The 121,896-nt window shown below is 40.4% G+C and overlaps 1 long non-coding RNA gene across 1 annotated transcript; it reads right to left on the reverse strand.

Annotated features, from left to right (window-relative positions):
* Nucleotides 1–35,728: 35,728 nt before the first annotated feature.
* LOC148755796 (uncharacterized) lies at nt 35,729–117,706 on the reverse strand. Its single transcript, XR_016018481.1, has 4 exons — nt 117,499–117,706; nt 86,146–86,226; nt 83,350–83,561; nt 35,729–36,741 (listed from the first exon to the last, which is right to left on the reverse strand). It is a non-coding gene; the product is annotated as an uncharacterized LOC148755796 (long non-coding RNA).
* Between the last annotated feature and the right edge of the window lie 4,190 nt (nt 117,707–121,896).

The raw sequence follows: 121,896 nt of genomic DNA on the forward strand, positions 1-121,896 counted from the left end.
GGCATGTTATGGGTACTCTTTTTGCTTCATTCAAGAGGAGAAGGTGACAGGCAATTCAACGTGTGTGAAACATAAGAAGATGTGGCTGTCTTCTTAGGTTTTCAGACACAAGTTGACATAGAAGCTTTTGAAAGTTTTGAAGCTATTTTTAAATATTATTTCTGAGATGTTAGTAAAGACTGCTAAGGTCCCTGTAATCATGTCTTTGTAGAAAATAGTTCAGAGTTGATATGTGTTCATTGATAAAGAGAATAGAAATAATTAAATTCAGAAGTTGAGGATAGCAGATCAATATTCTAGTCATGGTTTAGTCACTAATAAGTGGAGTGACTCCGAGCAATTAGTTAAGTAATTTATCTGAGTCCTGGCCTTCTTACTATCAAATAGATTTCATAACATAACCTAGCCCACTCACCTCACAAGGATGCTATGAAGATTCACTGAAATAAGAATATAAAAGTTCTCTGAACAATGAAAATTCCTACTAGATCTGGGCATGATAAACTGAGTGTCTCAGAATCTTGATACATGAAGATGCTGTGACACTTAGTTCAGGTACCGACTATCCAGCGTTAGCCTGAGATTTCTCCTCCTAGTATTTGCATTTGACATTACTGTGTTAGCTTTCTTCCCTTTTCTCCCAAGTGTGGCCCTTTAAACAGGAGTTCCTGATGTTTCTTTCCACAGCAATCTGATCTGCACTAAACAAGGAAGCCAGAGTCCTGTGACTTTTAGCTTTATCCTCCCCCTGCTCCTCTGCCTCTGAGAAGCCTACTTCAGATGCTCTCTGGCTACACTGAGCCCTTATTCGCTCGGCTGCCATATGAGACTTCTTGGTCTCCCTCTCTATGACCCTCCTACCTCCACGTTGTCATTCCTGCCAGAAAGGCAGTCCCTTCCTTCAAAGGTGACCATCCTCTTTTCAGTGTTTTTCCAGTCAAATTCCTCTGAAGTATCTACTGGTTAGGATTTGACAACGTTTTTACGGCCAATTCATAAGCTCCATGAGAAAGCTAATCAGTCTCAATAGTCATCTGACTTTGGACCAAAGCCTACATTTTCCAGTTGAATCTCTCCTTGGGCAACAAGTTTAATTCTGAATGACTTTTATCTGTTTCTAAAAATTAAAACCCTGATCCTCAATGTGAATTTGTTGTTATTTTCAGGATGGAAAGGTTATGCCATGGATGTTACAGGCAGTTCCCAAAGAAGAGTTTGAGTGTTTTGAATTATTTATCATTGACTTATACCTCTAGCCTCTGGAGGGCAATCCTTATTTGGATTCAAACATTCTAATTTGTTTGAATCAAAAAGAAAATAACCTATTTTATAACCAAGACTATAGTCAACCTAGAGACCCTGGATTTGCAAGCTAGCTGTTTCCAAAAGAACGTAAGATGTCGATAACAGAGCTTCTAAAATAGGAAATTCAAAACCATGAACAAGTGGAGGAATAAAATATGAAACACAGTTATTGTTTTTGAACATTAAATTGAATTGCTCATGAGCCAAGGTAAGAAAAGCACAATAGGCTAGAACTCAATCTTTCTATTATTAAAAAGGGAACATTTCAGGTCTTTCAGAGAAGCAGTACAAGGCACCTGACGTTTGTTCAGCATCCACTCAAATAATGTCCAAGAGCTTTCACATGCATCCCCTTTGCCTCCCACTAGCTGGGGGACTGCAGGTCATTTAGTTACTATCTGAAGGCAGGTGATCCCTTATCTGTGAACCGAGTAGGATGATCATCCCTGACTCATAAGTTTGCTGTGAGAATTCAGAGATGCATGTAAAGCTCCAGCAGGGTGCCTGGCACATTGTAAACATCCAATAAATAGCACCCGTAATTCCTATAGCAGCCCTCTAGGAAGATGTTACTATCTCCATGTCAGAAATAAAGTTATATCATTTGTCAGAGTGCCACTAGTGTATGGAAAAGCCAGAATTCCAATCCAAGTCTCTTTAATAAAAAAAATCTATGGCCTTTCTACTGCATCTATCAACTCTAAAAGGAATTTGCCAACTCTAAAAGGAATTTGTTTTTGTTTTATAACTATCAAGTGGCATAATGAACAGTATAGGAAACTGAATTTCTGGGGCTATTTCTTAGATACTCAATAAGAGTCTTGAGACTAATATTAGACCATAACTAAGGGAAATCATTTTTGGAATGAGCCAGGCTGCTAAGTCCAGCCTTTCAGGGAGCTAACTTAATGTCAATAGAGAACGGGCCCCTCCCCCTACTCCCACACACCTAACCCTGGCTGGTCACATAGGTGTTTTATAATCCCAGTGATAGCTTAATGGACTTCATGGCAGCAAGAGAGGTGCTTTTCTAATAACCTCTAGTCCTCAGTAACCTCCTCCGCTTGCACTGCTTGTGGATGGATGAGGTTAAAAGAAGCGTCTTCTCCACTCCCCACAGCCCATCCCCAGGCTGCCTTTTTGTTTTGCTTCTAGTTTTCACATCCTTGGCAACAGGCTCCTTCTAGGCATTCTGCGTCCTCAGCCTGCCAGGATTCTGGGACATTTTTCTGGCAGGCCCCAGGAGAGAAACGGTATCCTCTGGCCTGTCTCCTTGACTAGTTTACTCTGTCAACATTCTCTCCTGGAGCTGGCACTTGGCCGACTGTGAGTCAGAGGCTCCTCTCACCCCGGCTCCACCCCCACCTTGGCTCCCCAAGTCTTACCTTCTGGCGCTAGTAGAAGGCGAACACTGGGAACCTAGGTGTCAACTAACTCCTGCTCACTTCTGACCACTAGCTTCTCCTTTAGGCTGTTTCTGATCAGAAAGAATGTCTCTTATTTGAACAGCTGGGTCTGTTTGCCCTAATCAAGGTCTCTCTTTTCCTACCAAATCATGATGAGTTTGATTATAGTAAATATAACTGACTGAGCACATAATAAGTTCAAATCACTATTGATTACATAGGCTATTCTGTTTGATCCTCACAATACAAACTAGGAAGTGTGTAAATCAAAGCTCAACGTGAGACAAAGCTCGGGGAGGAGAAATAACTTGCCAAAGGTTATGCAGCTCAGAACTGGAGAGAAAGGGCTTAACCCTGGGTTTGACTGATCCAAAGCCAACACTCTATTTTAATGTAATTTACTGCCTTTTTCTGATTATATTTGTGGCTCTCTGGGCAGAAACAGTGCTTAGAAAACTTATTAGCAACCATTATCTTTGTCTTCCTGGCCTTATATTTAGAAAATACTATTTCCCAGGAAACCAGTGATAAAGAGTCTCCCGCTCTCTGGATATCTTTCCAAGTAATTAGTATTATTCACTGTTTGCAGATGAACACAAATCTATTTCTTCTTCAGTAATAATGAATGATGAAAATGGGCCCCAATGCCTGATAGATGTGCAGTTCTCCTGTCTTATTTGCTAAGACGTGCCAATTTAATTGACCATTTTCAGCATGGATACACAGGGACTTGTGACTCACAGTGCACTGAATTGTGATGCTGGAATCATTTTATTTTTTTTCCCTGCTAGGTGGGGAGTTCAATTTTGCACTTAACGGGATGAAAAGATAAAATGCAATTTCCAGCTTGAAATTATTTTTGAAACTCCTCAGCGGGATGGATTTTCACTCTTGGCAGGTTTTGTCTTATCAGACATGTAGGGTTGGCAGCTCTCCTCAGAGCCTGTCCTAAAGCAACACTGTGGAGAAGCTGCCTTCTCACTTTCATTTCCTATTTCCTTGTCCACTTCTACCTCTATCTTCTCTCTCCCAGGAGCCCTCAACTCTCATGCTTGGAGCACAGCGTGGGGCATAGAACTATGGTACTGGAATGACAGGATCTGGTTTTGATCCCAGCTCTGCCAATTCCTAGCTGAGTGACTTTAGAGAGGTCTCTTATCTAGGTCTTCATTTCTTCATTTATAAGGTGGACATGATAAACACATAACTCATAGCAATGACCAGAGATGCAAAGGAGATAATACACGTAAAGGTGCTTTGCTAACTGAAAAAAATTCACAAATATTGTTTACATTTTATTTTTATGATTGTTTCTTATTTTTAACGATTTATTTTGAAATAGTCTTGGACTTAAAAAAAGGGATGCCAAAGTAAATTACAGAGATGCTGTCATGCGGGAGACCCTGCTCGCTGCGCCATTTGTCGTGCGGGGCGGCCTGCGGGGTCTCTGCTCCCGCTCCCCATACAAGAACGCAGGATATGGTGAGGCCAAAAAGGAACACCCACGGAGCCATAGGTAGGGGAGTCATACCACTATATTCTCTCTGGCGGCACTATACTCTCACTGGAGGCTGGATCCACACTGTCCGCAAACCGCCATCCACACTTGCCAGCCCAGCCGCCATCTTCTTGCCAGCCCCCATCTTTCTCTCTTCTCCTTCTCTCTCTCCTAGCATAGCCACAGCAGTTATATTAGTGGCCAATGGCTCACTGGTTACAGCTGACGGCCAACTAGCCACAGCTGATGGCCATGCAACCACAGTTGGCCATTTACTACCCGAGCCAACACCTTTCTATGTGAGGCCGAGAGCCTGGAAACTACTTTCTGGGGCTCTGCCCCCCACAGATGCCATATGCCTTCCCTAATGTTAACGTCTTACAGAAGCATTATACAGTAATATAGGACTGACCCTTGAACCAGATAGATGTGAGGAAATCTGCAATTGTTCATCATCGAAGGAGATAGTCTTTCCACATTTAGTACTGTAATGGATAAAAACATTTCCTTAGAACATCCTTAGTTTAAAAAAATGGGAGAAAAATGGAAAAAGTCTTCTCTTTACTTTAGAACACTTAAATGTAACCTGATAGACAGATAAATAGATAGGCGGATACATACATATAAAAAAAGTGTTGAGTGACATCAGGATTCACTAAGACTTTGTATTGTTTTCTTTTTTACTTTCAGTCGTGCTGCCTCTCTCTTCCTTTATTACTGCCAATTGTTAGGGGTCTAGCTAGGCCACTATGCAGAGGAGCCTGATCTGATTTTCTGGAATCTTAAGAATATCAGAAATAGATTTGCTCTCCTGCAAATTTTTCAGGAGTAAATTTGAATGGTGGTAAGAAAGTGTTTGTGTCTCTGATATACTAAGAACTCTGACATAGTAGGCTTGCAGTAATGTTTGTTGCATAGAAATCCCCAATGGTTGCCAACACTTGGCAATATATTAATTGGTGAGAAATGCTTGAACTTGTCCTTGTCAGTTGGGGCTGCTCAGTATATGACATTAGAACAACTTCAAATACATATTATTGCAATACTAATTATGATAATAGTAACAAAATCAGTGTTAGACCACTGATGAGTATGATAGGTAAATATCAATGGAGGCTTATTTTTTAATCCAAACAGGAATAAAAAAGATGATACTTGGCTATGCCTTTCAAAAAAAATTAAAAAAAATGTTTTTACCATTTATTTTTTTTAAAAAAGCTTAAGGTACCCAAAATGAATACACGCTTGCAAGTATTTTCTGAGGGAACTACTCAGTTAGCCTACGGTTTAAATAAGCGCAAGGTGGTTTTAAAGAACAATTGCTTGTAGATACCTTTTAAATAAACATTTTACATAAAATTTAGTTTATTATACACCCAAGCAAGGTTTCTCAAAGGGCAGCACCATTTCTTGGCTGAGGGAGTGGAAACGTATCATATCCTTGGGGCTTTTCAAAATGCAACACTACCCACCCCTGGAAAAACATTCTAATACAGGTCTTTTTTTTTTTTTTTTTTTTTTAAAGCATCCTACAGACTTTAAATTCTAATAAAGTAAATATCAATCTTTAATATCCCACATAAACAAAAAGCTCTTTGGGGGTCCCCCTTTTTTCAGACTAAAGGGGTCCTGAAACCAAAAACTAAGAAGACTACTGTAGTTTATCTTTAGACATATTTGGTCAGTTTCTGAATCTGAGCGCATAAAGCATCAGTATGATGGAATTACCAAAAACTGCTATATAAGGCCCTGGTTGGGCTGAGCTTTTTGTCCGGTAATAGCCGAGGAAGCTGATCTGTGGTGACCTGTTGGACTTGGATCGCTTAGCTTGTTTTCTCCTTTTTTCCCCCAGCACCCTGTTTTATTATTCCCTTCACTCTTGTTTTCTTTGTCTCATTTTTTAATTATTATGTTCCTTTTTCTTATTTTTCTTTGTTCTCTTTTCCCATTTTTCTTTTGTTGTTTCACCCTCATTCTTTTATTTTAAATTTCTCAATTTTTTGTTTTCTCATTATTTTTTCTCAATTTTTCTTTAAATATTTTAGTATTGTTAGTGTAGTTAGTATATTTAGTCAGCATAATTAGCATAGGTATCATTTGTTAGCACAGTTAGCAATATTGTTGCTAGAGTTGTTACTAGTATGTTTAGTCAGTTTAGTTAGTATACTTGCTGTTTGTTAGCAAAGTTGGTGAGCATAGTTAATATCATCAGTGAGTATAGTTAGTAGGTCACCATATTGCATGATTTTGCAGACATCCCTGTTGACCAGGAGCCCCACCATGGCCATTACGAGCCCCTGCAAACCATTGGCAAGGGCAGCTTTTCTTTTTTTTTTTTTTTTTTTTTTTTATTAAAGTTTGTTGGGGTGACAATTTTTAGTAAAGTTAAATAGATTTCAGATATACAATTCTGTATTACATCATCTATAAATCTCATTGTGTGTTCACCACCCAGAGTCAGTTCTTTTTCCATCACCATATATTTGATCTCATCTACCACCTCCTCCCCCTCTTGTAACCACTAAACTATTGTCTGTGTCTATGAGTTTTTGTTTCTCATTTGTTTGTCTTGTTCATTTGTTGTTTTTGGTTTACATACCACATATCAGTGAAATCATATGGTTCTCTGCTTTTTCTGTCTGACTTATTTCGCTTAGCATTATAATCTCAAGATCCATCTAAGTTGTCACAAATGGTCCTATTTCATCTTTTCTTACCGTCAAATAGTATTCCATTGTATATATATATATATATATATATATATATATATATATATATATATATATATATATATACACACACACACACACACATATATCACAACTTCTTTATCCCTTCATCTATCAAAGGACATTTTGGTTGTTTCCATGTCTTGGCCACCATAAATAAAGCTGCAATGAACATTGGAGCACATGTGTCTTTATAGATAAATGTTTTCAGATTTTTTGGGTAGGTACCTAGGAGTGGGATTGCAGGGTCATACGGTAATTCTATTTTTAATTTCTTGAGGAATATCCACACTGCCTTCCATAGCAGCTGCACCAGTCTGCATTCCCACCAACACTGTATGAGGGTTCCTTTTTCTCCACAGCCTCTCCAACACTTGTTACTATTTGTCTTGTTGATGGTAGCCATTCTGACTGGGGTGAGGTGGTATCTCATTGTGGTTTTTATTTGCATTTCTCTGATGATTAGTGATGTCGAGCATTTTTTCATATGTTTATTGGCCATTTGTATGTCCTCTTTGGAGAAATGTCTCTTCAGGTCCTCTGCCCATTTTTCAATTGGGTTGTTGGTTTTTTCGTTGTTGAATTGCATGAGTTCCTTGTATATTTTGGATATTAGCCCCTTATTGGAGGCACTGTTTGCAAAAATCTTCTCCCATTCAGTTGGTTGCCTCTTTATTTTGTCGATGGTTTCTTTTGCTGTGCAGAAGCTTTTAAGTTTCATATAGTCCCATTCATTTATTTTAGCTTTTACTTCCCTTGCCTTTGGAGTCAAATTCATGAAATGCTATTTGAACCTAAGGTCCATAAGTTTAGTACCTATGTTTTCTTCTATGCAGTTTATTGTTTCAGGTCTTATGTTTAAGTCTTTGATCCATTTTTAATTAATTTTGGTACATGGTGACAGGTAACAGTCCAGTTTTATTCTTTTGCATGTGGCTTTCCAATTCTCCCAGCACAATTTATTGAAGAGGCTGTCTTTTCTCCATTGTATGTTTTTTGCTTCTTTGTCAAAAATTGTCTGTCCATATTTATGTGGTTTTATTTCTGGGTTCTCAATTCTATTCCATTGCTCTATGTGTCTGTTTTTCTGCCAATAGCATGCTGTTTTGGTTATTGTTGCCCTGTAGTACAAGGTAAGGTCAGGGAGTGTGATACCTCCAGTATTGTTCTTTTTACTTAAGATTGCTTTGGCTATTCGGGGTCTTTTGTGGTTCCAAACAAATATGATGATTTTTTGTTCTACTTCTTTAAAAAATGCCATTGGGATTTTGATGGGGATTGCATTAAATCTGTATATTGCTTTGGGTAAAATGGCTGTTTTAACTATGTTGATTCTTCCAATCCATGAGCATGGAATGTCTTTTCATTTCTTTGTGTCTTCTTCAATTTATTTTAAAAATGTCTCACAGTTTTCAGCATATAGGTCTTTCACATTCTTGGTTAAGTTTATTCCTAGGTATTTTATTCTTTTTGCTGCAATTGCAAAAGGAATTGTTTTTTGCATTTCTTTTTCTGACATTTCTTTTTTTTTTTTTAATTAAATTTATTGGGGTGACAATTGTTAGTAAAATTACATAGATTTCAGGTGTACAATTCTGTATTACATCATCTATAAATCCCATTGTGTATTCATCACACAGAGTCAGTTCTCCTTCCATCACCATATATTCAATCCCCCTTACCCTCGTCTCCCACCCCCCACCCCCCGCCCCCCTTACCCTCTGGCAACCACTAAACTATTGTCTGTGTCTATGAGTTTCTGTTTCTCATTTGTTTGTCTTGTTCTTTTGTTGTTTTTGGTTTATATACCACATATCAGTGAAATCACATGGTTCTCTGCTTTTTCTGTCTGACTTGTTTCGCTCAGCATTACTCTCTCAAGATCCATCCATGTTGTCACAAATGCTCCTATATCATCTTTTCTTACTGCCGAATAGTATTCCATTGTGTATATATACCACAACTTCTTTATCCATTCATCTATCGAAGGACATTTTGGTTGTTTCCATGTCTTGGCCACCGTAAACAAAGCTGCAATGAACATTGGAGCACACGTGTCTTTATCTCTAAATGTTTTCAGATTTTTTGGGTAGATACCCAGGAGAGGGATTGCTGGGTCATATGGCAATTCTATTCGTAATTCTTTGAGGAACCTCCACACTGCCTTCCATAACGGCTGTACCAGTCTGCATTCCCACCAACAGTGTATGAGGGTTCCTTTTTCTCCACAGCCTCTCCAACACTTGTTACTATTTGTCTTGTTGATGATAGCCATTCTGACTGGGGTGAGGTGATATCTCATTGTGGTTTTGATTTGCATTTCTCTGATGATAAGTGATGTTGAGCATTTTTTCATATGTCTATTTGCCATTTGTATGTCCTCTTTGGAGAAATGTCTCTTCAAGTCCTCTGCCCATTTTTCAATTGGGTTGTGTTTTTTTTTGTTGTTGAGTTGCATGAGTTCCTTGTATATTCTGGATACTAGCCCCTTATCGGAGGCACTGTTTGCAAAAATCTTCTCCCATTCAGTTGGTGGCCTCTTTATTTTGTCAATGGTTTCTTTTGCTGTGCAGAAGCTTTTAAGTTTCATATAGTCCCATTCGTTTATTTTAGCTTTTACTTCCATTGCCTTTGGAGTCAAGTTCATAAAATGCTCTTTGAACCCAAGGTCCATAAGTTTAGTACCTATGTTTTCTTCTATGCAGTTTATTGTGTCAGGTCTTATGCTTAAGTCTTTGATCCATTTTGAATTAACTTTGGTACATGGTGACAAATAGCAGTCCAGTTTCATTCTTTTGCACGTGGCTATCCAATTCTCCCAGCACCATTTATTGAAGAGGCTGTCTTTGCTCCATTGTATGTTTTTAGCTTCTTTGTCAAAAATTATCTGTCCATATTTATGTGGTTTTATTTCTGGGTTCTCAATTCTATTCCATTGGTCTATGTGTCTGTTTTTCTGCCAATACCATGCTGTTTTGATTATTGTAGCCCTGTAGTACAATCAAAGTCAGGAAGTGTGATACCTCCATTATTGTTCTTTTTCCTTAAGATTGCTTTGGCTATTCGGGGTCTTTTGTGGTTCCAAACAAATCTGATGATTTTTTGTTCTATTTCTTTAAAATATGCCATTGGAATTTTGATGGGGATTGCATTGAATCTGTATATTGCTTTGGGTAATATGGCCATTTTAACTATGTTGATTCTTCCAATCCATGAGCACGGAATGTCTTTCCATTTCTTTGTGTCTTCTTCAATTTCTTTCAAAAATGTCTTATAGTTTTCAGCATATAGGTCCTTCACATCCTTGGTTAAGTTTATTCCTAGGTATTTTATTCTTTTTGCTGCAATTGCAAAAGGAATTGTTTTTTGTATTTCTTTTTCTGAGATTTCATTGTTAGTATATAGGAAGGCAATGGACTTTTGTGCGTTGATTTTGTAGCCAGCAACTTCACTGTATACGTTGATTGTTTCTAATAGCTTTTTGGTGGAGTCTTTAGGGTTTTCTATATATAGCATCATGTCATCTGCAAAGAGTGACAATTTAACTTCTTCATTCCCAATTTGGATGCCTTTTATTTCTTTCTCTTGCCTGATTGCTCTGGCAAGGACTTCCAACACTATGTTGAAAAGCAGAGGTGATAGGGGACATCCCTGTCGTGTTCCTGAACGTAGAGCAAAGGGCTTCAGTTTTTCTCCATTAATTATGAGATTAGCAGAGGGCTTGTCATATATGGCCTTTATTATGTTAAGGTATTTTCCTTCTATACCCATTTTATTAAGTGTTTTAATCATAAATGGATGTTGTATCTTGTCAAATGCTTTTTCTGCATCAATTGATATAATCATATGATTTTTGTCCTTTATTTTGTTTAAGTGATGTATCACATTGATGGATTTGCGTATGTTGAACCATCCTTGTGCCCCGGGGATGAACCCCACTTGGTCGTGATGAATAATCTTTTTAATGCATTGTTGTATTCGATTTGCTAGAATTTTATTTAGGATTTTTGCATCGGTATTCATTAGAGATATTGGTCTGTAGTTTTCTTTTTTTGTGCTGTCCTTACCAGGTTTTGGTATCAGGGTAATGTTGGCCTCATAAAATGAGTTAGGGAGTACTGTCTCTTCTTCAATTTTTTGGAAGAGTTTGTGCAGAATTGGTATTAGATCCTCTTTGAAGGTTTGGTAGAATTCACTAGTGAAGCCATCTGGTCCCGGACTTTTGCTTTTGGGAAGGTTTTGGATGACTGATTCAATTTCGTTACTGGTGATCGGTCTGTTTAGATTTTCCAGTTCTTCATGGTTCAGCCTTGGAAGGCTATATGTTTCTAAGAACTTGTCCATTTCTTCTAGGTTGTTGAATTTGGTGGCATATAGTCCTTCATAGTATTCTTGGATGATCCTTTGTATTTCTGTGGTGTCCGTGATAACTTCCCCTTTTACGTCTCTGATTTTGTTAATCAGTGTCTTCTCTCTTTTTATCTTAGTAAGTCTAGCCAATGGTTTGTCAATTTTGTTAATCTTTTCAAAGAACCAGCTCTTTGTCACATTAATTTTTTCTATTGTCTTTTTGTTCTCTATTTCATTTAGTTCTGCTCTAATTTTTATTATTTCCTTTCTTCTGCTGACCTTGGGTTTTACTTGTTCTTCTTTTTCTAGTTCTTTAAGGTGTAACATGAGGTTATTTATTTGGGAGTTTTCTTGTTTCTTGAGATAGGCCTGTAATGAGATAAATTTCCCTCTTAAAACTGCTTTCGCTGCATCCCAAAAATTTTGGTAGGATGTATTTTCATTGTCATTTGTTTCTATGTATCTTTTGATTTCTCCTCTAATTTCTTCTTTGACCCAGTCCTTCTTTAAAAGTATGTTGTTTAATCTCCATGTATTTGTGTTTTTTCCCGCTTTCTTTTTACAGTTGATATCCAATTTCAAAGCCTTGTGATCAGAGAATATGCATGGTATGATTTCAATCTTCTTAAATTTGTTGAGACTGATTTTATGTCCCAATATATGGTCTATCCTTGAGAATGTTCCATGTACACTAGAAAAGAATGTATAGTCTGATGTTTTAGGATGAAGTGCTCTATAAATGTCAATTATGTCCATTTCATCTAATGTGTCATTTAGCGCTACTATTTCGTTATTTATTTTCTGTTTGGATGATCTATCCATAGCTGTCAATGATGTATTTAAGTCCCCTAGTATAATTGTGTTTTGGTCAATTTCTCCCTTTAGTTCTGTTAGTAGTTGCTTGGTGTATTTCGGTGCTCCCTGATTGGGGGCATAAATATTGATGACTGTTATGTCTTCTTGTTGTACAGTCCCCTTCACCATTATGAAATGTCCATCTTTGTCTCTTGTTATCTTTTTCACCTTGAAGTCTGTTTCATCTGATATCATTATGGCTACACCTGATTTTCTCTGGGTACCATTTGCTTGGCGTGTCAATTTCCACCCTTTCACTTTGAGTCTATGCTTGTCCTTGTAGCTGAGATGTGTCTCTTGGAGACAGCATATGGTTGGGTTTAGTTTTTTGATCCAATCTGCTACTCTGTGCCTTTTTATTGGTGAGTTCAGTCCATTTACATTTAGGGTGATTATTGATATGTGAGGATTTCCTGTCATTCTATCTTTAGTTTTCTGGTAAGGCTGTGTCTCCATTGTTTCTTTGCCTTTTTGTTGTTGTCTATTATTTCTGTGTGGTGGTATTCTATGATGTTTCCCTCTGTTTCTTCTTTTATTTCAGTATATATTTCAATTCTGGATTTATTTTGAGTGGTTACCCTTAAGTTTATGTAAAAGAAAGTTTGATATTTAGAGTATTCCATTTTCTTCAGCACGCTTACTTTCTCCATTCCCATATTCCGGTTCAGGCCTTTACTCTCCCCCTTTTTGAGTTTTGGTTGCCACAAATTGTCCCTGTTGATGGTGGTCGAATAGCCTCCTTTAGTATTTCTTGTAGTGCAGGTCGTGTATTAGAAAATTCCCTCTGTATGTCTGGAAAGGTCTTTATTCCCCCTTCATATCTAAAGGATATCTTTGCTGGATATATTATTCTTGGCTCATGATTTCTCTCTTTCAATAGTTTGAATATTTGGTTCCACTGCCTCCTGGCTTGTAGAGTTTCTGATGAAAAATCTGATGATAATCTAATGGGCTTTCCTTTGTAAGTTACCGTCTTCTTTTCCCTGGCTGCCTTGAGGATTCTTTCTTTGTCGTTGATTTTAGACAGCTTCAATACAATGTGCCTTGGAGAAGGCCTGTTGGGATTGAGGTAACTAGGTGTTCTATTTGCTTCTTGGATTCGAGGGTCCAGTTCTGTCCACAAATTTGGGAAGTTCTCATCGATAATTTGTTTGAATATATTCTCTGTTCCCTTCTCTCTTTCTTCTCCTTCTGGTATGCCCATTATTCTTATATTGCTCTTTCTGATGGAGTCAGAAAGTTCTTGTAGAGTTCTTTCATTTCTTTTAAGTCTCAAGTCTCTTTCTTCTTCTATCTGTGTCATTTCCAGGTTTCTATCTTCGATGTCACTGATTCTTTCCTCCATCTGGTCAACTCTACTACCTAAACTGGTTATTTCATTCTTAATTTCTTCTATTGAGTTCTTAATCTCCAGAAATTCTCTTTGGTTCTTTTTTAAAATTTCAATCTCCTTCGTAAAATGCTCATGCTGTTCTTTGATTGAGTTTCTGAGTTCATTTAACTGCCTATCTGTGTTTTCTTGTATCTCGTTGAGTTTTTTCAGAACTGCAATCTTGAATTCTCTGTCACTTAAGTCACATATTTCTGTATCTTTAAGTGCCTTCTCTGGAGATTTTTCACTTTCTTTCTGAGCTGTCTTGTTGCCTTGGTTATTCATGGCGATTACTGGTTTACTATTTCTCTTCCTAGACATCTACAGGAGTGACTTCTGCAACAGGTTGATAGGAAGAGGTCTTTCTTTTGTTTTCCAGTACTTGTTGGTAGAATGTCTTATTATTTCTCCAACTGCAATTTATTTTTCTTCTCCCACACGGTAGTGCTGTTTTCTCTGCACTATTCCTGCTTCTCACACAATGAGGGGATTCCCTGGGAGACAGGCTTCTCCTCTGTTAATAGTTCGTCTAGGTCACAGGGCGCAGTGTCCCGGTGGGTATGCGGAGAGCTTTTGATGTTCCAAAGCTCTTCCAGCTCCTGATTCAGAGCCCGTATGTTTCAGCAGTTCTGTTTACTGCTGCAGGGATCCGCCCAGACAGATGGGGTCAGGGGCGGGGTAAGTTGTGAGAGGTGGCCCAGAGCAATGGCGGCAACCACCACCACAGCCGGTCCTGCTTCCACGGCTCCCTCCCCTTTGCGGAACTAGTTGGGCTGTGAATTTGTGTCTGCGGCCCACAGTTCTCAAAACAGCAAATTTTCTGTTGTTTTGATCTGACACTGCTACCGTTTTGCTTCTAGCACCAGGCAGGTGGGGGCGGGGCGAGCTCTGGGAGGGGTGGGAGGGGGCGGCTAGTCTCAGTGCCTAAGGCTCCGTTCTCTGCTCGGCAGTGAGGGCTTAAACCACCGTTTTCAGCCTTTTTCCCTCAGTCTTTTCTCCGAGGTCTCTGCCGTGAGCGTTGGGTTCAGCCGTGTTATATGCTGTCCCCTCAGCCCTGTGGAGCCCTGGCGGAGCCCTAGCAGTCCGATCTCCTGCAGCTGCGGTAGTTCCGGGAAGCAGCGAGCTCGGCACACTGAGCCAGGTCTGCGTCCTGCGCCCGCGCGGCTCCGTCTCCGCGCACTTCTCCCTTTCCTCCTCCCTCCACTCGCGCGAATCTCCCACCTGTAGGTGATTTCAGTCGGTAGTGGGCCTCTTCGTCTTGCCTGTCTGCTGTGCAGGGAGTCATTTGTGGAGTTTTTGTTGTTCGATTCGTTGTAAATTCCAGGGGAGCTTTACAGAGGCTCACCTCACACCACCATTTTTCCGGAAGTCCTGACATTTCATTGTTAGTATATAGGAATGCAATGGACTTTTGTACATTGATTTTGTAGCTGGCAACTTTACTGTATTCATTGATTGTTTCTAATAGCTTTTTGGTGGAGTCTTCAGGGTTTTCTATATATAGCATCATGTCATCTGCAAAGAGTGGCAATTTAACTTCTTCATTCCCAATTTGGATGTCTTTTATTTCTTTCTCTTCCCTGATAGCTCTGACGAGGACTTCCAACACTATGTTGAAAAGCAGAGGTGATAGGGGACAGCTCTGTCTTGTTCCTGAATGTAGAGCTAAGGGCTTCAATTTTTCATCGTTAATTATGAGATTAGCTGAGGGTTCGTCATATATTGCCTTTTTAATGTTAAGGTGTTTTCCTTCTATACCTATTTTATTAAGTGTTTTAATCATAAATGGATGTGTTGTCTTGTCAAATGTTTTTTCTGCATCAATTGATATAATTATATGATTTTGGTCCTTTATTTTGTTTGGGTGATGTATCACATTGATGGATTTGCGGATGTTGAACCATCCTTGTTCCCCTGGGATGAACTCTACTTGGTCACGATGAATAATCTTTTCAATGCATTGTTGCATTTGATTTGCTAGAATTTTGTTTAGGATTTTTACATTTGTGTTCATCAGAGATATTGGTCTGTAGTTTTCTTCTTTGTGTTTTCCTTACCAGGTTTTGGTATCAGGGTAATGTTGGTCTCATTAAATGAGTTAGGGAGTACTGTCTCTTCAATTTTTGGAAGAGTTTGAGTAGGACAGGTATTAGATCCTCTTTGAAGGTTTGGTAGAATTCACTAGTGAAGCCATCTGTCCTGGACTTTTGCTTTTGGGAAGGTTTTGGATGATTGATTCAATTTCGTTAGTGGTGATTGGTCTGTTTAGATTTTCCAATTCTTCGTGATTCAGCCTAGGAAGCATATATGTTTCTAAAAACTTGTCCATTTCTTCTAGGTTATTAAATTTGGTGGCATATAGTCCTTTATAGTATTCTTGCATGATCCTTTGTATTTCTGTGGCATCCGTTATAACTTCCTCTTTTTCATTTCTGATTTTGTTTGTTAGTGTCTTCTCTCTTTTTATCTTAGTGAGTCTAGCCAAGGGTTTGTCAATTTTGTTCATCTTTTCAGAGAACCAGGTCTTTGTCACATTAATTTTTTCTATTGTCTTTTTGTTCTCTATTTTATTTAGTTCTACTCTGATTTTTATTATTTCCTTTGTTCTGCTGACCTTGGGTTTCATTTGTTCTTGTTTTTCTAGTTCTTTAAGGTGTAATGTGAGGTTATTTATTTGGGTTTTTTCTTGTTTCTTGAGATAGGCCTGTGATGATATAAATTTCCCTCTTAAAACTGCTCTTGCTGCATCCCAAATGTTTTGGTAGGATGTATTTTCATTCTCATTAGTTTCTATGTACCTTTTGATCTCTTCTCTTATTTCTTCTTTTCCCCGTAATTCTTTAAAAGTATGTTGTTTAATCTACACATATTTGTGGTTTTTCCTGCTTTCTTTTTGCAGTTAGTATCCAATTTCAAAGCCTTGTGTTCAGAGAATATGCTTGTTATGATTTCAATCTTCTTAAATTTGCTGATGCTCGTTTTATGTCCCAATATATGGTTTATGTACACTAGAAAAATATGTATAGTCTGATGTTTTAGGATGAAGTGCTCTATATATGTCAATTATGTCCATTTCTTCCGATGTGTCATTTAGGGCTGTAATTTTATTGTTTATTTTCTGTTTGGATGATCTATCTGTAGCTATCAATGATGTATTTAGGTCCCCTCGTATAATTGTGTTTTGGTCAATTTCTCTCTTTAGTTCTGTTAGTAGTTGCTTGGTATATATCAGCGCTCCCTGATTGGGGGCATAAATATTGATGACTGTTATGTCTTCTTGTTGTATGGTCCGCTTTACCATTATGAAATGTCCATCTTTGTCTCTTGTTACCTTTTTCACCCTGATGTCTGTTTCATTTGATATCAGTATAGCTACACCTGATTTTCTCTGGATACCATTTGCTTGGAGTGTCAATTTCCACCCTTTCACTTTGAGTCTATGTTTGTCCTTGTAGCTGAGATGTGTCTCTTGGAGAGAGCATATGGTTGGGTTTAGTTTTTTGATCCAATCTGCTACTCTGTGCCCTTTTATTGGTGAGTTCAGTCCATTTACACTTAGGGTGATTATTGATATGTGATGATTTCCTATGATTCTATCTTTAGTTTTCTGATAAGATTGTGTCTCTATGGCTTCTTTGCCTTTTTGTTGTTGTCTATTATTTCTGTGTGGTGGTATTCTATGATATTTCCCTCTGTTTCTTCTTTTATTACAGTATATATTTCTTTTGAGTAGTTACCCTTAAGTTTATGTAAAAGAAAGTTTGATATTTGGAGTATTCCATTTTCTTCAGCATGCTTACTTTCTCCATTTCCATATTCCGGTTCAGACTTTACTCTCCCCCTTTCTATGTTTTCGTTGCTACAAATTGTCCCTGTTGATGGTGGTCGACTAGCCTCCTTTAGTGTTTCTTGTAGTGCAGGTCGTTGTGTTAGAAAATTCCCTCAGCTTCTGTATGTCTGGAAAGGTCTTTATTCGTCCTTCGTATCTAAAGGATATCTTTGCTGGGTATGTTATTCTTGGCTCATAATTTCTCTCTTTCAATAGTTTGAATATTTGATTCCACTCCCTCCTGGCTTGTACAGTTTCTGCTGAAAAATATGATAATAATCTGATGGGCTTTCCTTTGTAGGTTACTGTCTTCTTTTCCCTGGCTGCCTTGAGGACTCTTTCTTTGTCATTGATTTTTGACAGCTTCAATATAATGTGCCTTGGAGAAGGCCTGTTGTGGTTGAGGTAATTAGGTATTCTATTTGCTTCTTAGATTCAAGGATCCAGTTCTTTCCACATTTTTGGAAAGTTCTCATCGACTATTTGTTTGAATTTACTCTCTGTTCCCTTCTCTCTTTCTTGTTCTGGTATGCTCATTATTCTTATATTGCTCTTTCTGATGGAGTCAGAAAGTTCTTGTAGAGTTCTTTCATTTCTTTTAAGTCTCAAGTCTCTTTCTTCTTCTATCCGTGTCATTTCCAGGTTTCTGTCTTCGATGTCACTGATTCTTTCCTCCATCTGGTCAACTCTATTACCTAAGCTGATTATTTCATTCTTAATTTCTTCTATTGAGTTCTTAATCTCCAGATATTCTATTTGGTTCTTTTTCAAAATTTCAATCTCTTTGGTAAAATGCTCATTTTGTTCTTTGATTGTATTTCTGTGTTCATTAAACTGCCTTTCTTTATTTTCTTGCATCTTGTTGAGTTTTTTCAGAACTGCAGTCTTGAATTCTCTGTCATTTAAGTCACATATTTCCATATCTTTGACTTCTTTTTCTGGAGACTTTTCATTTTCTTTCTGAGCTGTCTTGTTGCCTTGGTTATTCATGGAAGTTAATGATTTATTATTTCTCTTCCTAGACATCTACAGGAGTGGGTTCTACAATAGGTTTTTAGGAAGAGGTCTTTCTTATGTTTTGCAGTACTTGTTGGTAGAATACTTTATTTTCTCTCTGACTTCAGCCTTTTTTTCTCTCTCACACTATAGTGTTATGTTTTCTTTGCACTTTTCCAGTTTCTCACACAATGGGGGGATTCCCTGGAAGGCGAGCTTCTCCTCTATTAACAGTTTTCCTGGGTCATAGGGTGCAGCATCCATGTGGGGATGCGGAGAGCTTTTGAAGTTCCAAAGCTCTTCCTATACCAGATTCAGAGCCCATGTGTTTCAGCAATTCTGCTTACTCCTGCAAGGATCCACCCAGATAGGTGTGGACAGGGGTGGGGTGAGTTGTGAGAGGTGGCCCAGAGCAATGGTGGTGACCACCACCATAGCCAATCCTGCTTCCATAGCTCTCTCCCCTTTGCCGGAACTAGTTGGGCTGTGAATCTGTGTCTGTGGACCGTACTTATCAGAACTGCAAATATTCTGTTCTTTTGATCTGACACTGCTACTGTTCCGCTTCTAGCACTGGGCAGGTGGGGGTAGGGCGAGCTCTGGGATGGTAGAGAGGGGGTGGCTAGTCTCAGTGCCCATGGTTTCCATTCTCCTTGGGCAGTGAGGGCTTAAACCACCGTTTTCAGCCTTCTTCCCTCTGTCTTTGCTCCGAAGTCTCTGTTGTGAGCATTGGGTTCAGCCATTTTATATGCTATCCCTTCAGTCCTGTGGGCCATAAATGGAACCCTAGCAGTTCGAGTTCTTCCCTCTCCCGCAGCTGAGGTAGTTCCAGAATGCAGCGAGCTCGGAGCATTGAGTTAGGTCTGTGTCCCGTGCGCGCACGGCTCCGTCTCCATACTTCTCCTTTCCCTCCTCCCCTGCTCACGCAATTTGCCCACCTTTAGGTGAATTCAGTAGTGAGCCTGTTCGTCTTGCCTGTCTACTGTGCAGGGAGTCCTTTGTGGAGTTATAGTTGTTCAATATGTTGTAAATTCTAGGGGAGATTTCCAGAGGCTCACCTCATGCCGCCATTTTGATGACATCACCAGCAGCTTTTCCATGGTGTTATTGGGCTGGCACATATTAACAGCGATGGAGATGGCTGTTAAAATCATAGATCAAGAACTCATTTTCAGAGTTCACAGAGCTCTCCTATAAGAAACTCACTGCATAGCAGACTTGCACCACCTTAACATCGTCCAGCTATTCCACGTGATCAGCACTACGGAATCACTATTCCTAGTCATGGAACTCGTGCCTGGAGGGAACTTGATGGATTACCTTTATTCCCGTGGCCACATGCTGGAGGACATGGTCCGTGGCATCTTCCAGCAGCTGGTATCAGCAGTGCACTACTGCCACGAGAAGGGCATTGCTCACAGAGACCTGAACCCACACAATGTCCTGTTGGACACTCAGATGAATGCTAAACTTTCAGACTTTGGACTTGACACGTCCTTCAATGGACATCAATTGAGCACATTTTGCAGCAACCCCGTGTATGCAGGCCCAGAACTCTGCCTGGGCCAAAAATATGATGGTCCTGCCATGGACATATGGAGTTTGGGAGTCTGCTGTATGGGATGTTCACGAACACTGTCCCTTTTAAGGGATTGAACAAGGGAGAGCTGCAGCAGAAGGCACCCACGAGGAGTACATTGTGCCCTTCTATTTATCCTTTGATGTGGAAAACTTCCTAAAAAAAACTACTAACCCTCAACCCCCAGAAGAGAGAAAATCTGCAAGACATCATGCCGGATCCTTGGCTAAACATAGGCCAGGATGAGGAACTCAAGCCTTATGTTGAGTTACCCACCCAGTGATGTCATAGACCCCTGGGTAATAGAAGAGATGCTGAATCTGGGCTTTCATTGGGAAGACATTCAGTACACGTTGTCAAAGAAAACATACAGTAATGTCATGGCCACCTACCATATCTTAAACACACAAAAAAACAGAAGTCCAGTGTCATTCCATCTAGGTAAATCCCTTTCATCCTCCTTAGGATCCTTAGGTCCAGATCCTTAGTCCTTCCCCAGCCCAGGAGGTTCAGCCAGCGTGCTCCAGTTTCCAGCAGGTAGAGCAGCAGCCTATTGACCATGAGTCAGGGCAGAAGGCCCAAGAGTCTGCCAGTCCTTCAGCGATCCTGGAGTCCAGAACCACGACTTCCAAGTTAACTGCTGAGTCCAGCCGCTCCCCACCCCTCTTGCCACTGGGCTCCCAGACCGCCACTCCTGAGCACAGACCAGGGTCCAGGATGCCACTCCCGAGCCCAGCCTGGGGTCCAGCCAGCACCATCCTCCTTAGCCCAGCCCCCCAGTGTTGCCCTGGAGACTCTCCCTCCAGCCACAACACACCAGCAGCAGTGGAAACCCACAGGAAATCAACCATGGCCATGGGGGGTGGCTCAGAGGTGCTTGAACTTTTTAAGAAAGCTCTGCTGTCAGCCTCCCAAGAAGGGGCACTGCAAATACAATAAGGTAAAGCCCCTTTAGATTTTGGATGCCAAGGCAATGAGACTCTGGGGTTGGTCAAGCCTTACTCCCTGCATTTTAAATTCTGAACCGGACAAAGTTGAGGTCCAGGGATCCCGACCATGTGGTAGGGGAGATTGGCCAGAGGCTGGACGCAAACTGCAGGTGGTAGCAGTGCAAGAAGTACACACTGTGTGTGCAAGGAGCCCTGGGTGAGAGAACTTGGTCCAGCGGACCATGGAGGTGTGCTCTGCATGGAATTCACTTCCAGGGTAGCGGGTATTGCCATGGCCTTCAGAAGCATCATACCCTGGTGAGCTTGAAAGAAGGGCTGGAGCCCCCTCTGCATGTTGTGCCCTCTTGGCTTTGTGTTCTCTTGGCTTTGAAACCTCTGCTCCCTTGTCCATTTCTCCTTTATGGCACGATGGTGTTGCTTGCTCACATAGCACACATGCTGCCTTCTTCCTGTGGATGAGTTTTGTAGCTTATGACCTTTCCGAGACTGGCTGAGTGATCTCTGGAGCAAAATGTCACGCACTCTGTGGAACTTTTGCTCCAACTGAGTAGCCATACTGTTATAATGTCTGTCAGATAGTCATGAAGGTAAGCCAGTCGTAGGAGGAGGTGTAGAGGATTACAATTTGCTTATTCCAAGAAGGTTTAAGGAGAGGTCCAACATCAAGGAAGCACCAGAGAGAAAGCACCTCTGTCCTCCCCGGAAACTAACAAAGGTGGCGTGCGAGTCCAGACCCAGAGCACCAAGCGGCGGCCGCGGGGTGGGTGAGACTGGGCCGGGCGGGCCGGTGAACACAGGTAGGGGCCTGCTACCGAGTCAGGAGGCTGCGGCGCACGCAGAAAGACGCGGATCTCTGCCTGCGCGCACGGCTAGGACGCCGCCAGCATCAAGGGCTGCTGTACCCGGCCCTGCTCGCTCATCTGCCTCTGCGCGCTGCCACATTTTTCTTTTTTTAACTTTTGATTATCTCAGGCTACCCCGATTTAACAAGACTTGCTCTGCTCAAATGTTCTTTCTCCTACTCCGTCCCGAGCAAAGCTTACAATTCCTCGGGTCATTTGAACTGTAGAAACTAGACACAGACCAAGACCTTTAGTCACCTTCTCCCCGTCGCCTGCACCCAGGGCCAGAGGAAGGGGTCAGTACCCTTGATGGCCCCTTCTAGGGAGAGGCACAGGAGCTGAGCCATCTTGTGAAATGCTGGTCATTCATTGCACCACATGTAGGGAGCACCACACTTCACTGGGTAGAAGAGTAGTGTTGGCTTTGACCTTATCTCTGAGAGGTGCAGGTCAGCTATCATTGTGTGTATTTTGCATATGGGTCAACGATAGCCGAAGGCTATTGTTTTGTCACTAAGTGGCAAAACTGGGAATTAAACTCAAGCAATTTGGCTCCAGTCTAATCCTTAACCAACACTATTAGCAAATATTTTTATCTATAAAAGAAAATAAACAACACTACATTATAGAGTTTTCTTAAGCTTCAAATGAAATAATGTAGGTGCTTTAATCCTTCATTTACTTGAATTACCAATGAGATAGAGAATACTAGTAACACCCAGCTTATAGGTTTTGAGTGGATCAAATGATGTCATATATGAGAGGGTTCTACAAACTTAAACTCATTATTTAGGAGGAAGGGGGTTTGTCAATCAATGATAGATTTAAAAAATTACATATTGGCCCTTAAGTCTTCTGATTAGGTAAGTAGCCTTAATTCCTTAATTTTGGGTGCATTGTGCCTTGATTTGAGAGCTCTTGTGCAGACAAAATCTCATTCTAAAATTTCTCATGAATGCTATAAAAGAAATGTTCCTCCTGAAACAAAATGCTAACTAAGGGTTATTAATATTATTTTCATGGGACATACTATGCTTAGAAAGAAATTTTAAGGAGAGGGACCATAGTTATTCAGTAAAATAAAGCATGGGCCCCTCTTTCTTTCTTTTAGCTTCTGATGAGAAGCATTGGTGGGTGAGGGACGATGCCTTGCCCAGGCACATATGGTGATTTAAGGAGCCCTTATGCTACTTTGCACTTATTTCGCGCTTTGAGCAGAGCTCAGCAATCGTAACACTTACTGAATCATTTTTAAATGATTTGTTCACTTGTCTGCCTTCCCTACCAACCTTAGAGTTGCATGCAGAGAGCAAAAGTGTTTTATTTTTCTCACAGCCCCAGGGCCTAGCACAATTTGGCTCAGGATGGAAGCACATTCAAATTGGTCTCTTACTCTTTGGCAACTTCAAATATTTAATTCTAATACTACACATGAATTTAGTTCCCTAATCATTGAGTGAAGAAAAAAAATCAAGGTGCTACTTTTCCTAATTTGGTAAAGTGTAAAATGCTTTCCTCACTCCTTCCCTTCCTCAGTGTGGCCTCCCCCAAACTTCTCCTATCCCTGTCCTGCAAAAGTCCTGCTGCTGTCAAATGAGTCTATTGAGATAAACATTCATGGTGTCAGTGGCCCTCTGGGGAGCATAACGGGTGCTGGTGTGATGTACTAGTAGGAATGTACATAAAAACATTGCTATGCTCCATAAAAATCAAATTCTTTTCTTTTTTTTATTTTAGTAGTTATTTAAATTATAAAATTGACACTTAAACATGGTGCTTTTTTTTAAGTGCAAAGAGCTACCCATTAAATAGTGAGTCTTCCTCCCATCCCAGTTATTAGCCCACTCACCAAAGACAAACACTAGTAACAGTTTTCTTGTTTAATCCTTTAGAAACTTCTATGCATGAGCAAGCATTTAAATATAAAAATAGATACAGTATACATACTATTTTGTTTTATACAAATGAGTTCATTTTATACATGCTGTTCTGCATCTTTTTCCACCTAACAATCAATCTAGAAAATATTTACATATCAGCACCTTATTCTTTTAACAGCCATGTAAAACTCTTTTGTTAGAGTTTATCAAAATTTAGCGAATCTCGTTTCAATGCATATTTAGGTTGTTTGCAAAATTTTGCTATTAAGAAGAATGATGTAAAGATCGTTTTTGTGCCTGTAATTTTCTACTGTTGATATTGCCAAATTGCCCTCTCACATTCCCACGTAGCATAGTGGTGTGGCGTACTGTCCATTTACAAGCTTGTGAATAGTAGACATTATTTGATGCTTTTATCTTTCCCAATCTGATAGGTGAAAATGGCATCTCATTGTAATTAAAATTTCATTTCTTCAATTATGTGTAACATAATTGCCCCATCATATTTTAAGGGGGCAGGCGGGGGTGTTTTACTTTTTATGTGTATAAACTGACTGTTCATATCCTTCAGTCATTTTCCTATTGAGTTGTTGGTCTTCTTTCTTGTTAATATGTAAAACTCTGCATATTAAGAAAATTCATTCTTTGTCAGCAATATGTATTGTAAATAATTCCCCTAATTTGTCATTTGTCTTTTGACTAGATGTGGTGGGTTTTGTCATAAAGAAGTTTAAATTTCATATTAAGTGAAATTCATGGATCTTGGTTTTTATGTTGGAATGTCATTACTCAGGATTTTTATACTTAGAATGTTATTACTCAGGATTATATTTTTTAAATCCTACATTTTTCCCAGGTTTGTTTTCTAAATTTATATCTTTGACCAATCAGAAATTTATTTTTGGTGGATCAAATGAGTTAGGAATTCAGCTTTACTTGTATGTTTCCAAATATCCAGCCAGTCATCTCAACACTATTAATGTGTTTCCTTCATAAATGTGTTTGTGTCTGTTTCTAGACTCTTTATTCCATCCATTGACCTGCTTATTTACACTTGTGGCAGTGTCAAATTTTCTAAATCACTGGAGATATTCCAGTAATTTAGAGCCATCCTGCCCAATTTATTGTGTTCCTTAATGAGTTTATTGTGTTCTTTAATGAGCTTATTGTGTTCTTTAATGAGTTTTCTGGTTACTTCCCCATACTGTTTTTCTTTATGAACATTAGAATCAGTTTGCAGGTTTCAAAATTTTTCTGTTAATATTTTGTTTGTGATTAAATTGCAGTTATATGTTAGTTTAGGAACTATAATGTTGCTTAAAGTGTTAAGTGTTCCTCCAGAAAATATGGCTTTCCATTTATTTAAAGCTTCTTTTGGCTTTTAGCAAATATTTCTTTCTTTAGATTTTCTTCGTATGTTTTGCACACTTAAGCTTATTTCTTGATATTTTATCACTTTAAAAGAAATTATGAATGAGATCTTTTCTTCTATATTTTCCTGGTCATTTTATATGTTGATCTTCTATATTATTTTTTTGAGTCACCACATGGTTATGCCTAGTTTATAAAGAAGAATGTGTGGGTACTTTCTTCCATGATCTTGCATATTTGAAAAATTTTGTCTGCCGTCCTTCCATTTGAAAGAAAAATTGGATTACTCATTATTTCCTCACAGTCGATATTAAATAATCATTACTTTTCCCATATAGTTGTATTTTGGAAGTGGGGGAAGTCAGGAATGCTGGATTTCATTTAATTCTTTCTTTATAGTTAAAGTCTTGATAACTTTACTGGTTATTCTGTATCAGTTTTGCCCCCTAAAATGCAATACATCATTTTAATCCAAATAGATACTTTTATTTTAAGAAAATTTTCTTCTTAGGTATTTTTGAATAGGTTTTGTTCTAATTCTTCTGCTCTCATTTTTTTCTAACAACAATTCAAGAACTTGGTCTTTTTATTACTCTGTCTTCTACTGACATATAAGCAATTACTCTGTCATTACTTTCAACTCATGATTTTTAATATTTTGTTATTTGTGTGTTTTTGTTTTGAGTCTGTCCTCCATGTCTTTATGTATTTAAATTGTTGTCTATTTTAATATTTTGCTATTTTGAACCTGGATTTTATTTCTTTGGTGGCTTTATTTCCTTCTTCAACTTCTCTTCTGAACTTTTCCTGCACACTGTCATCTAATTCTCTTGTCCTATAATCTCTTATTCTCTTTTACCACTTTGTTATCTTTTTCTTCAAGAGCCTATATTTATTTAGTTGATGACAATGCAAAAGTGCTTGTTTGAATTTTTCTCATATTGGTGGAATAATTATATTTGGAAATTTGTTCATCTCCAAGGTCAGACAATTAAATTTGCAAACTCATCCTAGAAAAAGTGCTACATACCTTATCACTGAATATTACTATGGTCACCTTTGAAGTACTCCCCTTGGAAAGCTATGCACTGATGCCAGCACCTAGTCCATCCTTCAAAGCAATTTTGGAACTCTTTTTCTGGAATGGCCATCATGGTTATCATTGTATTACCTTTGATGTCCTGAATGTCATAAAAATGTCTTCCTTTCAATATTTCCTTTATCTTCAGGTAAAGAAAGAAGTCATTGGGGGCCAGATCAGGTGAGTAGGGAGGGTGTTCCAATACAGTTATTTGTTTACTGGCTAAAAACTCCTGCACAGCCAGTGCTGTGTGAGCTGGTGCATTGTCATGATGCAAGAGCCATGAATTGTTGGCAATAAGTTCAGGTCGTCTAACTTTTTCACACAGCCTTTTCAGCACTTCCAAATAGTAAACTTGGTTAATTGTCCAGTTGGTACAAATTCATAATGACTAATCCCTCTGATATCAAAAAATGTTAGCAACAGTGTTGCAACAAGTTCGCTAACTTAATTTTCAGGCTCTTTCTATTGGTATTTGATCAGCTTCTCTTCTCCATCTCCTCCTCCTTCTCCTCCCTCTCTTGCTTCTCCTCTTCCTTCTCTCTCTTTCTGTCTCTCTCTCTCTGCCCCCCCACTCTAGTTGTTGTCTAAGTATAGATCTCATGCTGATTTGTTTCTGATAGTTATTCATCAAAGACTGAGGGCCCTAATGGGAGGACCAATTAGAAGAAAACAGCGAGTAGGAGGCAGTGGAGTGGATTGGTTGGTAGCTTCTATTCAGGAGCAGTCTCACAATCCCTTTTTACTCAATATGCTGCCACCTCTGCCTAGAAATACAGCTATTCAGCTTTTGGGTAAGAATAAGATAAGAAAGATAAACAGTGACAACTTCTATGTAACAGGTGTTCTTTGTAGTGATTTATCTTGTTGAGTTGACATTGATCAAGAGCTGCCAACCTGTTGTTACTTGTTTTCTCTCCTCTTTCTGCCTCTTTCAGAGGTGACTCACCTATGCAGGCATTCTTCTCTGTTTCTTCTGCCATCCTGAAATGTGGAATGGATTCAGGGATGCTCCTGGGGTCCTCTCACACCCATAGGCATTGAAAAGTTGTGTCAGTGATCATTGGGGGACCTTTATACTAACAATTGTTTGAGAACTCAGTGTCCTACACGTTATTTGTAAAAGTATGTTTGTTTGTTTGTTTTCTCTTGGGAGCTATTATTTTTATTAAAAGGGTTTCTTTGGGGACTTTTCCCCCAAGTTTTGTTGCAAATGGTGGGTTTTTTCCTCTTCATTTTACTCTTTTTGTAGTTTTTAATTAACTTCTGGGAGGGGAATGAATAGTGTCCTTTACACTAACATTTTAAGGTAGAAGGCCCTTAAAATTTAGCTCCAATTTTTAAAGTATATAAAAAAATCCACCTGTGCATTTTATATTATCTCACAGTTAGAAAACTTATTCACAGTTGATGTAATCATTAAAACAGCAATCTTTTATAAAAACAAATATTCCCATGTAATATCCTCTCCCTTTTTTATCCACTGAGATGATCTTTATTTTATACTTAAGTCCCTAATACTTTAGGTGCTGCTTATAGAGTTTCTAATTGAATATATTGGTCTAAACATCCCCCCCTCTTTTGATGTGGCAGCTGAGTCTCAGGGTAGAGGATGATAGATGGTCATGCTTACCCTGGTAGTAGTGTTCTGCTTTTTGTGTGTGTGTGTGGAATGTTCTTTCCTCTTGTTGCATTGTTTTGGTGTGATCTCAGTCATAGGAACATCAAGGAACATGGACACATAACCCAAGGCAAGAAATCCCCTGGAGATTAGATTCCATAAGGCCATCACAAAACAGAAAAGGTAGACTATTGGACAACGCTGGAGAGACTGTCTGTAAGTCACTGCTACTGAGATCTCCAGAGGGGACTTGCTTCCTGTCCCTCCCAAAGCCAGGTTATTTGACTGTTTATTTGAATCTGTGAGCTATTTGTGTCCTTCCAATGAATTCTCTTCTTTTGTTTATATACACAAGAGTAGGTTCCTGTTGCTTGCTCTCAAGTATCCTAATTAGTACACTCATGAGGCTTCTGGAATCTGCCCAAGGTATGCTGCGGGAAGTGGCAGAGCTGGGGTTTGAACGCGGATTTTTTAACTCTCGGTTTCGTAATCCTTCTTCTGTGCAATACTTGAGGCAAACTAAATACACAATAATAATGTCATATCTTGAGACTAGAATGGGTATAGCCTGAATATGATTTCAGGATAGTAAAACAGGGAGATCAGAGGAACAAGAATCTAGGTCTCCACCAGAGTGGAACAGGCAGAGAGGGAACAGTCTAAACTGCAGATACCGAAGGAAGTCTCAGCAAAATCATAGTATCCAAGAACTGAGGCAAAATCGGGATATAGTTCAAGCAGGAGAAGCATTTGAGGTCAAGATATGGTGTTGTGGACAGGTGGGTAGAGAGTGAGGAGGTAGTGCCACTCCAAGTGGGCAGGTCCCCACATAGCCACAAATGTGAGAAAAAAGGCAGGAAGACAGTTTTCTTCAGAGCTCTGAAAAGGGCACAACCCTGCCACCAGCCTGTGGTTCAAGGGTAGAACTCCTTTCTCCACCTGTTCATTGACCTGGAACAGCAGGATATCATGGGCTTGGGCGTTAGGCACACACTTGGGTTTGAATCCCAGCCTCAGAAATTATTCTTTGGGTGACTTCACGAGTTCTTTAACCTCTCTACTGCTGTATGTCTCAGTTCTCAACTGTAAGTGGGGCATAACTATATCTACCTCACAGGGTTGTTGGGGGTCAGGGATGAAATGCGAAAACTGACTGAGTGCTCTGTCTGGCAGATGACAGGAGCTCAATAAAAGGTAGTTATTATTGTTATTAGTGATAAAATAATTACAATAAATTTCTCAGTCTCCAGCCTCCCCACTCCAGTTCATAATTGGCACTCTGCTGGTTTTCCCTCTAAACACAGAACTGGCCGTGCCAGTTGCTGGCTTATAATTTGTCCACACATCCTCGGATGTACCTGCCTCCCATCCCAGTCTCATCACCCACACCATCCACCACCACTCTTTTTTCTCAGCCACATGAAACTCCTTTCATTTCCAGAGTCTATAAGATATTTTCAAGTTGCCTGGCTCCTGTGTGATCCTCCCTCTGCCTCCATGTCCTTTTCTTTTCCCCACTTGACCCCCCTCTGCTCCCCCATCAGTCCTCCACTTACTTCTTACCTCCTGACTGAAGCCTTCCCGTCCCCTCTGATTTAGGTGTGCTCTCTTGTGTCTGTAGCACTTTGCACATACACTGACTGCAGCAATTTGAAAGATTGGAAAATAATAATTAATTTCTTGATTATTTGTTCAGCCAGAGTAACTATCACTTATTGGGAACCCCTTCTGTGACTGGAGCTCTTCTTAGGTGCTTTCACACACCTCTTATTTATTGTCCCAATAATTCTATCAGCTCGGTAACATTCTCTCTACAGCTCAAGACATAAAGGCTGAGAAGGATTAAATATCTTGTTCGAAGACAAACAAATGAGAAACAGAAACTCATAGACACAGACAATAGTTTAGTGGTTGCCAGAGGGTAAGGGAGGCAGGGGGTGGGGGGTGGGAGATGAGAGTAAGGGGGATCGAATATATGGTGATGGAAGGAGAACTGACTCTGGGTGATGAATACGCAATGGGATTTATAGATGTTGTAATACAGAATTGTACACCTGAAATCTATGTAATTTTAATAACAATTGTCACCCCAATAAATTTAATAAAATAAAATAAAAAGAAAAATATCTTGTTCGAGATCACACAGTCAATTAATTCATGGTAAATCCAGATTCTCTCTCATTCCAAAGTTTAAGCTTCAGCCAGCATTTGAGAAGAACGAAATGAGCAATGTTACAAAACAGATGTAGTCAAATTCTAGGCAGAAGAAAAGAATCAACAATTTAGTTAACCCACCCTGATTCAGGTACATACATAATTTTTATCATGCTTTTGAAAATCAATCCCAGACAAATGGCATCATGCCTTTGGTTTGGAGCCACCAGAGGGAGAATTGAGAACACCTGACTCATGCCTGTACCCTTCCTGAAGAAGTGTTAAAGTCAAATGCGTCTGATGTCTCAGCCATTCTGGCACTGTTCTACATGGTCCCATCTCCACCTGGGCTGTAGACAAACAGACTGTCCACACTCTGTAAGGTGTCATTATGCTATGCTTTCCGGCTAGACCCTGTACCATCAAAACATACCACTGAGGCTGAACTTACCCAGGAAGCAGGGCCAGTCATTTCTCCATTTAAATGGAGATTCACTCTGTCATATTTATTGAGTATCTACTATTTGCTAACCATTGCAAGCTGAACAGAGGCTCTGCCAAGTAGGTATGGAAACTTAGCACAGCACCTAGCATCTTTAAACTATAAAGCATGTAAACAGATGCTCAAGTAACTGTCACCTTTCTCTGATGCTGGCTTGTCTGGATGTCTTATGCTATTATCTCCTTCAACTGAGGGCCCTGATGACATTATTACTTTGATGACAGTACCATTTGCCAAATTATCTTCATCTCCCAGAACCTCTCCTTGTGAAGTCACCTTATTTGTATTCAGGACAATATATAATGAAGTCACACAAAGTAAAGAAGGGCTTCTTGGGTTTACAAAAACATAGATAAATGGACCCACCAATTGCCCTGCAGTATAGCCTAAGACTGACTCTTCCCCACTACAAGAGAGACAAACTATTGCTATTGATGGGTACAGTTACAGTCAGAGAAGGGGTTTTGTTACATGAAAGACCCTTTCATTCCAATGTGCATGTTAATACGCTTCGATTTGCAAAGGTGGGCCTGGAGTTTGTGAGTAGGAGCTGGAGAAAGATGAGTTCCTCTACATAGTAGAGGAGAAATTTGAGTTCTGGTAAAAATGGGGTGAGAGGAGAAAGAGACGGTAAAGAATGTGGGAAGGGAGAAGGAAGATGGTAGCATGAAGAGAGGGCAGAGTTGTTCAATGGGGTGGTATAGCCCATAAGGTCTCCCCAGAGGTAAGTGTCCAAATGTTCTTAAAAACAGGTTGTGTAATATTCTATCTGAAGTTGTCTGCTGTGTTGTGATGCAAACCACCCTGTCCATCTCCTATATCTGAAATTGTGTCATGAGAGCCTGCTATGACACACAGGGGGTGGTTCTGTGTCCAGTGATTAATGATGATTCCACCTATGTCACAAACTAAATGACAAGCATTTCATCCTAGGTGAACTCTCTCACATGTCTTTTTCCAGTAGTATAAAGGATTACACAACATTATTTCCCTTACTCTCCAATTCACTCTGGACACAGTTCCCTTACCGCACCCCACTCGTCCATCCAGCAGGGTACGACGGGGTTCTGGTAGAGAAACATTGAATTCCCTAGAATCCTTCTCCTGGCTCACTTACTAGCCTGTGAGATTGGCTTCACCAGCCCATCCTTTCAATGCTTCCAAACAGTCATAGTGCTAAATTCATGGCCATCTCTCTTTGCATTTCTCTCTCTCTCCCCCTCTCCCCGCAACCCCCAATTTCAATTATTTTCAAATGGTTTCACACATATTTTGGGATGTATTTCATGAACAAACTCAATGTGCTGATGTCTCTTCTACCCAGATGCGTAACCCTTGCCCTCTCTGGAAAGAAATGCCACAATCTCATTAATAAACAATATTAATTCTCATCTTTCAGTGTATCAATGAAGAGAAATGTTCAATATGCAACTTAGGAAAATGAAATTCCTCCTTTTTGCAAGAACTGGAAGAAAGCTTTCCATCAGGCCATATATGGTCAATACCTTTCCTTTTAGGTTTAGCATTGAGAAAAGCTGCATAGGCTTTACAGTTAGATATTTGGTCAAAACAAAGCAAAATTCCCTTGCTCAATATGTAACTTATCATGTGCTCTATTAAATCCTTTGCCTACAGTATATGGATTAGTCCTCATAATAAACCTCAGAAGTAGGTATTATTATTTCATTTTACCTATGAAGAAAATGAGGTTTATAATATATACTTAGTACCTACCATTGCATTTAGCAAAATGGAAGTTATTGGGGGTCTTAATAGGAGTGCTTTCATTGGAGCAATATCTTGATTGGACTGAATTTGACAAAGAATAAGAAGACATTATTTGGAGCTAGTGACTATTGTATAAACTGCTCTTATAAAGAGTTTTGTGTGAAAGGAAAAAGACAAATGGGGGCTATATCTCCAGAGGAAAATGGGACATCAAAACAGGGTTTTTATTAAATTGGGATAACAATATGTTAGGATGGGGTGACTCAAGTAGTGAAGGAAATTTTGATGATGCAGGAGAGAAAAAAGTGGCAAGATTTGCTTAGCTGAGAGCAGAGAGGATTCATCCATAGTAACAGAAATGAGACACAAGGAGATGGGTGGATGCGGGGGTGGGAGTTTGTGGCAGTTCTCTCTTTTGAGTCCTTCATTTTTCTTAGGAAAGCAGAAAGCAAGGCTAGTAACAGAGATGAAGGATGGGGGAGGAGGGTTGAAGAGAGTGGAAAAAGCATGAAAGTGAGAGTAGGCAAAATGTAGATATAACTAGGTTTGTGGTTTAGCTAAACAACAATGCCAAAGTGAGAGAGAGGCAAGGAAATTAAGGATATACTCGTATGCAAGGGAATAATTACTGCATGATCATGAAAGTTTGAAATGGATGATGAGCAAAAAGAGGCCATGAAAGTGGTGAGCAGTGGGCTGAAGGTCCTGATGGGGCCTGCAGTGTTGATGGAGTTGAAGTACTGATGGAGGCAGGGAATTGGAAATGCATAAGATGCTGGTCAGAAAGGGAGAGGTGGCATTGAGAAATGGAAGTAAATTATATTTCTCAAGGCCACCAGATATTATGCTGCAGAACTGGGATTCAAACCAGGTCTCTCTGCTCCTAGAGTCCACCCACACCTAAACAATACACTGAGGGCGGCGTGCGAGAGGCATCCGCTCAGAGGCACCGTTGGCCTTTATGGTGCAATTCATGCAAATGAGAACCCGTAGCTCTATGATTTTTATAGCACCACACAGGACTGCGATGTAAAATTTCTCCTCCATCTCTCTTCTCCCTCCCATTTCTTACAGAAATAGTAACTGGTTCAGACGGGCTGGCTGGTTCCATGGAGAACATATGATTGCTGATGAGGGGAAACAGACGAGGCTAGCTAATGTGAAAACGTGGGGTCCCTTATGAGTGTGGGGTTGAAATATCAGTTTCTGGTGTTTGTGCCTGTGTGGTTTTCTCCATGAAACTGATCATTATCTCTCCAGCTCCACATGTCCCCTGGGGGTACTTGGTAAGGGCACCCACCCTCCAGATATTCACCATCCTGTAATATCAAAACCACTACAGGTCTCATGTGGTATTAGATGTGGGGCAGAGTTAAATAAAAAACAGACACTGAGGCACACTGAAATCCTGAGGCAGACTGACGACAGCCAGGAATGCTGAGATTGAGGCCCACTCTCCTGTGTGACTGCTGACAGTACGAATGTTAACTCTACATTTCCTGACTGTCCTCCAATCACAGCGGGAAGTCATGTATTCTCTCTCTCTCTCTCTCTCTCTCTCTCTCTCTCCACACATACACACACACACACATATCAGAAAGCCTGGAGGAGTATGTGTTCAGGCTTTTTGAAAGTTGTGTGCCAGGGGACCACATACTATAAATTTTAAAAGTTGTGAGAAAAATATAATTTCTAGTCCTCAGAGCTTTACAATGATCATTTAGATGAGAATTATTAAAGCAATGGGATTTGCTCCTACTGAGAATTTGGGATATTTTGGAGTTTTGGCCTCTCAAAAGATCACATAATTTGGTAAACAGTCCTTTTTCCCCTGGGTCCCTTGAGCACCTAAATGAAGGGCCTGTGTCTGGGGTACAGTCTCAGTGAGAGACACAGGTTCTCCTTCAGGGTCATAGAGAAGCTTGGTTTCTGTCCAAGGGGAATTTTATACCTCATATATTTTAGAAAAACCTGACTCAAAGATGCTGGATTTATCTAGAAAGAGAGTCGCAGAAGGAACAGTGCTGGTACATGTATGAAAGTATGTGTTTGTGGTGTGTGTGTGTGTGTGTGTGTGTGTGTGTGGTGTGTGTGTGTGTGTGTGTGTGAGAGAGAGAGAGGTGGGGGGAGCTGTGAGGTAGGGAGCAGGGTCTTACACATATGAGGGAGATTAGTGAAAGTAAGGTGTGATTAACAGGGGTAATGAAAATATCACACAAGGGATGGGGATGAGGGAGTTTTGAAAGCATCTAATCCAGACTTTTTGTTTATGGTGTGTGTGTGTGGGGGGGAGGGGTTGAGTTCATAGAAGGGAAGTGATTTGCCCAAGTTTAAAAGATGTTCAGCTCAATGGTGACATTTTATTATTAGAAGCATTCCAGCCAAGATAAGTCAAAGAGAGGGCTGGCCCTAGGGAAATTATAGTTCATGATAAAAATCTGACAATAATAACCACTTATTAAATAATATGTCCTTGGTACTATACTCGGGTGGTTTACACACATATTTCTATCATTTAATTTTCTCAATAACCATATGTGGGAGCAGATGTTGTTTCATTTTATAAATGAGAAAACTAAGCCTCTGAGAAGTAAGCACTTGCCTCAACACTCCCTGGCAATAGATGGGATTTGAACACAGGTCTGTCTAGTCCCAGGGCCAAGCTCCTTGTTCCTGGTATTTCCCTCTTTTATCATTTTGGGACATACATGTAACCTTTCCCCCTTTCGCCTGAGTCTTCTACTGTGATGTTGCATTGAGACCCTGCCTTCAGATGGCAACTCATACACCAGAATCTCCTAATCTCTTCCTATCTTCCTTTAAAAGTATGTATTCTGTGTCCCATTTTCCTCTCTCTCTCTCTCTCTCTCACGCACACACACACACACACACACACACACACACTCACACACACACCTCTTTGAATTAGAAGGAGACATAAAAGACCACCATACACTGCCTTAGTTATAATAAGAATTCACTTTATATAACATCTTGAGGTGTCCAGCCCCCTATTAGAAAGCCTCAATGACAGAAGGACTATGAGGTAGCCCATGCCATATCTAATTAGCTCTGATGGTTAGAAAGTTATTATTTGCAGAAGGTCTTCCTATAACATCTGCTCATTAGTGTTGACCTTTTTTTTCTAGAGTTGAATGTATCCTTCTACCTTACAATTCTTCTAATACTGCACATTGTTATGTCTCTAGTGCTTAGCCTACAACCTGGCACATGATAGTTTCTTTAAAAATGCTAATTGGATCAACCTCTCAGTGGTGGCACCTAGCGGGTCGTTAGTGGTCTTAAACTGCCCTGTAAGTTCCTTCAATTCCAAGTCATTCCAAATAAGTCAGTTTTTTTAAAATGTGAGCTTGCTGTGTAAATACAGCTTTAAAGCAAATTCCCTAAGTTACCACCACCTTCACCTTACCTCATCCAGAATGCATCCGAAAGACCCCCATATATAGAATGCTGGAGCTGGCCCCATCCCTCTCATGGGTGTTCCTTCCTCCCTGCTAGACAGCATTGGCTGGTCTGAGCCAATCCATATCAATGGACTGGATTGCTGATTCTGACACTTAATATCTCTATGGCATCTTGGGCCAGTTTCTTAACCTCACTAGAACCTCAGTTTCCTCATCTGCAGAAGGGAATAAGAATATCAACATCCTACAGATGACTTCTTATAATGGATGGGTGGCACTCCCACAAGGAGCAGTTACAAGCAGTATCCACATTGCCTCTTTCAAAGAACATACTTTTATTGTAACAGGGGGCTATGGGATCATAGCGATTTCCTGAAGCAGTGACCTAATCGAGGGCACTTCAGACATTTTGGCGGTGAGTGGAAATGATGGTTTTGGCTATGGCTCTTAGGGCGAGTGCTCTTATCACACTACATTGGCACCACCCACCCTTTGTGGGGTGGGGATGGAACTTTCCATGAACCCCAGAGTCACAACCAGTGGGTTCTGCAAAATGGGGGGCCTGTCCTCCATAGAGGCCTCCAGCTTTGTAATTTCCTCATCAGGAAGGTTGGCCAGAGCAACTTTTGGCAACAGGGGTTTCCTTCACCCTGAATTAAATGGAAAGAGGAGCTTACACAGGCAGCATCCTTTTCTTGTATGGGCACAGCCTTCTTATTTGCGAGATTCTCCCTCAGTGGCATAGCAAACCAGCACTCTCTGAATCAGGCAGCAGGTTGGAAGGAGATTTGTAGTTTGAGAAAGTTTTTCTGATGGTTCTATATGTTCTGTCACCAGAGCCACCCACGACCACCAGCACTCCCCATGATACACGCACTGACTGACATACACAGTGACACTCACATCTTCTATACCCTCTCTGTAATCACTGTTCTAGGTGTTTTGTGTGGTCCCTTTCTGAATGTGCATACTCTTCTTGAGTACTTATCCAAAATAATGACCAACATTGTAATCAACGTGGGTTGACTTTTTAGGGTTCCTGTTGAGTAATTGAGTCAGAACATTTAATTATTTTCTGTCCTATCTAGTTTAAATTTACTTAAAGACACATTAGGAAGAATTCTCCATAGAGAAAATTTGGCAAAAACCTTCATGAGCTGAGAGTCAATACACAACATTATGGCTACCCATGGCTTGAACTGGAATTATGTTCAACCTGGCTTGTCACCATTAAGAGGGTTCTCCTGGCTCAGGAAAATATGTTAGACCTAAAACAAAACAAAACAAAACAAAACAAAAAACAAAAAAACAAACAAAAACACACACACAAAAAAAACCTTTTTAGATACCTAATGTTCAAGGAATTAGTTCTTTCCTACCCCAGTATACCCATTTATACATCTTATCTTTAGAATGTTCTTTTATTAGCCCCATCCCACTTCTAATTGATGAACTGAGGCAAAGAGAGAAGGAAGGAAAGGAAAGAAGGAGGGAGGGAGGGAGAGAAAAGGAAAGAAGGGAGGAAGGAAGGAAGGAAGGAAGGAAGGAAGGAAGGAAGGAAGGAAGGAAGGAAGGAAGGAAAGAAGGAAGGAAGGAAAGAAGGAAGGAAGGAAAGAAGGAAGAAAGAAAGGAAGGAAGGAAGGGAAAGAGGGAAAGGTGGCGAGAACATGTAGTTGTTGAGCACTTAGAGTGTGCCAAGCAAAAAGGATGAGTCCTGGGGCTCAGTAAACAGCTATTACATGCAGGCAGATTCTGCCCAAGTACTGACGATGGATGTTGCCTCTGCCCTTCAGGAGATTACAGTTAGTTTCCACTGGGTGGATGAGTGTCACCAGCTGTCATATCAGCAGGATTGGATCAATTAATGATTGAAACTCAATGCAAATAGTTACATAATTTATATTTTTGTCCTGCTCTAGTCACTATAGTCACTATAAACGCATCATGATGCTTGTTCATTATAAGGATTCTCACCAAAGGAAACATCAATGTAACTAAAGCATTCACACACACAAGGCTCATGTTTGAATTACATCCAATTCTCATGTGACTTACTATTGTTAGCAATAAAAATATGAATGTGGCCTATTCACATCTGGATTCTGATTATAGGCTAACCATGGAAAGTGCTTAAGTGGAATAAATAAATGTAAACTGGGAATTAGGAGACCAAAGCCCACGTCAACTTCAAAAGACACTCCATCTTAGTAGGCTCACAACTTTCTTGCGTTGGGTGGTTTGATTGATGCAACCTTTTACCCAAGGGCTAAGAGTGAGCAGCAGGAAGTTAAAGCCAATTTGGAGAATTTTTGGAGTTGGTTCAAAGCATGAGCAGTTCTCATGAAGGGGAGAAACTTTGTGATGCTGCTCAGCCTCCTTTATTCTGTGAGACAAAATCATTACTGCACACATCACTTCGAGTTCGCCTCAGAAGCGTGTTGCGGCTGATACCGCTGGTGCCCTGCACATATCCTCTTGGGATTTAATTTGCATGGCACTAATTTCCAATTTTTGGCATCTGCCTTTCTTTGTCTGAGGGTCTTCTCTGACCTCAAGGCGGATCTGCCCATAGGAATGGCAGGCTGGAAATGCTGAGGATTCGCTGCTTCTGGGAACAGCCATCAGTCCGTCACTGATGGGAAGTCCCGGGAGGATTAGTCTCCAGTTGACCACAGCAATTAGTTAATAATGCAGTTTGTATTGCTTGTTTTCTCTTCTCCGCTTACTTTCCCACTACTCTACCAGTGTTTCCTGGCATCACCTCCCCCAATAAATTATTCCTACTTATCCTTATCTTAAGGTCTAACACACAGGTCATCTTTTCTCATCACAGTTTTTTTCAACCTTGGTAGAACCAGAAGCCTAAATAATCAAAGTCCTCTTATCCTTGATTATAAACTAGTGTTGAAAATGCAAACACCCACAGAGATGAGGCAAGTGACATAAATAGGAGAAGTGAGCTACACAGAGATTATGCTAACCAGATGGCACATACCCCGTCTCAAAAAGCCAGCTGCTCTTCAACCCCAGCCAATTGTTGCCATGTGGAAAAGTAGACTTAGGGTGGCCACCTCAAGTTTTTCATGAGAATCCAGAACTCCAGATTTTGTGTAAAATCTCTTAATATGTAAATGTTGGCCATAAATTCAGATGCTTTATAACATTAAGCTGACCCAATAAAACACATCTGTGAACCGTATTTGGCCCAGGGGCCACCAGTTTGCAATCTCTATTACAGAAATACAGCCCTTGGCTGGGGATTCATAGCTAACATGTAAAGTAACAAGAGTTGCTACTCTTAAAATGGATTCTCACAGCTATTGTCACATTCTTTTTAACAGGTCTTATTCTCACTCCATCCCTACATGTTTGTATCCAGCACGGCATATCTGCTCCAAAAACAAAAGAGACCCAAGTGGAAAGGGAAAGCTAATCATGGACTTGGCATGCGATTGTGGCCTGGCTTAATATGGTATTTTTGGAGCCAACTGGAAAGGAAACCACCACCCAAATCTGTCACAACGTATGCTATCACAGTGAGTTTAAATTGGGTGGAAATGTTGTGAGTTTAATAAAATAGAACTGCTGAGATGTACGTATATATCTGGGTGTAGCTGATATCTCTTTCAAGGGCATTGTGGTGTCAAATATGTTTGGCAGACTCAATTCTCTTAGCACCCACGTTTGCACTGTTCTTAAGACAGGGGGTGATTGGAAGCACATGTGCTAATAGTAACTATGCATAATGTGTGAAATTAAGGAAAAGTGTGGAGATTTCACTCTGATTTTCATGATCTTCGCTAACTCTTTCACTCTGTCTTTCATGATCTAAGCTTAGCTAACCCTTTCCAGTTGGGGAAGGGGGTGCAGAGTTACATCATTTTCCTTCTCCTTTTCCTTTAAATTTTAGGAAACAACTTGAGGCTTTTAACCTGACTTTCATTTTGGCATTTCGGAACCAAATTGCACAAATAATGAGTTGGGATCCTGGAATTCCATCTCCTCCAGTAATAAAATCCAGTATCAAGTGGTGCTTTCAGTACTATGTGTCAACCAGTCATTCGTTGGGAAAATGGGAAACAGTGATGTGCTACTGGTTTAAAAGAAAAAATAATTTTATTTTGAGAGAAAAAGACTGCTATCAAAATAACTGAGCAGTACTCTTCAAAAGTGTCAAAGTCATTAAAGACTAGAAAAGACCTAGGAACTGTCATAGATTGGAGAACACAACTAAATGCAACATGAACTCCTCTATTGGATTATGGTGCTGGAAATGGACTTTAATGGAAAAAAACTGGTGAAATCCTAATAAAAACTGTAGCTTGCTTATTAGTATTGTATCAAGGTTAATTACTTAGTTTTAATAGTTTTACTATGGTTACATATGATGTTAATGTAAAAAGGAGCTGAATGAAGGATAAATGGGAACTGTTATTTTTGCAAATCTGTGAATTTAAAACTATCTCAAAATTAAACAAAAAAAGTTTTTAAAAGACTGTTAGAAACAAGATTCTGGTGCACAAAAGAGCTAGACTAAATAAGCAGAACTTCTTACAAAATCCTGCATTAACAGTCTTTTGAAGGGGGAAGAGCTTGCTGTGCTAATATTATACAAGAGAGTGGTCCTTTAGTTCTATTTTACAGGTGGAGAAACTGAAGTTCAGAGAATTTTAATTGCCAGAGGGTACCCAGCTAGTGAGTACATGGATAGCAAAGGTGGGTGACTGGTAATCCCCACTATGAATATTTTCTGGTCCTTAAATGTTTTATGATGGCGATTCTCAGGCACAGGAAAAAATAAAAAGATAAAAGGGACAGATATAAAAGGCCAGATATAGGTAGTGCAGGTAAATGAAAGAATTTCTTGAATGATGAGGATATCTCTAATAAGTAGATAAAGGATAGCCTATTCAATAGTGTTAACACAGCTGAGTCTCCATTTGAAAAAAAAAAAAAAAATCAATATGGGCACCATGTCTCCTCCCCCTCCAATTTACAGAGAAATTGAGTTAAACGTGAAAAATGAAACCATGCAAGTGCTAGAGGAAAATGAAGTGCCTTTTACTATATAATCTTGGGTGTGTGCAGTAGTTTTCTAAGACTCCAAAGGCAGGAAACATAAAAAAAATAAAAAATAAAAAAATAAAAATAAATAAAAAGACGAATGGATTTACTTATATTAAAACCAAATACACTTTTATATCCCAGATAACCCCCACAGTATTCAAACCCCTCAAGTTGCCCCTTTGTAGCTTTATACACTTTCCTTCTGCCGTCGATTCCTGCTTAACCTTTGGCAAGTACTAATTTGTTCTGCATTACTATTATTTTTTCACTTCAGAACGTTATGTACCATACTGTATGTCTAAGCTTTTGGAAGTGGTTTTTTCACTCAACATAGTTCTCTGGAGATTAATCCAGGTCGTGTGTGTATCAAAGTCTGTTCATTTTTATTCCTGAGTAGTATTCCATGGCATGGATACACCACAGTTTGTTCAATTATTCAGCCATTGAAGGACATCTGGGTCATTGTCACTTTGGGGCTATTACAAATAAAGCTGCTACAAATATTTAGGGACAGGTTTTTGTGTCGACAGCGTCCTCATTTCTCTGGGATAAATTCTCAGCTGTACAAAGGCTGTTTTGTATGGTAGTTGTATGTTTAGTTTTTAAAGAAAATGCCAGCTGTCTTACAGAGTGTTTAAAACAATTTTACATTCCCACCAGCAATCCACAAACAATCCTGTTTTTTTGCAATTCCTCTGGATTTGGTGTTGTTATTGCCACTTTTTTTTTTTAATGTCAGCCTTCTGACAGGTGTTCAGTGATGTTTCATTGTGGTTTTAATTTGCATTTCCCTGATGGCTAATGATGTTGAACATCTTTTCATGTGCTTGTTTGCCATTCACATATACTCTTCAGGGAATGTCTTTTGCCCATTATCTAAATGGACTGTTTATTTTTTCAATGTTAATTTTGAGAATTCTTTATATATTCTAAAGACTAGTCCTTCATTAGTTGCATGCTTTACAAGTATTTTCTCCCACTCCAGCTTCTCTTTTCATCTTAACAGGGGTTTTTGCAGAATAAGTGTTTTAATTTTGATGAAATTTGATTTATCAAATTTTTCTTGTGGGTCATGTTTTTGGTGCCAAGTTGAAGAAATCATTGCCTAGCTCTAGATTCTGAAGATTTTCTTCTACTTTTTCCTGAAAGTTTTATAGTTTTTACATTTTGTCTTTAAGTCAATGATCCATTTTGAGATTTTTTTTTTTTTTTTTTTTTTTTTTTTTTATACAACATGTGATCCCTAAGTAGAAGTCTGTTTCTTTCTTAGATGGGCTGCTAATGTCCACTTGCTCCAGCACCATTTATTGAAAAAGTTGTCTTTTCACCATTAAATTGCTTTTACATCTTTGTCAAAATTACCTTGGGCATATTTATGGTGATCTATTTATGAACTTTCATTTTTCCTCCACTGGTCTACTTGTCTCTCTCTCCCACAATACCACACAGTCTTCATTATTGTAGTATAAAATAAGTCTCAATATCGGTAGAATGATTCCTCCCACTTTATTAATTTCAAAAAAAAATTAATCTTCTCTAGTTCCTTTGCCTTTCATTATAAATTTTAGAATAATATTGCCTATATATATATAAATCTTGCCAAGATTTTGATAAGAATTGTATTAGGGAATATTGACATCTTTATTATTATTATTTTTTATTTATATCTCTTTTTAGAGGGTGACCATAAAAGCTATAAATCTTTCAGGAAATTGAGTTGCATGTGTATTATCTCATTTATTCTTGCAGCAATCATATAATAGAAGTAATGTCTTTTAAGTGAGAGATGAAGGCTCAGAAAAATTAAGCTAATTTCCCAGGAATATATAACTAATAAATAATCGACCAGAATTCTAACCCAGGTATCTTCAAGAGAGGAACCAACAAAACATCTGAGCTCTGAGCTGTCCTTGGCATTTTCATCATCTTCATTAACTTTTACTAAACTCTCAAATAGATAATAGGAAGTTTGGTGTGGTGTGTGGTGAGTGTGTGTGTGTGTGTGTGTGTGTGTGTGTGTGTGTGTGTGTGCTGTACATGTATATATGTAAAGCAAAGATTCCCATCAGCCGGTAAGGTGAGGAACATGCCAGCAGGTGGGGGAGAAAAGAGCCTAAGAGACAGAGGTGCCAGGAGAATCTGAACCTCCCAGTTCATACAGTTCTTGAAACTGGAAGCAAGTGGGTTATGTTCAAGGCATTTTATTTACCTAGAACTTAAGGACAATCCACTTTACTCAGGTAAACTCTGATTCTTTATGGTGCATGAGAATGAGACTGTAAGGCTATCTCTGTGTATTAGAGGAGGTGAACAATCTGGTGATCACGTCACACTCTAAAGGACAGAGCAACTTGCTCCAGGTCACACCCAGCAATGTTTAAAGTCAAGAAAAGAACCCATGTGCTCTGTTGCCTGATTCAGATATTTTCACTATAAAAGAATAGACTCAGGACTTCTTTTGTTGCTCAAGGGTAAAAGATATGGAAAATATTATTTTGCCTGCATGAATAGAAGAAAATGTGCTGCTTCCTATTAGTCATCAAGATATCTCTTTTTAACTTAGAACACAAGTATTAGGTCTTATGACCTAGGCTTCTCTAGAACAGAAAAGTTTGTAAGCTCAGGATGAAATTTGGGTCAGGATGATTTTTTTTAAGATTATCCATTTACTATTTTATTTGTATATTATTTCTTTCAGACTCCTTCCAATGTTTCAAGTAAGCATAAATTTGAAATCTGTCCAATCCTAGTCCACTGGCAGCAAGTGCATTTCTGCATTACTTTTTAAAAAATATTTTTATCGTAATAGAGCTAGCATACAATGTTGTATTAATTTTAAGTATATACCATAGTTATTCAACATTTATATACCTAAACAAGTGTTCACCATAAGTCCAGCAACCATCTGACACCATAGCACACTATCACAATATTATTGACTATATTCCCTATGCTGTACATTACATCCCCATGACTTATTATTTGTTTTACACCTGGAAATTTGGACCTCTTATTCCCCTTCACTTTCCCCTGCCTTTTTAATTTTTCAATGACAGTTGACATTAAATATTAATTTATATTAGTTTCAGGTGTACGCTGTAGTGGTTAGGCACTTATATAATTAAGTGATTCCCCCTGACTAGTCTGGTACCCACCTGGCAGAATACATAGTTATTGCCATATTATTGTCTATATTCCCTATGCTTTACTTTACATCCTTATGACTATTTCATAACTACCAATTTGCATTTCTTAATCCCTTCCCCTTTTTCACACCTCTCCCAAATCCCCTCCCATCTGGCAACCATCAGCTTGTTCCCTGCATCTATGAGTGTTTCTGTTTTGTTCATTCATTTATTTTGTTCTTTAGATTCCACATGTAAATAACATAATATAGTATTTGTCTTTCTCTGTCTGACTTATTTCACTTAGCATAATACCTTCCAGGTCCATCCATGTTGTCACAAATGGTAAGATTTTTGTTTTTTTAATGGACAAGTAGTATTCCATTGTATATATGTACCACTTCTTCTTTATCCAATCGTCTATTGAAAGGCACTTGGATTGCTCCCATGTTGCCTATTGTAAATGGTGCTGCAGTGAACATATATCTGAGGTGCATATATCTTTCTGAATTAGTGTTTTGAAATTCTTCAGCTAAATATCCCAAAGTGGAATTGCTGGGTCATAAGGTAATTTTTAATTTTTTGAGGAACCTCCAAACTGTTTTCCATAGTGGCTGCACCAATTTGCAATCCCACCAACAGTGCACAAGTGTTCCGTTTTCTCCACATCCTCACCAACACTTGTTTGTTGATTTATTAATGATAGTCGTTCTGGTAGGTATGAGATGACATCTCATTGTAGTTTCAATTTGCACCTTTTTGATGATTAGTGATGCTGAGCATTTTTCATTTTTCTATTGGCCATCTACATGTCCTTTTTGGATAAATGTCTATTCAGGTCCTCTGCTCATTTTTAATTGGATTGTTTGTTTTTTTAGTGTTGAGTTGTATGAGTTTTTTTTATAAATTTTGTATATTAACCCTTTATCAGATGTATTATTGGCAAATATCTTATCCCATTTGGTAGGCTATCTTTTCATTCTGTTGATGGTTTCCTTTCCTGTGTAAATCATTCTAATTTAATGTAGTCCCACTTGTTTATTTTGTTTGTTTGTTTCCCTTGTCCATGGAGCTATATCAGAAAAAATATCACTAAGAGCAATGTCACTGAGTTTACTGCCTATATTTTCTTGTAGGAGTTTTATGGTTTCGGGTCTTACATTTAAGTCTTTAATCCATTTTCAGTTTATTCTTGTATCTGGTGTAAGAAGGTGGTCAGTTTCATTTGTTTGAACATATCTGTCCAGTTTTGCCAACACAATGTATTGAATAGACTGTCTTTACTCCTCTGTATATTCTTGCCTTCTTTGTCATAGATTAAATGACCACATACACATGGATTTATTTCTGGGCTCTCTATTCTGTCCCACTGATCTACTCATATGTGTCTGTTTTGATGCCAGTACCATGCTGTTTTGATTACTATAGCCTTGTAGTATAGTTTGCTATTAGATAGTGTGTTACCTCCAATTTTGTTCTTTCTCAAGGTTGCTAGGGTTATTTGGGGTCTTTTTTGGTTCTACATAAATTTTAAAATTATTTGTTCTAGTTCTGTGAAAAAAAAGTTTTTGGTATTTTGATAGGGATTTTATTGAATCTATAGATTGCTTTTGGTAGTATGGACATTTTAGCTATGTTAATTTTTCCTATCCATGAGCATGGCATATGCTGCCATTTATTTGTATCTTCTTCAATTTCTCTTTTCAGTGTCTTATAATTTTCCGAGTACAAGTCTTTTACTTCTTTGGTTAAATTTATTCCTAAGTATTTTATTATTTTTTCTGATGCAGTTTTAGATTGGTTTGTTTTCCTAATTTTTCTTTCTTACAGTTCATTGTTGGTGTATAGAAATGCAACTGATTTGGGAATATTAATTTTGTATTGTGCTGCTTTACTGAACTCATTTATTATTTCTAAGTTTTTTGGTAGAACCTTAGAGTTATCTCTATATAGTATCATGTCATCTGCAAATAATGACATTTTTACTTCTTCTTTTCCAATTGGGATGCCTCTTATTTCCTTTTCTTGTCTGATTGCTATGGCTAGGACTTCCAAAACTATGCTGAATAAACGTGGTGAAAGTAGGCATTGTTGTCTTGCTTCTTAAGGAGAACGCTCTTAGCTTTTCCCCATTGAGTATGATGTTAGCTGTGGGTTTGTTATACAAGGCCTTTATTATGTTGAGGTATGTTTCCTCTATTCCTACTTTGCTGAGGTTTTTTATCATAAATGGATGTTGCATTTTGTCAAATGATTTTCTGAAACTATTGATATGATCATATACATTTTATCTCATTTTTTAAAATGTGGTGTATGATGTTAATTGATTTGCAGATATTGAACCAACCTTGCATCCCAGGAATAAATCCCACTTGATCATGGTATATGATTTTTTAATATATTGCTGTATTTGGTTTGCTGATATTTTGTTTAGTATTTTTACATCTATGTTCATCAGGGATATTGGCCTACAATTTTCTTTTTTTTGTAATGTCTTTGTCTCGCTTTTGAATCAAGATAATGATAGTCTCATAAAATGAGCCTGGGAGCCTTCCATCCTCGAATTTTGTGGGATAGCTTGAGAACGATAGGTGTTAATTCTTTGAACATTTGGTAAAATTCACTTTTGAATCCATCAGGTCTAGGACTTTTGTTTGTGGGGAGTGTTTTGGTCACTAATTTTATTTTGTTAGTAATCAGTCTGTTCACATTTTCTGATTCTACTTGATTCAGTCTTGGAAAATTGTATGTTTCTAGGAATTTATCCATTTCTTCCAGGTTGTGGAATTTGTTGGCATATAATTGTTCATAATATTTTCTTATAATCCTTTGTATTTTTGTGTTATCAGCTGTTACCTCCTCTTTCATTTCTGATTTTATTTATTTGGGTCCTCTTTCTTTTTTCTTGATGAGTCTGGTTAAAGATTTATCTATTTTGTTTATTTTTCCAAAGAACGGGCTCTTGGTTTTATCGATCTTTTGAATTTTTTTTAAGATTCTATTTCATTTATTTCTGCTCTGATCATTATTATTTTCTTCCTTCTACTCACTTTGGGCTTGTTTGCTGTTCTTTTCTAGCTCCTTTAGGTGTATGGTTGGATTGTTTATTTGAGACTTTTCTTGTTTTTGAGGTAAGCCTGTATTGGCATGAATTTCCCTCTTAGGACTGCTTTCGCTGTGTCCCATAGATTTTGGATCGTGTGTTTTTGTTTTCATTTGTCTCAAGGTACATTTTGATTTTTTTCCCTTTATCTCATTGTTAACCCATTCACTGTTTAGTAGCATGTTATTTAGCTTCCATGTATTTGTGTATTTTTCAGTTTTTTTCCTTATAATTGATTTCTAGTTTCATACCACTGTGGTTGGTGAAGGTTCTTTGTATGATTTCAATCTTCTTAAGTTTATTGAGACTTGATTGGTGTCCTAACATGCGGTCTATCTGGGAAAATATTCCTATGCACGCTTGGAAAGAATGGATATTCTGCTACTTTGGAGTGAAATTCCTTAAATATATCAATTAAATGTCTCTGATCTAATGTATAATTTATGGACACTCCTTCCTTTTTGATTTTCTGTCCAGAAGATCTATCCCTTGATGTCAGTGGACGTGTTAAGTTCCCCTACTATGACGATATTACTGTCAATATCTCCCTTTATGTTGGTTAATATTTGCTTTATGTATTTAAGTGCTCCCATGTTGGATGCATAAATGTTTACAAGGGTTATATCCTCTTGTTGGATAATCAATTATATCCAATGATAATTGATTCCTTCATTATTATGAAATGTTCTTCTTTGTCTCTTATTATAGCCTATTTTAAAGTCCATTTTGTCTGATATAAGTACTGCTACCCCATCTTTTTGTTTGTTTGTTTCCATTTGCATGAGATATGTTTTTCCATCCCTTTACTTTCAGTTTGTGTATGTCTTTTGATCTGTAGTGGGTCTCTTGTAGACAGTATATGTATAGGTCTTATTTTCTTATCCATTCAGCTACCCTATGTTTTTGGATTGGAGCATTTAATCCATTTACATTTAAAGTGATTATTGATAGGTATGTAATTATTGCCATTTTATTATTCATAGCTATGTTCTTTTTTCCCACCTTCTTTTTATGAAAGAAATCCCTTTAACATTTCTTGTAATACTGACTTGGTGGTGATGAATTCCTTTAGCTTTTTCTTGTCTGGGAAGCTCTTTATTTCTCCTTCAATTTTAAATAATTGCCTTGTTGGGGAGAGCAGTCTTGGTTGTAAGTCCTTGCTTTTCATCACTGAATATTTCCTGCCAATTCCTTCTATCTCGCAAACTTTCTGTTAAGAAATCAGCTGACAGTTTTATGGGTGCTCCTGGGTAGGTAACTAACTGTCATTCTCTTGCTGCTTTTAAGATTCTCTCTTTGTCTTTACCCTTTGGTATTTTAATTATAATGTGTCTTGGTGTGGGCCTCTTTGGGTTCATCTTATTTGGGACTCTCTGTGCTTCCTGGACTTTTATGTCTAATTCCTTTGCCAAGTTAGGGAAGTTTTCAGTTACTATTTCTTTAAATAAGTCCTCAATCCCTTGCTCCCTCTCTTCTCCTTCTGGTATCCCTATTATGCAAGTGTTGTTATGCTTGATGTTGTCCCAGAGTTCCCTGAAAGAATCTTAATTTTCTAAAATTGTTTTTGCTATTCCAATTGGGTGTTTTTTGCTAACTTGTCTTTCAAATCGCTGATTTGATCCTCTGCTTCATAGAATCTGTTATTGATTTCTAGTGTATTCTTCATTTCAGTTATTGTATTCTTCATTTCTGATTGGTTCTTTCTTATTGTTTCTATGTTCTTTTTTATGCTTACCAGTTCTTTATTGAAGCTCTCACTAAGTTCTTTAAGCACCCTTATAACAAATGTTTTGCACACTGTATCTGTTAGATTGCTTACCTCCATTTTGTTGAGTTTTTTTTCTGGAGTTTTCTCTTATTTTTTTCATTTGGGGTATGATTTTAGGTTTCCTCATTTTTGCTGTCTCTGTTTGTTTCCATGTATTAGGTAGATCTGCTACATCTCCAAGTCTTGGTAGGGTGGCTTTATATAGTAAGTATCCTGAGGGGCCCAGTGGTGCAGTCTCCCTGGTCACTTCAGCCGTCTGTTCCAGAAGTGTCCCTTGTGTAGGTCGTATGTGCCCTCCTATTATAGTTGAGCTTTGATTGCTGTTGACACATCAGTGGGTGGGACTGACCATCAGGCTTACTGGCTGTAAAGATTGGCCATGACCACAGCATTCGAGATGTTTTGCAAGGCCGACCTCCACAGAGCAGGATTGGCTCCAGTGGCCTCTGGTGCCTGCTGAGACCACCCTTGGGTGTGCTCCTGTGGGGTTAATCAGGTGATGTTCTGTTGTGGTTTAAAGCTGGTCACTGTGTATACTAGTTGGGTCCTCTTGTGAGGAGCTCCTGTGCAGACCAAGGCAGCCTCCATCTGTGACTCATCTGGGGCTATCTGCTAGAAGCTACAAAGGGTTCTGTGGTTGGTTCCTGTCTGTGCTGAACCTGGAGGTTCATGGTAGGTGCATGGTGCCTCACTTGGAACTGAGGCCAGCTGTCATCAGTACTGGGCCTTGGGCATCTCATCAAAAAGCCCAGGGTACCCTGAGACCTGCTTCAACCTTCTAGCTGTCCACAAGGCTCAGCCACTGAAAGAGCCTTGGGTGGGGCGGTGTCTTAGCATAGGGTATCACCAGCATGGTGTGACTGATATTCAATTGGTTAATGCAGATTCAGATTTAACCCCCATTCTGAGCCTGGGTCCACTCTGCAAAATTCTCAGAGCACACTGAGGTCAGCTTCCACTCGCCTGGAGTCTGCAGAACCCTGAGAGTTTTCCAAGAAGGAGTGCAGCATGGCCCAACACCAGCTGCCTACCAGCCACAAAAAAGCCTCTGACCTTGTGCAAGTTGGGTGGGTGGGTGGAGTTCTAGGGACTCACCAGGGTAAAGTGAGCAGAGCTGACCAGGCCAAAGAAAATTTAGATTTGGCTGTGTGAGGGAAGGGCTCAACACAGGAAAGATGATGTCTGCCAGCTGACTACATAGGAGATAGGCTCAACACAGAAACCATGGTGCCTTTCCCTTCAGCCCTCATTCTGAAACCACACAACTCAGTCCCTTCCCATATGTCTCTGGCACCTCCTGAGCCTCAGTCCTTCCACTGGAACCCAGGGTGAGTGACAGTCTGTCTGTGGACCCTGTAAGAGGATGCCTGGGTTTCTAGCCTTCTTCCATTTCACCCAGATGGATGAAATCCCTGCTGATTTTCACAGCCAAATACCATGGGGGCTCATCTTCCCAGCACTGGTGCTCTGGGCTGGGGAGCCTGGTATGAGGCTGGGACCTTTCGCTCTTCAGGGGGCACCTCTGCAGCCAAGATATCCCTCCCAATTATTGACTGACACACATGGGTATGGTACCAGCTCATTTTGCGTCACCGCCCTTCCTATCAGTGTCGAGGTGGCTTCTTCTTAATATCTTTAGTTATAGGAATTCTGTTCAGCTCATATTCAGATGGTTCTCCAGGTTGACTGTTCTATAATTTATTTGTAATTTTAATGTGGTCACAGAGGAGGCAAGCACAGCATTCATCCACTCTGCCATCTTGACTGAACTCTCCTGCGTTACTTTAGATGATCTGGTGAACAACCTACTTTTCCAGTGTGCTGATCATTCCTATGAACCTGAGTCTCATGAACACTGATGGCGAGTTGCCAAAGGCCAAAGGCTAAAAAATTGCCCAAGAAAGCCACCTTCTGTGTCTTTGCTTTTTTTGAACCTTTGATTTCTTGCTGTTCTCCGCCCTTTCAGAAGATCGTCAGATTTATCACTGGCTCTAACAAGCCCAATGTTACTTGATAAAGCACGTATAGTAAATAACAAATTAATAACAAGGCAAACAAGATTTTGTTAATTAAATTAGTAAATCAAACCTTATAATTTAGTTGTTTTCAATATTTTGATTGAAAAGTAGTTACTGGTTATAGACTCAATCTTTTGGAAGTTATTAAAAAGTTTTAATGATCTTGCTTCAGGATGAAGTACGCATTCTGATTCTAAGCTCTTGTTCTTTTTCACCAAATTTAAAGGGAAATAACAGATGGCACAGGCCCTGCAGTAGTATTCTGTAGGTAAAACCTGAGATGGTCCCTCTTGTTTAAATCCTGTCTTAAAGGGATAGGATATGTCCTTAGGCAGAAACTCAAGGAAGAGAGGGAGAAAGGCATGTGTTATGACTAATAGAGTCAGAAAACAGTAAAAAGGAAGTTCCAGGTGGCTTAAGAATGAGCTTGATGAAGCAGTAAAAAATATTAATTTAGATAATAAATTAATAAAGTATTTTATAATAATAAAATCAGAATTTATAAAATAATAATTAACTTTAATAAAGTAAGAAATTATTTAAAAATTCTTTTACTCTTGGTTACTCATCTTTTTATTGTTCTGTGTTGTGAAATAGAGGAATTCTGTTATACACCAGAGTACAATAGTTGTCTCAAGATAAAAAAAACTTGTGTAATTATTTGCATAGTGAACACAACTGGACTTTTTTTTCATGAAACACAATTTTTACTTTGAAGAATGACTGATAAACAAAGTATGGTTATTTAAACTTTGGTATTTTCTCAAAATGAACCACGTGAGCTTGTCATTTCAATGAAAACAATTGATAACACGTATTGCCAATGATAAAATTTTGAACTTTCAGCAAAAATTAGAAACTCATATCTTCCACTGTGAAGCTCCCAATCTTTAAAGATTTTTCTGATGGAGGTGGTGGAGATATTAACAAATGGTAGTTATATGTATTGTGTAATGAAATGTATTAACATTTAAATGTCTGCATAACCCAGTGAATCAATATTTTCCAAACAATCAGTGCATGGTGTTAAAAAATCATGCATGGTAAAATATCCATTTAATATACAAGACTGAAAAATGGATTTTAATATAACAAGTTAAGAAAGTTTCATTGATATGGTTCAGATTTCACGTTGCATCTAACCTTTAAGAAACAACCCCTTGTTGAGACCTCCTTTTCCCATCTACACATCTGTGTGAGGCCAATTTTCTTCATATACGTTAACCAAAATAACATATCACAACCAATTGAATGCAGATCCAGATATGGGAATCCAGCTGTTCTCTAAGAAACCAGACATTAAAGAGAGTTATAAAAATGTAAAAAAAAAAAAAAAAAAAAAAAAGCTACTCATCACTAATTTGTTGATCTATATTAGAAATCATCCCTTTACAACTTTTTTTTTTCCTGTTAAGCTTTAGGGAAAAAATAATATAATTATCTTTAGGGGGCTATTTGAGATTTTTTAATCAATTTTTTTTCCTTGGTTGTGACAGTGAGCAAGCTGGTGTTTGCCTACTTTGGGAGCAAAGGAAGGAGCAAGGCTTAATTCCCTCAGGAGCTCTGCCTGGAGGCCTGTACAATGGGCTTGAACCAAAGCAAATTTAGCAGGGGGCCTCCCCACAGAGACCTCCCACATTTGCATTGTTTGATGTGATTTTTCTAGCTTCGTAGTGTGAATCTGCTCAATAAATGTCTGAATTCAATAAAAAGTTATTTAGCACCTACCAAGTGGAAATCACAGTGCTTTTGAGAATACATGTTAAGTAAGATATGACCCTAATAGCACAGTCTATTGAGAGAGGGGAAAAAAAAAAAAAAAGAAAAAAAAAAGCAAACTTGTATGCAGTGCCAGGCACTATTCTAACTCTTTTCCTTCTGATATTTTCTGATCTCCACAATAACCCTATTTTAATCCCCACAATAACTTTATTTTAATCCCCACAATAACCCTATTTTAGAATAATTCCCATCTATCAGGAGAACATTGAGATTTAGGGAAGATTAACATCATAGTAAGCTGCAGAGCTGGAAGAAGAACCCGGATGCAATTGCTGTAGTATTGTAAAAGTCTACATTTTCAATTGTTGCTGAAAATGATGATATTGGAAATGCTAAAACAGAGTTCAGACAGTGAGAGGAAGAGGCTAATTATAACAGGAAAACCTGGCATTGAGCTAGATTTGAAGGGAAAGTAGATATTCCACAGTAGGTTATTTGGAGGGAGGGACATGCATTCTTGAAGAAATTACTGCTTGAGCAAAAGCCAATGGTTACTAGGATGTCTGGCACATTTGGAAAACTGTGACTTGAAATTGGAAAAGTAAATAGAACAAAACTGGGGAAAGCTTTAAAAGGGAGGTTGCAGATTTTAGACTTTGTCCAAGGAGGGTGGAAGCCTTAAAGGATTTCACAAAGGGAAGTGGCATGTTCCAAGCTGTGTCTAGGGAGATAACAATATGCACACTTAGACATCTGCATTTGCTTAGCCACAGAGAACTCAAAGGGCTGTAATTTCTCCGAAGGAATTCCTAATGATTTAATTTGCAGAGGGCCAGAGCTTCTAACCATTTGGCATTAGGGTGTTGTGTGTGGCTTTGTTTTGACAAACCTTGGCCATGACTCCCTAACATGAAGCAGAGCCCAGGTCACGACTCCCTCTGCAGCAGGAAGTTCCCTGCCAACTGTTAAACCACGTTCTGAAAGACAAGTCTTCTTTCTGCCCTGACCTCCTTCTCTCTTACTTTCTCCCTTTAAGTGGTGTGTGTCAACCTATTGAAAACTTCTTTGAATGCTTGCAGGCAGTTGGTTTTTAACCACAGGCAATCTCAAGCAAGCCTTGGAAACCGAGAAGCAGGAAATTTTATGGCATCCACCTACAACCACTCAGACTATCACCTACACCTCCCCAGAGACAGCCAGGAATCTCCATTTGGAAATCTTCTAGGAGGTTACTGAGTGAGATGATACTATTTTGAAATATCCCATTGTGCACATATGACTTACTGATAATACTAGGGTAGCTTACAATAATAAAAGTCACACGAAATTGTAACATTTAAAAATAAAAACAAACTGCATATGAAATACTTCAAAAATCAAAAAACAAATGTATAGGCATACCTGCAAATCTTTCTGGGGGCTAGGGAGTAGTGGTGGTGAAGTCCTGTTTAAATTGTAAACCACTTGTTTTAAAAATGCAATCTCTGGAAGTCTTCTCATGCAGGGTTCACATTTACAAACCAGTTCCTAAAAACCCCAACTAGATTCAACTGAATCATCCATCCATTATTTGAGGAAGAAGACAGTTTGGGGAAGTCAGTAATTGTTCAACTGTTAGACTAAATTTAAGCATTGTTTTTATTTTTCTTAAAGTTTTAAAAAGTTATGTGTAACATCCCAAGGAAACTAACAAATAAGTTAAATAATTGCTTTCCCAGGTGGAGGTCATTGAAGCAAAGAGACAAGAAGAAAGTTCTTAGCTCTTGTTTGAGGACAGCATCTTTTCCCTATGACAGATAGCTCTGACAGGTGTGAAGAGAAGACAAGCCAGGAAGAGTGATGGGAAATTCTAAAGTAATTACAAACCACATGGCATGAGCAAAATAAATCCATTTTATTTATTTGGATTTTATAAGGATGAATTTATTTTTGGAGACATTTACTTGAACTCTAAAACAATTTGGAGCTCTTGAAAGCAGTTCTCTTAATTGAAAAGTCTTTTTTTTCTTTTAGAAAGCATCAGTTTTAAATTTAAATGGATTTTGTATCATCACCAAATTTAAATGGATTTTGTATCCATTTAAAACACATGTACCCATTTCATGTCCTTCTCATTAAACAATTTTTGATTACATTGTCAGTTGGAAATTACTGGCTTCTATTTCTCACATCGTAATGTTAATGACTGAAAGCATAAGTGATTTTCACGTTTAAGCTGAACTTTTCCAAGTGATTTTACTTTTATCCTTCAATTTTTTTATTTGATCATTTACAGAAATTCTAAGTAAAGATGCCATAGATGAACTAGAAAGATTGCTAGATTTTTTCAAATTACTGTGGTATTAAGTAAACATGTCTTTGTTCTGATTTTTGTTTTCAGCATGAAGGTGGTTGGCAGATGGCTAATTGGGAAATCTTGGCAGATGTCATGAATATGGCAACATGAGAAATCAAAGATGACACAAGAAGGGCCTCATGATGCAAATGACACTTCTATTTGTTTGTATTGGTGTGTCCAGTAGAAGTTTACAGCTGGCCAGCAGTGTGGCAACAGAATATCATGTTAAGAGTAGTGAATATCAGACTAGGAGGAAAGAATGGGAATAGTTGGGATCCATTTCCAGGACACTTGGAACATCTCCAGGGAACATGTCCAGGAAACTTGAAAGAGATGGTTTTTCCTTATCATTGGCTACACATTAAGTGAATATCAACATTTCCTGGTCCCTGGGACTTGTCAGTTTGTTATAACTTGTTCACTGACCACAACTGTGTGCCTACCATCCATTTACTTAGAATCCCTCAGTCTCATTGCTTTGGGATCAAGTTCAACTGCCTTGGTCTGACATTTAGAGTCTTGCACACTTGAGTCCCCATTAGCCATTCCTGTATTATAGGTGCTGGAGTGCTGAGCATTGAAGAATGAATAAAATTGCACTAGGCAAAAATGGTTAAGGAAGAAGGAATAGTGGTTAAGGAATCCAGGTATAAGGCAAAGAAAGGCAAAAATATGGGAGCTGGAAAGGGTAAAGTATGTTTGGAGAATGGTAAGTTAAACAGTGTGACTGGAATGTAAGATACATGGAGGGACTCTGGAAAGATGAATTCTCAAAAGAGGTAGGATTGTGTAACATAGGGTCTTGTGAGCCATGCTAATTAGGTTGAGTTTTATTTCTGTATCCATTGGAGAAACCAGCAAAGGTTTTTGCAAGGAAATGTGTTATAATCAATGTTTGGTTTAAGAAAGGTGACTGGCAACAGATGGATGTCCCAATTGAAATTGCTAAAAAGGGCCAGACAACCTTCACAGTTCCTCTCAAATACTGTAATTCCACAAAAAACATTTTACATTTGTTAGAAATTACAGAGATTACCAAGTGGTCCAAGACATCATGGTGAAAATATTTAGACAATTGGCAAACTCCTCTTTCTCTGTATGTTATTTCCAAAGTATTATAGATAATCTTCAATCCTCTCTCCCATCCAATTTATTCTGTCTTGGGAAAAAAGGCCAAAAATGTTTGGAAAAATGCACTCCACCCACATTTTTTTTTTTTTTTTTAAGCACTGGTTTCTTAGTACCTACATGAGCCAAATTTTAATCCACAGGAATCTTCTTAGACAGAAAGGTAGTACTGCCAAAATATTCTCTGAATATAATTGTGGTGGGAACCTATGGTAGGTAAATGTAAGTTACAGTCATAGAATGTAAGAGAGAAAGGAGAACATTAATCACACTAAATACTAAGTAATAAAAATGTATTATGATGTATCTGAAACTTTGCTAGTCCATGTTGAAAATTCACTGCTAGTCAAAAAAACATGAGTTCAGAGCTTACGTAATAGATATTTCAGTAGTCCATAAGGTGCTTATTTATTGATGGGGATTCTTTAAGAACATTCCACAAATATTTTTGAGGACTGTGCAAGGCACTGCAAATATGCTGGTGAACACAGACACAATTCCTGCCCTCATGGAGCTTACATCTAAAATAAAGATACAAAAAGATAAATAAGCAATTGTGATAATATGATATAATAATTATAGTCTAAAAATGCTTTGATGGAGAAAGCACAAGGTGTTATGAGACCATAGAGTAAATCTGGACAGCAAGGAACACATCCTTGAAGAATTTACTACTAAGCTGACATCTAAAGCATAAGCAGAACCCAGTCCATCAAAACAAGTAGTCAGAGAGGAGAGTGGATGCTAGTATGAGCCGAGTTTAGGCAAAGACCCAGAGTGAAGAGAAATAATTGCATTCAGGGAACCAAGTAGTTCACCCCAGCTGGAATTTGTTTATACACTGTGTGTGTGCTGAGGGTGTGAGTGTGGGGGTGGGGGAGCAGATGGAGGGTGGAACAGCTATAGATGAAGCTGTAGGTAGATAGGTAGGTAGGGGACAGATACTACCAAGTCTTGCAATGCTTGTAACAGAATTTGGGATTTATCCTGAGGGCAGTGAAGAACCATTGACTGCTTTTAAGAAGAGGAATGATCATGATCACATTTGAATGTTAGAAAAATCACTCTGATCATGGACTGGAGAACGGATTGGTGGATGTGGGCAAGTTGCCCAGTACAGGAGGATGAAACAATCCTCAGGAGGGGTGATGAAAGCCTAAACAGGAAGGGTGGAAATGAAAACAGAAAGTAAATGAGTCTGAGACATTACAAGAGAATACAGACAAGACTTTATAATTGTTGTTCAGGGTGAGGGAGAAAGGGGAGACATCGATAATTCCCAGATATCTGGCTATTTACTAAAACCGAGAGGAGGAACAGATGAAGGAGTGAAGACAAGGAGTTCATTTGGTTCCTGTTGAGTTTAGTGTGTCTGATGGTCATTCAAACAGAAAATCTAATAGGTAATTGTGTATGTATAGGGACCTGGAACTCTGATTGAGGTCTGAGAATCATTAGCATATAGATAGTCATAGGAGACAATGCATGTAAGGAAAGCTTAAATCTTCTTGGCAGCAGGACTCCTAAGCATGCATTAGCGCTACTTAAAATGGAAAGAACTGCCCCATATCTCAGTCCATTTCACCATAGCCCTGCAATGCACAAAAGTCTATTCCATTCCATTTCTAGGGTCCTAAGAGCATTCTTTCATCCAACATAGAATCCTGTCTCCCCTCAAAGAAATCACAGATTTTTAATCAATTACTTTAATACCCTTGGCGCTTAATTTAATCCCATCATTATTCTTCTGTATTTGTGGTCTGAAGAAAGCCACACAAATTTTATGATATTATCTACTTCCATAAAAGCATAAGAGGAGAATCCAAAATAATAAAATCAGGACATTCAGTTTCAGGCAAAATAACTGAGTTTTGTTTTAAGGGGAATTATTTGGGCCATCTGATATTTAATTTAAACTGTACGCTTCCTACTCTTTTAATTAATTCATCTTTTAGCCTGCCTTGACATGGTCAGAACTTATTTAGGATCCTTTGTTTCTAAAGATCTAATTGCTTTTCTAAAGTACATTTGGTTTCTAAAACTTGGCATCTCTGAGTTTCTGGTGCCAATACAAAGAGCACAAACATCCTCCAACAATCCATGTATTGTTAGGGAAAAGCATTGGTGCCTGGCCTTTGAGAGGAAGGGCACTGCACATTTTTTCATAGGGGGAAGTGATTGGAGCTATTATTACTTTCAAGACATCCCTGGTTTATCCATTCAGAAAGGCACAACTCAGACTCTGTGACCTTTCAAAGGCAGAGGCTGTGAAAATGGGTTCCCTGCTGACACTTTGACTGCAAGCCCTTCCCTCACATCTACCCTGCAGCACAGTGTTCCCAGATCCTGGGTTTGTTAATCTTGACCTCTGTCACCATGGAAATACAACACTGCCAAGGGAATTTCCTCTGTGATTATCATTCATATCAAGAATATGTTTTTAATATTCTTGTTCTATTCTAGTCATAAAAGAATAGAATAGAACAAGAATATGAAAAACACCCCAAAAATTTCATTGCCCATTTCATCTTGCCATTCGGCCTTTTTCTTTCAACCAAAGAACCTCCCAGCAATTTCTTTGAAAGGCTGGTGTGGAGGTTATCAGACTTCTACTCTGTGGAGCATTCCTGCTTGAGGAGCTGAAGCTTATCTTTGTATTGTATTAAAATACTTAGAATAATGATGATAATTTGACATCATTTAGGTTTTCACCTGCAGGTTGCTAAGCAAACAACTATCAATATTATTATTTCTCCACCACCACCATGAACTAGAACCAGAACTTGATAGCACTAAAAGAGGCTTGATTTCAATTTATAGTGGGATTACTTCCATAGAGTTGGAAGGGAACAAAGAGATTTTTAGTTTAAAATCCATGAACTCCTCAGAATTGTGGGCAAAGATTAGCGTGTATATGCATGACCCCTAAAAAGGGTCCATAGCTTTCTTCATAAATGCTAACATCCAAAAAAGATGAAGAATTGACGGTGCCATACCCTCATTTAATAGATCAGCAAAATGTATCCCAAAGAAACATCTTTTGATTTCTCTTTTCCTTCTGCTCCTTTTTCTTCTCTATCTCTTACTCCTTTCTCTCCCTCTTCCTCCTTACTCCTTTTCTCTGCCTAAAGTGGCAAAGCCACGTACTTTGGATTTTGCATTGGTTTGAGTTAATGTTAAACAAAAGTGAAAGAGTTCCACCCGAGAGGCTCAGTGAAGACAAAGAATGGGAACAGTTGGAAGTGTACCTAGACTCACAGTGAAGATTATCAAGAAGCAGGCAAATTATTTCAGAAACACACTGGGATTTTGGTCATTGGTTAATACAGGGGCCCTGGCAACCCAGCAGTCAGGACCTACTGTGTTCTTCATATGTGTTTGCTAGTCTATTAGTGGCCTTGGCAATTGAGTCTTCCCTTGTATCTCCAGGAGTGGAGGCAATCAGCAGCTGCTGAGGCCCAGTGCCTCAGATTTACTAGGGAAAGAATGAGACAGGAAGCTTTTGAAAATTCTAGGAGCTCCTGCCTGAGTTTGACTCTGCCCCTAGAAGAGTAGAAAAGATGTACTTTACTTATCTTGAAGAGGTAAACATAGTGTGCTTTCATTTGTGATTTTTTTTTTTTTTTTTTTTTTTTTTTGTCATGTGTTGTTTTGTTCTACACCTTGAAGTCCCCAGGCACGCTAAACAGAAAATGTACCCCATGGCCTCTGGGTCAGACTCAAGTAAGTTTGAGTGGTGGCTCCAACACTGCTGGCCTTGGGTAAGTCCCACAGCACCTTTAGCCCTTGTTTCCTCATGTGCAAAATGGCAACCACAAAAATGCCTGCTTGAAAGGACGGTTTCAAATTAAATAAACTAAGGTATATAATGTATCTGATATGGGGCTTAGCACACAGTAATGGCTTCCTATTACCTCTCACCCAGCTCCTGGCTCTGCACCAACAACATAAACTGGTTCAAAGTATGGAGAACGCTGAAGGAAAATGTTTGTGCTATTTGCTTTGCACTTAAGAATAAAAAAGAACATTCAAGCCTCATTTACTCTTTGCTTTTTGCTGAGCTTCTTAGGTGAATTTGAATGAGCAGGTCTGGGAAGAAATTTGGTGTCACTCCATCCACAGTTTAAAAGCACTTTATGACTTCAGCAAATACTGTAAGGGAGAATTTCCCAATATTTTCTGATGTGTCAACTCCTTTTATAGTACAATCTTGCAAATCCCGTTTGAAATTTTAACAATTATTTTGTCATTTTTACCTTGTATATATTGAAAAGTTATGTTAAATTAAAAATAGACATATTTTAGATCTATGTTATAAAATTTTAAGCTAGGTGTTGAGAATATGGGTATTCAGATTCAGATTCATATTATTATCTACTTTTTTGTATTCCTAAAATATTTCATCATAAGAAATAAAATATTATGCCAATAGTTTACTTTTAATAGTCTAATAATTATTTTAATAAAGAGAATATTTCAACAATATTCTAATTTACCAAGTGCTATGATATGCATTCTGATTTATTTTAATTTAATTGTGTATAAAAAAGAAAGTTATGGACAAGTAATGTGTGTGTGTGTGTGTGTGTGTCTGTGTGTGTGTGTGTATCCAAGAGGGATATTGGTGCAGTTTTCTTTCCTTGTGATGTATTGTCTGACTTTGCATATAATTTTTTTTTAAATTAAAGTTTATTGGGGTGACAATTGTTAGTAAAGTTACAAAGATTTCAGGTGTACAATTCTGTAATACGTTATCTATTCACCACCCAGAGTCAGTTCTCTTTCTATCACCATATATTTGATCCGCCTTACCCTCATCTACCACCCCCCTCCCTCCTTACCGTCTGGTAACCACTAAACTGTTGTCTGTGTCTATGAGTTTTTGTTTCTCATTTGTTTGTCTTGTTCTTTTGTTGTTTTCAGTTTTATATACCACATATTAGTGAAATCATATGGTTCTCTGCTTTTTCTGTCTGACTTATTTTGCTTAGCATTATAATCTCAAGATCCATCCCTGTTGTCACAAATGGTACTATTTCATCTTTTCTTAGTGCCGAATACTATTCCATTGTGTATATATACCACAACTCCTTTATCCATTCATCTATCGAAGGACATTTTGGTTGTTTCCATGTCTTGGCCACTGTAAATAAAGCTGCAATTAACATTGGAGCACACGTGTCTTTATGGATAAATGTTCTCAGATTTCCTGGGTAGATACCCAGGAGAGGGATTGTTGGGTCATATGGTAATTCTATTCGTGATTTTTTGAGGAACCTTCACACTGCCTTCTACAGTGGCTGCACCAGACTGCATTCCCACCAACAGTGGATGAGGGTTCCTTTTTCTCCATAGCCTCTCCAACACTTGTTACTATTTGTCTTGTTGATGATCGCCATTCTGACTGGGGTGAGGTGATATCTCATTGTGGTTTTTATTTGCATTTCTCTGATGATTAGTGATGTTGAGCACTTTTTCATATGTCTATTTGCCATTTGTATGTCCTCTTTGGAGAAATATCTCTTCAGGTCCTCTGCCCATTTTTCAATTGGGTTGTTTGTGTGTTTTTGTTGTTGTTGTTGTTGAGTTGTATGAGTTCCTTGCATGTTTTTGATATTAGTCCCTTATCAGAGGCTCTGTTTGCAAAAATTTCCCAGTCAGTTGGTTGCTTCTTTATTATGTCAATGGTTTCTTTTGCTGTGCAGAAGCTTTTAAGTTTCATATAGTCCCATTCATTTATTTTAGCTTTTACTTCCCTTGCTTTTAGAGTCAAATTCATAAAATGCTCTTTGAGCCCAAGGTCCATAAGTTTAGTACCTATGTTTTCTTCTATACAGTTTATTGTTTCAGGTCTTATGTTTAAGTCTTTGATCCATTTTGAATTAATTTTGGTACATGATGACAGGTAACAGTCCAGTTTTATTCTTTTGCATGTGGCTTTGCAATTCTCCCAACACCACTTGTTGAAGAGGCTGTCTATTCTCCATTGTATGTCTTTTGCTTCTTTGTCAAAAATTGTCTGTCCATATTTATGTGGATTTATTTCTGAGTTCTCAATTCTATTCCATTTGTCTATGTGTCTGTTTTTCTGCCAATGCCATGTTGTTTTGATTATTGTAGCCCTGTACTACAAGCTAAAGTCAGGGAGTGTGATACCTTCATTATTGTTCTTTTTTCTTAGGATTGATTTGGGTATTTGGGGTCTTTTGTGGTTCCATACAAATCAGATGATATTTTCTATTTCTTTAAAAATGCCATGGGATTTTGATGGGGATAGCATTAAATCTGTATATTGCTTTGGGTAATACGACCATTTTAACTATGTTGATTCTTCCAATCCATGAGCACGGAACGTCTTTCCATTTCTTTGTGTCTTCAATTTCTTTTAAAACGTCTTATAGTTTTCAGCATATAGGTCTTTCACATCCTTGGTTAAGTTTATTCCTAGGTATTTTATTCTTTTTGTTGCAATTGCAAAAGGATTTGTTTTGTTTTTTGTATTTCTTTTTCTGAGATTTCATTGTTAGTATATAGGAATGCAATGGACTTTTTTTACGTTGATTTTGTAGCCGGCAGTTTTACTGTATTCGTTGACTGTTTCTAATAGCTTTTTGGTGGAGTCTTTAGGGTTTTCTATGTATAGCATCATGTCATCTGCAAAGAGTGACAATTTGACTTCTTTGTTCCCAATTTGGATGCCTTTTATTTCTTTCTCTTGCCTGATTGCTCTGGCGAGGACTTCCAAGACTATGTTGAAAAGCAGAGGTGATTGGGGACAGCCCTGTCATGTTCCTGAATGTAGAGCAAAGGGCTTCAGTTTTTCACCATTACTTATGATATTAGCTGAGGGTTTGTCATATATGGCCTTTATTATGTTAAGGTATTTTCCTTCTATACCTATTTTTATTAAGTATTTCAATCATAAATGGATATTGTATCTTGTCAAATGCTTTTTCTGCATCAATTGATATAATCATATGATTTTTGTCCTTTATTTTGTTTATGTGATGTATCACATTGATGCATTTGCATATGTTGAACCATCCTTGTGCCCCGGGGATGAAGCCCACTTGGTTGTGATGAATAATCTTTTTAATGCATTGTTGTATTCGATTTGCTAGAATTTTGTTTAGGATTTTTGCATCTGTATTCATCAGAGATATTGGTCTGTAGTTTTCTTTTTTTGTGTTGTCCTTACCAGGTTTTGGTATCAGGGTAACGTTGGCCTCATAAAATGAGTTAGGGAGTATTGTCTCTTCTTCAATGTTTTGGAAGAGTTTGAATAGGACAGGTATTAGATCCCCTTTGAAGGTTTGGTAGAATTCACTACTGAAGCCATCTGGTCCCAAACTTTTGCTTTTGGGAAGATTTTGGATGACTAATTCAATTTCATTACTGGTGATCGGTTTGTTTAGATTTTCCAATTCTTCATGGTTCAGCCTAGGAAGGCTATATATTTCTAAGAACTTGTCTATTTCTTCTAGGTTATTAAATTTGGTGGCAGTTAGTCCTTCATAGTATTCTTGGATGATCCTTTGTATTTCTGTGGTGTCTGTGATAACTTCCCTTTTTTCATTTCTGATTTAGTTTATTAGTGTCTTGTCTCTTTGTATCTTAGTGAGTCTAGCCAAGGGTTTGTCAATTTTGTTTATCTATTCAAAGAACCAGCTCTTTGTCACATTAATTTTTTCCATTGGTTTTGTTCTCTATTTCATTTAATTCTGCTCTGATTTTTATTATGTCCTTTCTTCTGCTGACCTTGGGTATCACTTGTTCTTCTTTTTCTAGTTCTTTAAGGTGTAACATGAGGTTATTTATTTGGGATTTTTCTTGTTTCTTGAGACAGGCGAGTAATGATATAAATTTCCCTCTTAAAACTGCTTTCGCTGCATCCCAGAAATTTTGGTAGGATGTATTTTCATTGTCATTTGTGTCTATGTATCTTTTGATCTCTCCTCTAATTTCTTCTTTGACTCAGTCGTTCTTTAAAAGTATTGTTTAATCTCCATGTATTTGTGGTTTTTCCTGCTTTCTTTTTGCAGTTGATATCCAATTTTAAAGCCTTGTGATCAAAGAATATGCTTGATATGATTTCAATCTTCTTAAATTTGCTGAGGTTAGTGTTTTGTTCCAATATATGGTCTATCCTTGAGAATGTTCCATGTACACTTGAAAAAAATGTGTAGTCAGATGTTTTACGATGAAGTGCTCTATAAATGTCAATATGTCCATTTCATCTAATGTGTCATACAGGGATGCTATTATTTATTTTCTGTTTGGATGATCTATCCATAGCTGTCAATGGTATATTTAGGTCCCCGACTATAATTGTTTTTTGGTCAATTTCTCCCTTTAGTTCTGTTAGTAGTAGCTTGGTGTGGGGATAGAGTCCCAGAGAGCAGTTTCCAGGCTCTTGGCCTCATGTGGGGAGGTGCTGGCTTGGGTAGTGAATGACCATTAGCTGTGATTGGTTGGCCATCAGCTGTAACCGGTTAGCCAATTGGCTACTGATGTAACTGCGGGGCTGCGTTGATTGGTTGGTTGGTTGACAGGCAGAGAAGAGAATGGTGGACTGCGGATCGTATGGCTACTACTGCGTATGTCTCGCCTGGCTGCCAGAGAGAATATAATGGTATGACTCCCTTATCTATGGCTCCGTGGGTGTTCCTTTTTGGCCTACCCATATCCTGCATTCTTAATTGGGGAGCTGGACCAGAGGTCCGCAGGCCGCCCTGCAAGACAAATGGCGCAGCGAGCAGGGTCCCCCGCCAGACACTTGGTATATTTCGGTGCTCCCTGACTGGGGGCATAAATATTGATGACCGTTGTGTCTTCTTGTTGTATAGTCCCCTTTATCATTATGAAATGTACATCTTTGTCTCTTGTTATTTTTTTTATCCTGAAGTCTTTTTCATCTGATATCAGTATGGCTACACCTGATTTTCTCTGGATACCATTTTCTTGGAGTACCAATTTCTACCCTTTCACTTTGAGTCTATGTTTCTCCTTGTAGCTGAGATGTGTCTCTTGGAGGCAGCATATGGTGTGGTTTAGTTTTTTGATCCAATCTGCTACTCTGTGCCTTTTTATTGGTGAGTTCAATCCATTTACATTTAGGGTGATTATTGATATGTGAGGATTTCCTATCATTTTATCTTTGGTTTTCTGGTAAGACTGTGTCTCCATTGTTTCTTTGCCTTTTTGCTGTTGTCTATTATTTCTGTGTGTTGGTATTCTATGATTTTTCCCTCTGTTTCTTCTTTTATTACACTATATATTTCAGTTCTGGATTTTTTTTTTTTTTGAGTGGTTACCATTAAGTTTATGTAAAAGAAAGTTTCATATTTAGAGTATTCCATTTTCTTCAGCATGCTTACTTTCTCCTTTCCCATATTCTGGTTCAGGCCTTTACTCTTTCCCCTTTTATGTTTTGGTTGTTACAAATTATCCTTATTTATGCTGGTCGAATAGCCTCCTTTAGTATTTCTTGTAGTGCAGGTCATGTGTTAGAAAATTCCCTAGCTTCTGTATGTCTGGAAAGGTCTTTATTCCTCCTTCATATCTAAAGAATATCTTTGCTGCATATATTATTCTTGGCTCATAATTTCTCTCTTTCAATAGTTTGAATATTTGATTCCACTCCCTCCTGGCTTGTAGAGTTTCTGCTGAAAAATCTGATGATAGTCTAATGGGCTTTCTTTTGTAGGTTACCATCTTCTTTTCCCTGGCTGTCTTGAAGATTCTTTCTTTGTAGTTAATTTTTGACAGCTTCAATACAATGTGCTTTGGAGAAGGCCTATTGGGGTTGAGGTACTTAGGTGTTCTATTTGCTTCTTGGATTCAAGGATCCAGTTCTTTCCACATGTTTGGTAAGTTCTCATCGACTATTTGCTTGAATATACTCTCTGTTCCCTTCCCTCTTTCTTCTCCTCCTGGTGTGCCCATTATTATTATATTGCTCTTTCTGATGGAGTCAGAAAGTTCTTGTAGAGTTCTTTCATTTCTTTTAAGTCTCAAGTCTCTTTCTTCTTCCATCCGTGTCATTTCCAGGTTTCTATTTTCGATGTCGCTGATTCTTTCCTCTATCTGGTCAACTCAACTACCTAAGCTGGCTATTTCATTCTTCATTTCTTTTAGTTAGTTCTTAGTCTCCAGAAATTCTATTTGGTTCTTCATAAAATTTTATTCTCTTAGTAAAATGCTCATGTTGTTCTTTGATTGCGTTTCTGAGTTCATTAAACTGCCTGTTTGTGTTTTCTTGCATCTCATTGAGTTTTTTCAGAACTGCAATCTTGAATTCTCTGTCATTAAAGTCCCATATTTCCATGTCTGTAAGTTCATTTTCTGTAGACTTTTCATTTTCTTCCCGAGCTGTCTTATTACCTTAGTTATTCATGGCAATTACTGATTTATTGTTTCTCTTTCTAGACATCTACAGGAGTGGGTTCTGCAACAGGGTGATAGAAAGAGGTCTTTCTTTTGTTTTCCAATAGGTATTTGTAGATTGTTTTATTTTCTCTCCAACTGCAGCTTTTTACTCTTTCTCACACTGTTATGTTATCATTTATCTGCATTATTCCAGCTTCTCACACAATGCGGGGATTCCCTGGAAGGCAGGCTTCTCCTTTGTGAAGAGTTCACCTGGGTCATAGGGCACTGCTTCCGTGGGGGGAAGTAGAGAGCCTCTGAAGTTCCAAAGCTCTTCCTGCACCTGATTCAGAGCCCATGTGTTTCAGCAGTTCTGTTTACTCCTGCAGGCATCCACCCAGATAGGTGGGGACAGGGGTGGGGTGGGTTATGAGAGGTGGCCCCGAGCAATGGCGGCGACCACCACCACAGCCAGTCCTGCTTCCACAGCTCCCTCCCCTTTGCTGGAACTAGTTGGCCTGCGAGTCTGTATCTGCAGACCACAGTTCTCAGAACTGCAAATATTTTGTTCTTTTGATTTGACACTGCTACTGTTCTGCTTCTAGCACTGGGCAGATGGGAGCGGGGCGAGCTGTTGCAAAGGGGGAGAGGGCAGCTAAGGTCAGCACCTAAGTCTTCCATTCTCTCTCAGCAGTCTCCACACTTCTCCTTTCTCTCCTCCCCCTCTTGCACAATTTGCCCACCTTTAGATGATTTCAGTAGTGGGCCTCTTAGTCTTGCCTCTCTGCTGTGCAGGGAGTCCTTTGTGGAGTTATAGTTGTTCAATTTGTTGTAAATTCCAGGGGAGAGTTCAAGTGGCTCATCTCATGCCACCATTTTTATGACGCCATCCCACATATAAATTTTAACACGACTTTATATCATATTTGACTTTGGGACAAAAAATATATTAAATTGGATTGGAGTCTAACTATAAATTCTAGTGTCAACAATTCTATTCATAACTTGATGTTTGAAAGTTCTCTTTTGAACTTAAAAAGTTAACTAGTATCCTTTATAGATATATATAATTTTCAGGTTTGTTTCTAAATTATAAGGTGAAGGAGAAGTTTTCGGGCTTTGACTTGCAAGCACCTCTCCACAAACAACATACTGTAGATGTAGATAGGCTTTATTCTCAATAGATAGAAAGTCAAACTGTGTATAATCATGGCTATATTTTACACTTTAAATTGTTGAACTACTGGAGACATCCTGATGTGCGATATGAGAATTCTGAATGCTATCTGTGAAACTAAATGAGCATCTTGAGAGAAATGTAGAGAATTATTATCATTTTTATCTTACTCCCAACTCTCTGTGTTTCAATAGCAGTATTCCTTACAAATTAAACAATGTATCACTAAGAGTAAAAACAATGTAAAATGGTATATGAGTCACAAACAGTGTGGCAGTTACAGGGATTTGGTGTGGGATAAATGTCTGGCTGATTGGGTCATGAAGATCCTTATCTAATGTTCACCAAGTCCTGCTTGCTCACAGGCCTGGACATAGGGGCCAGCGATGACATGAGCCCCCCAACACCCCCACACCAAACACCATCACTAACCTTTGATGTTATCAAATCACAACTGGAAAAGTTGCTGTATAATGATAATCTGACCAATAAAACAACAAACAAATTAATTTCATTGCATGGTCACCATTAGATTGGAACACGTGGGGCCAATAGTGTTATTCGAGTAAAGGAAAGAATAGAATTCTTCAGACCGTTGACCTCTCTGGCTTGTCAAACTGATGAGCAAATCAATGATTTTGGTCACAAAATCAGAGGGTTCCAGGAGTTAAAAAAAAAAAAAAAGTTAGAAATATTTCCAACCATTCAGGCAGTTGTTATTGTAATAGATAACTCACAGCAGTTATTTCAATCATCTCTATTTTTGTCAAATCCCAGATCCATTAGCCTTACTCTCAGCAGATGGCTTTACCTTCAACCTACTGAGAAGATCAAAACCAGAAAACCTGAGCGCTCTCATCTCCAGATACTCTGAAACTCCACCTCTCACTCCACTTGCATTCCAGCCCTTTCCCAGCCTGGGCTAACTCCTCCAATGGCCTTGCCATGAGCCTACATCTCCTCTCTTGCCCCATTATTGATTCCCACTCTCTTCTGTCTTTAATGCTCTCCCTCTAAATCTATGACAAGTTAGTTATCATTTCTCCCTCCCCACCCCAAATTCTCTCGATTTTGTTTCATTCTCAAAATATTAGCTTGGCTCTTTCTTTCCCTTCATAGTCAAATTTGTTGAGTCCCCACTCATACACCTTCCACATCCTCTCTGTCCATCCTTCTCTGACCATTGCAATTTAGTCTCTGCCTCCTCCAACATAGCCCTGGAGTGACCAACAACTCCCTGAAGGTATCATTCAATGGCGTCTTTCACATCAACACCATTTGGTGTCATTAACCCACCTTCCCTTGCCATCCTCTCTTCCCCTGGCTTCCATGATGCTGCCTAATAGTCATTCCCTCTACTTTTTCTCCTGCATTTCTCCTGCTTTGTTCACTGAGTCTTTGCCTTCACATGCTCTGTTGGTCTTCAACTATATTTTCTCTTTGACCTTTTTCTCATTTCTCCTTCAATTCTCTCTCTCTCTCTCTCTCTCTCTCTCTCTCTCTCTCTCTCTCTCTCTCTCTCTCATTTCTGTGTCTTTCTGTCTCTCAATTATTTCATCCACATCACTACTATTGTCAAGTACAAGTTCTAGTCTGATAAATCCAAAATTGAATTCTCCTCCTCATGACCAACCTTCATCGCAGGCTCAACAGATCCATGCCAGCCTCTCCTGCCTTTTTCCTGCCCCTGGGTCTGAAACTTCACATTCAGCTTTGATATTTTCCTGATCACTTGCTACATTCCAGTCCATTTCTAAAGCCTGCTGATTCAACCTCTGCAATACGCTTCCAATTTCTCCCTCTGCTATTTAATCTCTCTGCTGCCCACTGCTGTCACCAGAGATCAAGATCTATTACCTTTTAACTGACTATGGAAATTTCCTTCCTCAGCTTCTTCTTCCATAGTATTGCTCAAACCTAACTTTCTGGAATTATCCACATATTAATCTCATAGAAATACCTAATCTAAGTTTTTGGGTTTTTTTTTAATCTGGTTTTAATCTTCCAAAAACCCTCTCTTGCTTTTCATCTTTACAAATTTGCCAGTGCTGCCCCCCCTACCTGGAGTCCCCATTCCTCCTCCTTTAAATTTCATTCACCCATATTGAATGCTAACACCTCCTTGAAGCTTTTTTAATTTACTCCATTGAAATTCCAATACTTCCTTCATTAAACACCCCCTTACTTTGTTCTTACCTCACTCATAGCACTTGTATTCTGCTTCATAATGGAATCAAAGGGATTACTTGCACAGATATTTCAGGATAATTCTGTTTTCTATCATTCTGTCCTTGGGACCCTTTGGCCTAGATACACTATGTCTGCTTCCAATCGACATTCTCCAGGCTGTTATTTTGTAACTGACATCTGTTGAGCGTCCTCCACAGATACTCCTTTCCCACTGGTAATGGCACCTCTCTCTTACTTTAGGGACTATATCTGCCCTTCTTCATGCATTCTTTGTGGGGTTGTCAAAGTGTATCTCCCAGCCAAGAAGTAGGCTCATTAGTATGTCCATCCCAGTATAACTTGAATCTTACGGAAAGTAAGATGATAGGAAACAAAAGGTTATATGATATTTAGCTCTTTAGTGTCTGCTAAAGAAAACAAACTTAGTTCATTCTGCAAAAGTCCTTGGTGCTACCTAAGTTCCTAGTCTTTCCAAAGTTCTTTCTTTGATTTTGATTCTGAGCTGGCTAATCTCTGCCGATAAACCCCCTCCTCCCTTTTTTGCTTGCTTTACCCAGAGTTCTGTCTGTTACTTGAAACTTAAGAAGCCTGACTAATACACTGTTGTACCTCAAGTATCAAAAATTCTATTATAGCATGTGACTAAATGTGTGGTCCCTCTATTTTTTTTTTCTTTTACTGGGCTTATGCCCTTCCTATTCTAGAGTCTTGGCATTGGGTGAGATTTTATTCACCTTGTTACCTCCAGTGGCAGCTAGGTCCATCTTGGTGTGGGGTAGACATTCCATAAGTGTTAGGAATTTAATGGATTTGAATGACTTAGATGTGGGGGAGGCAAGAGTTACAAATCAATGTCAGTGATGGTATGGAACTGGGATAGAGGCCTCCAGCTCCAGCTGTCAGGCATGGGAATCAGTAGGTACACTCAGGTACCTGGCAGCACCTGACCCTAGACGCATGCCCGCTGGAACAGAACAGGAGCCAGGGAATCTGACCCAGCTACAATGCTGACAGAGTCCTGTCTGTCCAACAAGCATTGTTTCTAAGGTACAAGATTGTGGCTGTTCACCGATCAAGCAGTAGTGAAGCTGATGGAATGGGCTGTCTAACCTGGCAGGTGGAACGCAACGACCAGCAGTCCGGGATTGCTCAGAAGTCCAGTAGCTGATGAGTAAAAGTGTGATTTGCGGACCGCTATTAAGGCCATGGGAGGGAGATTGGTAAAAGCAAGGCAAGGGTTTGAATTAAAGAAGACAGGAGAAGCCAAATTTATTAGTAGGAAGGACAACAATGCTGACAAAGCAGGTGCTGACCAGTCACAGAGATTCTCCAGTTTCTGCCTAAAGTCTGCCTTGATCCTGAAAGTGTGGGTGGGGCTGGACCAGCAGGTAGCCTCAGCAGTTGGGCAACAAAAGGGAGACAGAGGCTGGGGCCACAGCTGGATCAAATGAAAGCTTCCCTATAATAGTTCTTGTCTTGCTTCCTGAGGCCAATTGTTAACTGATGTGTGAATAACTTTTTGAACGTATTCTGTATTTTAAGACCTGTTTATGAGGTGTTATAGATTAATACCAACTGCTATTGTAATAAAACTTTCTGCTGAGAGTAAAAGATTTCTAAGACCAGAGTAAATGATACAGGTACATCAATTAATATTCCAAGCAATCAGGCTTCATAAACTACTCTTTGGTTTTATATACTTTAAAGCTATGTCCTTAGGTGCATACCAGTTTAGAATTACTGTATCTTCCTAGTAAATTGCTCCGTTTATCATTAGGTTATGACCTTCCTTCATCCCTTATTATTGTTCGCCTTAGAATCTTTTGTTGTTGTTCTCTGATGCTCATGTAGCTGGGGCGCTTTCTTTTGATTCATGGCTCTTTGGTGTAACTTATTCTGTTGTATTTTCAACCTATCAGTAGCCTCATATTTTAAGTGTTTTTCTTATAAACATCATGTAGCTGATTTTTTAAAATTTCAAACTGACATTATTCGTTGCTGTCTTTTTAACAAGGGTTTATTTCGTTTACAGTGAATGTAATCACTGAATATATGAATTCATCTCTATCATTTTATTTTGTGCTTATATTCACCCTGCTTTGTAGATTTTTAGCCCCTTCTAATTTCATTTAGATTAATGAGCTTTCATTTTCTAGTTAATGTGTTCTTGTACAGGTTTGGAAATTATACACTTTATTTCTTTAAAAATTACCCATACCTAACAGCCTTTACCTTCCTGCCATAAAAATGCAAAGACCTTAGGAATTGCAATTTCAGTAACTCTCTTCTATCTTATATTGTTGTCCAATATTTTAGTTATACCATCTTTATACCCTCAGATTAGGTACTATCATTCCTTTTTATTGTTTCATACATTCTATATCTATATAGATTTTCCCACATTTTTATTAGTTTCATTACTTACTGTTCTTCCTAACATTTCAATTCAATCCTCCTGGTTGAAAATTTTTCTTTCTGAGGTTCAGCCTTTAGAATTTCCTCCTGTGAGCATCTCTCTTAGTGATAAACTTGTTTTTCTTTTTGTTTGTTTGTTTGTTTGCATGAAAATGTCTTTGCACTTATTCTTAAGTAATAGTTTAGCCAGAAAAGATATCCTTTAGATATGAAGAAGGAATAAATACCTTTCCAGACATACAGAAGCTGAGGGAATTTTCTAATACACGACCTGCACTACAAGAAATACTAAAGGAGGATATTCGACCACCATCAACAGGGACAATTTGTGGCAACCAAAACTCAAAAAGGGGGAGAGTAAAGGCCTGAACCGGAATATGGGAATGGAGGAAGTAAGCGTGCTGAAGAAAATGGAATACTCTAAATATCAAACTTTCTTTTACATAAACTTAAGGGTAACCACTCAAAAAAAAAAAATCCAGAACTGAAATATATACTGTAATAAAAGAAGAAACAAAGGGAAAAATCATAGAATACCACCACACAGAAATAATAGACAACAACAAAAAGGCAAAGAAACAACGGAGACACAGCCTTAACAGAAAACTAAAGGTAAAATGACAGGAAATCCTCACATATCAATAATCACCCTAAATGTAAATGGACTGAACTCACCAATAAAAAGCCCCAGAGTAGCACATTGGATCAAAAAACCAAACCCAACCATATGCTGTCTCCAAGAGACACATCTCAGCTACAAGGACAAGCATAGACTCAAAGTGAAAGGGTGGAAATTGACACTCCAAGCAAATGGTACCCAGAGAAAATCAGGTGTAGCCATAATGATATCAGATGAAACAACTTCAGGGTGGAAAAGGTAACAAGAGACAAAAATGGACATTTCATAATGGTGAAGCGGACTATACAAGAAGAAGACATAACAGTCATCAATATTTATGCCCCCAATCAGGGAGCACCGAAATATACCAAGCAACTACTAACAGAACTAATGGGAGAAATTGACCAAAATACAATTATACTAGGGGACTTAAATACATCATTGACAACTATGGATAGATCATCCAAACAGAAAATAAATAATGAAATAGCAGCCCTAAATGACACATTTGTTGAAACGGACATAATTGACATTTATAGAGCACTTCATCCTAAAACATCAGACTATACATTCTTTTCTAGTGTGCATGGAACATTCTCAAGGATAGACCATATATTGGGACATAAAATCAGCCTCAGCAAATTTAAGAAGATTGCAATCATATCAAGCATATTCTCTGATCACAAGGCTTTGAAATTGGATATCAACTGCAAAAAGAAAGCAGGAAACAACACAAATACATGGAGATGAAACAACATACTTTTAAAGAAGGACGGGGTCAAAGAAGAAATTAGAGGAGAGATTAAAGATACATAGAAACAAATGACAATGAAAATGCATCGTACCAATACTTTTGGGAGGCAGCGAAAGCAGTTTTAAGAGGGAAATTTATATCATTACATGCCTGTCTCAAGAAACAAGAAAAATCCCAAATAAATAACCTCATGTTACACCTTAAAGAACTAGAAAAAGAAGAACAGGTAAAACCCAAGGTCAGCAGAAGAAAGGAAATAACAAAAATCAAAATATAACTAAATGATATAGAGAACAAAACGACAACAGTAAAAATTAATGTGACAAAGAGCTGGTTCTTTGAAAAGATTAACAAAATTGACAAACCCTTGGCTAGACTCACTAAGATAAAAAGAGACAAGATACTAATAAATGAAATCAGAAATGAAAAAGGGGAAGTTATCACGGACACCACAGGTATACAAAGGATCATCTAAGAATGCTATGAAGGACTATATGTCACCGAATTCAATAACCTAGAAGAAATGAACAAGTTCTTAGAAACATATAGCCATCTTAGGCTGAACCATGAAGAACTGGAAAATCTAAACAGACCAATCACTAGTAACAAAATTCAATCCATGATCCAAAACCTTCCCAAAAGCAAAAGTCCAGGACCAGGTGGCTTCACTAGTGAATTCTACCAAACCTTCAAAGAGGATCTAATACCAATCCTGCTCAAACTTTTCCAAAAAATTGAAGAAGAGACAGTACTCCTTTACTCATTTTATGAGGCCAACATTACCCTGATACCATAACCTGGTAAGGACAATACAAAAAAAGAAAACTACAGACCAATATCTCTGATGAATACAGACGCAAAAAATCCTAAACAAAATTTTAGCAAATCGAATACAACAATGCATTAAAAAGATTATTCATCACAACCAAGTGGGGTTCATCCCCGGGGCACAAGGATGGTTCAACATCTGCAAATCCATCAATGTGATACATCACATAAACAAAATAAAGGACAAAAATCATATGATTATATCAATTGATGCAGAAAAAGCATTTGACAAGATACAGCATCCATTAATGATTAAAAGACTTAATAAAATAGGAATAGAAGGAAAATACCTTAACATAATAAAGGCCATATATGACAAACCCTCTGCTAATCTCATAATTAATGGAGAAAAACTGAAGCCCTTTGCTCTATGTTCAGGAACACGACAGGGCTGTCCCCTATAACCTCTGCTTTTCAACATAGTGTTGGAAGTCCTCGCCAGAGCAATCAGGCAAGAGAAAGAAATAAAAGGCATCCAAATTGGGAATGAAGAAGTCAAATTGTCACTCTTTGCAGATGACATGATGCTATGTATAGAAAACCCTGAAGATTCCACTAAAAAGCTATTAGAAACAATCAACAAATACAGTAAAGTTGCCGGCTACAAAATCAACATACAAAAGTCCATTGCCTTCCTATATACTAACAATGAAATCTCAGAAAAAGAAATACAAAAAACAATTCCTTTTGCAATCGCAGCAAAAAGAGTAAAATACCTTGGAATAAACTTAACCAAGGATGTGAAAGACCTATATGCTGAAAACTATAAGACATTTTTGAAAGAAATTGAAGAAGACACAAAGAAATGGAAAGACATTCCGTGCTCAGGGATTGGAAGAATCAACATAGTTAAAATGGCCGTATTACTCAAAGCAATATACAGATTTAACGCAATCCCCATCAAAATCCCAATGGCATTTTTTAAAGAAATAGAAGAAAAAATCATCAGATTTGTTTGGAACCACAAAAGATCCCAAATAGCCAAAGCAATCTTAAGAAAAAAGAACACTACTGGAGGTATCACACTCCCTGACTTTAGCTTGTACTACAAGGCAACAATAATGAAAACAGCATGGTATTGGCAGAAAAACAGACACATAGACCAATGGAATAGAATTGAGAACCCAGAAATAAAACCACATAAATATGGACAGATAATTTTTGACAAAGAAGCCAAAAACATACAATGGAGAAAAGACAGCCTCTTCAATAAATGGTGCTGGGAGAATTGGATAGCCACGTGCAAAAGAATGAAACTGGACTGCTATTTGTCACCATGTACCAAAGTTAATTCAAAATGGATCAAAGACTTAAGTATAAGACCTGACACAATAAACTGCATAGAAGAAAACATAGGTACTAAACTTATGGACCTTGGGCTCAAAGAGCATTTTATGAATTTGACTCCAAAGGCAAGGGAAGTAAAAGCTAAAATATCCGAATGGGACTATATGAAACTTAAAAGCTTCTGCACAGCAAAAGAAACCATCAGCAAAATAAAGAAGGAACCAACTGAATGGGAGAAGATTTTTGAAAACAGTGCCTCCAATAAGGGGCTAATATCCAAAATATACAAGGAACTCATGCAACTCAACAACAACAACAAAAAAAACAACCCAATTGAAAAATGGGCAGAGGACCTGAAGAGACATTTCTCCAAAGAGGACATACAAATGGCAAAAAGACATATGAAAAAATGCTCAACATCACTAATCATCAGAGAAATGCAAATCAAAACACCAATGAGATGTCACCTCACCCCAGTCAGAATGGCTATCATCAACAAGACAAATAGTAACAAGTGTTGGAGAGGCTGTGGAGAAAAAGGAACCCTCATACAGTGTTGGTGGGAATGCAGACTGGTGCAGCCGTTATGGAAGGCAGTGTGGAGGTTCCTCAAAAAATTGAGAATAGAATCACCATATGACCCAGCAATCCCTCTCCTGGGTATCTACCAAAAAAATCTGAAAACTTTTATACATAAAGGCACCTGTGCTCCATTGTTCATTGCAGCTTTGCTTACGGTGGCCAAGACATGGAAACAACCAAAATGTCCTTCGATAGATGAATGGATAAAGAAGTTGTGGTATATATACACAATGGAATACTATTCGGTGGTAAGAAAAGGTGATATAGGAACATTTGTGACAACATGGATGGATCTTGAGAGTATGATGCTAAGCGAAATAAGTCAGACAGAAAAAGCAGAGAACCATGTGATTTCACTGATATGTGGTATGTAAACCAAAAACAAAAAAATAACAAGACAAACAAATGAGAAACAAAAACTCATAGACATAGACAATAGTTTAGTGTTTACCAGAGGGTAAGGGGAGGTGGGGGATGGGAGATGAGGGTAAGGGGGATCAAACATATGGTGATGGAAGGAGAGCTGACTCTGGGTGGTGAACACTCAATGAGATTTATAGATGATGTAATACAGAATTGTACACCTGAAATCTATATAATTTTACTAACAATTGTCACCCCAATAAATTAAAAAAAAAAAGAACTTAAGATGTTAAAAAAAAGTAATAGTTTAGCAAAGTGTTTAGTTATATGTGGATAATTACTTGTTACTTGCCATCAGCACATTGAAGATATCATTTATTTGCATTTATTATAATGAGTTTACATGTTTTGAATTTGATTTACATATTCACGAATTGACTACAATTCAAAATAGGAATTTTTAAAAAATTTGTCTTCATTGTAATGGAATTCAAATTTACATTTAATATAAAAATCAATTAAAACGTATAATTTATAACTCCATCATATTTCAAAAATAGGTTTTGAATTGGTTATTCAAATTTGGGAAATTATTCATGGACACATTTCAAGAATGTAGCTGTGAAGATACAAATTTACATAATTTTAAGAGTAATGTAGCTCTTTCCTTCTACACGAAATATAACTTCTTCCTTGAAACTCCCAGTCTTGGCAAAAATAGAAGCAGCACAGTGGAAGAACACAGTTCTAGTATGTTGAATGTCAGCTTCAAACTACTTAATATGAGGCATCTGCTTTAATGTAAAATGTGCACTGACAAACAAGTAATATTTAGTGTAAATTTTCAACAAGTACTTAGAATCAGCAGAAAATTAATTATTTCAGTAAAGACAGTTTAAAACAAATAACGATTCTGTGCATTCTTGATGTACTTTCCATTTTTCATGTATATATTTCTTTCTTCATTATGCCAGAGGGAAGGAATTCACTCTGAGTTACACTCATTGCAAATGTTCTTTTTGTTAACAGACTGTAATTATGAAGTTACAAATGAAGCAGAGCTAAATATGTATCTGATTTATTAATCCAGGTGGCTTCTTCTTAAAAGGGAAATAGACATGCTGCCAGTGGTTTATACCAGCAAGGCTCATTTTAGAGGGTAGTTTTGGGTTCGCTTTCTTCCTTTTGCTATTTTTCCTTCCTTCTGTCTTTCCTTTTTTGTTTTGTTTTGCTTTGTTTTGTTTTGTTTTCTTTTTTTTTGAGAGAGAGAGTAGATGTGACTCACTTTAGATGATGTATTGCAGAATTGAACACCTGAAACCTATGTAACTTTACTAACCATTGTCACCCTAATAAACTTTAATTAAAAAAAACAACACCTCTATTATAGAATATATCATAGCCTGGCGTCAAAGGAAAAACAAAAAAGAAAAAAACACAAAAAACACAAAACAAAATATCTCTGCACATCTTGGACTGGTTAGCTTTCCATTCTACTCCAATCAATTTAATAAAACTATTTGCTATCTACTAAAATATTAAGTATAATAGCTGATGCAAAGGATGACTATAGCAATAGGATTTTTAAGTAAAAGCTAAGGGAGATGGAGGAAATTTCACAAAGGACGTCAATCATACAGTAAGTGAGTTTTATGGTAATTGAGAGTGGAGACTCCTATTCTCTCATTTCCCGTATTTAATCCATCACTGGGACCTCACTATGAAAACTAGTAAACCCATTTCTTAACTCTTTTTACCCTCTTTATGTCCATATTCACTATATTGGTCAAGATCATCTTTGTTATTCTCTTGAACCCAAGTTTGCTGCCTTCTAACCTACTCTCTGCATTGGCATCAGGGTAACCTAAAACATACCTGACCAAGTCACATTCCTGCTTAAAATCCTTGGTTATATTCAATTTTCTATTCCTAGACTGTCTGGTACATAGTGGTTACTAAATAAATATGTGGGGTATTTTTAATGAGATAAAGAAGAAAAAGAAAATGAGAAATAATGGAAAGATCAGTACAATAATTCATTTGATAAATATTTGAACTTCTACTAAGTGTCCAGTACTGTAGCTGGTGTTCACAGTAGTAAACAAAGTATATAGAACTCCTATCTGTAGGGAGTTTTCAGTCTCATCCATTCAATTAATAGCTAAAATGTCCCAGACGCTATGTATCAGGTATTATACTAAGTGTTCTGCTGAAATGATCTCATTGGGTCTTCACAACGACCCCCAATGAGCTACGCACTCTTATGCCCATTTTATTCAGGAGAGAACTGGGACATAGCAAGGTTAAGTCACAAGAGGTGGAGCTAGGATTAGAAACTAGACAGAGGGACTTCAGAGTTCTTTTCTAATTCAAATCGATAATGTACAGTCATTATCCCATTTGTTAGGAGAACAGACCAATGATTCCTGAAGTGATAGGGGGAAGAATCTCCAACTGCGGAGAACTGACTTCCAGAGTCAGACATGGCCACCACCTGCACTGGAGTTTGGAGCCTCCAGAATTCCTGGGACGCAGTAAGAAGGATTACTTTCTATGCCTCTCTCCCCAAGCATATTGGCCAAGTTTGTTCTTATTCCAGCATTTTCAGCTCAGGAATTACCAAGATACCTATTTTCCATATATTTTTTAATTCTTTTAGTTTCTGGTTTTAATAGCCTATTTTATTTGTTCTTAGTTTGTACCCTTCAAAAAATAATTTCATGTTCTTCAATCTTTTTAATCTTTTTAATGTTTTAACAGTCATTATCCTTAATACTTTTTTACTTATTATTATTCATTTAAATTTTTTACTATCTTTTAATTGAACTTTGAAAGATATTTTTACTTCCCGTTTTTCTGAATTTGCTTCAGTTTTACTCTTTCAACCATGTCCCCAACTTCGTTTACTTTTATTCTTTGAATAAAGGCAAAATTATTCAATGTGGTTAAATGTTATGCCTTTGTAAGACTTTAATATCAGCTCTTGTACAAATAAAGAAAAAGGGCCTTTGGAGTATAAGTCTGAGAGAGAACATGCTTCAGGAGGTAGTTTATAGTGAAGCAGTTCAGAAGGCAGAGATCAGTGTGGCCCGAGCGGGGCAGAGCTTTGTGTGTGTGTGGTAAGGACATGTTGAGTCCTGAGGGGTGTGTCAAGAAGCCCAGCTTTTGTTTTCAGTTCTTTCACTAACTGCCCTTGTGACCTTTGGCAGACCCCATCCCTGTTCTTTTCAGCAGCAGCAGGAAGGAGCTGAAATAAATCATTTCCATGCATCCTTCTAGCTTTAGTATTGTGTGTGCCTTATGATTCAGATGGTAGTGGACTAGAAGAACAAAGCTGAGCATTTTGATGGAGCCATGTTAAAATGGCATATCAAATTATCAAAACACTGCTTTTTATTACTTAGTAATGATCTCAAAAGAAATCCCTGATGTATCCCCTACCCTACGCCTAAGCCTTGCCCTGTTGCTCAGCCTGTGGCCCCATCAAAATGTCCCTGGCATCAAAATGGCAATGTCCAAATAGTATGAGCCCTTTGGAGAATGCCAAAGCTTTTAGTTCTGTAGAACTGGGTTTGAATTCCAGGCTCAGTTGCTTTCTTATCACTCAGCTGTGTTGGCTTGGAAATGAAACTTTTCGGCCTAGTTTCCTCATCTGTAAAAGTAAATTATAGTACTGAAGCCAAAGATGTGAAGCTTAGAAATGAAATCTGTAAAGAGCTAATGCACATTTCATCACATATAAAAAGGAAATAAAGCTTAAGATAGTTGAATGCTCCCAAAAGAACTTTCTAAAAGAATATCATCTGTGTTTCACTAAAAATTTAAAAATTATTCTTTGTAGGTTGAGAATGTCTTGGGTTTCAGAAAAGGCCCCTGGAAAGATGGCCCCTGGACTAGGAAGACATCAAGTGGGAAGGAAAAGCAGAAATCAGACATTCAGACAGTCTGGACATGCACTGAACATGTCCAGATATACACACATGTATCAAATACACAAAAGAATAGGGAATGTTTAGCAAGAAAAGCAAGCCCCCATGTGTCACTCGCTCCTATCCTCCGATCAGTCTTTGTTTCTGAGTCAGAGCTGAATATCAGCATTTAAAAGTGTTATTGCTCACCAAGGGTATGTACTACTATGATGTGGTAACATTGCTCATGAGCTCTGTGGCATCTTGACCTTGTCTGGCTCAGAGGAATCTCAGCAGACTCATTTGTGGCATTAAGTAGTATCCAAATTGGCTAAAAGACCCAAAGCGGAAGCAGAAAGTTTTGAAACACTTGGTGAACTTCTTGAGACATAAGATTATGTTATAAAATTGGGTTGTCTGATTGCTGAATTCCTGAGGCAAAGCAAACGGAGTACTAAGATGTGGGGGGGCAGTGGGGGTTAAAACTGGGTGGATGATGATGATGATTTCTTGATAATCACAAGGAGAAAGAATGCATTCACGTTCTAGAATATTGTATCCATATTCTTGCTCCCAATTTTGATATGGACCTCTATCCCAAGAGAAACCTTTCTCTGGACAATTATTTCACTTTGAATTTTTGTTCTTTTGAAAAAAATAAGTGGGCACCCTCGACATATTACAAGCTATTCTTGATATTCAACATACTAAATCAAGTAAAGCACAGCCATTCCTAGGTTGAGTTGACAGTCTTACAGGTGTTAAAAGCTATAGGCAGACCATGTTATAATCTAATGTGGTGGGTGCTATTATAGAAAACTGGACAAAGTGCTGTGGCTCACAGAGGATGGATCAGCCAACTCTGCCTGCGGTAATTATGAAAAATCTTCATAGAAGAAGTAACACTTCAGTTGATTTCTTAAAATGAAGGTAATTCAGGAAGCGGGGTGGAGGCAGAGATTTTAGTTCAGTGCAAAGAAGGCATAGAGTCAGAAATTGATATGGCATAGAGTCAGGGGCCTGATATGGACTAGAATGTGACAAGAGGACCACAGTGTCAGGAACTTATGCTACAGGATAGAATGATAGTAGGGAGTAAGTCTAGTAGGGCACTTTAGATGATAGCCATCATGCCAAGCTAGAGAGTTTGGATTTTTATCTATAAATTCCAGGAAGGCCAAGAAGAGGCTTTGTTGTTTGGGTTTTTTGTTTGATTGTTTGTTTTGTTTTATTAACCTGGGATGCGACCTAATAGCTTTGTTTTAGTAGTATAAATTAATGGAAGAAAGATGTTTAATCCATTGCACTAAGGAGGTTCTGTTGGCAAGAAGATCATTTCACAAGCCATTGGATCTCTTAAAGTTAATGGTCTGGTCCTGGAAAAAGGGATAAACAATAGAATTAGAGAGGAGACTGGATGTGTCTTACTGCTGAGGTGTAATAAGATACACTGATGTCAGATCGGATGTAAGGATGTTGGGATGAGATAAAGAAAGTTCTTGAAGGCAACGAGGTTTTAGTTTACAATGCAGGGTTCACTCGTGGGCCAACAGTCAACCAGTGGGTCAGCTGGGGCTAGCTGGTTTATGATAGCTTTGCCTGGGACAGCTAGGGTGGCTAGGGCCTGTCTCCACATGTGTAACAAACAACCACAAAACCTCATTAATGTACATTTATAGTATATCAAGTCATTAGTGCACATGAATAAATGTGTTATTTCTCATGAGTCTAAGCATTAGCAGGGCAATTCTGCATTCGTGTGCTAGTCTAGACAGATATCAACTGAACTCTTATGAAACTGTGGTCAGATGAAGGGTTAGCTGGAGGCTAACTGGTCTTGGCTGGCCTTATATGGTACAACCAGCCTCTACTACTTCATGTATCTCTTATCTTCCAACAGCTTAACCCAGCTTGTTCATATACCATAGTAGGAGAGGGAGGGAGGGAGGGGGAGAGAGAGAGAGAGAGAGAAGTGTACAAGATGACTTGAAACTTAAACTCAGAAATGGCACAATTTTACTTGCGCTGCATTGTTGTGGTCAAAACCAGCCACCTAACTGGGCCATATACAAGGAGTAGAAAAATAGACTCAATCTCTTAACGGGAGCTGCTGCAATGTCATATTACGTAGGATGTGGATATGGGAAGTGGGTAGAGAATAGGGGCCATTTGTGTAGTCAATCTACCACAGCACGAAAATATGGAAACCATCTCCTTGTATTTCTTCTACATATTACCTTATCTGAGTGCCTAAAACAGATAGAAACTTATTATTTTTGCTATATAAGTGACATTGATAACTTTATGCCATTTAGTCAATTTTCTAAGTAATAATAATTCACTGACCTGGGTTGATATGCAAGTGACAGTGCACCTCACTATTTCTCAAGAGCTAAGCACAATCCAATGACACACTTATTTTGTTTTTCCAAAGGTATGAGACACAAGAAAGATTAAAAATCCAGGCCAAAGAGTGATTCATTTGGCCTTCTTTCTGAGCAGCCTGCTGGCAGAAAAGTTTACAAAGCACATTGCACGGGACACAGGCATAAAGCTACATAGTGATAGCCCAGCAAAGCTGTCAGTCTGAAGGAGGAAGGGGATGGGAGTTTGTTTAGTTAGGAAGTGGTTTTCTTTATACATTGGCGTGTGACCATTAGCCTGGGCAGAGAACTTCAAAAGTCCCTCTCTTTAGCCTTCCCCTTGCTTGACCCTCCCCAATCTCCCCCACTAACCCTGTGAGATTTAGTAATGTAGGTTAAGTAATAATCACGTAAAGGTAAACCTCCATTAAAGTCAGAGGTCATTCTTAGACATCAGACGTGGTGCATCCATATCAACAGGTGGGCTATATACAAGCAAGGAGAGTCTTATCTGTGTGAGTTGGTAGGAACATTGAACCAACTCAAACCAGCATTGTGGATTAAGTGAATATAGAAACCGTCCTCCTATCCCTAGGAGTTTATGATCCATGGAATCTAGAGGAGAGAGGCATTTCCTTAACCAAAGATATCTAAATTTCAGAAGAGAGAATAAATATCTCTAGAAGAAAGGTTTCCTTAACTACACAACATACTCCATTTTTTAATAGACAACATAATCCATGAGGTACTCACATACTAATCCAGTCTGATGACAAAATATCCATTAAACAATAGACGCTGATGGACGCCAAGGCCTGTAGTCATTTCCATTGGGAAACACCTACTCCTACTAGACACCTCTTTCTCCTTCCATGGCCACTTGGCTCACGTTGGTAGAATACTGAAGAGCTTTGAGCTTGACAAGGCATTCACCATGGGGCTTCTGAAGGGACTTTTCATTTTCCCTTAATTTTAGAAAATTTCAAGAAAAATGTAATCATGTCAATGATACTTTAGAAAGTATGGACACACTCAAAAACACAACTTTATCTAAGACAATAACAATTAATTTATTGCTTCCCATATTTTTATATACATATGCACCCTCAATTCTTCTATTCTCTAAGGCTCTGGAGATCGCATTTGGAAGGTGCTAGTCTAGCTGTAGGATTGCTGTATAACCTGATAGACCTCAGGGGACACAATCCCCTGTGTGGTCTGAGTCAAATCCCTTCCAAGTGGAGAGACCCCAGAGTTACAAGTCTCTTGCTTGGGACCAGCCATGGAGTGGATCATTTGGGAGAAGTTTGGAGGCTACAAAGCCTAGTGCTGTCCAAGCCACCAGACTTTTAGTCAATAAGTTGATAATACAGCATGTGACAGAACAAGTAAATGAACATATGAATCAATGCATAAATTAATGGATCAATGAATGAACAAGGAAAGGAAACAAAAAGAGAGTCAAATCAATTGCTTTTTACCAGTTTATTAAAATTTTGGTATGAAAAGATTTTTGAGGGGAAAATATATAATTATATATAAAATAAATATATATAAAATAAAAATAATTATATGTAAAAAGTGTTATAATAATATCTGTAGTAGATTTTAACTTCTAATGCTCTGGATTATCCTGAGATAAATGAGAATTTGATATATTTAATTTCTGATAATTTCAGGGAACTACTAAATGATACTCCCTTTCTCTATGAAGGGATTTTATTCACTGGAAAATAGCATCCAGATGTTATTTTGTTTGATAGTAATTTGTTCAACAAATATTTATTAAATACCCTTGTGCCGAGCACTGTGCTGTGAGCTGGGACTACAGACATAGCCCCCAGACTCACAGAATTGAGAGTCTCATAGAAGACGCATTGAACAAGCAATTAAAATTATCATGATTGTTATGAAAAACTATAAGCTGCCATGAGGACATAAAGCAGGGGGATCTCATTTATTCTCATTGAATAGTTTTCCCAAGGAGCAGTTGTTTCACGTGAGACCTAACGAGTAAGTAAGAATTTTTCAGGTGAAAGGAGTGGAGAAAATGGGAAGCCATGTTCCCTGCAAAAGGAGAACATGTGCAATTTCCCAAAGTTGAGCATTAGAGAACCTAAAAGAAATTTGGCTGGAGAAAGGAGAAGGCTAGGAGGACAGTCTATAGCGATGGGTGGGTACCCATAAGCCATATTAAAGGTTTTATTTATTGTTAGTATTATTACTAAATTTTCTTACATCATTTACAAGTAAATCATTTTTTAAGGGATTTTTTTTTTTCTTTTAATGTTATTCCTAACACCTTTAGATATGTCTGGCCATCCTCAGATACACCTATTTCTCTTGTCCCTGGGCCAGTCTTTGTCACCTCTCTGTGTGGCATCACATACGCCGTGTCCAACTGTGCTGTCTCCTCCCCCTTTGCAAGTGTCTTGAGAGATGGATCCTGGGAAACCTTACCTTACACTCAGTTTGTCATCTCTTTTGGCAGGTTTCAATCCATATGACTATTTTTTACCCTAGGCTATTCAAATTCATTGAGCAAGTAAAATTTCATGAGACACTATATGAATGTTTCAGTCATATACAAACATCTAGAATTTATAGCATTCCATTAAAATAAAAGCAAAGAAATGAGAAGAAAAACTGCACTAACTTAAACAGACCTCTCGGGTTGGCTTGCACTATTCATTCCTATTAAATGCAAAACGCGTGTTTCTCCAGATGGCCAGGGCTCTTTCCTTCCTGGGTAACTAAAACAGATTAGATGACTGACTTCCATGACAGCTTTCATTATATGAGGTGTTTAGTTGGCTTCTTGTTATTCTTTCTGATGCTGTTAGTGTCAAATAATAGACCCTGGAATTTACTAAAGAACATCATGAGTACAAACAGCCTGGGCTTTGAAGCCTTGGGTTCAAGTTCTGGTTTGTGATCTTTCTATGCTGTACTGTCCCCACCTACTATCAGGGGTGTCCAAACTGCGGCCCGTGGGCCAACTGCGGCCCGCAATACATCTCTTATTGGCCCACAGCAAATTACAAAAATACATTTAGTTTACTAAATAAACCAGGTGAGACAATACGTACTTCACCTCGAGTGAGTGGCCCAGCTGTTTGTGTATCTTACCGCATATGGCCCTTGGTGAAAAACGTTGAAAAAAGTTTGGACACCCCTTTACTAGATGATCACAATGGTTCCTCACAGCCCTAGAATAATACCTATTCTATAACACTATTCACTGGCTCATGAGGATTTATCACTCTCTATATTGAAGGTTCTGTGCTGGGTGTTGAGAATTCTAATTTGCTTTGTTAAAAAATAATGATGACCAGTTTAACATCTACACTTTAAGTTGCCTAACAGTTGTCAGCACAAAATGTTCATCCCTGTCAGGACTGATTAAAAGTTCTACCTCTAAGGAATGTGTATTTCAGTGTTATGGAATAAGAGGGAGTAGAAACTTTGCTTTTCTTTCTGACTTGAATCAAATTGCTTGGCCTGTATTTCATTAAGGTGTGGAAGATGGATGCCAGTCACTTAATTTACCTCAGATGGTGCAGTCCAATTTGTACCAGCAGGTGAACTCCTCTTGGAAGATACAAGATTTTTTAGAAAACAATTTACCAACTGGAAGAAAAAACAGGAGAAATTATGAAGGAAGATGAGAAATTTCTCTCTTGTTTTCATAGTATCACATATGGTGAATGTTCAGCCAAACTCCTAACATGTTTACCACAGAAATTTTTTGGTTTTGCTCCAAAATGTTACTTTATTGTCATGACAATTCCATAAAGCAAGGTCCCTCCTCTGTCATAAACAAACCAACTTTGTTTAAAGGAACATACATGATCAGCCTCTTTTTCAAGTTGAATTCCTTGTAAAGTATTAAATTCTCTGAAATTAGCATTTAACCTTGGGTCAAAGAATGCAGTAATGCATTAAAATTTATTTACCAAAAAGATTGTCATTGTTAGCTAGATATTTGGACATTTTAGTGATATTGGAAACATGAAGGCCTAGGTGCATTCTCTAATGTTTGGAGGGTGGATGGGATGAAAGGAGGCTTAATTATTGAAATACGTACAGTCAATTATTATCAACTATTTTGAATTACTGGCAAAAATAAACGAGATGCTTTCTGTGGTCCTTGCAACATCTTGCAAGTTGACCCTAATCGACACAGGAAACCTGATATAGTACAGGGTATTCCTGAATTCCTTTACTTAGCAAATGCTTTTGTGAAACCTCTAATGTAGCAGGAACAATGACTGCTACTCAGTGTTTGGGAGGCAAACATAACTAAGAGCTCAATTAGTTTCACAGTGAGCCTAGCAGATAAGGAATTTTCTTAAAACAAAGTGGGATAAGTGATATGACGATAATGTGTATGGGCACTCAGCCTGGAGGTCAGGGGGAGATAAAAGTTTTTCTCTCAAAGTTCCTGAAGTAGAAATAGTAATAGTTGTCATAGCTAACTAGAAGCTCTGTTTAAGGGCACAACCTGGAAATTGCAGGAATGGTTTACTGTCATATTCCATGGGCCTGAACTTGCTCTGATCATCGTACCTAACTACAAAGGAGGCTGGGAAATGTAGTTTCTAATTGAGCAGCCATTGCCCCCTAAAACCCTGGAGTTTCTATTACTGAGAGGAACAAAGGGAGACTGACTGCTGGACAACAGTGTGTAGTTTCTGCACCTGTCGTTTTTAACCCCAGCTTTCTTGAGATATAATTGACATATAACATTATATTAGCTTCAGGTGTACAACATAAAGACTTGATGTATGTATATATTGCAAAATGGTCACCACAATAAGGTTAGTTAACATCTAACACCTCACATAGTTATGTTTTTTTCTTGTGATTAGAACTTTCAAGATTTACTCTCTTAGCAACTTTCAAATATACAATGCAGTACAATCACCATGCAGTACATTACATCCCCAGAACTTATTTATCTCATAACTGAAAGTTTGCACCTTTTGACCCATTTCCTCTACCCCCAAACCCTTTCCTCCCCTACCCCCCCCAACCCTCACCTCCCCTGCCCGCCAACCTATGCCTCCAGCAACAATCAGTCTGTTCTCTCTTTCCATGAGTTCAGTTTTTTTAGGTTCCACATATAAGTAAGCTCATACAGTATTTGTCTTTCTCTGTCTGACTTATTTCACTTAGTATAATGCCCCCAAGGTCTATTCATGTTGTCACAAATAACAGGATTTCATTCTTTTTTATGGCTGATTAATATTCTATTGTATAGATAACACAACTTCTTTATCCATTCAGCCACTGATGGACATTTAGGTCGTTTACATGTTGTGACTATTTTAAATAATGCAGCTATGAACATGGGGATGAAGATATCTCTTTGAGACAGTGATTTCATTTCCTTCAGATATATACCACAAGTCAACAACTAGATCATGTGGTAGTTCTATTTTTAATTTTTTGAGGAACTTCCAAACTGTTTTCATAGTGACTGTACCAATAATTTACTTTCCTACTAACAGTGCACAGGGTTCCTTCTGCATCACATCCTCTCCATCACTTGTTATCTCCATCTTTCTGATGACTGCCATTCTAACAGATGTGAGATAATGTCTCATTGTGGTTTTGACTTGCATTTCCCTGATGATTAGTGATACTGAGCACCTTTTCATTACTCGCTGGCCGTTTGTACATCTTCTTTGGAAAAATGTCTATTTAGTTCTTCTGCTCATTTTTTAATTGGATTTTTTGTTTGTTTTTTGCTGTTATGTTGTTGGAGTTCTTTATATATGTTGCATTTTAACTCCTTAGACTTTAGGTCTTACATCCAAGTTTCTAATACATTTTGAGTTGGTTTTTGTGTATGGTGTAAGATACGGGTATCACGGAACTATTAATAGCCATTTGCATATTTAGATACTGGCCTCTTTGAGATAGAAAGAGTTAGTCCTGAAGAAGAGTGAGGGCTATATTGTTATGATTAAAGCTGAAAAAAACCTCTGTGTCTTGAAAAGGTGTTACAGAATTGTTCTTTTTGAGAATTTACTATTAAATATATTCTGGTTTATTTCACTCTTCAATTATGAATAAATATAATTAAAATTACTACTAAAAATAGAAAAAGGGAAACAGCCAAAAAAATCTTTGTATTTGAGAATGTCCGTATTCTTTTTAGGAGAGATGAGGTAAGACATCTTGCTGTCAGCAACTTGCATTCAAATCATTTGATTAAAAGATATAAAAATGTGTGTGTGTGTGCATTACAATGTGCACATATGTGTGTATATTTATATATTATAAATATAGAAATGTCACAAAGGACAAGATTTCCTTCTTTTTATGGCTGAATATTATTTCATTGTATATATAGCACAAGTTCTTTATCCATTCATATACGATGTCTGACAATTAAGTTCAGGCACTCATTCTAGAAAAAGTGCTACATACCTCACTGCTGAATATCACTATGGTCGCCTTTGAAACACTCCCCTTGGTAAGCTCTGCATCGTCGCCAGTGCCTAGTCTACCCTTCAAAGCAATTTTAGAACTCTTTGTCTGGAATGGCCATCAGAGCTGTCATCGTATTACCCCTGATGTCCTGAATGTCAACAAAATGTCTTCCTTTCAATATTTCCTTTATCTTCGGGTACTGAAAGAAGTCATTGGAAGCCAGATCAGGTGAGTGGGGAGGGTATTCCAATACAGTTATTTGCTTACTGGCTAAAAACTCCCTTACAGACAATGCCTTATGAGCTGGTCCCTTGTCATGATGCAAGAGCTATGAATTGTTGGAAAAAAGTTCAGGTCGTCTAACTTTTTCATGCAGCCTTTTCAGCACTTCCAAATAGTTAACTTGGTTAACTGTATGGTTAACCAAATAACTTGGTTAACTGTTTGTCCAGTTGGTACAAATTCATAATGAATAATCCCTCTAATATGTTGCAACAAGTTCACAAACTTAATTGTCAGACCTCGTGTATAGATGGTGCCAAAAAAATGTATACACATTTTAAGAAAGGAAAAAATCTGTATTAAAATTGTAATACCCAGTATATACTAATAACAAAAGATGAATACAAGTCATGTTTGACTTCTGCAATTACAAGAGGTGCTCAAAATGGTTACCATCAGTGTAAATTTAATATAGTTTTTTCCTTTCTTAAAATGTGTATACATTTTTGTGGCTCCCTCTGTATATGAATGGAGATAGATATAGATATAGATATAGATATAGATATAGATATAGATATAGATATAGATGTAGATGTAGATGTAGATGTAGAGGTAGATATAGATGTAGCTATCCCATCAATCATTTCGTCAGCATTTACAGATTATATCTGTACCTATATCTATATCTATATTGAGAGAGTACACTAATTTGCAAAAATGTTAACAACTCATTGACTCTTGGGGGTGCTCACTGTACTCTTCTTTCAACTTTTCTGTGTGTTTGAAAATGTCAAAGTTTTTGTAAAATGTTCCAGAATAATTGCAAAGCACCTGGGGGAACTATGTAGAGAATAGGGCTTAGAGAAAGAGCAAACTCAGTCTAGTCTGGGGAGGGTAAATTCAGTGAAAGCTTACCAGCAGAAGTAATGCTTGAGCTGAAACACTGTGTTAACTTATTTAATCCTCATGGAAACCCTTGCAAGGGTATCACAAATATTACTCCATTTTATAGATCAGGAAACTGAGGCAGACAAATTTCTCAAGGTCACATAAGGGCAGCTATATTGCACAGCTATATTGGCCATTTGCAAAGTTGTGCCATGCTATAGTATGGGCCACCCATCCAGTAAGAAGTGGATCTAGGAGTCATACTCAGAATGTTGGGCTCTAGAACTCATATCCTTAACCTCTGGAGGGAAGTTTATATGGTTAGGACACAGGGTTTGAAGTACTAATGGAGAGGAATAAAATGAAAAGTCATTGGTGGCTGGATCACAAAGGACCTTCATGCCAAACTAAGTTGTTTGGCTTTTTGCTGAAGACTATGGAAAATCAAGTAGAGATGGAATAGATTTCGTTGTTAGAGAAATTACTCCTGTGCACAAGATGGGTTGCAGGGGAGAAAGAATAGAAGCCAGTAGACCAACTGGGAGAAAGCTGTAGAAATTCAGGCAGGAAACAATGACAGCCAAAACCACAGTAACGGGAGTGTGGGTGAAGAAGATAGAAGGAGGGATATTAATAAGGAAGAATTGATAGGAGTAAGGGATCCACTGGCTATGGAGGATGAAGAAAAAGCATCACTGATGCTTTCCATATTTTTGATGGGGCTAATTAGGTCAAATGATTGAGAAGGACATGATGAAGGTAGAATAGTTTGGATGGAAAAGTGGTGAATGAATTTTGAACATTTTTATTACACATATGATTTTTCCACTAGCCTAGGAGTAGAGGCTGTGTCTTACTCTACGCAGTAGCCACTGTGCCTAACACTGCCATTAGAATTAGATGAGCCCTACCGTTAGAAGGTATCATCATCTTGCTTATATCACCAATTTTCAGAATCTGGATCTTGAAAATGAGAAATGACACAATAATGGGATTAATGAATCAGCTGATTTCATGGACGTCTTTAGTCACAGGTTTTGAATAGAACTACATACCGCTGACATGGTAGAAAGTTCGTGAACTTAATTGTTCGACCTATGTTAAAAACCATTCAGTGGAAGCATGTGAAAGTTATCCATATGGTAAGGAAAATGTTTCCTCTGAATACTCAGCAAAATTGGGATTAGAAAGGGACCACTGAACTTTAGTATACACTCTTTAAAGGTTTCTTTCCAGACAGAAAACAAGTCAAACTCTGGAATGAGCTCTGTGACGGGCCCTGGTTTATTGAACCAGGGAGATGAATACTGGAGATAGAAAGCAAAGCAACTGCTGAGCCCCACCCCCCCAACCTTGACCATCGTCAAAGGAGACAAATGGAGCAGAAGGCATTAATTAGGTGGTTAAGTTTCTTACATTCTTTGGAGATCTTTCCTCTGTAGAAAAATAAGGATTAGAAGCTTAAAGGAAACAAAACTCATAGACAAACACAATAGTTTAGTGATTACCAGAGGGTAATGAGGAAGGGGGGTGGTAGATGAGGGTAAAGGGGATCAAATATATGGTGATGGAAGGAGAACTGACTCTGAGTGGTGAACACACAATGTGATATAAGATGATGTAATACAGAATTGTATACCTGAAATCTATGTAACTTTACCAACAATTGTCACCCCAATAAACTTTAATTAAAAAAAAAAAAAGAAACTTAAAGGCAAGATATGCTGTTTTAAAAAACATTCTTTGTTATTTTGCATATACACTGATTTGTCTGCTATTTAATTAAAGCAATTTGACATTCTAAGGTGTTTCCTTTATATTGGCATACATACACTTCAGTTTCTGATAGGCTGGAAAGTAGGGTATAATCAAAGATCTGGCACAATTCTGGGTGGACTGGGTATATACTTTTAATTGAATTCTCATTTTATTTTTAACTTCTGGAACAGATGGAGCCTGGTTACTAAAATAATCCTGCTCTTCAATCAGTATTTGAAATGAGTGCTTGTGATCCCATCAATCATTTGGTCAGCATTTACAGATCACCTACTCTACGCCACGTGTTCGAGCTGGGACTGAGAGCTATTTTTGTTAAACTATAACTGCTGTGGGATTAGCATTTTAGAGGTTTCCATGAATATCAGTGATGATCACTGCTAAATTATAAATAGGTACAAGCATAAGATGTGATAACCAGGTGGAGAAGTAGGCAAAACTACTCAAGGAGAACAGTGATGTGAATAACCAATTGGCTGGGGCTGAATAAGATTACTGAGGCTACTTGAGCTCAGTAAAGAAGAGCATCTCCATCTATGACTGATGTTATGGGGGAGGTGGTAGGAGGGAGCTGCCAGAAAACTGCCTTGTGTTGGCTACCTCTGCTGAAAGCAAAGGCAAGAGAGGGAGTGACAGTTGCTGGTAGATAATAGGGCTCTGCAGAATAGGTGGAAAGAACTCAGATGATGGACCCAAAATTATCTTATTTGAGCAACAGTTTCTACATCTGAGATATAACAAAGAGATTGCAAATAACCAGGATTCTTAGAGCAGGCACCAGGCATTCAGCGAGAATTTATTGGCACTTGTCTGGCTGTCAAGAAAGTGGCTGCAAAACCAAAGGAATATTTATGGGACTGAAACAGTATAGAACCTCCGTCCTCTGCGGGGAAACATGGTGGCTGGAGCTTTCTCTGGGTACCTCAGAGACCAAGCGATGCTTTGAAAACTGGAAGGATGTATCAGCCTGGGCTGTTTAACATCTTCAAAACTCAGTCTTGTAAACTAGGCAACAACCCCCTACCTACATCATGTTCTTTATCAAGAGCACAGAAATCTTTTATACTGAGGCGCACCATCCTCCTCATCACATGTTTCCCGTTGGCCCATTGCATCATTACTCCTGGCCACAGCCAGTTGTAAGGATCCTGAACAGCCAGCTCAGCTGCCCTGGACTCTAGCATGGGGCTTTTCATAAGAGTGCATGCCCTGAGAGCCCTGGTTGAGTCCAGGAAGTCTGGCTGTGCCCAGAGAGGGTGTCAGTGCCCTGAGAGGCCCTGGCTGTGCCTGGGGAGACTGGTGGTACCCTAAGAAGCCCAGGAAGTCTGGCTGTGCCCAGAAGGACTGGTGGTACCCTGAGAAACCCTGGCTGTGTCCAGAGAGCCTGGTTGTGTCCAGGATATTGCATTCACCTCCAGGCTCCTCGCACAGGGCCCCTCATGGAAGTCACTTGTCGTGTAGATTTTGAGGTGAGACCCTGTAGGGGTGGAGTGTGGGGACAGAGCCAGGAGTGCAGTTTCCAGGCTCTCGGCCTCACGTGGTAAGGTACTGGCTCAGGTAGTAAATGGCCATCAACTGTGATTGGATGGCCATCAGCTGTGGCTAGTTTGCCGTCAGCTGTAACCAGTGAGCCATTGGCCACTAATATAACTGCCGAGGCTACACTAGCAGAAAAATGGGGGGCTAGCAAGAAGATGGTGGCTGAGCTAGCAAGGTTGTATTGTGGATTGCGGATAGTGTGGCTCCTGCTTCCTGTGTCTCCAACCCAGCTGCCAGCGAGAATATAGTGGTATGACTCCCCTATCTATGGCTCCATGGGTGTTCCTTTTTGGCCTCACCGTGTCCTGTGTTCTTATGTGGTGAACGGGAGCAGAGACCCCGCCTGATGCCATGCATGACAGTGCGTGTGGGGACAGAGCCCCAGGAGCAGTTTCCAGGCTCTCGGCCTCACGTGGAGGGGTGCTGGCTTGGGTAGTGGATGGCCATCAGTTGTGGCTGGTTGGCCATCAGCTGTAACCATTGAGCCATTGGCCACTAATATAACTGACGCGGATATGGAGGAGAGTAGAGGAGAGTCGGTAGGTTGGCAGCACAGCAGACAGCAGGTCGCACATCGTGTGAACCCAGCCTCCAGTGAGACTATAGTGGTATGACTCCCCTACCTATGGCTCCATGGGTGTTCCTTTTTGGCCTCACCATGTCCTGCGTTCTTATGTGGGGAGCGGGAGCAGACACCCCGCAGGCCGTCCAACAGGACAGATGGCGCAGCGAGCAGGGTGTGGTGTCGGCCGAAACTCTCCGGAATGTACTGGAGCAGTTTATACATATAAAAGCTCAGTTTTGTAACCAGGGTATGGTGCCGGCCAAAACCTACCGAAGGATGTTGGAGCGGTTTGTGCGTGTGAGAGCCCAGCTTCGGGAGGCCCATGAGGAGCGACAACGGGAACAGGAGGCGCGCTCTGCCTGGGAGACTCAAGCCTCCAGCTGACACACCACCCTCTTGGCCATGGACGGCGTTGCCTTCATTTTGGTGATCTGCTGCGGCCTTGGGCTCCGAGGGTTGCGGACATCTTCCGCGGAGGACTCCACCCACTCAGACACCTGGCACAGGAGCAAGATTCCGACCAGGTAGGAATGGAGTCTGTCTCTGGGCAGGAGGACGTGTGGCCACCGCACAGTGTGTGGTGCCCGGAGGCCGCTGTTCTCAGGAGTTGGATCCACAAGGAGCGGTGGGAGGACATGGACGGCTCTCCGGCCAGCGGGGAGAGGGCCCTGCAGGCTCTGGCTGAGCGGTTGCCGGAGGAGGAGAGGGCTACACCTGGCCGCGTGGTCCGGATGTTCCTCACGGCCTTGAGTCTCAACACGGAAAATGTGCTTATTGTAATGGCCCAGGTGCCAGACCAGGTGTCCCGATTGGAGGCGCTGGAAGCTCGGGTCCGCCTGTTGGAAGAGGGGCCCCACAGTGGAGACTCTGAGCTAGAGGCGGAGGAAGCGAATGGAGACAACGTGGTTCCCAAGCCCCAAGCCCGGCCAATCTTGAAGCAAAGGGTAAAACATGAGCAAACTTTGGGCCCCAGGGGCGTTGCTGCTGGCAAGCCAGCTGTGACCGAGTGCACAGCCTACACCCCGTACACTCCCACTGAGTTGTAGGAGCTAGGGAGGCAGTACAGACAGCGCCCTGGAGAGCCAGTCTCAGCTTGGCTATTACGTTTATGGGATGAGGGAGCAGACAACATTCTCTGCTCCCCAGGCAAGATGGAAAAGCTAGCCTTCGTGACAGTGCATCCATCCCTGTGACAAAGGTTGCAGAACTGCCATAGGTTGGCCCACGACCAGGGCAACCATTCGCTAATGGAGTGGCTGACTGCTGCGGTACGCACAGTATGGGGACAGGCTGGCGAGCTGCCAGACACTGTGAGTCAATGGCAGTCATATACGGAACTTATGCAAATCATCTGTGAAATGGGTATGAAACATACTATTTTTAACTTTAACATGTAGGGGCCGGATGACGAGCTTTCTACAGACAGCATGAGAGATCTGGTTTTGGATACTGCACCCGCGAGTGCTTTTGGATCCGTGGTTGCTATTCTTACACCTTATGTAGGGCAACGGATCCATGAAGTTACAACTGCCATGGCCACCCTAGGGGATGTTGAAAGGTGGAGGCGAAGGAAGTTAAGACAGGAGGTCTGCGCAGTTGAGACCTGGAAGCCCAAACCAAAGGTAAAGGGGCGAGGTCACGGGCCTCAGAGAGTAACACGTGCACAGATGTGGCGTGATCTCGTGGCAGCAGGGGTCGATCGGAAGAAAATAGACCGACAACCCAATGCACTCCTGCTGGAACTTTGGAAACAGTTGCGTCCGGAACAACAATTCCGGAGAAGCATAAAGGAGAAGTCTGGGAAAGTGTGACCGTGTCCCTCCAGGACTTCATGCAGCTGCTTGAGGCTGACTCCTTTCAGCTTGATTAGGGATGGGGCCAAGGTACCCGGTCAGAGGGGATGAGCAGGGACCAGAGGCCCCACGTGGAACTGTCCATACATTGTCCCCTTCTAATGTGCAGAGGGTTTTGGCCCTAGTTGACACTGGCGCAGACTGCAGTCTTGTTTATGGGAACCCAGAGCTGTTCTCCAGACCAGTAATCTGCATTGATGGCTACGGGGGGAAAGACTGTGACCGTGAAAGCCGTTTCCTTACCACTGGATATAGGAAGGCTTCCCTCTCGTGCCTACAAGGTTTATGTCTCCCCCGTTCTGGAGTATATTCTAGGGTGGATGTGCTACATGGCCTCAGCTTACAGACGTTGGTAGGAGAGTTCTGTCTCTGGATCCTGGTGGTAAAAGCGGTGACACGTGAGCATGCTCACCACCCTCCTCAAGTGTTGCCACAGCCCTGGCGCATGGTTACAGTGCGACAGTACCACCTTCCAGGAGGGCAGGAGGAGATTTGTTGTACAATTTTGGAATTGGAGAAGGCACATATTGTGAGGCCAACGCACAATCCCTTTAACTCCCCAGTATGTCCTGTCAAGCCAGATGGGACCTGGCGAATGACTGTGGACTATAGGGAGTTAAATAAGGTGACATCACCCTTGCACGCTGCAGTGCCTTCAATACATGATTTAATGGATCGTCTAACTGTCCGCCTGGGGACATATCACTATGTAGTGGACTTGGCCAATGCTTTTTTCTCCATTGACATTGCACCCGAGTGTCAAGAGCAGTTTGCTTTTACTTGGGATGGGCGGCAGTGGACTTTTCAAGTCCTTCCGCAAGGATACTTGCATAGCCCCACTATCTGCCACGGGCTCATGGCCCAGGATTTGGCACAGTGGAATCGCCCATCATCTGTGGCCTTGTTTCATTATGATATTCTATCAACATCAGATTCTCTTTCAGATTTAGAGCAAGCAGCTGCCTCTCTTCTCCGCCACCTGAAGTCACGCAGCTGGGCGTTGAATAAGAAAAGGTCCAAGGCCCTGGCTTGTCCGTCAAGTTTTTGGGTGTTATGTGGTCGGGTAAGACAAAGGTTATACCTGAGGCAATTATTGATAAGATACAAGCCTTTCCCCGGCCGACTAAGGTCTCCAACTGCAGATGTATTTGGGTCTGCTAGGATATTGGCAGGCGTTTGTACCCCATTTAGCATAAATGGCAAGGCCCTTGTACAATATAATAAAAAAGGGGGCCTCATGGGATTGGACTGAGGCTATAGAGCAAGACTTCGTTGCCACGAAATGGGCAGTGCAGCAGGCACAGGCTCTGCAAGTAGTGGACCCCAGCCGCCCGTTTGAACTTGATGTTCACATAACCCAAGAGGGGTACGGATGGGGCCTCTGGCAACAGCAGGAGCATCTCCAGTTGCCAGTGGGATTTTGGTCCCAATTATGGAACCAATAAGGAACGGAGGTCTGCTACACTCTAATAGAGAAACAGCTGGCCACTGTGTATGCAGCCCTAGTGGCCACAGAAGCCATCACAGGAACGGCATGGGTGTTGGTTCGAACAACCTATCCTGTCCGTACATGGACCCAGGGACCCAAAATGGGCGTGGCACAGACCACCACCCTCACCAAGTGGGGTGCCTACTTGGAGCAATGTAGCACCCCTAGTTCAAGCCCTTTGAGCACAGAGCTACAACAGGTCCTGGGGCCTGTGGAGCTTGTAGCCCAGGCTGAGCCAAGTGCTCTGCCTAGAGGGGAGGACTTGGAGCCCTCGCCCTACAAAGAAGGGCAGTCCCTAGTACCTGAGGATGCCTGGTTTACCGATGGTTCTAGCCGAGGGGCTGCAGCTGTTTGGACGGCTATTGGTATGCAGCCCAAAACAGACACCATTTGGTTTGATACTGGGATGGGCCAGAGTAGCCAGTGGGCTGAATTACGGGCTGTGTGGATGGTAATCAGCCACGAGCCTGGAACCCTAGTTATTTGTACTGACAGCTGGGTGGTGTTCCGGGGCCTAACATTGTGGCTTCCTACATGGAAACACCAAAAGTGGTTGGTAGGACACCGTCCACTGTAGGGTCAAGCCATGTGGCAGGACCTCTGGGACCAAGGGCAGAGAAAGGAGGTGACCCTAATGCATGTCACAGGTCACTCCCCCTTAGTGTCCCCAGGTAATCATGAAGCAGATGCCCTAGCAGGGGTCCGAAGGTTAGAATGGGCTCCTGCCACTGATGTGGTCCATTGGCTGCATAGGAAATTGCAGCACGCCGGAAGCTGAACCATGTGGCAGGTGAGCAGACGCTGGGGTCTGCCTTTGAAATGGCAGGAGATAGCAGATGCCTGCTATGACTGTGCTGTCTGTGCCCAGGGGAGCCCCCAAAGGCAGAGGCTCCCCTGGGAGCCACAGCAGATTACGCGAGGCAGGGTGCCCCTCACTCGCTGGCAAGTGGATTACATTGGACGCCTGCCTAAGGCCCGCAATGCGATATATGCATTACAGCAGTGGACACTGCTCTGAGGTTGATTTTTGCTTGACCATGTCCGGCTGGAGATCAGAGGCATACAGTGGTCACTCTCACATGGCGGTGCACCCTCTATGGGCGCCCCCAAGTCATTGAAAGTGACAGGGGTACCCATTTTACGGGGCAAGAAGTGCAGCGCTGGGCTGCCGGATGGATGTGCAATGGTTGGTTCATCCTCCGTATAACCCACAAGCAGCTGGCATGATTGAACGCTACAATGGCCTTTTGCAGCAAGGTCTCCAGGTGTCAAAACACCCTCCCACGATGTGTGACTGGGCCTCGCGTCTATGGGACGTCCTTAGAGTCTTGAATGAGAGACCACAGAAGGGAGGGCCGGCACCAGTAGGAGCTCTGCTACATCGAATGGCCACACCCATTCAATTACAAGTTACCACCAGTGAGACTCTGTTAAAGCCAGGATACGGCAGAAATGGAAACATTTTGCTGCCAGCACCCACATGCTTGAAAGCAGGGGAACGGCAGCAATGGACTTGGCCCTGGCAGGTCAAAAGCCCCCACTGTCGGTGGTTGGGCCTGATAGCCCCATGGGGGGGCAGGTTTGACTCATGATTTGCAAGTGACGCCAGGGGTGGTGGCTGAGTGGCCACTGCAAGTGACTGTAGTATATGGAGGTCCCGATACCGGGATGATTTTGCGGGGAAACTATGTGCTCTCACTATGGCCTATTATGGGGTCCCCTGTTCTGTTACATGTTGAAACTGTGCAAGGGACCCCAAGCACTGCCATAAAGTTCCGGTACCACAAACCGGGAAAGGTGCCAGTGGCAGCGACCCTCCTTTCTCAGGAAAAAAAGCTAGCGTGTATGGAAGGGATTTGCCATTGTTGGTTCCTAAGACTACCGTTTCTTTTCATCCATAGGTGTCAGTAGGCTAATATGGCACAGGGACCCTCGCGGAAGATGCTTGTCACGTAGATTATGAGGTGAGACCCTGTAGGGGTGGAGTGTGGGGACAGAGCCCCAGAGAGCAGTTTTCAGGCTCTCGGCCTTAGGTGGAGGGCTGCTGGCTCGGGTAGTGTATGGCCGTCAGCTGTGGCTGGTTGGCCGTCAGCTGTAACCATTGAGCCATTGGCCACTAATATAACTGATGCGACTACGGAGGAGAGTCAATCGGTTGGCAGCAAAGCGGACAGCAGGTCGCACATCGTGTGAACCCAGACTCCAGTGGGACCATAGTGGTATGACTCCCCTACCTATGGCTCCATGGGTGTTCCTTTTTGGCCTAGCCATATCCTGTGTTCTTATGTGGGGAGCGGGAGCAGAGACCCCGCAGGCCGCCCTGCAAGACAGTGTATGTCATGCGGGGTGGCCTGCAGGGTCTCTGCTCCCGCTCCGCACACAAGAACGCAGGATATGGTGAGGCCAAAAAGGAACACCCACGGAGCCATAGGTAGGGGAGTCATACCACTATATTCTCTCTGGCGGCACTATACTCTCACTGGAGGCTGGATCCACACTGTCCGCAAACCGCCATCCACACTTGCCAGCCCAGCCGCCATCTTCTTGCTAGCCCCCATTCTTTTTCCTCTCTCTCTTTTCTAGCACAGCCACAGCAGTTATATTAGTGGCCAATGGCTCACTGGTTACAGCTGACGGCCAACTAGCCACAGCTGATGGCCATGCAATCACAGTTGATGGCCATTTACTACCTGAGCCAGCACCTGTCTATGCGAGGCTGAGAGCCTGGAAACTACTTTCTGGGGCTCTGCCCCCACAGTGCATTTAGCCCATTTTTGAACAAACACACTTTCAGCACTCTATGTGCCAGGCACTGTGTGTTCTAAGCCCTGTATAATATTAATCCATTCAATTGATCTTCTTAAGAACTCTGTGAGGTAGGTAATTTTATTATCCCCATTTTACAAAGGAGGAAACTGAGGCACAGTGAGGTTAAATAGCTTGCCTAAGATCACACAGCTAGTACAATAATTTCTACAGGGTACTCTGTCTCAGAAATCTTCCTCAAGGCAGTACAACTCACCCAGGCTTTCAGCGGATACAGCAATTTTCAGGCAGGTGTTTCCAATCAGGGGTCTACGTTAAATCAATATTGTCTCCAAAATCCACATATTCCTACACTGGAAGTCTCCTCCCATCTTTCTCTTTAATAATGCCCAATTTTCCCTTTTCTTCCTCCCTGACTTCCCCTTAAAATGAGATTTTTGTTGGTGGCTATAGATTGGGGCAGGAGGATCCTTGGAGTAGAAAATTGTGACGAAGACTTCCCCAGCAAGAGCAAGTGGTTTGTCCAGTGTTTCAGGAGAGAAAAGAAATGGGTGCCCTTTTGCCTTAGCTAACATTTTAGAACTGGCTCTCAAGGGATTCTGATGGATGAGCAGAAGAAACTCGACAGTGTTTCTTTTTTCCCTTGGACGTATTCAGTTAAACTCAGTTTGGAAAGGAGCAATCCACAGGACAAAATAATTGTCAGCAATACGTGTTTCCTGGTCTGAGTTATTTGTCTGGTATAAGCCATGGAACTTGGGGGTATAGAGGCATGGAGTTGGGGAATGTGTGCTTTAACGGAATGGTCATCCATGTTAAGACACCTTTGAGGTCTCTCCACCACCACAAAGGGAAGAAGACACCTCTCATTCTCCCTACAGTATTCTGGGCTTCTGTCATGCGGGAGACCCTGCTCGCTGCGCCATTTGTCGTGCGGGGAGGCCTGCGGGGTCTCTGCTCCCGCTCCCCATACAAGAACGCAGGATATGGTGAGGCCAAAAAGGAACACCCACGGAGCCATAGGTAGGGGAGTCATACCACTATATTCTCTCTGGCGGCACTATACTCTCAATGGAGGCTGGATTCACACTGTCCGCAAACCGCCATCCACACTTGCCAGCCCAGCCGCCATCTTCTTGCTAGCCCCCATTCTTTTTCCTCTCTTCTCCCTTCTCCTCTTTCTGCTAGCGTAGCCACAGCAGTTATATTAGTGGCCAATGGCTCACTGGTTACAGCTGACGGCCAACTAGCCACAGCTGATGGCCATCCAATCACAGTTGATGGCCATTTACTACCTGAGCCAGCACCTGTCTATGTGAGGCTGAGAGCCTGGAAACTACTTTCTGGGGCTCTGCCCCCACAGCTTCTGCGAGTATCTCTGGAGAGAATATGGACACACTGGCACCAGCCATACACACCCACACGCTGACACAGTCAATAATTTTGAGAGCACAGTCTAGGGAACAGAAAAGTGAAATCACCTGGAATACACTTTCCCCCTTCCCAGCCTGCTGTGAAGACAGCATTCTGAAGATAGTCAGTCACAGAGAGGTCTGTCTGCTTCCTTTTGTAAACCATCCACCCCCAAGGGTCCATTACAAAGTCCCACCTGGCAATGGTGGGGCCAACTTTAGCTACAGAAACACTGAGGGGATACAGGAATTTTGAAACCAAAGTACTTTTTCTCTTGGGTCAGATCATATTCTTAGTCACACACTCTTCTCATTGAATCTACATACAAGTAAGGCTTTTGGTATGAGATTTATCGTACCCTATCCAGAACAAGCCCCTACAGGGCAGAGGAAGGGGAGGAGGACGTGTTCTTCTAAGGGAATGTGTTTGCTGGGTTTGTCTCTTTTTCTTCCTAACCTGTGAGCTTACAGGATGTGGGAGCTATGCTTGTTTCACCCACTGCTGAATTCCCAGTTCCTGGTGAATAGTAAGCACTTGATCAATGTCTACCCAAAGACAATGGCGTGATCTTCATGTGAACAACCAGGGGAGCCCAGCAGTGTCCCAGTACATTCTCTTGTTCCCAAATGCCTTTTCAGAGAAGCAGCTCAGAACTCCTGGGCCACCCCCTTGAGAGTGGTGCCTTCCAATCTGTGTAGGTGGGATTTCCATGGGGGACTAAAGATAACAACAAAGCAAGGAAGGCATCGTTGCAACAAATCATCAACCCAGGGCAAAGACATACCCAGAAGCTGAAGCCACCAAGTTCATTTCCTATGGTAAAATAAGATCCAGGCTTGAGAGGCCTGGCCTGATTCACAAGCAGGAGACATAAAGTAATTTGATCAAAGGCACAGAATTCAAAGCTGTGATGTGAAGCCTGAGCAGAGTATAAAGGTGTGCAAGGCAAACTGAAGGTGTCCACAGTTAATTTTATTATGTCAAACGTTGAAAACATAATTCATCTTTCTCCCTCTCAAAACTTGCCCCTCCTCTTCAGGAACTCTTCACTTCTGTGGCACCTCATTTATTCAATTACTTGCAGGAAAAGACAGGGACCATTCTTGACTCCTCACTAAATTCCATTGATTTTACCTATTAAATGTTTCTGGAATCTGTCCCTTTTCCTATACTTGCTAAATGTTTCTGGATTCTGTCTCTTCATCTGTTCTTATCTCTGTATTTATGCCCTAGTTAAAAACAATTTTCTCTCATCTGGGTTAGAGCATCGACCTCTTAATTGATCTCCAGTCCTCCAGGCCTGCCCCCTCCCAGTTAGTCCCCCCTCTCTAGACGGAATGATCTTTCTGAAGCCTACATCCTCTTCAGTCCCTTAAATAGAACTCAATCACACAGAGATTCAAATTCAATTAGCGTGACCTACAATGACTCGTGCGTTGCTAACCGGTCCAGCTCCCCCTCACATCCTCATACTTTAGGCTCTAATGATGCTGAATGATTTGTAGTTACCACGTGTGCGTGGCTGTTCCTGCTTCTCTCTTGCTCTTGCTCGCTGCCAATCTTTGCACCTTCTTCTTTTAGATATTTTTATAAATTTATTTTTTATTTACTAAATTATTATTAATGTATGTATGAATTTTTAAAAATCACAGAGAAAACTTTTATTTCTGGTAAGATGTTACACTTGTATCCCAAAACCCTATATGATGCTAAACAACTAGAAATACTGAGTGAAAACTAACAACTGGGGGGAAGGGGACATAAAGGGAAAATTTTTATTTGACTGCATATAATTTAGAAACATTTAAATAGTAAAGAATACCCTAAACAAAATAAAAAAGTGAAAAAGAGATTACAAAACAATGGGTACAAAACCAGAAACAAACCATTGCAAAATGTCACCTCCCTAGAGTGACCTGTAAAATTAGCACTAAACCTTATAAAACTTTGCTGAATTTAACTTGGGATACTGTTATTGTTGTTTAGGTAGGTTTGTGTGTATGTGTATTATTTTAAAAACCAATTAAAATCTATTGAGGTAAATATTAAATTACTTTTACAGATTTCTAACAACACCTTCTAACATACAGAAATAGTTTTGATTGTTTTAAAAGTCTCTACCTAGTCATGTCAAACTTCAATAATGGTTTAATTAATAGACCTTTTTTTTTCAATCAAAATACAATACTTCTACTATATAATCCTGCAGAGCCCAATGAGGTGGGATTATATAAATATTCTACGAATATATTATGAATACTATCAATATTTCTATCAATATATTCTATATTCTAAATACACTATCGTAGGAGTTAAAATTCTATCAAATTTCAATAAGAGCAAATGTAGTATTAATTAAATAACAGCAGTCAAGCTAAAAAGAGACAAATCAAAATCACTCATAAGGAGAGAAAAAGCAGGAAGACGTCCTGCTGAATTTACCTGTGTGTGAGCCTGGATCCCTGAGCCCTCACAGCTTAACCCTCCTTTCTGAGGACCAGATGGTCCAGGGGATGTCCTGACTTCTTGGCCTCTGCACAGGAATGCTCATTGAACAGCAGGGGCATAAAGTCCTCTTGGGAAAAGCTGGCCAAGGGTAAGGCAGCGGTCCATTGAGAAGGCCCAGGAGGAAATAGTTGGCCATGTACTTCATCCAGATGCCCACACAAGGGACTCCACTCTAATCAGACCCCCTACTGAGATAGTCCCTATACATAGGGCTCTCCTGGAGCCATGACATGACTGTTGGCTTCAGAAACATAAGATTTAGGTGGTTATGCTTTCCCCCATCTGTTTCAGTTGTAAACTTTCGTGATGACCTTCCTGTCAGCACTCATATCTTTCCAACTAAAATGTTTTCTGGACCCTGTCCATGCCTCAGAGACTGTTCTAACCACCACCCCCACAAGGGTGGCTTGGCTCTGGGCCCACAACACAGAACCTTTTCATCTGCAAGTTAAGCTCCCACTTTCCCACTGGGCTTGTGGTAAGACTTGTGCAAACGTTACAAGGTTAAACAGTTCAGTTTGTTCAATGGGCCTGGACTGCAGAGTGTTCTCCAAACTTTTCCAAACCCCAGAGATTTATCTAAATTATCTAACTTGTGAGAACAAGATTGCTCATGAGAGAAAAGTGCTTTCTCTTTCAGAATTAGCTTTAGAATCAAGGATTCACTTTCTAAGGGCAAGTTTGTACTTTGACGTTTGGCTACTGACTCAACCAAAGAAGGAAGAGAAATATAAAAATGCTTCAATGTTGGGAGCTCAGTAAACATTGAATAGTTGGGCCTAATTCAGTGGTTAGATGATTCTGATAGAAGTCACATAACCCAGTAGATGCAGAAAGGAGGTGTTTTGTTTTCTGTTTTGTTTAACTTGGGCATGAGCTTTCATTGCATTAGTACTGCTTTTTCAAGGCTTGTTGCACATTGTGGACAGCTGGGCTGGGGGCTGGCGTCTTTGGTTTTGGGAGAGCTGTTTGGAAACCTCTGTATGGTATCATATGTTTGGAAATTGCCTCCCTGTCACCTTTCCTTTACTACAATACTGGAAATATGAACTCCGAAGTCTAGATCAATGATAGGAACTCTGGAGACATCTGCAGTTGCTCAGCCCTCTCCTGGTGTCACGTGGAGTGTAAATTTGGCAGAAGTTCTCTAGCACATTGAGTTCAGAATCTAATGTGGCCGATCATGACTTGTCAGCCTCTGCTCTTCCTCTTTCGCTAGGATCTTCAGGCATTTAAAATACCCGTGAGCCAAATAAGGAGGTATGTAACTGAAAACACCTTATTGAAAGATGAATGGGTGCTGCAGCCTCTCGCTACCCCAGAACTTTTCAACAGCTTTTCTGTCATCCTCCCTCCATCTCCTCATTCACTTCTTCATCCACTCAGTGAACATTTAGGGAGAGCATATTAGGTACAAGATTCCGCTCTGGGTTCTATGGGAGACGCCTCTCTCTGGGCCTTCCTATTATTCCTAGAATCTTCTTTACCACGACTTTCTGCCTCTTTGGTTCATCTCAAAGTTTCTGTTGAGAGTTGTGCCTGGAGGATGGTATCCCTGGAGGATGGTAGAACTGTGTGAAATGTTCCAAGCTATTCTCAGTAGAAACATTCCATTAACTCTCTCAGTCTTTATCACAAGAACATTACGAACTGTTCTCATTATATGCAGTCCAGCCAGAATGAATGGTGGCAGCAGCGTGGACTGCCTGCCTATTTCCTTCATTTGGCATTAGACCTTGGGGGATGAACAATTTCACTCTGTCCTCACAGTTGTCTTTGCCATGGCAGCAGGGGAGTGGTGTTTCTGCTTTCCCACAAAATAAAACCTGCCTCGGGGTCCTGTTCATTCATTTGATCCCAGGGAGGAAAATAGTTTCGACAAGTGCTATGGAATGCAAAAATGTGAAAGCCAGTGTTCTTAATGTTACCTGAATTAGGTCTTGTAATGTTATCTCCGAGTATGTCATCCAGATGCCCATGACCTCTGTTTCTCATTTAAACCAAAGTGAAAATACTAACTTGCTTTAGGAATGCTCTAAGCTTTATGCCTAATACAGGATCTGGTATTTTATGGGTACTCAAAGAATATATTTATTGAATGAATAAGTTGATCAGGACACGAAATATGGTACTTAAGAAGAGGAACATATGTTAGTGACGAGAGCATGAGTTCGATTTTAATTTTTGACATAGCGAGTTAGAAATGTCTGAGGGGTAGCTATCACAGGTGCCCAGTTGGTAGTTGGAAATGTGAGTCTATAGGTCAAGAGAGAGAATCCCTTCTTCCAGGGATCCCTTTCTCCAGGACACCTACCTATGTTTCGTGGTTCACCCTCCCAACCTCAGTATGATATGTTTGTATACATCTCTCACAGTCATTATCTGTGATGATTTTCATTAACCTCATCTTTAGAGCTCTTTGAGGCCAAATTGTGGGTCAATTTTATCCCCAGGACCTAGAATGGTCCATGATACAAGACAGACACTCCATAATGTTTGTTGACCACATTACCGATGAATAGTTATTATTTTAAAAATAAATTATTCTTCAAATTCTGACACTGTCCTTAACCACTCTCTCCCCTACATCCAAATTGTGACAAGATCTGTCCATTCTGCTTCTTTCTCCAGGACCTCATGAAGCTCACCTGGATAGCCCCTGACAGATCCATGTGTTTCCAGTCTTGCCCCCACTCTCAAATCCTTCCTCAACGACTCTCCAAAAGTGACCTTGCTAAATGGAGATCTACCTCAGGTAACTTTTTTGCTTAGAAGCCTGGAATGGCTTCTCACTTCTTTCAAAATGAAACCCAAACCCTTCCCTGAGATATGCAAAGCCCTTTAGAATTTTGCTTCTTCTCACTGACCCTCCTGCACCTTTCCCTTTTCCAGACTCCAGAGACAGAGAAGCTTGGGTTTCTAGCTCAACTACTTAGTCACAAAAATTCAAGGGTAAGTTTGTTCAACTGGACCTCAGTTGCGTAAACTACAAAATGGATAAGTGACTATTGCCTATTTCTGAGATTGTTATGAGGATCAAATAAAAACAAAACAAAACATGTAAGGGGCTTAGTAGAGTAACTGGTAGATAGTGAGGTTAAATAAATATTAGCTGTTACTTTTATTATTATGGACACCCCTTTTCAAATATTTCTTGCTCACTCTCTCTCCTTTGTGTCCTATCATATATACTGTTTCTCCTGTCTTCTCTTCTTTGGCTAATTAATTTCTCAAGATTTAAGACTCAGCTCTAATTTCATCTAAACAAGGAAGCTTTTCTTCGGCCTGGGTAAAAGTTTTATGGATTACTCAAGAACTGTTTGTCTACCTCTATTTATCACAGTATTTTATAAACCATGTTTTATAAACCATTTTCAAATGAATGAGAATGAATTATTGGACTCATCTACCTGCTTCACTATACTATGAGATCCTCAAAGGCAAAAAGACATTTAACATGGTGTCAAGCACATCACAAGTATTCAATTAATGCTTTAGAAGGGAGGGAGGGAGGGAAGGAGAGAGGAGTCTTTAAGAAAGGGAGGGAGTGAGGGAGAAAATGGGGTCTTGTCAGGAAGACCTCCTTTTAACAAATTAAATAATGTTCAATTTAAGAGGTATTGAGATGAAGAGCAAACAGATGGGTTTAAGGTCTGAAGCTCAAGAGAAAGACCTGAAGCAAAGATACAGACTTGGGAGATGCAGCAGATGGGTGGTGGTTGAAGGTATAGGTATGGATGCAACTGCTTTGGGAGGATGTTCAGAAAGAGAAATCAAGGAAGGATTGAATCCTGGGAGACACCAATATTTAAGGGGCAGGCCAAAGCGTGCCCAGAAAAGGAGAATGTGCTTCCTTCCTTAGACCTAAGTGTGTTTCAAAATCCTTCTCTTGTGACCTGAATAACTGAGATTTCAGGATGCAGAACATTCCATCTCTCCTTCAAGGGGCAACAAACAAGGTTAAGTAAATGTTATCGAGCCATATGCCAAACAGCTGTGTCCTTCTTCAGCCCCATTTCTCACCATTATTCACAGGACACTTTGGCCATGTCTTCCTGCCCCTCCCAGTTCCACACTCTGTTTTCCACCTCCTCCTCAACCCGCACCTTTCGATCTTGAAGCCTGTGCTTATACTAATCTTGCCATCTGAACTGTCCTCACTCCTCTTTATTTTTCCAAAGTGCATTCTGAGATCCTCCCCCTCCACGGAGCCTTCCGCAGTCACCCCAGTTCACACTAACATCCATGTTAGTGTGATGTCCTCTCCCATCTAATTGATTGGGGTTTCCCACATTTACATTGTGTTCCTGGTTGGCTTGGTTTTCACCAAACTGACCCACCAGCTAGACTGGGGTCCTCCGGAAAAGGAGCTATGTCCTAACACATGGTCTCATGTCTTAACTGCCCAAACTCATAACCTTGGCAGTATGTGCACACTATTCTCTCCCCTCCCTGGAGTGTTTCTTCCCTGCACCCTTTGCAGAGACTTCTAGGCTGGCCCAAGGGTAGCTTTGGCCTCGGTGGTCTGGCATCATCTGGGACATCTGAGAGTATAGCTTCTGAACACTGAAAGTTCTCCTTTGGCCTCAAAGAGTTAAAACAGCTCCAATTTCCAGAGAGCTAGAGCTTCCAAAACCAAAGTTAGCAAAGATAATTCAGCCCTAAATCAGAAAATTCAGTTAAAAGTCAGTCAAGTGAAGGCAAAGAAAGAATGTTGGCAAACGGAATGCTTTCCCTTTTAAATGGGTGGAGTTGGTGACTTCGGAACACAAACCGGACTGTTAATCCTGCTAACTTTGGGATCTGGCACACAGAGTTTGGGTATTAGGGACAAATGTGCCCACGAGCTGGGGAAGAGCAGGCTTGGGGAGCTGCAGGTAGGGCCATTCCATCTGGTCACAGAGAAGACTGGTGGGTGGTAAATAGCCCTCTGGGCTGCAACACTCCCCTGGGCCCCATTCGCACATTCACACTGTGTGCTGACTGAGAACAGGCCGATCCCTAACAGCCCGACACAGGCCCAGGCCTCATGCTTGGCCTGACCGTGAACACATTCACAGAATTCTGGGTGTTTCCAGAGCGTGATAGAAACCCCATGTGTTCATTTCTTACGAAAATCCCTTTCAGAATGACCTACGTAAAACAGGCCCAGTCAATGCCGATCTTCCTTTGTGTAGAGTCTGCATTGCCAAATGCAGCACGTGTGGAAGGAAGAGGGGACAATAACAATAGCCACCATTTAGTGGGCAACGTCACTGTGCCAGGCAAGGCATTAGGGCATTTAGGAGCACTGTAAGCGCCATGAGAAGTGGGTATCATTATCTCCATTTTGCAGAGTAGCCAACAGTGGTTAAGAACCTTGAAGCAACCCAGACTTGTGTTAAAATCCCAACTCCTCCACTTCTTTCATTTAAATCTTTCCTGAGGGCATGCTGAGTGCTAGCATTGATCTAGAGATGCCACATCAGTGAACAAGACAGGCAAGATCCCTGCCATCACTGAGTTCACATTTTGTAGTGGAGTGGGAAGGGAACGGAGGGGAGGGACTGATAAAACAGAAAATAAACAAGATAATTTCAAAAAGAGCAGTTATAAATAAAACAAAGTGATGTGATTGGGAGAATGGCCAGTAGCCAGGTACAACTTTAGACAGTGATGTGTCCTAGGTCACAAACCACTTGTTTGCTGGAAAAAGCGACTTAATTTCTCTGGGCCTCAGTGTTCTCATCCATACAATGGGTATGCCAGTAGTGGCCACCTCACTGTCACTTTGAGGATTAAGTAAGCTGTGAGGTTCCTAGCAGATAGCAGGTATTTGGTAAGTACTGGCTCATTGCTTATTAGGTTAAGGGGCTTACCCAAATCACTGCCACTCACAGCTGTTTCCTTCAAACACACTTGTCCTTGATTATATATTATCTTGTTCATTTCCAAGTTGTTGCTGTGGAGGTTTGGATGTTCACAAAGCTTTCTCCTATTTTTGTAAACTTATCTTTATTCTCTCTCTCTCTGCCCCCTGGGTCCCTGTGTTGGCAGCGACTAAATAAAGACCCTGAAAAGTGTGAAAAGTGCTGCTGGCTCCAAGTGGAATGAGAAGGAAAAAGGAGGAGGGTTGGGGGAGAGAGAGAAAGAAAGAGAGAGAGAGGTGAGGAGTCCCTAATCACTAATGTAAGTTACATGTAGTGAATTTTTTTAAGATCCTCTTGTCCTAGACTCTTTCTCTTCTTCCTTCAACCCAACCTGCCACAGTGCCTGAACTTCCCACTGCTATATCTATTTTATGTGGGTTCTCAGTCTCCAGGGAAGAGAACCTTATAAATACATGTATTTCACCTTGATAAAAGTGGGGACGTCTATTATTCAGTCAACAGAGACAAGGCTGTCAGTTTCCTTCTGAGAATGGGGAGCCAAAGGACGAGGCCAGAGGCAGGGTAGCTTTGAGAAGGGCTTGGGAGAAGGGCAGGCAAGGAAAAGCCAGTCGGTGTGGACCAGACGGTACAGGGGAAGGAGCTGGGAGGTTCCAAAGGGAAACTGCCTGTCCTCAGAACTCCCCACAGCCCACTGAGGGGCCCCCATGGCAAAAAGCGAAGGGATAGAGGAGGGGCTGCTGCTGGTGGTGGCAGGAGCCTCCCACCCCAGCCTTGAGGGCTGGCAGCTGCTGCTTTCTTTTTCTTCAGTCTCGGAGAAAGCACACAGGCTTTGGAGCCAGAAAGATCTGAGTTCAACTCTAAATCCACTGCTTTCCACCATTTTGACCTTGGGAAGTCACTATACTTTGCTGAACTTCTGTTTGTCATCTATAGTGTTACTATTATCTACCTCCCCACACTGGTGTATAGATTATTCATTCATGGCAAACATTTATTGAGTTTACACCATGTACTGTGCACATTCAGTGTTCGATAAATAAGTTTCGTCCTTCCTTTAGATATGAAGGTCATAAGACTAGCTTAGCCCAGTTTTAAATTATTTGGTGTCTCATGAATTCAGAATGTGGTTATAGTACCTGTCACTTATGAGGAATTTAAAGAGCATGATAGCAAGCCTAGATAATGCTGTTGGGCATGATATTCATTCATTCGACATACATTCTCCAAGTGTCCTTTGGGTGCTATGTCTGGGGATGCTACGATGGCCAGAACTCAGTCCCTGCCCACCCAGTCTCATGGTCTAGTGGATAAAACAGACTGATGAATGAAGGATGACAACAGCTTAGGGCTGTGTTAGAGATATGAGATGCTATGGATGCTTAATTCTGTCTAGAGATGTCAAGAAATATCGCTAAGAAGTGACATTGGAGCTGAACAATGAATAGCTCTCCAGGCTAAGAAGAATGTTGTAGAAAAGCGATGCTCTGGGCCCAGCCTATGCCAAGCCCAGGAAGGGAGAAAGAGCAGGAGTTCAGCATGGCTGAGCCCAGGGCAAGGTAGAGGAATGGTGATGAACAGAGACAGGGCTGAAAATGTAGATGTCGTCCAAGGAACAGGGACCTTAGAAAAGGTGAAACTGTTGTGTGACCTGAAGGACTCTCTACACTGTCGAGGGAACCATTGAACTATGAAAGATAAATGAATAAATGAACGATGGATGAATGAATGAATGAATGATCTATATAACCCTTGAGAGTTCACAAAGTGCTCTTGTATAGATTGTTTCACTTAAAGGATGGGTAAAATTATTGGGCTTCAAACAAAGGAGTTTTTTAAAAATCTTTATACATGGCATCATCCATGGAACCCAACGTTACTCAGCCACGTCATAAATAGTGGTGCTTCTGTGGGGAAAGAGGGTTGAGGAGCGTCTGTATGAGCCAGGGAACTGCCCTGACTTCAGCGCTCTCAAAGCGGGCTGAGAATCCTAGGGCTCACTGTGGTGTTAGTGCCAACATACTGCATGGCCCCCAATTGACTTTCCGTAAAATCCTGCCTCTTTCCCTGCAAGGGCCTGTATCTCTACTCATAGCTAGGGGCTAAGAGGTTGGAAATCTCCAATTCTGCAGTGCAACAGAGAGACCATAAAGCCTAGCGTAGCAGGTAGAGTTCATGCTCTGGAGTTGGTCTCTTCTCAGTCTAAATCCACTCAGCAGCTGTGTGACTTTGGACAAGTTACCTAAACTCTCTAAATCTCAACTTGCACATGTTGAGTTTTCACATGTCCCAGGTTGCCCAGGGATAGCCCAGAAGTATACTGTTGCCCTGATGTAATCACTTATAGGGTCTCCTTTTATGCTCAAAAGTGTCCTAGTCTGGATGATAATGACATGACCACTCAACTCATGTGCCCCTACTTCTCTTCTAAAGTTGCTCAGTAGATGAAATGCGTTAATGAGATTTATGTGGAAAGCATTAGAAAATGCAACTAACTAATGTAAACAGTAGAGAACAGTTGTTGCTCACATAACTCAAAATAATTATTTTCAAGTTCAGGGCTCTGAAACTTATATTTTGTATCCTCAGTAGTAGTAGCAGGAGGCACAGAATTCTCAGTTGTTCTTAATCCTCCTCCCCATCCTCTTTCAAGCTGGCCTGAGCATCGTGGGGTAAACAGAATGTGGGAGTTGGAGCCAGAAGACTTCCTGACTGACACTGACCTTCCCTGAGTGCACTGGTCCCACAAACATCACTGGGCTTTTGTAAGGATCCACTGAGATCCTCTATCTGGAAATGCTCTGTAAACACAAGAAGGGTGAGCAAACCTAAAGGCCTGCACAGCAAGCTCATAAGAAAAGCTGCTTTGTTTCCAAATATGCTCAAGACTGATGTCTGATCTTAACCTTGTATAAGGACCAATAGAATACATACAACTGGGATTCAGAAATGGTAACCGTAGAGGTGTGTGATAGGATGGGCCCAGAACATGAACTTTAAAGGGGGAAGAGAGAAGATCAAGCTATGTCTCAGGATTACTAAAACAACATACTTGATACTTGTGATGACAAAGAATTCCTAATTACTGGATGACGAGTGGTAGTAGAGAAGTGTGGTTAAGGAACACAGACTTTAAATTGAGAAAGCTTGGATTAAGTGGGATAATGACGTAAGATGCTTAGCACAATACCAAAAGTGATGGATTAAAGGAAGCTATTTCTATTACTAATAGTGATTACTACTAGCTTACTATGTGCCAGGCACCATTGTGGGTGACACCTTCCCTAGCTTCTCAGCCTCCAAATGCTAAGTGCTTAGGGGACTGTCTCCTCATCTGCGTTCTTCAGTTGCTGATCTGAACAAATGAGGACGTCAATTACCTGAGCAACAATGGGCGGCAACAGGTGACTCCATAGGATCCAGGATGACATGATTTCCTGGACACAGTGGATTTCCCTCACAAATTGCTCATATAGAAAAACTTTTCATCAAGATAGGACATTTTTCTTTGGAATGTCCAAAGAAAAGGATAATAGAGGCATGAGGATCCCTAGGTGAAAGGGTCAGAGGAAGGAAGTCTGGCTACTTCCTGCACTGCCAGAGATGCTACCCTAGGTTTTTGACATTTTCCCCTTTTGTTCACACTGTTATGTCAGGGAAGCTCTGGACAAAGTGTGTTCAGTAGACACACTTTGGGAGGCAGTGTTAACTCTTGGCCCTAACTACGTACTGGAGCCCCACTGATGGCTGTGCAATACTCCAGGCTGTGTCCAGGCAATACAATGAGTGCCAGTGGCCAATGTGAGGATTTGCTGCAGCTGCCAAAGGTGATGGTTACATGAACCTCTACATGTGAAGAAATTTCATAGACCCCACTCTAGGGAAAATAGAGTCAGTCAGGCTCCCTCCCCAGCCAGGCCATTGGGAGACACTGACTCAGTGGCCCGCCGATTCCATAAGATGGGATGTTGCACAGGCGCCATCCATCCTGAGGATGTGGCTGTTTGTGTATGCTTATGTAAGCACCTTGGCTGTGAGCCACTATTGTCCCAGCACGGTATAAACGGGCCCCGCCATTATACCAGGCTGTGCTGGTTGTGCCCAGAAACGAGGATGGCTGTGCCCAGCAATGAGGCTGGCTGTGGCCAGAAAGCTCATGAATAAACCATGTCTACTCTGCCTTTGGCTCCACGCATCTTCTTCCAGCTCCCAGAGTCACAGACATCTTACACCGGGGCCACCACCCACTAGGACCCCCCAACCGCCCCCCCCACACACACACAGGAGTACATGTAAAAACTAGTAAAATCTGAATAAGGTCTGTAGATTAAACCCATCTTCCTGGTTTTGATATTGTACTGAGGTTATATAAAATGCTACCATTGGGGGAAGCTGGGGGAAGGGTACATGGGACCTCTCTGTACTCTTTTATAACTTTATGTGAGCTTTCAATTATTTCAAAATTTAATTTTTTTTAAGTGTGTCCAGCTCAAAATGGGGTAATTTCCCCATGCATCCCATTAGTTAAATTTGGGTAGGTGATAGAACAATTAACTTAGTTAATACATATAAGAGCACCTAGAACAATGCCTGGAAGAATGAAAACAATGCATATTAGCTATTTTCACTACCTCTAAATTCACTTAACCTATTTTCTTAGATGTTTTAACAACCATCATGGAGCTTATATTGAAATCTTTGAAGGTAGACCCTAACTCATAATGACTTATCTAGCCCTGCTGTGCCTGAGAGCAGTACTTCTCAATCTTTAATTACATGTAAGTCACCCAATGATCTTATTTAAAAATGTAGGTTCTGATGTAGTAGTTAAGTTGGTCAATAGCTAGGGTTTCTGATGCCAGGAGCTTCAGTTGACATAAATACTTCCACAGTCTAGATAGAGAGGAAGTGTTTAGTGATCCCCATGGAAAGATGGTGAATGCCCAGTTGAGTGATGCAATCCTTGCCTTCCCTAGAAGAAAAGGCAATGAGGAATTATCTCATTAATTCTCATTTATGCAATCCATTAATGTGTACTTAGAGGAAACTAAAGAGGTATAAGATGACCTCTGCCCTCAAGAAGCTTCAGAGGAAGGTATATAATTATAGGTGTATAATTATACCAGAGTGTCTTGTATGCTAGGAGAGGAATGCAGAGTACGCTCTGGGAGCCCCAAAACAAGCATTTCAATCAGACCAGGGGCCAAGGAAGACTTTGGGTCACACTCACACTGAATCTTGAAGAAATAGTGGGAATTAGCAAGGCGGGGTGAGAGGAGAAGGAGGGAAGTATCTACCAAGCAGGGGAAGCTCTATGAGCAATGGTACCAACGTTTGAGAGATGAGAATTTCTTCTCAGAACTATCCAGGGGTAGGTGTGGCCAGAGTAAATCTGCTTGTTGCAAAGTGGCAGGAGATGGTTAACAAGAGTCAGCGGCCAAACTGGTTTGAGAAATTCTGAGTTAAATAAACTTAGACCAGTTTTTTGCTGCAGGGCATCGCAGAGCCTTTGGTGTGTTCTCCCACATCGAAAGTCTGCCAGAAGGGCTATCACATACAGCCTTTCCCACCCTCATGGTACTGAAATCCTTTGTTTCAAGGCAGCTCATGGAGCATTCATCCTCTTGAGCACACTTGGGAAACATTGGCTGTTTAGACAGGTTCTGACCAAGGTTGACGTTTACCAGACAATATAAAGATATTTTTCAGGAAATCCAAAGAGATGGGTAACCCTTACTTTTTCTAGAGCGTCATGGCTAACTATTGAATCATGCATATTAGATTAAACTAGATTCCCCCAAGTCAGGGTCTGTAAGCAGGACTCCAGAGGGTCAGCAGTTTAGCATTTTGTTCACATGAGGGAATATGTCTCGTGTACTGGACACGTGAATGCTCGGTCTCTTCTTTGTCCACCAACTCACCTTCTAGGTTTTTTGCAAAATTAGAGCAGATAACGGCATCTTGCACGGTGAAGGAAAATGTGGAAGTGGATAATCTTTTTGCAGTGATTACTCACAAAGGGAACAATAAAAATAAAAATAAATTAATCAAACCTTGAAATATAACCAGGGCTGGGGGATTTGTGAAATTGTATTTTGTTTTCATAACAATGGCAGGACTGACGATTTTATCATATATAGATTTTAAAGTGCTGGAGTGGGCAGAAAACACTCTGGAGTCGATTCAAGTCCTGAGAATAAGTTTCATAAGAACTCATAAGCTCAATCCTTTACTCCTCATCCCCTCTGTTCCTACACAGCCCCTCCCCCACTGTGCTCATAAATTCTTTCAACCAAGAAAAATATTTCTCATGTGTCTTAGAGTAAAATTTACTGCCTTGTTCTCCACCAGCCCTTCCTCGATTATCAGCTCACTAACTATTTATGGCGGCTTTTTCAAGGTACAAGCACTCTGAGATCAATTCCCAGGGCCACATCACCGACAAAATGCATGACATTTAGGCTCACGCTTGTTTCACTGGTGCCATGTATGAGCCATCATTACCTACATGGACTTCAGGCTGCATACTTCAAGGATTTCAGTTTTTCAAACAAATGATAAATAGTGGTAGATTCTAGCTAAAGAAAAGATAGTATCTACCTAGATTATAGAAAAGAATATAGAGTGCCTTCCACATTTTGAGGTAAAATCGTAGGTGATACATTTGTTAAGAATTGTTAGGTTAGAATCACAAAAGCATGGATACAGACAAGATGGGTAAAATAAGGAAGAGCCACCCCTATAACTGACCTGGCTGAGAGTAGATTGTACCTCAGATTTCCTTAGCCAGACAACTAAAATCATTTCTGCCCTCTGCTCTCCCATAAGTTCAGCACTCGGCTGATACATTATATACCCAACCATCTTTGAAGAACTCGGGGTATGGGGAAGTAATGGGACACCGACCAGGATGTGGCCCCAAAGTGCAGGTCTAAAAGCCTTTTGCATGTGGGGACAGTGGAAGTGACCAGAGGCTTAACACCAAGCATCCTCTCTTTGATGCTGTCCAGAGGCATCTCCACAATTTAGTCTCATGTCCTTTATTACCTTTACCCAGTACCATGAAATTGGCACAATACGAGTTACCTTCAGGACCACTAGACAGAACCAGGCAAGGTCACCTTTTTGTACTTTAGAAGTCCTAGTCTTTCCTTTCAGAATTTCACAATAAGTTTTATGGCAGTGGCAAGAGAATAGGACACACATATATACCACCTCTCAGCCTGTTCTTTTTATATAGTGCAGCACATCTGCTCATTTCCAAGTCTGCAAAAACCTAAAACCTGAAATGTTGATGGAAACAGATATGTTTTATTCCATGTGTTAAAAGAAAAATTAGTGAGGCAAATATTGTTTCTATAGTCAACTTGGGATGGAAAAAGTGACAACCTTCATGTATATCATTGCAAGCATGAGGCAAGAAATGAGACTAGAGAACAAAGATATCTAATTTTAAATTCCTTTGGGAGAAAAATTGCAGTTTTATTTAGGAAGCAGCACTTCTGGGGGCTGTACAGAAGAATTCCAGAAATAACTACGATTGCTCCTTGAATGACTGTGAGTGTGGGTACTCACCTGAACTCCAGCCCCTTCCCAGGGACTCTCCTTAACTCCTGGATCAGTCAGAGATGCCATAAGTCACCAGGGAGAGAGTTGGGCCAGGAGACCTGCAGCAAAGTTGTCAAGTTTGTCAGTTTTGAGCCAAGGTGAAAAGAAGTTGGGCAGATGCCCAGATAGGAGATTTGAAGGATTAAAGTTCTTGCTGCCGGGGATGGCAGTGAACTGTATAGCCTCTAAGTCAGAAGGTGTGAGCCTGTAGAATTTCTTCACACAATGGAAACATAGCCTTTGACCTCCAACATATAGATTAAGCCTGGGGATTCATGATAGGAGAGAGGAACAAACTGAATGTTCTTCAAACCATGAGGTCACAGCAGAAAAGGGAAGACAGCCCAGGTCTTGATGGATGAAGTACTCAGGTGTCCGACTCCAGGTCAGTGGAGCAATATTGAAATGCAATTAAGCTCCCAGGACAGGGCTTCTGTTTCTGCCTTTCTAAGGCCACTGTGGAGTATGAGTGACTACGGGGAATGACTGGAATGAGAGGATATGGGCAGGTGAGGAAATGGGCAGGTGGGAACAGAAATGCTGTGGCTGTAGAGCTGAACAAGTTACAGAGGACAGGGGTGGAAGAGCTGGGCTTGGCTGATCCCACAGTGGGAGTGGACCACTGGGAAGATGCTGCAGGGTGATTTGGGGATGCCAGAGATTAATTCAAGAGGCTTAAACGCCTTGCATGAGAACACCATGGGGTGAGAAGGGGCATCACTTGGGTAGAGTTGTCCATTAATTTATGAACCAGGTGCTGTGTCACAGGTACTGCGAACACAGACCACAAACTCTGGAGTGTGATTGCCTGCCTCCTTGGCAGGGACTGTCCCCAGAGACATCTGGCAGGTGGGAAACCCTCCCTACAAACTTTCTAACAACAGAGGGGGCTATAGGTCTTTCTCTGAGGGCTGGAATACTCCCCTTCCTGAGTCCCTCCCACCCACTAACCCAGAGGCTCTCCTCCTGCAGTGAGAGAACATCTGTGCCCTAAGACAAAGGCCAGAACTGAACTGATTAATTTACTAACCCTTTAAAATCAGCTCCAGCTCCCACAGTAAGAAACCAAAAAATAACAAATAGGCTTTTTTAAAAAAATAAATAAATCATGCAAGCATAAAGAGAAAAGACAAATCCTTGCAAACCACTAAATTTGTCTTCCTCTCACTGGGTCTCTTACCTTTTTGTATTAAACGTCCATAAATGCTTTGATGCCCTGTAGAATTCCACCTGCTCTAAGCCTAGGGATGGCCTAACCGGCTTGTGATTCCTCTGAACACCCACTGGGAGACCACCCATGGAGTTTAAACATTCTCCAAGGCCCCAGTCAATGCCTGCATCTGGTTAGAGTCCTGATGCTAACAATGGGAGCCATCCTGACATCCACCATGCTGATGGCTGCAGTGCCAGGCTCTGCAGGACATTCTGAGTTATTGGGGCATATTTCCCAAGAATAGCCCAATTAAATAAGAAAGAACCAAATCTATAAAATGCAAAACAGTTCAATGCAAAATTGCTTCCACACTGGGAATTGGAGAGAGTTGCAGCTCCAGAGACAGTTTTATAGGGTATCCTGACATTGTGGGGCTTATTAAAATCATAGATCATAGATCTGGCAGGCCGGAGGGAATTTCAGCCATATTTCCATTATCCTCCCTATCCCTTAATAAGACAGTCATTTTAATCTCTGGGTAAAAGACACGATGGTAGGAGAAGAGAGTGCACAGTCATGACACTGAACTGACCTCCTCCCTGAGCTCTTCCTCAGCAGTCCTATCCATATTCCCCAGGATTCAGAGGGAGTTTATTTGTCCTCCGTGAGGGTTCTTGCGCTTTATCAAAACCCTCCATCTGCCAGAAAAGCTGCATTAAGTCTTATGTCTCCTTCTTGTCTTTTCCACTGCACTTCTTCCCTTCTAGAGAAAAAGCAATTCCATTCTTTATCCGATTCCCCATACCTCTCATTCTGTTAGTCTTTCATTACTTCTACACTGGGCTTAGATTCAGACAACAGATTGGCTTAGCTGTTTACTAGTTATTTCACCTTGGCAAATACCCTCTGATCCCTCATCAGTGTGCTCCAAGTTCTGTGAATAAAACAGTCTCACTCTCATAATGGAGGGAGAGGTGCTGCCATGCAGGGTGTCAGGCGGGGTCTCTTCAGGGGTCTCTAGTCCTATCACGCGGGGTGTCATGTGGGGTCTCCTGTCCTGCTCCCGACATAAGAATGCAGGACATAATGAGGCCAAAAAGGAACACCCACGGAGCCACAGATACTAGAGTCATACCACTATAGTCTCGCTGGCGGCTGGGTTGGAGACACAGGAAGCAGGAGCCACACTGTTCGCAACCCTCACTGTGCCACTTGCAGGCTCAGCCACCATCTTCTTGCTAGCCCCCATTTGCTGCTAATGTAGCCACGACAGTTATATTAGTGGCCAATGGCTCACTGGTTACAGCTGACAGACAACTAGTCACAGCTGATGGCCATCCAATCACAGTTGATGGCCATTTACTACCTGAGCCAGCACCTTTCCACATGAGGCCAAGAGCCTGGAAACTGCACTCCTGGCTCTGTCCCCACACTCCACCCGTACAGGGTCTCGCCTCACAATCTACATGACAAACGTCTTCTGCGAGGGGCCCTATGTGAGGAGCCTGGAGGTGAATGCAATATCCTGGGCACAGCCAGGGTTTCTCAGGGCACCACCAGTCCTTCGGGGCACAGCCAGACTTCCTGGCTTCTTAGGGTACCACCAGTCTCCCTGGGTACAGCCAGGGTTTCTCAGGGCACTGCCACTCTCTCTGGGCACAGCCAGACTTCCTGGACACAGCCAGGGCTCTCAGGGCACCGCCACTCTCTCTGGGCCTCTCAGGGTACCCTGCTGGAACAACAGCAACTCACAGTCAAGGTGCTTACATACTCTCAATGGCGGCCAGTCAAGACACAAAAGCAAACATCCACCAGTTCCACTACATGGTGGTATGTTCCCAAGCAAACAGTCAAGCGGTCCGTTAAATTAGGGATAGAAGGCAATTCCCCATACTCCATAGTCATTTGCCAGGGCTGTCCTGGGGGTGAGGGATGACCTTGACCTCACCCTCAGCTCCCACGGAGGACTTAGCAAGCGTTTCCTCCTGGGCTTACAAGTCTTGCATCTGGGCTGCCTCAGCAAGCACTTCCCTGCCCACAGGGCCACAACGACCTTCACTTTCTCTGGCATCTGCTGGGTGGAGAACCATCCACGTCTTTCCACCCCTCCACGGGGTTCCAGCTGTCCGGCAGCTGCTCCTCCTGGTCTTCCTGCGACTGGGTGTTCATACGTACAAACCGCTCTACCACCTTTCAGAGAGCTTTGGCCGGCACCATACCGTGCTCGCTGTGCCATGTGTCATGCAGGGTATCATGTGGGGTCTCCTGTCCTGCCCCCCACATAAGAACGCAGGACATGGTGAGGCCAAAATGGAACACCTACGGAGCCATAGATAGGGGAATCATACCACTATATTCTCGCTGGCAGCTGGGTTGGAGACACAGGAAACAGGCGCCACACGATCCACAACCCGCTGTCTACTTGTCTCTGCCAACCAACCTTACTTGCTAGCTGCAATCTGCTCTTGCTAGCTCAGCCACCATCTTCTTGCTAGCCCCCATTTGCTGCTAACGTAGCCTCGGCAGTTATATTAGTGGCCAATGGCTCACTGGTTACAGCTGACGGCCCACTAGCCACAGCTGATGGCCATCCAATCACAGTTGATGGCCATTTACTACCTGAGCCAGCACCTTTCCCCTTGAGGGCAGGAGCCTGGAAACTGCACTCCTGGCTCTGTCCCCACACTCCACCCCTACAGGGTTTCACCTCACAATCTACGAGACAAGCGTCTTCCGCAAGGGGCCCTATGCAAGGATCCTGGAGGTGAATGCAATATCCTGGGCACAGCCAGGGTTTCTCAGGGCACCACCAGTCCTTCTGGGCACAGCCAGGGTCTCTCAGGGCACTGCCACTTTCTCTTGGCACAGCCATACTTCCTGGGCTCAGCCATGGTTCTCAGGGCACTGCCACTCTCTCTGGGCCTCTCAGGGTACCGTGCTGGAACAACAGCGACTCATAGTCAAGGTGCTTACATATTCTCGATGGCGGCCGGTCAAGACACAAGAAGCAAACATCCACCAGTTCCACATGGTGGAAGTACGTTCCCAAGTAAACAGTCAAGCAGTCCATCATATCATGGATGGATGGCAATTCCCCATAATCCACAGTCATTCGCCAGGGCTGTGCACCAGCCCCCAAATTATGTGCCCTCTCTGCAGGGCAAGGGACCCAAGTCCTCCCCAACCTGGGGACGAGGGATGACCCTGACCTC

Source organism: Rhinolophus sinicus, chromosome 14 (genome assembly GCF_057876585.1).
Source record: "Rhinolophus sinicus isolate RSI-liver-muscle chromosome 14, RSI-T2T, whole genome shotgun sequence".
Classification (NCBI taxonomy): domain Eukaryota; kingdom Metazoa; phylum Chordata; class Mammalia; order Chiroptera; family Rhinolophidae; genus Rhinolophus; species Rhinolophus sinicus.